Here is a 144,179-nt window from a genome sequence, read left to right on the forward strand (position 1 = left end):
AGGCTTTATGAAAATCTAATTTAAGAGAAAAATAGGGTTGGCCACTAAGATGTAAGGAGTGAATGACTTCAGAGGCCAAGATGAATGAATGGTGAATCCTCTTATTGTGGATAAAGGCGAACTGAGAGTTCAAAAAAATTTGGTGAGCCATGACCTTCAACCTATTAGCCAACACCTTAGCAATCATCCGATAAAGGGCACTCATAACAGAAATCGGGTAAAACCTAGAGATATCAGTTATAACATCATATTTCAGAATTAAAGAAATAATTGCCAAGTGGGTTTGAATAGGCAATGTGGAGTTGCGATAGAACTCATCAAACATGTTAATAACATCAGGCTTCACACAAGGCCAAAAAATTCTGAAGAAATCCACATGAAACCCATCAGAACCTAGAGCTTTCCACCCCGACAAACCTTTGATGTCCCTAAAAATCTCATCTTCAGAGAACTTCATTTGCATAATTCTGGCTTGATCTTGCCGAATCGAACCAACAGAAACAAGACCAATGACACCCTTCGCAGTAAGTTGAACAAAATATAAATATTTAAAATACTGAGTGACAAATGAAATAACGTGTTGATTAAGGTACGAAACACTCCCAATGGTGATTATTGGGACGACATTCCTCCTATGATGATGAAAAGCATATGAGTGAAAAAATTTAGTATTACCGTCTCCGGCCGCAAGCCATTTCACCCTTGCCCGTTGCTTCCATCTAATTTTCTCTTTGACCCTCCAGTTCTTCAAAAGCGTTGATAACTCAATAGATCTGGCCTGCAAACTCTGCAAGTGTGAATCAGATAGAGACTCCGAGGAAGATATAATTTGATACAATGCTGAAATCTCTTGCTCCCAATTAGCCATTTGCTAAAATTTAACCACATCTCGATTATGGAGCCAAGCTTTGATATCCTTAGTGAGACGAGACAACTTCTCATGACACCGGATAACTGTCTACTGCTTATTAGCGAGCTTGTTCCAAGAGTCTGAAATAATAGTGTGAAAGTCTGGCTCCTGGAGCCACCATTGTTCAAACACAAAACTCCTGGCGCATTTAAAATCATCCCCCAAATAGTGATTAACTGACCATGGTCCTAGATAGAAGGAGTCAAGAAGACACACTTGACATCGGGAATGAGATTCAGCAAATTTGGAGTGACAAAAACCCTGTCAAGAACTCTGTAGCATGGGCGAATCCGCCTATTCGACCAAGAGTAACACTTCCCAATAAAAAAAATTGGGTAAAGGTGATGCCGATGAACAAAATCTTAAAAACCTCGCATAGATGAATTGAGAAGAACGAGGTTATTAGAATCCCGAATAGACAAAAGACAATTAAAGTCCCCCATAAAAAAATGATACTCCCCGTTTAAGATGACAATCCTATTTAAGTCGTTCCAGAAAGCAGACCTCATGATAGCGTGATTAGGGCCATATACAACAGTGACCACAACCCTCTTGCCACTGTCTTGCAAAGTGAATGCAACAGATAAAGAAAACAGACCCATGTCCAGTTGAGAAATATTGAGAGAGAGAAAGACCAATTGATCATTATTGAGCTGAGGATAAACGAAGCAATCCAAATCCCCCGTATTTATTGGGTTGGATGATTCACTTCAAACAAAATGATGTTGATTTGTAAGGATATCTATGAGAGGTGAATTGGATCAGTAGGGATGGCAGTGGACTGGGGCAGGGGTGGGGGACAAGGTCTCCACTACCCTCCCATCCCCACCTTCATCTTCTCACGGGTTTTGATTTTAACCTTCATCCCCGTTCATTCTTCGTTTCATGTCCTACATCTTCGGTTTAAATGGAGCAAGGCAGGGCGGAGCCCTATTTTTCCGATCATTTTTCTGTTAGAAGGAGAGAAAGAAGATGAAAAAAATGAGAGTTCGACTCGTTAGAGAAAGAAGAAAATAGAGATTTGAGAAAGAGTTTTGCGTTAAGGTTATATATATATATAATAATAATAATAATTTTCTTAACGGGGATGAGGATGGGGGCGGGAGCAAGAGTAAGTTCATCCTCGTAATGGATTTGGTTTTAACCCCCCATCCCCGGTTTGTTCCCCATTCCAAACAAGGTGAGGCGTGGCAGAGCCCGTTCCCCTCCGGTCCACTGCCTCCCTAAGCTACAGTCCATGAGAAAGATTTTGCCTGTTTTCGTCAAGGTAGTTCTACTTTTTCTCTGACCTTTCTTCCAAAGTTGAATATATCTTTTGTTACGTTGCCCTTCTTTCCTTGGAGGTAAAAGTTGTTTTAATAATGTATATAGTTATGTAGGAAAAAAACGTGCAAGTTGCTCAACCAGATGCATTTGTCAACCATTAGATGGCCATACTTAACAACTCTCTTTTCACCGAACCTCCCACAACGTGAGTGATAAAGCCAAAGGTTTGTCCAATAAATCGTGGGAATCTTTTATAGTTCACACAGGGAATCTTTTAGGTTCCCACGGGGTCTGAAACGAACACCGACCTCGTGAGAAATATGCCACCTGTGGGAAAGCACTTTTCCACGGGAGGGTGCTGTGCTGGTGTGGTGGGCATGCCCGCAACAACGCCCCCTTAGGGGAGTATGGATGGTCATCAATGATGATGAACTGCAGCCATGGTCTTTGCTTTTGTCGCAGCCGTCCATTCTTTAGACGATAGATGCTGTTTATAGCAAGCATCAATGGCTCTGAACTTTTTTGTGGGAGAAGCTATACATCCAGCTGTGCTGCTTGATGCTGTTCATCATCATGGTTGATAGGCATCAAGAAAAGGACCCTTGATGGTTTATTGTTAAAAGAGTACCCTATGACTTTACTCGCACGAGGAAGGAGCAGGTGCAATGTGATTTCACACTTTTAGTGTGCTGCGGCACCAGCTGACCACCCATCATCTCTGAGAAATATCCTGTCTGTCTGGGGCACAACAGCAGATGCTGGGTAATCAGGTGCAGCATCACACTAAAACTGTGCAACCACATTGCACTTAGTCTGCCCTTAAGTTTCCTAAAAAAAAAACGCACAAAAAATAATGCATTTCCGTAAGCCCCACCATGGCAACACAAACGCGGCATTCTCTTTTCCCACGGCAAGGAAGGCTGCGATTCATCGGAGACCATCTCCTTTCCGCGCGTGTGGTCTGACTTTGATTCCAGGGCATGACTTGCCGCAAGAAAACATGCCCTTAGGGCCGTTTGTTTCGCTCAAAATGATGGGAAAAAGGGTCCATTTTAGTACGAATGCCTAAATGGTGGACCCCACTGCTGGCAGTGCAGTGCTTTCCGAGTTTCCCGTCGGAGCATTTCAAAAGGCCCATACAAGAAACGAACATTCCTGGACTTCAACAAATCCAAACGAGTCAAGTCGTTATAATGTTCCTAATATCAGTTGGTCAAAGATGAGATTTAAATTCCGAATGGTTAGATTGCCAACATTTTGAAAAAGAGTAGTTAAGTTCACGCAATATCAAGTCTTAAAATATTGGCTTTTTCTTCTCTATTAGATACCAAACTACGGAATTATAAATTAAACCAATCTTCGATCAACTAGGCAAAGAAGAGCCATTAAGCTGTTTATGAAGTCAGCGAATGCACAATTTAGATGCAATTAATTTTTGTTTTTTTGGGATTTGGACGTCCTGCTAGGAGACGAGAAATGTAATATCTACTGTGGCATTGTTTCGGTGTCCGCATTATAAAACTCCGTGAGTCCCTCCCAGACCACCGGAGATGGTTTCCCATCGAGTGAGAAACCTACTTATATTATATGGAAAACTCGTTTCCTAACTAGGGAAACATGTTTCCATATTTTTTGTACAAGTTTTTCTTAAATAAGAATTTTTTTTAATGAAAAGTTGAGATGTGTTATTCAAAATTTAATTTACTTATTTTAGTTGTGTGTAATCATATATTTTATAAAAAACTATTTATCATAATATTAATAAAAAAGTAAAATTTTATTATTGATAGTAAAAAAAGTAATGTTTATGTAAACTTATAATATTCTTCTTTCATATTGTTGACATTTGCACTTTTACTACAATATATATATATATATATATATATATATAAGAACGGAACATATTAGGTTTCATTTCTTGTTCTGCCTCATAGGTTTTAAGTGTTTTATAATAGATCTGAACTGTTAGATGTGTTCAGCATGCTCGATTTAGTGGGAATCGACTCTTGGATCATGTTTTTTCGACGAAAAACATGTTTTTATTAGCTGAAAAAACTGGTACCTTCATGGCCATTGGTTTTGGATCACCGAAAAAACCTGTATACAAGTCAAATTCCGGCGATCCCACTAAACAAAACCTATAGATCACATATAGGGTCACTACAAGAAACCTGTGGATTAGTGACGACCTAAATCCATCGCTAATCCGACGCTAAACAACTTAGCGACGGATTAGCGTCGGATTAGAGACAGATAGCTTCTATCATGATTTTTTTGATGCTAATTAGCGACGGAATATATCTGTCGCTAAGTAGCGACAAAATGTATTTGTCGCCAGTTCCGTCGCTAAGTTGCGATGGAATAACGAATGCCAACATCTGTCGCAAGGCCGTCGTTACTATACGATGATTTTGGTGTTGCGACGGATTTATAGTCGTCGATAATCCATCGCTACATTCAACGCTAATAGTAATTAGCGACGGATATATCCGTCACTAATCCATCGCAAACAAGGAAATTTTTTTTAAAAAATATTTAAAAATTAAATATCGAGAAAAAAATTTTCGTGATACAATTTATATTTCCTGTGAATAAAAAACAAAGTACACATCAAAATACATATAAAAAGAAACTAAAATAATTAATCGATCCACTGTAAAATTTGTAAGTTCTAATTATTTACAATTCAACATTTACATTTTTAAAACAAAAAGAAGGTAGAACAAATTCAACACATGAATCTAATCATCACCAAGATTTTGTGTGTTCACTTGTTCATTGTCTTGATCTGTCCCTTCAGCTCCACTGTGCTGATTATCGCCAGCAACCTACACGAGAAAAGAAATGTCAGTATTGATAAACAATATATACTGAAATAAATTAAACTCTATATGTGATTTTATCATGCTCATATGTGTTCTAAGGCAGTAAAAAAATTGTATATGTGATTCTATCATGCTCATATGTGTTCTTAAGTTTGCAAAAAAAACTTATATGTGATTCAATCATGCTTATATGTGCTCTAAGGCAGTCAAAAAAATGTATATGTGATTCTACCATGCTCATATGTGTTCTAAGACAGTAAAAAAACTTTATATGTGATTCAATCATGCTCATATGTGTTCTAAAGACAGTAAAAAAATTGTTTTTGTGATTCTATCATACTTGTGCTCTAAGGCAGTAAAAAAACTGTATATGTGATTCTATCATGCTCATATGTGTTCTAAGGCAGGCAAAAAACTGGATATGTGATTATATCATGCTCATATGTGTTCTAAGAGAGTCAAAAAAACTGTATATGTGATTCTATCATACTCATATGTGCTCTAAGGCAGTCAAAAAACTGTATATGTGATTCTATCATGCTCATATATGTTCTAAGGCAGGCAAAAAACTATATATGTGATTATATCATGCTTATATGTGCTCTAAGGCAGTCAAAAAAACTGTATATGTGATTCTATCATGCTCATATGTGCTCTAAGGCAGTCAAAAAACTGTATATGTAATTCTACCATGCTCATATGTGTTCTAAGGTAGTAAAAAAATTGTATATGTGATTCTATCGTGCTCATATGTGTTCAAAGGCAGTAAAAAAACTGTATATGTGATTCTATCATGCTGATATGTGTTCTAAGGCAGTAAAAATATTATTTAAAAGGTCAGTATTGATAAACAAAATATATTGAAATAAATTATATGCAATGCACCTAAGTTAAGGCAATCAAAGTTATATGAAATCTAACAACATGCAATACATCACATGAAACTTTCATACCTGAGAGGCACCTGTAAACGAAGCTCCCCTGTTCTGCAAAAAACTGTTGAACTCATCCAAGAGAACGTCAACAATTGTTTCATGGAAGTAGTCATGCACTGTATCCTTAACGATCTGGAGTACATCATCCCAAGAATCAGTCGGATGCTTGGAACTGATATTGACGGGAGAAGTCTCTGAGTCGTGACTGGAGGAAGCAACGACTGGTGAGGTGTTCATATTACTCCCAAACCCGAACACACGACCCTTTTTGGGTTCACCTGCTGCAGTCACCCATGCTGCAGGATCAAATGATGGATGCTGAGTAGAGTCATCGCCATATCGCTCTACCATTTGTTGCTCATATGACTCCTACAAAATAATGTTTACAGTATGAATTAATAATTAAGAATTACAATGTTTATGATAACTTGTACATTACAATGATTATTAATACAATAAATACATATTGTTGTCGTTCTTGCCTTCTCCAATACGAACTCTCTCGTGGTCTTATATTTATGTATTTGAACAAACACATCCTTGTATGGCACAATGCCTCCTTTTTCTGCTTCCTGCGAAGTGAAATGATAAAAGATTTAGTTAACAGGTTTGCAACAATACTTATAAAATTGATTTGTTTATATATTGATGAGTTATCATTTTCTTCAGGTGGCTCCCAAAAGTCCTAGATCCACCTGTGTGTAGATGGGCTTCGGACATTTTTGCTTGATTTTGTGTAGCCTTCGCTGAGCGATTTCGAAATGCATCCCCAACCTACTTGTCACACATTGCATCCCAAACATCTGACTTGATAGTAGGAGGTCCATGACCCTTCCACTGCAGTGAATCATCTATCCCACCAGATGCTTTTCTTGCTGCAATCTTCATATTATGCAGCATGTCTGCAAATCGATTGACAGCCACCTTCTGACACACCTTCATTGCATCATGTTCCTTCATTGTAGTTGCGAAGCAATTCGAAGTCTACAAATATTTTCAGAAAGTTAGTAGACATTACTATAACAAATAATTAAATATGAAACATATTAACTATGACAAACAATTGTATACCATGAATGAGGACCACAATCTGTCTATCACCTTTTTTGGATACTCTTTCCATTGAGCGATCGGTCCTGGTAGATGTTGAAGTAGTGAATTCCTAATATCACGTACTACTTTTTGTGGCTCGAACTTCGTGCTGCACATGAATTGGTACACAATAAATATCAATATACACTATTTATAAGATATGCAATAAGTGAAAACGAAATACTTACGATCGATTATCGATATACACTATTCGAATGAGTCTTCTTATGCTAGACTGAGAAGACCCTGCATCCTGTGTTGACTCCTGACTTGTATGATCAACTGGTATAGGTGAGTCATGTACATACGAAACATCATCTGTAAAAAAATATGTTAGAAATTCTCATAATGCATATTTCAACTAATCAAGCATCCAATTAGTTAAATGATATACCTATCAAAGAAGCCCATGAAGATGAAGGCTGAGACTAACTACTACTTGATGAACGACCACTGTAAGCTTCACGAACCATATTCTAACAAATAAAAATGTCATGCAATACATTCAAATTGTTTCAAATCATTCACATCAAGTATTTCAATACATTCAAATAATTCAAATCAAGTATTGCAATACATTCAAATCATTATAATACCTGCAAATTATTCAAATCATTGCAATACATTTCAATACATTCAAATAATTCAAATCAAGTATTGCAATATATTCAAATTATTCAAATCATTAGAATACCTGCAAATCATTCAAATCATTGCAATACATTCAAATCATTCATATCATTCACATCAAGTATGTCAATACATTCAAATCATTCACATGAAGTATTGCAATATATTCAAATAATTCAAATCATTTACATCAAGTATTGAACACATTCAAATCATTGTCACACATTTCTATATATTCAAATAATTCAAATCATTCACATCAAGTATTGCAATACATTTAAAACATTGGAATACATTCAAATAGAGGTTTGTATTACAAGATTTTGCTCACTAGCTCGAGAATTCTTCCTCATCACTTGTTTGACTTTCATATTCTTCTTCTTCATCTTTTTTTTCATTGTTTGCCCATCCACTTGGTATATCATTTGGATCACATTCTTCTATGAATGTTTCATCGACCAATGGAGATATGACATGCATATCATGCGCAACATCGTGACCATAAGAGAAGTCATAGATATCATCTGATTGATAGTAATCACTCTCTTCAGTTAACTTGTCTTTCTGTAACTGATCATACTAAGGGTATAGTTTGGACTTCACCTTACAAACTGCCCACCATTCACTTCTATCTAACTTTTTTGTACTCGGATATGAAGTATAATAAACTTGTTGAGCTTGCGAGGCTAATATGAATGATTCATATGTTCCAAACCTTGATTTATGATTCACCTCCACAATGCCTGAGACTTTGTCGACTCTTGTTGCAGTTGGATCAAACCAATGACACTTGAATAAAGTTACCCTATTATTTATTCCTAAGTAAGTCAACTTCATTATTTCCTCTATAACACCATAGTAATCATGTTCGTTTTCACCGTAGTTGCTACCCTTGACACACACACACCACTATTCATCGTTGATTTGTTTATACCATAGTCTGTTGTATGGAATCGATAACCATTTACAATATACCCGTTGTAACATTGCACAACTTTGGTCGGACCATTTTGTAAATCACATATTCTTTGATCTTTAACATCACCATGGCGGACCTACAAACATAAACAATGATTTGTGTATATTTACAAGTACACAATTTATGTGAGCGTCCTTACCAACTCTTTCAACCACTCCACAAACTTAGTTTCACGTTCTTTTTGTACTTCTGCATCAGTGAGATGCGAAACTTCTCTTTCAACTTCAGATCAAATCGTCTGCAAACCACAAATACTTATATTATCGAACCATGTATGCACGTATAGAACATAAAAGGATTTAGAATTGTGTTGCGTCTACATATACTTACTCAATGTATGGGCGACCCGCTGCCCGAATAAAAAAATGAGGCAGAGGGGGGTGACCCCCTGCCGAAAAAAAATAAGGCAGGGGGTCGCCCCCCTTATCGAAAAAAGAGAGGCAGAGGGGCGACCCCCTGCCGAAAATAAAAAACAAGGCAGGGGGTCTCCCCCCTGCCCGAAAAAAAGAGGTAGGGGGGCGACCCCTGCTCGAATAAAAAAATGAGGCAAGGGAGGCGACCCCCTGCCGAAAAAAAAGAGGCAGGGGGGCGACCCTCTACCCGAATAAAAAAATGAGGCAGGGGAAGCGACCCCATGCCGAAAAAAAAATGAGGCAAGGGGTCGCCTCCCCCCCCCCCCCCCCCGAGGCAGGGGGGCGACCCCCTGCCGGAAAAAAAATGAGGTAGGCGCCCCCCTGCCGAAAAAAAAAGAATGAGGCAGGGGGCGACCCCCTGCCGAAAAAAAATGACCAACTTACCTGGGAGACACAGGGCGACAGGCGGCGGAACGGGGGGCAATGGGCCGGGGGAACGGGGGGCGATGGGCCAGGGGAGGGACGAGCGACAGAACGGGGGGCGATGGGTCGGGGGAGGAACGAGCGGCGGATTGGGGAGCAACGGGTGGCGGGCGCCGAGCCGGGGAGTGCATCGGGCGGGAGAGGGTGGCGTCCGGAGGAGTGCGTCGGGCGGGAGAGACGAAACAAGAAAGAGAAAGAAGGGTTCTGATTAGGGATTTATGGGAAACTTAATGACAGATTTGGTGACGACCTACTTCCGTCGCAAATTCAGTTAGCGATGGAATATTTTCGTCGCTAACGTCGTTGCTACGTAGCGACGAAAAAAACTCCATCGCTAAATGTTGTGGGTATTGCGACAAAAACCTGACGTCGCTAAGCCATCGCTAATTAGCGATGGATTTGGCGATGGAAGTTTTTCCATCGCTATTTTCATAAATATTACATATTTTAGCGACAGATTTGTTTCTCTCGTTAATCCACCGCAAAGTTGCGACGGAAAAAATTCGTCGCAAACTTCCATCACTAATGGCCATTTTTCTTGTAGTGGGTGTTAGACATGAGAAAAAATACTTAAAACTATGATTTTTGAAGGGGGCTAACGTGTGACACTCCAAAATTTAAAACTCAAAATTTTACTTAAAATTTTGAAAAAAAAAATATTTTTAAATATTTATCATGGAAGACAATTTAATATTGAGACCGAATTTGAAAATTTTGAGCAAGCTACAGGGGTGAAATAAGACAAAGCTATTATCAAAGTGAAAATCAAAATATTATTTACATCATTTTTGAAAAAACATATAGATAGTTCAAAACTTGAGAAAACAAAATATTATTAACAAAAGTCCCAAGCTGATCCCTGGATCCTTTAGAGAGTACTAGTTCCTCGATGCTGCTCTTGTTCCGCCGCATTCACTAACCTATACCTAAACAAAACCCATTAAAGGGTTATACTTCTTACAGTCTGGTAAGTCTATACCAATTTCAGTAATTTAGAATATTAAACATATTCAGTCAATTCAGATAAGCAATTTTATTGAAAAGTAAGACATAATACATAACATAACTGTTTGCATAACTATGTTATATTTTCATTTCAAATTGTGATTAAAAAGAGTCTTTCTTTCGAAAATTAACCATCCACCTTAGTACATGGGGGTAGACCATCACAGACAGCCGAGGTGTTCCGGATGTGTATTATTCTCAGATGTTTTAATCTCAGGTACCTAACTGTAATGGACCCAAAGCGGGCAGTCCGTGACCGAAAGAATTACCGCTAAGGCAAAACATAAAGTAGGATGCATCCTGGACTACTGCAGTAGTTGAATATCTATCACCTAGGACACATGGATAACCCTGACGTCCATAGACCTACAAGTGAGTGGAGATCACTAGGACACCTCACTCCAAAAAAATAGAACAAAATCACTCGAGGTTGTATCATCTACCTTCTCTAAGGTAGAGATCAGAACAAAATGGGTCAAAAGGGTTATCTTTATTGTAGAGATTATTTTAAGTACCTTACATTATGTAGGCCAAAATGGGGGTTCAGTCATCCAAGTACCCATTTTTTGGGTAATAACTAAAGTTATGCATGTGTACCTTACCCAATCAGTACTTGCTATGTATATACAAGCATTTCAGTAATGTGGTGGATCAATATCTTGAGTTTTGTATGTAGGCATGTTTTATTTATCAGATAGTGATTTGTTTCACACTTTGAGAGTTAATTTATTTCAAGCTCATACACTAGCCAATTTCAGAATGGAAGTATGCCCTACACACTATTGTGCACCAGAAAGGTCTCTAGAACCTTGGCCTCTTTTGGGTTACAACCATTTTCTTTTTTATTGGGAGTAGATTATTCTATTGTGAGTATGGTTCTTTGAACCCAGAACTCTATTCTTGAGCTAAGAAGAGATGTACGTTGTTCTATGAATGCTTCCAATATTTTATCATCGCAAAGCAGAATATAAGCGGAAATGATTTTTTTATTTAAAATATATGCATGCATCTTTATAATATTTTATTTAGAGTATGATGCGTACCAAGAACTACTATTTTATTCAAAACACCATGCATAGACTTATATTATTTTAGTTGAGATATAATCATTTCCCTCAAAGTATGGCATGTATAAAAACTATTATTTTATTTAAAGTATGATTATTTTATTTTAAGTAGAGTACATACCAAAATGTATTATTTTATTTGAAATATATTTGTTTTATTCAAATTATGACCCATATCAAAACTAGTTTATTCGAAATCCAATGTATATATATATATATATATATATCATGAGACAAAACGAATACGTCATGTGTAACAATTTGAATATAAGCGAACATGTATGCTTTCAAAAAATATTTCAATATTCAGGATCCACGCTTTTGGATATAGCTTACCTTGTATAGTGTTTTGATAAGAGACAAAAAATTTCTCAAAAATCACAGGGAAAATTTTCCTTCAAGTTAAACTTCCGACGTGTGCGAAAGAGGTGAACCGTACTGGTGGGAATCGACAAAACCTAATTGAGTTGAGACAACGATGATAGCAACCAAATCGGGTTGATTTGCTCGAAGGGACCAGTTAGAGAGAACCATGTCAATGAGAGAGAGAGTCAGGTTAATGAGTGACTGAGAACCGACTCGAGTTTAGAGACAAAACCGGGTGGCTAGTCAAGAGAATAGAGTTGGGTCAAAACAAGATTAGGTTTGGTGAGCTTGGTTTGAATAGGGCAGACCGGGTGATAAAGATGGCAGTTGGATGGTGTAGCTAAAGTAAGGTGGATGGGTTAGGTGGTTGTAGGTGGTGGTGTTTCAACTACCACCAATGGTGGTGATAGAAGAAAGAAGAGAGTGGTTGGTGGCTGTGTTAGCCACTAGTAATGGTGGTTTAGGTGGTGAAAGGGAGGGAGTGAAGGAGATGGGCAACACACCACCACTCTTGGTGGTAGGAAAGGGGGTAGAAGTAGAGGAGGAAGAAGATGGAAGGGGAGAAGTGGAGGAAAGGAATAGAGGGAGATGATGAGAGAAATGGAAGGGGCTGAGCCCTTTAAATAGGGAAGAGAGGGGGCCTTGGTGTTGCCAAATGGCAACACCAAGGTGCTGCCTATTCATAAGTGTTGAACCTCTTTTTAATACTTGTGATTTTTTTTTTAAAATTATGGGAGAAAAACACTGTGCACTCTATACTCTAGTTTAAATGGGCCTTGAGTTGGATCAATTGTGATCCAACCTTGGTTCCAAGGCCCAGCCAGTCGAGTGGTTGCCTATTAGTTACATTAACTAAGTTTACTTAGTTAATGTAACTAGACCTAATTATAATATATATATATATATATTTATTTATTTATTTATTTTTTTTTTCTTGTATGCATATTAAATTAGGGTTGATTGGACTTAGTCAACAGGTGGGTGGATGGGTATGACCCTGTAGCGACATTTATAAAATGATTATTTTACCCTTGAAACTTACTGAGCATGTTCTGAATGTGTTTTAACTCTGATTTTGATAAAATCGAAATTGCTCTTCTTAGATTTTTTATACGAATGCAACCACAAGTTCAAAACTCATAAAATAGACTTTAAAATTTATGATTTTTCCCTTAAGGTTGTCAGGCATGTGTTGCGAGCGTACGAGCTTCGATTTTGACGAAATCACTTGCATTGTTTTCAGAATTTCAATGCGGTCACAACCATGTATTAAAAAATCATAAAATAGGTTGCCAAAAATATTCATTACCTTAGATATTTATATTCAAACAAAAAATCTTTGAAAAAATATTGGGTATTACATCCTTTCCCTATAAAGAAAAATTTTATCCTCGAAATTTGTTATACATTCAGGGTATTTTTTTCGTATATTGGATTTAGGGGCCCAAGTACATTCCTCTATTCTATGACGTTACCACTTTACTTTCACTAGTAGAATGGTTTTTATCCTCAAGACTTGATCCCTTCAATCGATGATTTCTACTGGTTTTTCTTCAACAGTCATATTCTCTCGGACTTCTATGTCTTCATGTTGACTGATGTGCGACAGATCATGCACATACTTTCTTAACATTGAAACATGAAAAATATTGTGAATTTGTGCATACTGAGAAGGTAGCGCCAACCGATAGACAGTTTTGCCAACTCGCTCAATAATTTCAAACGGGCCAACAAATCTGGGACTAAGCTTTCCTTTCTTTTCAAAATGAAACACACTTTTAATCGAAGATACTTTTACAAAAAACATATCTCTGACAGTGAACGTGAGTTCTCTATGCCTTTGATCCATATAACTCTTTTGTCAGCTTTGGGTAGTTTGCAGTCTTTCATGAATCATTTTTACTTTTTCAGTATAGTGTTGCAGAACCACAAGCGAATATGTAGTACGTTCTCCAACTTCGTCCCAGTGAACTGGCGATCGACATGGACTACCATATAATGCTTCGTAAGGAGCCATCCCAATACTAGCGTGAAAACTATTGTTGTAGGTGAACTCAACGATAACTATGTGTACATCTTAGTCTCCTTTCCATTCTAAAATACATGCTCTTAACATATCTTCAAGAGTCTGTATAGTGCGCTTAGATTGACCGTCGGTCTGGGGATGAAAGGTTGTACTAAACTTCAATTTTTTCCCTGAAACTCACTGAAGATAACCCTAAAACTGAGATATGAACCTTGGGTCACGATCAGAAATGATTGAGATTGGAACTCCATGGAGTCTGAGAATCTCATGGACATAAAGATCGACCAAACTTTCTAGTGATTACTTGATACGGATAGGAAGAAAACGAGTAGACTTGGTCAAATGAACGACGATCACCCACAATGCATCATGCTTTCTCCGAGTTCTGAGTAATCCTAGCACAAAATCCATAGTGATGTCTTCTCATTTCTACCGTGGTATTTCTATCTTCTGCATTATTCTTCCAGGTCGTTGATGCTCTATTTTTATTTGCTGGTAAGTCAAAAAATTTAAGACATGACTGGCTATGTCTCTCTTTATACCATTTTACCAATAATTATGTTGCAAATCTTTGAACATTTTAGTACCTCTTGGGTATATGGTATATCTACTTTTATGAGCTTCTTCCAAGATTTTTTTTTAATATAGAGTCAGATGGGACCCAAATTCTATTTTTTATCCAGATGCTACCATCTTCCTTGAGACAGAAAGAGGTATCATCCTCCGATAGAGCCCTTGCTTTCAACTTTTCATATTGAGGATCCTTGATTTGCTCAGCGACTATCCTGGTGAGGATCTCTGGTTGCACGATTAGATTGGACAAATGAATTCTTCCTTGATTTGTCATGAATGATTTTCATTCGATAAGATCTTCTATAAGTTTTTAGTTTTTTCCTACAAAGGCTTGCCAAGGAACCTCCAGCCTTACGACTGAGAGCATCTGCAATGATATTTGCCTTTTTTGGGTGGTAGGAAAGGGTAAACTCATAATCCTTGATATATTCCAACCAATGTCATTGCCTCATATTCAATTTCATCTGTGAAAATAGATATTTGAGACTCTTATGATCACTATAGACTTTAAATTTCTCTCCATATAAGTAATATCACCAGACTTTTAGGGCAAAAACTACCGCCGCAAGCTCTAGATCGCAGGTTGAATAACTTTTCTCATGAATCTTCAGTTGTCTTGATGCGTAATCAATAATTTTGTTGTGCTTCATTAGTATACAACCTAAACCTATTTTTGGTGCATCGATGTAGATAACAAATTCATCATGTCCTGAGGGTAAGGTTAATACTGAGACAGTGGTAAGTTTCATTTTCAAAGTTTGAAAACTTTTTCACATTTATTGTCCCATTCAAACTTGACCCCTTTTCTTAATAACTTGGTCATTGGTGATGCAATACAAGAGAAATCCTGAATAAACTTTCTATAATATCCAACAAGACCAAGAAAACTTCGAATGTTTGAAACATTCTTCGATTACTTCCATTATAGAACTGCTTCCATCTATTATGATATCAAAATTTACTTAAAGATCTAATCTTTAAAATTTTGCATCAAGAATATAAATTTACGATTTATAAATGATGTCATTACCTTAGCAGGATCCACAGACACTCCATCTTTTGAGATTACGTGTCCCAAAAACATGACTTCTTTAAGCTAAAATTTACACTTCGAGAATTTAGCATAAAGTCGTTCCTCTCTCAGAATTCCAAGAACAATCCTCAAGTGCTCGCGGTGTTGCTCCATACTTTTTTAATATATCAAAATATTATCTATAAAGATGATTACAAAAGAGTCTACAAAAGGTCTGAATATTCTATTCATCAGATCCATGAAAGTTGCTGGCACATTTGTGCGTCAAAAAGACATAACTATGAACTCATAATGCTCGTACCTTCTCCAAAAAAGTTGTTTTTGGAATATCGTCCTCCTTGATTCTCAATTGATGATATCCAGTTCTTAGATCAATCTTTGAGAATACTCTAGCTTTTTGCAGTTGATCAAATAAATCCTCAATATGTGGCAATGTATATTTGTTCTTAATTGTGGCCTAGTTGAGCAACCTATAATCAATGTATAATCGCAATGATCTATCTTTCTTCTTTACAAATAACACATGCGCTCCCTAGGGTGATACACTAGGCCTGATGAAACCCTATTCCATAAGTTTTTATAACTGCTTTTTCAATTCTTCCAGTTCTGCGAGTGTCATCCTATATGGTGCTTTAGATATTGGAGCAGTTCTAAGCAATAGCTCGATACTAAACTCAACCTCATAGTGTGGAGGAAGTCTAGACAACTTTTCTGGAAAGACATCTGGAAAATCTTGAACCACATCTAAACTTTCAAGTGAAACCATCATCGAGTCTGTCAGAGCAATGTTGACCAGAAATATTGTGCAACCTTTCTTCAAATATCTTTAGGCCTTTATCGATGATATTACACGCTTCTTTAAGGTAGGTCTAGATAATCAAAACTCTACCCTGAAAAGTCTATGTTAAGACAGTACTACCTCCCCTTTATGACATAATACCTTAGCGTGATACTTATAAAGCCAATCTATACCCAAGATGACGTGGTACTCGGTCATACCGAGTAGACTTATATCGGCAGGCAAACTCTGACCATCAAATAATATGTCAATGTTGGGTACATAATTCACGCATATTTTCCTATCTCCCAAGGGGGTGTATACTTCTAGATCATGACTTAGAAATTTAGTGGGTACACAATATTTTATAGAATTCTACAAAAATAAATGAATACGTGACACCATAATCAAATAAAACCAATGTTGATTGGTTAGCGACAATGATGGTACCTTGCACCAGGTCGCCCTTGGAGAGTTGTTCAGTTGTGGCAATATAAACGCAACCAGCTATTGCCTGCTTTTGTTGTTGTTGCTACAACTGGGGTTGCTGTTGCTAGGGCTTGAATCCACCAACACCCTTCCTCCGGACATCCACCATCTTTTTGCTGCAATCCTTGATATAGTGGTCCGTTTTGCCACATTATAAGCAATCGCTAGTCTCTCAGTAAGAAAGTCGACCAGGGCGATTGTGATTACAAGTACGACAAAACTCGATCGACTGTTGTTGTGGCCGAAGTCGATTTTGCTGCCTCTGCCTCTTGGCAGGAGGGGTGAACTTCTTATCCTCAAATCTCTTCTTGGGTCAGGTCTCTTGGCCTCCGTTTGATGGTTCAGATCGATGAGGTTGTTGTTTCTGTGACTCTTCCCAGTCATTTTGAAGTATTATAGCTACTTCAACGGCCTTGTCTAGCGTTTTTGGCCCATGGGTAAGCACTTTAGTTCGGAGGATCGGTTTTAGGCCTCAGGCAAACTTCATTATCCGGTCTTCCTCAGTAGTGAATACCTCGAGACAATACTTTTCCAGGTTTCGAAACTTCGTAATGTAATCTTTCATGCTCAGTCCCCCTTACTGTAGCTCGAGAAACTCCTGCATCTTGCGGCTCCTCTCATGCTTAGGAAAATAAGTGGCATAGAACACCACAATGAATTGATCCCACAATACTGGCTCGTTGTTGAACTTAATCTCTAAGGTGGTTGCCCACCAACGTTCAAATCATCTCATAACCGATAGGCCCAGAAATCCACCTTCCTATCTTTCGGGATGGCTAGTACTCGAAAAACCTTCTCAATTTCCTTGATCCATGCTTCGACGACCTCAGGATCTGTTTTTTCCAGAAAAGGTTGGGGGACCCAACTTCAATTTTTTTTCGTAATTAACTATTCCAAAGTTATGATACACTTTTGCAGCCTGTTTGGCCTGTGTCTGGTCTCTGATCACGATATCCAGATTATTGAGGGACTCCATGAAGAACCCTTCCAGATCATCCTGTTCGTTAGGTGGATCATAATTTCTTCTCGTATAGCAAATCATCCTTCACATTTGAATGACCTAAGGATAAACAATAGATCTTTATAAGGCAATAACAAAATAATATTCATAATATCGACAATAGTTACAAAATTACCAGCAGAACTGATTAATAGTACAAAAAAGGTCATCCAACTATTTGGAGTTCAACAGACTGACTCCAAAACAACCATTCATATTTCTTCCTAAGGTATCCCCCTAAATTGTGCCATACACTTCCTTGCATTTTTTCATGCATCTTAAGATTGGAGACAGAAGATATTTAGGAATTGTCGGTGTGTACTTCAGCGAATCTAGAGGAGAGTCAGATAAAGACAAAGCTAGATGATATTCAGGAGATGTCGGTAATGGCGATTATGGAGGGTAGTGAGAATTGTAAGTCGGTGGATCCAGAGTATAGACAAGTGATGGAGGTGTCATATCATCGAAGGAGTCTAAAATTTTTTCTATTAGCTCGAGGGGTGGTTGTTGGGTGTCTTTGTCAGGTAATGTCTCGCCCTGAAATGTAAAACCCAAAATTTTATCCAAAATTTTGATTTTTTTTCTTTTTAAATATTGATAGAGGAAGACGATTTAATATTGAGTCCAGATTTGATGAGAGCGTATTATTCTCAAATGTTTTAATCCTAGGTACCTGACTATACCAGACCCAAAGCGGATGATCCATAACCGAGAGAATCATCGCTAAGATAAAACAGAAAGTAGAATACACCCTGAACTACTGCAGTAGTTGAGGATCTATAAACTAGGACACATGAATAGCCTCGGCCTACGTAGACCTACGAATGAGTAGAGACCACTGGGATGCCTCGCTCTCAAAAATCAAAACAAAATCACTTGAGGTTGTACCATCTACCTTTTCCAAGGTAGAGATTAGAATGATCAGAAGGGCTATCTTTATTACAAGGATTATTTTAAGTGCCTTACAGTGTGTAGGCTAGAATGGGAGTTCGGTAATCTGAGTACTCATTTTTCGGGTAACAACCAGAGTCATGTATGTGTACCTGACCCAATCAGTACTGGATTTGTATATACGAGCATTTCGCTAATGTGGTGGATCAATATCTTGAGTTTTGTGCGTAGGCATATTTTATTTATCAGATAGTATTTTGTTTTGCACTTTGAGAGTTAATTTATTTCAAGCTCATACACGAGCCAATCTCAAAACGAAAGTATACCCTACACACAATTGTGTACTGAAAAGGTCTTTAGAACCTTGACTTCTTTTGGACTGCACTTATTTTTTTCTTTTTCTTTATTGGAAGTGGATTATTCTACTGTGAGTAGGGTTCTCTGAACCCAAAGCTCTATTCTTGAGCTAAGCAGAGATGCATGTTGTTCTATGCATGCTTACAATATTTTATCTTCGCAAAGTAGAATATAAGCAAAAAATATTTTTTTATTCAAAATATATGCATGCATCTTTATAATATTTTATTTAGAGTATGATGCATACCGAGACCTATTATTTTATTTGAAACACAATGCATATTATTATATTATTTTATTTTAGATATAATCCTTTTCCTCAAAGTATGGTATGTAAAAAAACTATTATTTTATTTAAAGTACGATTATTTTATTCCAAGTAGGATACATAACAAAAACTTATTATTTTATTTGAAATATATTTGTTTTATTTAAAGTATGACCCATAACAAAACTATTTTATTCAAAATTCAATGCATGTATATATATATATATATATATATATATATATATATATATATATATATGAGACAAAACAAATATGTCATGTGTAACAATTTGAATATAAGCGAATATGGATGCTTTCAAAATATATCTAAATATTTTAAATACATACGCATTTGGATAGAGCTTACATCGTAGTGTTTTGATAAGAGACAAAAATTCTCAGAAATCCCAAGGCAATTTTTTCTCCAAGTTAAACTTTTGATGTGTGCAAAAGAGGTGAACTGCGTTTGCGGGTTAAGTAGGGCAGACTGGGTGAGGGAGATGGCAGTTGGGTGGTGCAACTAAAGTAAGGTGGTGGTTCTGCTACCACCAATGGTGGTGATAGAAGAAATAAGAGGGTGGCTGGTAGCTGGGTGGTGGTTTAGGTGGTGAAAGGGAGGAAGTGAAGGAGATGGGCAGCATACCACCACCCTTGGTGGTAGGAAATGAGGGAGATGTAGAGGAAGAAGAAGATGAAAGGGAGAGAGGGAGCTGATAAGAGAAATGGAAAGAGCTCCACTGTTTAAATAGGGAAGAGAGGGGGCCTTGGTGTTGCCAAATGACAATAGATGAAAGGGAGAGAAGTCGAGGGGAGGAATAGAGGGAGAGAGGGAGCTGATAAGAGAAATGGAAAGAGCTCCGCCGTTTAAATAGGGAAGAGAGGGGGCCTTGGTGTTGCCAAATGACAATACCAAGGTGCTGCCTATTCACAAAGTGTTTTTTTTTTAACTATTGGAGAAAAACAATGGGCACCTCATGCTCTACCTTAAATGGGCTTTGGGTTAGATCAATTCTAATCCAACCCTAGTTCCAAGGCCCAGATAGTCGAGCCAATTGCACTAGACTAGTTGCTTATTAGTTACATTAACTTAATGTAACTAAGACTAGTTACATTAAGTTAATGTAACTAATAAGCAACTAGTCTAGTGCAATTGGCTCGACTATTTGGGCCTTGGAACTAGGGTTGGATTAGAATTGATCTAACCCAAAGCCCATTTAAGGTAGAGCATGAGGTGCCCATTGTTTTTCTCCAATAGTTAAAAAAAAAACACTTTGTGAATAGGCAGCACCTTGGTATTGTCATTTGGCAACACCAAGGCCCCCTCTCTTCCCTATTTAAACGGCGGAGCTCTTTCCATTTCTCTTATCAGCTCCCTCTCTCCCTCTATTCCTCCCCTCGACTTCTCTCCCTTTCATCTATTGTCATTTGGCAACACCAAGGCCCCCTCTCTTCCCTATTTAAACAGTCAGCCTTTAGGGAGTGCTGTTTGTGCATACTTATTTATATATATTAAATCAAGGGACTTAGTCAACGGGTGGATGGACGGGTATGATCCTATAGTGACATTTATAAAATAACTATTTTACCCTTGAAACTTGCCAAGCATGTTCCAAATGCATTTTAACTCTGATTTTTATTAAATTGAAACCATTCTTATTAGATTTTCAATACGAATGCAACCACGAGTTCAAAACTCATAAAATAGACTTTAAAAACTATAATTTTACCCTTAAAGTTGTCAGGCATGTGTTGCAAGCGTACGAGCTCGAATTTCAACGAAATCACTTAAGTTCTTTAGATGCGGTCGTAACCATGTATTCAAAAATCATAAAATAGGTTACAAAAAATATTCATTACCTTAGATATTTATATTCAAACAAAAAAGTTCTGAAAATTTGTTGGGTATTACATAACGAGACCTAACAAAAAAAGAATGCCTAAGGAATCTCTCTCTCTCTCTCTCTCTCTCTCTCTATATATATATATATATATATATATATATATATATATATATATATATATATATATATATATATCACGTTTCTCATTTTCTGTTTCCGTTCCCCCAACACGTTTCTCGTTTCCATTTTCCCTTCTGGCATCCTTGGACCTAGCAAGGCGTGCAAAGCCCTTGTGGTAAGATTTCATTGAAATTACTCTTAATGTTCTAAGAAACCTCTGATCATATAGCCGCAGGCAGCGTCCACACATCTTTCAATCAACTTGACCAATCTGATATTACAGTCAGTGCTCAAAGCGCCTCTGCTATCCTTGTGATTAACCGAGGGCCACTTGACCTTACACGTGGCAACAGTACATTGGTCCCTTTTTAGAATAAAGTTGGCATTCATCCTATCGTTAGTCTGATCATAACATTCATTCTATCAATTTTCGCTGCTACTGAGAGACCATAGGTTAATTCAAGCACCTCCCCAAGTGAAAGCTCTCAATTCCACGAAGGTGGTATATACCAACTCTGCCGTTTGGTGCAAATACAATAGGAGCAAATGCTTGAACCACCTCATCTTAAAATGCCCTTCTCCCAAACCATTGGGGAGTTTGTCCGAACTCCAACCCAATTACAGGTTCCCAACCAGATCCTTGATAACTAAAGAAATATAACCACCAAAAACAAAGAACATAAAGAACAAAAATGACCAAGACAGAATAATATTAAATAATTTCAACAGAGTCTACAAAAGGATGGCTTGTGTGTAGGGTTACGGTTTCAGTTGTATAAAAGAATTGAAATGGAAGAGTGCACTCAGTGAGATTATCCTGACCGATGTAGGTGGATTACAAAAGTACAATGAAGTCACTGCTCTACAAATAATTAAATATCATTTTGAGAGGACTCCTGCTGCAAACAAAAGATTTCTTCGAGAGAACTGTTCATAAAGAGATCCACAATCAATTGCAAAAGTGAAACAACATACCCCAATAAGCAGGAAAAGAAAAAAAAACAGAATTGAGCATTTACCCGCAAAGCATAAACTGGAGTTGCCTTGGTTGGAAGAGCTTTCAAAGACCGCAACCTGCTTGTACTGTTGCTTCTGCCAAAATCAGAAAAAGTTTGGCTGTTTAGCTCCTTCAAGAAGCCAAATCTATTTGTTTGGCAGCACTGTCGGCAAATAATATACTTACTTCTCTTCTACCCGAGGCATCTTTGTACTTGCCGTGACATCCCAAAGTTTCACTGTGCAATCGGCAGAACCAGAAGCAAGAAGAGAACCTTCACAGCTGACATGATTGGTAAACAATAAGATTCATCAAGAACCAAATATAATGTACACATCATTCACACCCTCTACACGGACAGTTTGGCTAAAGAGGAAGCAGGAAATGAAAACATTATAAAAACTGAAAGTAGCAGAATTAGGTGAAGACATAAGGCTGGGCATCTGATAGACCGTGGTTCACAGACTGTAAAGGGTTAGGCTTCTGGACCCGAGCCAGACTGGACCAGGAGTAGACTAAACATGACAAGAAGGCACCTGAGCTCAAAAGAAGAAGAAAAAACAAGTGGTGCACGGTGCCACACTGCACACTACTGACTATGTTTTGGGTACTGGCCTGACAAGAGCTTGACCTGGGCCTGTACCCAATAAGAACTAGGCCAGGATAATTCAGATCAGAGCTTTCCCGTAGCCAGAACCAGTCTTTAGGGGGTTTGTCTAGAGACCCAGACTGAGCCTGGCCTGTATACACCGACCATGATGGAAAAGTGTTGCCCATACAATGATGGATGCTGCATGACAATGCCATCAAAACACGTCTCGCCAAATAGCAAACTGATCAGCATGGAAAGCAAATGCCAAATGATACTTGTAACTAATTGCAATATATCACAAGGTACTGTTTAACAGAATATTATAGCAGAAGTTGGAGGAAAAATAACTTTCTTTTTCTCTTTGTCTAACTGAGGATGTTTAACAGAGAACTAGGGCTGTCGATCGATTGGGTTTGCTCAGGTACCTGACCCAACCTGAACCCAAATTCCCGGGTATGGGCATACAAATACTGGCTCGAATATTATTTATGTTGACCCGAACTGACCTGAGTAACATGCAAGTTCGGTTTGGGTTATGATTTTTTTGTCGGATATCTGACCCAACCAGGCTTGACTCAAGTGTTTTATATGTATTCTCATTGAAACGACGTTCCTTTAACAGTTCGAGCAACGCTTGGAGATGAAAGATTTCTTTTGTTTCTCAACAGTGAAGACAGACCAAGTTCATTATACAGATCTGGGTTGAAATCTCATTTCCATGGCCCGACAAAACCCGCTCCCAAACCCAAATCTGATAACCAGTTACTTGGACAGGTTGGGTTACACCATGAGGGGTCGGATACCTGATCTGTTGACAGCACTACTGAGAATTAGGTGGAAATTGAGAGCATAGCATCCAAAAAACTTTTAACAAATATTAAAGAAATAATGAAACAAGATTTGTGTTTAACACAGAATTTGAAGTACTGAAAATTGCATTCCCTTTCAAAGAAATCATCATCACCCTGACATGGTGCATACATATCATAAAACAATCATCAGATACTTCTTAAAATCATGCAAGTGTCTATAGTTTGACGCTTAATGAGATTATTACATGGATGTACTGAACTTTCTCCTTTTGGGCCAAGCAATGATAGTAGTATGAAGAATATAGAGAAGCTAAAGAAGATTGAGACGAAGCACCCACCCCCCAAAACCAGAAACAATTAAAACAATAATAGATATGATAAGTAAAACAATAATGGCAAGTTGCTTCCTGCGTAAAAAATGGTTCTCCAACTTAGGCCATTCACTTCCATGCACTCCCTTATTTTCCTCTTTCATCACCAGTAGGACTACACAAAGTCTTTCTTGGAAATACAAAATGTTTCTAACGATAGGGACACCATGTATACCCACCAACGCTGTCCCTTTAGCCATCTCTTCTACCTCTTTTTGATCCACTCACCTAAGACTACATTTTTTGGATGGAATGACTTGCATACTCCCCCCTCAAGTAGAAATATAAAGCCTACCTACGTCACATGCACACTTGGCATGCACGTCCAGTGTTGACACATCATGATACCAGACACGATACTGGATACTCTGCAATGCTACATGGACACGGTCAACCTTGTGTTGAACATGCCTAATTGTTCAAGGATTTGCACTTAAGACTATATTTGTGTTTATAGCTTTATATATATATATGTGGGTTTATAGTTGGTACTTGGTACAATCGATTGTACCTACAATCTAGTTTGAATTTCACGATGCCAATCTAACCTCATAGATGTTATCAGCATGCTCAATTTAATAGGAATCAACTCTTGGATCATGTTTTTTTGACGAAAAAACATGTTTTCATGAGTTGGGAAAAATTGATGCCTTCATAGCCATTGATTTTTGGATCGACAGAAAAAACTGTATACAGGTCGGATTCCGGTGATCCAAAAGTAGGTTCCCACTAAACAAAACCTGTAGATCATATTTATGGTGTTAGATGTGAAAAAACAAACAAACAAGGGAAATCTGCCCCATTTGCTAGGTCGTTTGCACATACAAACGACTGTAGCAAATCTTAACCCTATATATATATATATATATATATAGAGAGAGAGAGAGAGAGAGAGAGAGAGGTAGCTATGCAACCCTTAGGTGAGCAGCTACTGTGTGTGTGGCTGTCCATCACAGGGCATGATGGACGGCCATAGTCAAAAAATGCGAAAAGGGGCAAAAACGTGAATTTGTGCATTTTAGCTCCTTTAGCGGCAGTTTTTAACCGCCACTAAATACAATTTTAGTAATGATGCCCGCGTCCTTATGCGGGCGTTTAGCGGCAGTCAAAACTGTTGCTAAAGGGCAAAATGCGCATATTCGCGCTTTTGCCTTTTTTTTATGGACGGCCAGCGCCGTTCCACTGTAACTGTGCACCTAAGGGTTGAGCAGCTCTCTCTCTCTATGTACATATTTGAACAGGGTTCTGATCTAAACACATAGGGTAGGTGGATTTGGGTGGTGGGGTGGGGGGTGTTAAAATAGAGCATGCACATGGATCTGGATCTGGATCTGGATCCAGATCCATGCATCTGTCTATTCTTTTAATTATGCAGCTGACGTTTTTCTCATTAATGGCACTTATGTAATATAAGTGTTATGATGTAATATTTTAGTCTCTATCTTTGTAAAGGCTATTTAATGATAAGAGATTAGGGCTCGGTGGTGTGAAACACATAAGCCGCCCCAGCCATTGTGTATCTCCCTCTCTCTCCCTTTTCTGATTTCTGTTTCCTGTGTAGGCTGAACAAATCCCTCACAGAGTTTTACATGGTATCAGAGCCTGGTTGCAGAACTCTACCAGAAGCGTGTTCAGCGAGATCTGAAAAAGGAGTTTTGATTCCAGAGAGATCTGAAGAAAGAGGTTTTTACTCTTCCTCTTTCCAGTCGTTCTATCTCTTCCTCTTTCCTTCGAACTCTAGTGCTCGTTCACCCTTCTTCTTCATATCACTCCTCATCGTTAACGGCTGCAGCATTAACGTCTGCATCTCCTTCTTCTTCATAGTATTCTTCACCATCTGCATCTGTCCTTAACATCGACGACGGCAGCTTCCTCCTCTCTGATTCCTTTTCTTTCTGTGGTTGTGAAAAGTTTTTTTTTTTCATATTGCTGGACGTGCATATCAGTTTCTATTTTCATTCTTTCTTATTGCTGTCAGACTTGCATATCAGTTTTTCTTTATTTTCATTCTTTCTTATTGCTGTCAGACGTGCATATCAGTTTCTATTTTCATTCTTTCTTATTGCAGTCATACGTGCATATCAGTTTTTTTTTTCTTTCTTTACAATCTGCACGTCAATCTCTCTCGATTCTTTCAAATTAGTGCTTTCTGTGCAAGGTCTATAGGCAGATTATAACAGATTACAATCTGCACGTCAATTCAAAAAAAAATCCTTTTAAGGTGTTGACAGCACAGGTATCCTTTTAAGCTCTGTTGATTGATTAAGTGATCTCAAATCCGTTTGTTACTCTTCATTTGTCTTGTTTGCTTACTCGTTGTCCCATCGATATGGATTACTCCTTGTCATCCGGTCCCTCTGCAAGTTTCTTGAATCAGCTCGTTACGGAAAAACTTACTCATTCTAATTTCTTGACCTGGAAGAGACAAATACTTTCATTTATACGGAGTCAAGATCTCGATGAACATCTGGATGGTTTTGTTCCTGTACCACCACGTCTTATCTTACAGGAAACCAAGAATGAGCAGGGTGACACAATTACTAAATCTATTAAGAATCCAGAGTATACAATTTGGAGGAAACATGATCAGTCTTTGGTTGCTTATATTACGTCAACACTCTCCCAAGAAGTGTTGGCTACTCTTTCAGATGATTGCACTGCGGCAGATCTATGGAGTAAGTTGTCTCAGACATACTCTCAAATATCAGAAGCCCGAATTATGTAGTTAAAAAATGAGTTTCAAAGTTTGAAGAAAGGCTCCATGACAGTTATGGAATACATAGGCCACTTGAAGAGTATTACTGACCAATTGGCGGTTACTGGGAGTGTTATTTCAGATAAAGATAAAGTTCAACAACTTCTCAATGGATTGGGCCCTGATTTTGACATGTTTACCACAACTTTGTCCTGCCTTCCCCACTTGCCCACCTTTGACGACCTTCAAGCGAAACTTCTCCATCATGAGATGGTTATGAAACAAACGGCAGAAGGAAATGAATCAGCTCGTTCTCATTCAGTCTTGGCCATGGACACTTCTGTAAGTTTTGGACGAGGAAATGGAGGGCATCAAGGAGGCCGAGGCCGTGGACGTTTTGGGCAGGGAGGACGTGGTATCTTACCTACACCTATTTTTTCAGGTGTTTTTAATGCAGGGAATCAAAGGAGAGTGCCCACTTGCTTCTTGTGTAATAAAAGAGGACACGTGAAAGCTGATTGTTGGTTTAATCTGCAGAACAAGGGAAAAATAAACAAAATTGAGAATAAGTCAGCTACTACTGTGGACACGAAAGCGCCATCTACAGATGTGCAACAACTTCTGCTATCAGCATTATCACATATGACGATCAAGCAAAATGAAGGAGAATGGTATGTTGATTCTGGTGCTGCCACACATGTCACGGGTAATGCGGGTAAGTTATCTCACTTATTGCCTTATCTAGATAAAGGTAGTATAGTTATGGGAGATGGAACTTATCACTCCATTAGCCATACCGGCAGTGCACATATTCCTATGTCAAAATCCGCACTTCACTTGTCCAACGTTCTTCTTGCTCCTAATATTAAAAAGAACATTGTCTCTGTAGCTAAACTTGTTGACGATATGAATTCTTCAGTCGAATTTACTCCCTCTTATGTTTATGTTAAGGATCTACGAACGAAGGAGATGTTCGCTAAGAGGGAGCGACGAGGAAACATGCATGTCTTCAAGGAGATTCCCTCAGTTCCAGTTCTCCAGTTGAAGTCGTCCAAGCATTCTTCAGTGTCTTCGTCTTCAGAATCTTTGTCTTTTATTCCATTGAAAGTTTTTAATTCATCTCATTGTAATAGGCCAGATATCTGGCTCAGTCGCTTGGGACATTGTAGTCGGGGTTTCGTTGAAAGTCTTGTCTCTGATGGTCTTCTTCCAGAGTCTAGTTTATGTTCCTCTTTAGAGAATAAAAAATGTCCATCTTGTGAACTCTGCAAAAGTCATGTTCTTCCTTTTCATATTATTAATAAAAGAGCTTCAAAGCCATTTGAAATTGTTTGTGTTTGGGGACCCGCACCTATTCCTTCTCTCTCTGGCAGTCGTTATTATGTTATTTTTATTGATTCTTATTCCCACTATACTTGGATATATTTCTTGAAACACAAGCATGAAGTTTTCCAAATATTTCAGGAATTTCATTCGATGGTCAAAACAAAATTTTCTTGTGATATTGTGCACTTATAATGTGATGGTGGAGGTGAGTATTCATCGAACGAGTTTATTGCCTTTCTTCGGGATAAGGGAATAAGTCGACAGGTTTCTTGCCCCCACAACCCTCAACAAAATGGGGTTGCGAAAAGGAAACACAGGCATATTGTCGAGAGTGCGATGAGCATGTTACATGACAGTAATGTGCCCATTAGTCTTTGAACAGAAGTTTTTCACACATCTGTTCATGTCATCAATCGTCTTCCTATGGTTCTTCTAGATCAGAAATCTCCTTATTACGTTTTATTTGGGAAACATCCCTCTTATGATGAGCTGCGTGTTTTTGGTTGCACATGTTATGTGCATATTGATTCATCTCTGCGAAATAAGTTTCAGGACAAGGACGCTAAGTGCAGATTTGTTGGGTACGTGGATGAATACAAAGGCTATCGATGTTATGACCCTACTACAAAAACGTATTAGGACTTCCAGGAATGTTGTTTTCGATGAGCAACACTTTCAGATCAATGACTCTGAAGCGTTGACATCTCGAGAAGTAGAGGTATATGACCCATGGATGAGCACAAATCTTTTTGCCAATACAAAAGAGACATGTCAGGCAACTTGTCCTTCCTTCGACTTGAGAAGAGAGTCGGATGACGCACAGATGTATGTTGAGCCATCTTCAGTTGATCCACCACCGGTTGAACCACCTCCAATTGCATGCTTCTGTGGACAAATATACACTAGAAGGAACAGGAATATCGGACCAAAGGATGTGGAAATCATCCCTAATGCTCTGACTCAAAGGCCTTCACGCATCAGGCATCCTATTCAGCGATGGGTGAGTTATGAGACATTTTCTCTTGATTTTAAGCTATTTCTATCTCAGCTCACAAAGCAAAATGAACCCACTTGTCTTAGTCAAGCTCTTCAATCTCGTCATTGGATTGAGGCTATGAATGAAGAAATGGAAGCTCTTCATGAATGTCAAACTTGGGAAATAGCGCTTCGACCGGAAAGAAAGAATGTTGTTGGCTCAAAATGGGTTTATAAAACAAAATATAAGCCCGAAGGAAGTATTGACAGATATAAAGCGCGGCTTGTTGCTCGGGGATTTACGCAACAATATGGTGAAGATTATGATGAAACCTTTAGTCTTGTAGTCAAAATGGGCACAATTCGTGTCATCATATCCCTAGCAGTCGACCGAGGATGGAAGCTTAGTCAGATGGATGTTAAAAATGCATTCTTGCATGGAAATTTAAAGGAAGAAGTATATATGGAGCAACCTCCTGGGTATGCCGAGAAGGATCCTACTGCCTAGGTATGCAAGCTAAGGAAATCTCTGTATGGGTTGAAACAGGTGTCTCGTTCTTGGTTTGAAAGTTTTTCCATGCAAATTCAAGGATATGGTTTTAGAAGATGCTCTTTGGACCACTCACTCTTTATTTACCAGAAGACGGACATTGTTACACTTCTTATATATGTTGATGACATTGTAATCACTGGGAGTTCAGATAATCATGTACAAGATGTGAAACGTTTTCTGATGAAAACTTTCAAGATGAAAGATTTAGGGGAGTTGAGGTATTTTCTTGGTGTGGAGGTTGACAGACAAAAGGACACATTGACACTCATGCAACAGAAATACACTCTTGATCTCCTGGAAAAAGCCGGGATGACGAATTGCAAACCTGTCAATACTCCGAGTGTATTACATCAAAGGCTGAGTTCTGAAGATGGTCATCTTTGTGTCAACCCTACAACGTATAGAAGCCTTGTAGGGATGCTGCAGTATTTGACCTTTACCAGACCTGATATCGTTTATGCTATCAATCAGGTATCCCAATTTATGCACACTCCAACAAAAGGTCATATGGAAGCTGTGAAACACATTCTACGTTATTTAAAAGGAACTATAGGAGACAGACTTGTTTACCACAAGAACGATAACCTACATAAAGGACATGCACTCATCACTTGTACAGACGCAGATTAGGCAGGGGATCCAGATGAGAGACGATCTATCTCTGGATATTGTGTATATATTAGACACAATTTAGTGTCTTGGAGCAGTAGAAAACAAAAAGCAGTGACACGATCAAGTACAGAGGCTGAATACAGGTCGATGGTTGTAGGCACGATAAAAGTTACATGGATTAGACATTTATTGAGTGATCTTGGGGAGACAATTATTCGATCATCTCTTCTATGTGACAATCAAAGCGTAATAAACATTGTGTGTAATCCTATTCAACATAGCAGAACGAAGCACATTGAGATTGATCAACATTTTATACGGCAGAAAGTCGAGATAAAAGAGATAGAACTACATCATGTTCGAACAAAAGATCAAGTGGCAGACTTGTCTACCAAAGGGTTAACAACACGTCAATTTTGGCTATTGAAGAACAAGTTGTACATGCTCCAAAATCATGTACAACTTGAGGGAGGGTGTTAAAATAGAGCATGCACATGGATCTGGATCTGGATCCAGATCCTTACATCTGTCTATTCTTTTAATTATGCAGCTGACGTTTTTCTCATTAATGGCACTTATGTAATATAAGTGTTATGATGTAATATTTTAGTCTCTATCTTTGTAAAGGCTATTTAATGATAAGAGATTAGGGCTCGGTGGTGTGAAACACATAAGCCGCCCCAGCCATTGTGTATCTCCCTCTCTCTCCCTTTTCTGATTTCTGTTTCCTGTGCAAGCTTGAACATATCCCTCACAAAGTTTTACAGGGGGTTTACAAGAGTCCCCTTTCCCCTCTTATCTCTCTAAGGAGAAAAGCATCTCTTAGTTAAGACCGTAAAGCACAACTAAAACAAACCATGCCCTAAAGCTCCCAAAGATCTTGAATATAAGTAAGTCCATGGACTGGCCCAGTCCATACTTCACGGTTTCTGCTTTTCGATTGGCAAGTTAATGGGCAGTCCCTCGTGGTATTCAAACCTGAGAAACGCAGGTTAGCGTACTATGACCTCATGGATACAGCTATCAACCTAACCCCTCATACAGTGATTAAAAATTCTTATAACATCAACAAAGATAGAAAATGATAGAGATAAAATGGATAAGCAAATTAATAATGCAAGTTTGTGAACAGGCACTTCAACTGTTTTATGCGCTTTGATAGGCAGGTTAACCCTGGTTATTCAAACCTGAGAAACCTGCGATAGTATGATATGTATCCGTCGATCTAGCTATCAAATTTACCCTCCCTTTTAATCCATATAGTGATTAAAAATTCATATAACTTCAACAAAGGCAAAAAAAGGAGAGAGATATAATGAATAAACAATTAATAATGCTCAGTGAAATGCATTTCAAATTATCAAAGAAAAGGGAAATATTGAAGCTCTCTAAAAAATGCAACCATAACATAGAAAAGAAAAAGATCTAACCATAAAATCTTAAGACAAAAAATAGTTTCACAACTAATTTCACTACAATTTTTAATAAATAACTGAAAATTCTTGAGAATAAATGAAAGATATAAAATACACAAGTAGAACCATAAGCACTAAGATGTCTTACCTGAATGCAAGGGTCCATACACAAGAACTGTGCCCCAGTAAGGGAGTAACACAACGACCATTAGAAAGGTCCCACATCATTATCATTCCATCTTCATCCCCAGAAGCCATATATCGACCATCTGGAGACATTGCTATTGACAATATCATACTTCGATGACCAATAAACACGCGCACACATTCTCCACTCTGGACATCCCATAACCTAACAGTCTTGTCGCTGGATCCAGTTGCAATGTAGTTACAATTTGCATGCCACTGAACACACTGAACGATAAGAATTCACTTCAATTAGAATTGACTATAAAGACATGAGTGATGCAACTTTCCAAGTAATAGTTGTGAAACCAAGTGTAGCAGCAATAATGAGTAGGTAGCAGCACATGCAAAAGGAGAAAATGAAGAATAACATGCAGAAAATCACCCTTGAATCATTTGCCACAATCAAATGACTTACAAAAGATGGGTGTTCTTTCGATAACTTAAAAACAACTAATAATCAAGAATACTAGGTATTGAGTCTTTAAAAAGAAGAAAATTCTCTCAATATAATGTTGAGCTGAACGAAAGAATATTGCTTCTGAAATTAATGCTGATACAAACTACTACAATTTTAAGAGGTGTAATCTAAAATATTGCTTCTAAAATAACCGCCAATACAAACTACTTCAATTTTAAGAGGTGTAATCTGAGAATTATGCAAAGCAGCCAAATACAGACTTCATGGAGACCATAAACCAAAACATTTTCCTTTCTTTTCCTTTTCAATGGGAAGGGTTAGGCAAGTCAGACCTACACAGTTTTCTAAGCAATTAAAGTTCATTATATCACATTTGGTATGCATAATAAGACCAATTTAGAGATGTAGCTTTCTGAAATATGGTTGTACATTTTCTGCAATGAATCTGAGAAGACAGATCATGACATTCTGTGCATTTCAGCCAGTTAACAAAAGAAATCAATGACATTCAGATCAAATGGGAGGCAGTTCCAGTTTGTAAGCTACAGGTTCTTGAGAAACACAAAATAACAACTTACAAACTGGAAATGTTCCCGAGGAACATGGAAAAAAGCAACTTGCAAACTGGAATATAACAAGCCCAAAGTTAATTACCATTTGAACCCTGACCAACAAACATGCTACTATAACAATATAATTGCATGAACAAGTGTTAAGTTAAAGTTGTTTGATGAATGCTTGTGATTATAATGGCCATAAATGTAAAAGGGAAATATTGCCCATGAGAATTTTTTTCATTAAATAAGGGGTTTGTGATACAGCAAAAGTTTTAGGGAGTTGGTGGGTGCATATGGATCATGGATTTAATATATACTTTCCTTCTCACCCATGCATGCAATAATAAATAAAAGAAACCAGCAGAAACTGGAAATAGAATAAGAACTGACTTACATCAACATCAGATAAATGTCCTGCCATTATTCTTAATGGTTGGATTCTGTCCATGGACCAAATTCTAGCAGTTCGATCATGTGACGAGCTTGCAAAATAGTGTCCTACAGGACTGAACTGCAACAGGTACAATAAGGAAGAGATCATTCACAGAGAACTTGCTCTTCAGATATTAATTGTGCAATTGATTGAGCACATGCTTAATGTTCTAGACAACAATTCAAAAACTTTGTTGTGCTAGGGCTAGTGATCATTGAAAAATAGCCAGAATTCCTAGACAGCATTATACAATTGTAAAAAAACTATAGAACAAAGTCTTGGCATGGAAATGAGAAATACAAACTGCCCACACAGATAACATTGACTACAAATTCAGACAGGTAAAAAAAAAAGCAGGAGAACAAAAAATGACTACCAAGCATTGAGTAGCAAAAAACACCTGATCAAACACTTATTGACGCAGTAGATGCAACAATGCATAAGAAGCTTCTATTGTAGGTGTTTGAGTATTACATTTCATCTCCCAGGTTATCAAATATATCTATAGAGATCCACTTATAGGAATATTTAAGCATAAACCTATGTACTAACATTATTCAAACTGAAATATCTACCTGAACATCCCAAACGGGGTAATTATGACCCTTATAGCAAACAAGGTTTACTTTCAACTTTGTGCTCCATAATCTAACTGCAGCATTTACATAAGTTTGTCAGTCAATACTTGGTGGTACAATTCAGGCAGACTTAGAGACCAGCACCATTAATTTAGAAAAATTATAAGTACAGATACCCGTAGAATCTGCTGATGAAGTCAAAATGAAATCTCCCAAAGGACTGAATGCAGCAGAGTAGATAGGTCCAGCATGGCCCTGAAATAATGTGTAAGATCTTTTCCCATCTGACGTTGCTGAAATTTCATTATGGGCAGATTCCACATCTCCCTGCACATTGTCTGAAACCAACATATACCTTTATTCTTTCTAACGTGCCAGTTCAAATTTAAATGGTGCAAAAGAAACAAGTTCATCCATCAGGCAGAAGCCTAGATAAGGTATGAAGATTGCTATTCCCTGGGTCATCAACTATTACAGGAACATAGACTGAAAAAAGAAGGAAGAAAGAAAGAAGGACCAGAACACAAAGCATAACAGCCAATGTAATATTTGCTTAGGCATCTGTAGTTAATTACCATTTCCAGCCCAAAGTTTACAACAATTGACTAGTAAGAGTACAATTAGCTTTGTCAATAATGTAAAAACATCTCATGTATATTAGATCCGAGTGTACACATATGTATATATGTAGAGGGACATTTTTGCCCCTTTTAGAAGGGACACATTTGTCCCTGGTCAGTTTTTCTATCTTCAGTCATTTAAATTCTGAGTAAAGGCATTTTTGTCCATCATGAAATGTTATATTGCAACAAAAAGGGTTGATATCTACATTGTATGTATGCTTCTAACCCTAACGAACATAGATGAGTAACATTGAAATCTTCCATTTAAGAAGATTTTAAAAATAAATCCCATGATTTTTGGAGTAATATCAAGTCAGTTACGAATTTTCAATAATTTTTGGTTAATTTGGGATTTTCTAGCTATGTTCAACATCTAAAGATTTTTTATTCAATTTGTGAGATCAGTTGCTCGAGCTTGGTTCCTTTAATGTCATTTTTGCTAGAGAACCTAGTGGATTGGGTATTTAGTTACTTCAAAAGGATTGGAAATAATAAATAAACTGAAGGGCCAAAATTAAAGACTATCACAACAATTTGAAAGAACATTTAGTTACTTCAAAGAATTTGAAGCACCAATATCTAATATCAAATTCTACCTAATAAATTTTCCCTTCTTCAACATGTAACCCATTAGTACATTACACATTTTCTTGAGATGGGTGTCAGCATAGCCAAGGTACATCAACTTTCATTTGATTATTGTTTAAAAATAATATAAAAGACATAGCAAGAATACCTATGATGCAAAAATCATTGTCAGCATATAGCCCTATATAATTCACCTAACAAAAAGGACAAGGGAGAAGTAACCAGAAAATTTAAAATACGTGTAAAACATGCATCAACATTTAAGTACAAAAACAAAAGAAAATTGAGAAAATAGAATGTGTATCTGCATGCATGCATACAGTTTGTTGGTTAGACGAAATGGACCACTTACCTACCACGCTCAGCCTCAGGTCTGCAAAGCCTGTCCTAGATGTGGAACAAAAAGCCAGCACATCCTACTGACAGGTGCCCAGCCAAATGGGAACAGGTCAGGCCTTAAGCCAAACAACCTATTGCCAGGCAATCTCTCTTTGCTCAACAGGCACAGAGGGCGGCTCAGCCAATCGACAGCCCAGTCAATTTTCTATATGTGATACTTTATGTGGTCAAATTTGCACGGATGAGAAATTTCTATGGGTATTTTCTGTAAAGCCTTATTTGTTTCATTCCCATTCCCATGTAAAGGAAAGGCTTTACATGGGAATGGGCACTGATTTCTAAAAAGTATTGCCAGATCAGCCCATGTGAAAGTTTTCAATGTGAAAGCTTTCATAGAAGGCAGGTATGAATGGATTTACATATAAAAAGTGGTTGGTGGTGGGGAAAACTGAGGTCCACTTGTGCCAGCATGACACTTTCCCACCATGATGATTTGATGTTTGTTTCATTCATGGAGGGAAAGGATTACATCAGGTTGCCAACTCAGTATTCTCCCATGTAAGTTGCATGAAACAAACGAGGCCTAAATCAAACAAAAAAGCACATGGTATGGCATGAAGATAACTAGAAACCAGCTAAAAACAAATCCAATCCACAAAGCATGAATGAGCATAACTTCTATATTTTTTATCAACAATTGAAGAATGCAAAACACTTACTTGAGTTTACTTGCTGACCTAGTTTTGACATATCCCATACCTATAAAAAAATAATAATAAAGAAAACAAAAACATTAAGAAAAGAAAAAAGTAGAGTAATAAAGAAAACAAAAATACTAAGAAAAGAACAAGTGGAGATGTCATATATTATGTTAAGATACCTTCAAAGATGAATCAGAGAACCCGCCAGCTACTAGTGATCCGTCAGTGGAAATCGAAGAACAATTTAAGCTGCATAGAAATTATAAACAGCTACAGTTCAGCCATCAACAAATAAACATTTGAAACAAAAAAACTACTAGTTGACAAGAAAATACCTATTATGAGTGTTTAGAAATGTATAAAAACTGACTGATGGTAGTGCTGAGCTTCCTAACAGAGTACGGTTTCTTAGGTCCTCAAGGAATGTTTGTTCCACTTCTGTTGACCTACATGCATGATAATTTGTTAGGGTCATACCCTGATTGCTCAAATAACACCATAATGTTAAAAGCTAAGATGTTAGAAACAGATTTGCAAAAAACACAAACACAAAGTTGAATGAAGAAAATAATAATGTCAGAATAACTGCTTAAAACAGTTGGATTCTGCAAGTATCTTAGAGTACCCAAGTGATTGATGTCAAACTCTTGGTTAAGAATTCAATTCTTGAATCCCTTCTATATCATCTTCTGTGACAACAGTATCATCAATGTAGACAAATTAAAAAAGATAATATCATCAACATAGACAATTAAAATCACTATCCTGCAACTTTACAATATATCCTCAGTTGCACACCAAGCTTATAAGGGTGCTATTTGTCATTAAAAATATGTTCTTGGGGAATGTGGATCATTTCAATCAATTAATAAAAAGATACATATTTTGCCCTTTCATAACTTGAGTAAAAAACTTAGTGGTGGAGACAATATAGACCTCATCATATAGATCACTATGAAGAAAAAATTTGTTGGCATCTAATTGGTGAATACTCCAAGGGAAAAGATATAAACACAAGACCTGAGTTTAATTTTTGCTACAGGAGCAGAAGCGTCATTGACAATCGCATTCGCTTGACTATAACCTTTGGCCACATAGTAAAGTTATGTACTTGCCACAAATCCCTCTGGTTTATATTTCATAGTGTAAATCCATTTACTTCCAACTTTTTTCCCCTTAGGTAAAGTGGTTAATTCCCAAGCACAATGCTTCTCAAGAGCCATTGTTTTATTAATGATGGCTTCTTCTCACTTTGGAGTTGCTAATGCTTCAGTAATAGGCTTGGGAGTTTGAATCAAAGATGAGGTAGAAATGAAGGAATGACACAATTTAGAGAGAGAGTGCTAAGAAACAAAAATGAGAAAGAGGATAGCAAGTGCAAAGTCCCTTGCATTCATGAAGAGCTATACGCAAGGCCAAGTTACAAGATCAACTACCAGTCATGAAAGCTTCTTCCAAGATTTGAATAGCGGAAGAGGATGGTGGAGCATACTTAATGGAAGTGGAGGTAGGAGAAACAAGAGATGCAATTCCAAGTGCTCGCATTTCTCCTTGTCCTTACATCATACGAGTCATTTCTTCCCTCAACCTTGGACTCAAGAATGATAAAACACCATAAAAACTTAAATCACTGACACAACAAAAGGATCAGAATTCCGCCTTACTAAGATCATGCAATTGGTTAAGGTTAAATGGATGTGTTAAAATATGCACTTTATGGCTTTTGGTCCAATTTATCATCAATGATTCACACACCCAAACTATCTGACAGAGATATGATACTTCTAATAAAGTACCCATCTGAATGAATTTGATGCAACCAACTACGAGGGACAGTCCACAAGTGCGCTCCAAGTGTCTAATTTGAATGCGGAAGTGATTAGGCGCATAGATACGGGTTTAGGACACTAGGGAATTAAACCAACTAATTTAACTTGATGCGATTAGGGAATCTAACCTAGGCGCTTACTTGATTAGGATCATATATATATATATATATATATATATATATATATATATATATATATATATATATATATATATATATATATATATATATATATATATATATATATATATATATATTGGATACGATTTCAACCTACAGCATACACTCCAAATATATATTCTTCCAACTCCTACCAAACTTCTCAAATTTAAAATAAAAATTGTTTGCACTTCAAAATCAGTCACCAAATATTACAATTTCAACAAACAACAATTAGCGATGCTGCAACTGTAATGAAATGGTGGTCTTCCACAAATGCACGAATAACTCACAAACAAGTGTATTGGAGACACTACAAGCATGGCCCTTGAAAGGGTATAAAAGGAAGAACACTTGAAAAATAAATAATACTTTATTCATGCACAAAATGCTTAAGAAGCATTGTTACTTACATTGAAGGGGTTCACCCCTATATATACAAAAAAGTGGAAGAGAGAGGGAGCTCTCCAAAAGAGACGTTGGACTCTTAGACTAGAGTCCAACAACTATTGCACAGTCAAGTTCCAACAAGAACTTGTCTGGATCAAATATCTAGTTCCTATTGAACTAGATGCTAAAAAACAAATAAAAGAAAATAGAAAAAAATAATAAAAGGAAAAATATAATAATAATATTAAATAATATATATGTATTATATGTATAGTTTACATTTTAACACTCCCCTTCGAACTTATGGTACAATGAGCGAAGGTGTCTAAGAGGAAGTGAAATCTAGGAGCAGCGAGAGGCTCAGTGAAGAAGTCTGCTAATTGATATTCTGATGTAACATATGGCAGATCAATGGTTCCATGTAAGTATTCCTCTCTAACATAGTGACAATCCATCTCAATGTGTTTAGTGCGCTCATGGAATGTTTGGTTGCTTGCAATGTAGATCGCACTTTTGTTGCCACATCACATCTTTGAACCTTGAGTTGCTTCAGCTCCCATATCTACTAGCAATCGTCAGAGCCAAACAACCTCTATAGTGGTGGTCGTCATAACTCTGTATTCAGCTTCGTTGGAGGAAAGAGAGACCTTTTGTTGCTTCTTGCACCTCCAGGAAATTAAGGTTTCACCTAGGAACACACAAAAACCAGTAGTTGAGTGCATATTATTGGGATCACCTCCCCAGTCGGCGTCAGTATATGCAATTAAATTTAATGAAGATGAAGAAGACAAGAAGAGTCCTCGTAAAAGAGAAGATTTTAAGTATCTAATAATACGCAAAACTGCTCCCATATGCACAGAGATGGGAGCATGCTGAAACTGACTGGTTGTAAGAACCGCATAAGCTATATCTGACCTAGTAATGGAAAGATAAGAAAGAGCTTCAATAAGTTGTCTGTAAGGAGTAGGATCATAAAGAACTTCTCCATCATCAATTTTCATTTTAACATTGACAACTTCTAGAGTGTCCACTTTCTTATTATTTGTAATTCCAGACCTGAAAACAATATCAAGAGTAGATTTAGATTGAGATATCAAATACACCTGAGGAGAATAAGCGACTTCAATGCCTAAAAAATATCTTAATAAACCTAAGTCAGTCATTTCAAAGTGAATTTTAAGAAGAGAATTGATATTTGCAACTCCCTGTTTGTCGTCTCCGGTGATGATCATATCATTTATATAAAGAAGAAGAATAATGATGCATGCATCAGATTTCTTAACAAACAAAATAGTGTCAGTTAAACAAGATTGAAAACCAATATCAAGCATAACATGACTAAATCGGTCATACCAGGCTTTTGGAGTCTGTTTAAGACCATAAAGAGCTTTTTCTAGACGAAGAGTTTTACCCTTAGGGATACTAATACCAGGCGGGGCTTCCATGTATACTTCTTCAATGAGATTCTCATTCAAGAAAGCATTTTTGACATCCAATTGAAAGATAGGTCATTTTCTAATGGAAGCCATGGTTATTAAAGTTCTAACAGTGGTCATACGGTCCACAGGAGCAAATGTTTCTTCATAATCGATGTCATACTCTTCGGCATATCCTTTTGCCACTAAACGGGCCTTATACCTTTCCAGGGTCCCATCACTTTTGGTTTGAACTTTGTATACCCACCTACAACCTATAGGTTTCTTACCTGGAGGGACATCTTGGATCGTCTAGATGTTGGCCTTTTCTAATGCATTCAATTCTATTTTCATGGCTTCTATCAATTCTATATGATTTTTGGCTTGAGAATAAGATGAAGGTTCTGTTAAAATACATGTAATCAATATATATATATATATATATATATATCCATCATACCTGATAGGGCATGCATATGGAAAGATGGAACTTAAATGAAAGATAACAGAAGAAATCATGCATATGCATTTTTCTGTTATGCATTAGATCATGCATGTTTGAATCATTCTTGATATCATGACGCGATTTGGTGGTAGCATATGAATTACTTCTTGAAATCATGCTGCAAGGTTTGGCTATTTAGTTTCTGATATATGGTATTGTTTTACTGTTCTTGACTGGTGAGCATATGTAATTGTTGGTAGGTATGGATAATTGAATGCTGCAAAATTTTATATCTACACTCACTCAAATCATTGCATGAAATCGTATCCATGTTCTTTATCTCACCTGGTTTATTTAGAAGTAGTTGTGCTCAGAATTTCGGTTCTGACAGCCTACTTTGTTGGTTTTTCACAGAATATGGTGAACATTGAAGTTGGACATGCATCTGAGGATGGATGAGAGTCATACTTGAGCCTGACGGCTTCAGCAGGGGACAGAGTGGCTCTTTCTTTTGTCTTAATTCTTCTTGCTTCTTTCCAGTTGTCGCTTTATTTTCAGTTGAATAAAATCTTGTCTTTTAAATTTTCTCTTACTCATAAATAAATGAATTGGTTTGGTTCTTATGGATGATGGTTGCAACTTCGTTTGTGGTGGTTGAGCTATCCAATGTAAATTGGAACTGTGAGGACCCCAGATCTCTGGGAAGGTTTCCGCAACTCTTAGAAAAAAAAATATTCCGCATTTTTAAAGGATATGGATTGGGGTCGTTACATATTGAGAGAAATCGAGAGAGGAACAAAGATTTGCATATGGTTTTTATTAATTTGGAGAAGGCATACGATAGAGTACCTAGGAACGTTCTCTGGTGGACAATGATGAAGAAAGGTGTTTCTCTCAAGTACATTAGTATAATTAAAGATATGTATGAAGGAGTAATAACCAATGTCCGCACTTGTGGAGGGGTGACAACCAATTTTCCTATAACGGTTGGGTTACATTAAGGATCTGTTTTAAGCCCTTTCCTATTTGCTATAGTGATGGATGAACTTACGAGATCAATTCAAGAAAATGTGACGTGGTGTATGTTGTTTACTGATGATATTGTTTTGATTGATGAGTCTAGAGCTGAGGTTAATGCTAAGTTAGAATTATGGAGACAGACATTGGAAGCAAGAGGTTTTAAGTTGAGTAAGAGTAAGACATAATATATGGAATGTCGGTTTAGTAAGCAACGAAGTAGTGATGGGAGTGTAGTGAAGCTTGGTGAGCAAGAAATACCGGTAGATGACTGTTTCAAATATTTGGGATCTATCATTCAAAAGTATGGAGAAATTGATGGAGATGTAAATCATAGGATAAAGGTTGGGTGGATGAAATGGAAAAGTGCAACTGGAGTGTTGTGCGATCGTAGAATGCCATTGCGGTTGAAGGGAAAGTTTTATAGGACGACAATTAGGCCCGCTTTACTATATGGTACGGAATGTTGGGCTGCCAAGAGACATCGAATGTTGGGCTGCCAAGAGACATCATATTCAAAAAATGAGTGTAGCTGAGATGCGTATGCTTAGATGGATGTGTGGAAATACAATAAAAGATAAGATTCGAAACGAGGAGATACATAAGAAGTGATGCAGCCGCGTGGAGGAGGAGTAAAGACAATGGCCACCGTGAATCGGTGGCTGAACTCTTTATTGAACTCAACAAATGTTTCAATGAACAATGAGAAAATGCAATAAGCAATAAAGAATGTAAAGGAAAACAGTAGGCAGAAAGAAAACAGGAATAAACTGAAAGAAGGTAAAGACGGCTGGAGCTTCAATCTTCTCTGCCTTCATGCAACCCTAGGCAGGGCCTTTTAAAGGCTGATTACTGGACCGGGTCGTGGGTCCCGATCTGGATCCGACCCACGATCCGGGTCAGTCTCTCTTTGCAGCTGGTTCTGGGGCGTGCGAGCTCCACCACGCCTGACATAGGTGCGCAGGGGTACCTCCCTGCATCGTGGCTCCGTCCCTGCAAGTGAGTCATATGCGCGGAGTCCTTCATCTGCCCTTTGTGGCGGATCGGGTGGTACGATGGACCCAATCGGGTCCTGCCCTGCATCATTCTCCCCTGGTTGGGAAGAAGTCGGCTCTGTCGACTTGTTGTTGCCACAGTAAGCATATAGATCAGCCACGTTGAAAATAGGGGAAATATGCCAATCATCGGGCAGCTCAAGGAGGTAAGCATTCGAACCCAATCGCTGAAGGATCCTAAAAGGGTCATACTTCTTAGGACTTAATTTGCTATAGGTGCCTACAGGAAAACGCTCTGGACGCAGATACACTCAGACAAGTTGACCGACCTCGAAATGGACATCACGACGACCCTGATCTACGAAAGCTTTGTAGGTCTCATAGCTTTCAACAAGTTTGGCCCGGACTTGTCTGTGAACGTCACGCATATACTCAACGACATCAAAGGCATCCGGAGCTGGAGCTGAGATATCTGACACAGGGGCTAGGTCAACGACATGGGTGGGAGACCGACCATACACTACTTGGAACGAAGATTTACCAGTAGAACGGTTAATGGAGTTGTTATAGGCGAACTCGGCTTGGGGCAATACGAGATCCCAAGTTTTGACATTTTCGCCCACTAGGCTCCGTAACAAATTTCCTAAGGTGCGGTTCACAACTTCGGTTTGGCCATCAGTCTGGGGATGATACGCACTACTGAACTGAAGCTTAGTTTTCAACAGGGCCCATAACGATTTCCAAAAGTGGCTCATAAAACGCGTGTCGCGATCGAAAGTGATTGTGTGAGGTAGACCGTGGAAACGGGCAACATCCTTGAAATAATATGAGGCGACTAAGGAGGCATCGGTGGTGCGCTTGCACGGAACAAAGATAGCCATTTTGGAGAACCGGTCAACAACTACTAAAATTGAATCAAAACGACGTGGTGTGCGGGGAAGGCCCACGATAAAATCCATGGATACATGCTCCCACGGCCGTTCAGGAATGGGTAACGGGGTGTACAGACCACTATTCTGACGATGACCCTTGGACACTTGACACACATGACAGCCTTGGATAAACTTGACAACATCTTTGCGCATTTTGGGCCAAAAGTATCGTTCATCTAAGAGAGCGAACGTCTTATCATTCCCGAAATGCCCTGCTAATCCGCCTTCATGTAATTCAAAAATCAACTGAACTCTAAGGGAGAAATTGGGCACACATAATTGGTTACCACGGAAGAGGTAACCATTATGAATACAAAAACGGGGGTCGAGGTTGCGATCTGAAGAGGTGCACCCTTCCCAGACTTTGTGAAAATCAGGGTCCGTAGGGTATAACTCTTTGCATTGCTCAAAACCAATGACCTGCACCGACATAGTCATCAGAAGTCTGTTCTTCCTACTAAGAGCGTCAGCCACCTTGTTCAGGGTACCCGATTGATGCCGAAGCGAAAAGGTGTACTCTTGCAAGAAGCTGACCCACTTGGCATGACGAGCACTCAACTTCTTCTGACTGTTCAGATACTTCAATGCCTCATGGTCCGTGTACAAGACAAATTCCTTATAAATGAGATAATGTCTCCAATAACGAAGGGCTTGTACAACGGCATAAAACTCAACATCGTAAGTGGAGTATTGGCACCTGGCCTGAGTCAGCTTCTCGCTAAAGAAGGCAACGGGCCTACGATTCTGACTCAAGACGGCGCCAATCCCCACTTTAGAGGCATCACATTCAACCTTAAAGACTGCACTAAAATCTGGGAGGGCTAAAACAGGAGCACTGGTCATTTTGTCCTTGATGATCGTAAAGGCTTTGCTAGCCGCTGGTGTCCAATGAAAACTAGTACCTTTTAGGCACTCCGTGATGGGGGCCATAAGGGTACTAAAATTTCTCACGAAACGTCGGTAAAAAGTGGCTAACCCGTGGAAACTACTGATCTCTCCTATAGTCTTTGGGGTAGGCCAATCAACAATCGCGCGGACTTTTGCAGGGTCGGCCTTGACGCCATCAGATGACACAATAAACCCTAAGAACACGACACTGGACGTCATAAACTCACACTTCTTGGCATTGGCATACAATTTTTCCTTTCTCAAAATATCTAAGACTTGACGCAGGTGACAAAAACGCTCGGACAATGAGGAACTATAGATCAAAATGTCGTCAAAGTAGACAACAACAAACTTCCCAATACACGGATGCAAGACCTGGGTCATCATGTTCATAAAGGTACTTGGGGCATTAGATAACCCAAACGGCATGACTAACCATTCGTACAATCCATTACGCGTCTTGAATGTTGTTTTCCACTCGTCCCCTTCGCGTATACGAATCTGGTGATACCCACTTTTTAGGTCTATTTTAGAGAAAATGGAGGCACCAGATAACATATCAAACATATCGTCCAAACGAGGAATGGGAAAACGGTATTTGACTGTGATGCGATTGATCGCACGACTATCAACACACATGCGCATGGACCCATCTTTCTTAGGAGTAAGTAAGGCGGGAACGGCACAAGGACTAACACTCTCGCGGATGAAACCCTTTTGCAGCAATTGCTGAACCTGTCTTAATAACTCAGTATGCTCAGTGGGGTTCATGCGATATGCGGGAAGGTTGGGTAGACTCGACCCTGGCACAAAGTCAATGGCATGTTGAACTACCCTTGCCGAAGGTAATCCATCAGGTAGTTCATCTGGCATAATCTCGCGGAACTCCTCTAGAAGAGGGGCAACGTCCGCGGGAATGGACACGGACGAACTCATCACTGACTTTGCCACTAGGGCATAACAATAGCCATCTTCCTGACAGTGGTCTAGAAAGAGCTGGTACGAGAGTCCTGCGATTCGGGGAACTCACTCAGGTTTGTCTACAGTGGGGAAACCAGTCTCTTTGATAGGTAGAAGGACTATTCTATGGCCATTAAAGACAAAGGAGTAGGTGTTCTTGCGGCCATCGTGAGTTGTCTGACGATCGAACTGCCAGGGACGTCCCAAGAGAATGTGACACGCGTGCATAGGGGCTACATCACACCACACCTCATCGTGGTAGTGTTCCCCCATGGAAAACCGGACTAGACATCGCTGAGTGATGGGAACCTCATTTCCTTTCTTGAACCAGGCCATCTTGTAGGGTTGGGATAACTTTTCGGTGTTAAGTTTCAAGGTAGACACCACACTCTCAGACACCATGTTCTCACAAGCTCCGGTATCAATGATGACATCACATGCGTGCCCCTCACAGTTGCACCGGGTCCTAAAAATGTTATTCCTTAGCCATTTCGATGGGGCCGATTCTCGGGGTGTGGTCAACACATGACGGATGGACAACAAACTTTCGACGTTGCCGTCGAACTCTATAACTCCCCTCTCATCCTCGACCTCAACTAATGAATTGTCATCACTATCACTCTCACTTGCGGACTCGACAATTCCTTCAACCAGATGGGTGTTCTTGCTCACGGTCGGACACTTTGACGCGACATGTCCTAACTCTTGATACCTAAAACAACGAAGGGTCGACTCACTAGGTTTGGCTTTGGACCGGGTGTGGAAAGCTGGGCCTGACTGGTCAGGTTTGCTAAGGTCTGTTCTAGGTTTTGAATCACTAGGGGAGCTTGCTCCCCTGGTTGGGAAACTCGGCTTGGGTCGGCTGGTGGGCTCATTACGGGCCATCCGATATTCCTGCCTCCGCTTCAGCTTGTCCTCGATGTTCATGGCATAACTGCTGGCTTGATCTAATGTCTCCACTATGACACAACTAAAATCATCAGAGATAGCAGAGCGGAGACCCGAAATGTACCTCGTGACCTGCTGACGAGCTGTTTCCTCGATCTGCAAACGCAGGGAAAGACGATGGAACTCCGCGGTGTACTCTGCTATAGTTCGGGAACCTTGGCGCAGGGTCAGGTATTCCTTGTAGGCTCGCTCGGCGTGATCCAAAGGCACAAACTTTGACTGCATCAGTCTTTGCATTTCCTCCCATGAATGTACGCGCTCTAATCCCTGCCGCTCCCTTGATCGTTGTAGCTCCACCCACCATGTCTGTGCTAGGCCTCTCAATCGCGTAGAAGCTAACGAGACACGACGATGTTCAGCAACTGTGTGATAATCGAAGAAGAACTGCACTGCATAAGACCAGTCGAAAAACTGCTCCGCGTCGAATAGCCCCGCAAACTCTGGAAGATCCAGTTTCACGCCATAAGTGGAGGAGTGGTCTGGTGCTCTTTGTTGTCGCGGCTCCACCATTTCGGCAGGATGCTCGTTCCAGAAAAGGTCGTCGTCCCATGCTGCTTCATTGGCCGTAAGGCGGTGTTGCTCGCCTGGATGCTGGTGCTGTCGAACTCCCCCGACGGGGGGCCGGCGGTCAGGGCGCGCCGGTTCTTGCTGACATTGCCTCGGTCTGGGTTGCCCGTGGACGGGCACTATCTGCGGCCGGTATTGTGGTACTGGAATGACGGGAAGTCCAAGGGGGGGTTGAGGGTTCGGGTGAGGTTCAGGTTCCTGGCGGGTAGAGTTGGTGTAATATAGGTGTGGGTTAGGACTATGGTGTTGGATCGGATGTTGTGTTGGGTCCTGGGTCAGGGTTGGGTAAACAGGTGGATTTGGGTTTGGGTATGGGTATGGTGCCTGGTGGTTATAGGGATGGGTTGAATCGCCCGATGGGATATGGATCGGGCCCGCTCCTACACTACTCGTCGGACCCAGATATGAGTGGGTTGGATCGAGGTTCGAGTTGTGGGGATAAGAAGCTTGGTTTGAACTCGATCCCCGATCCATAGAATTATGGGTCTGGTTTTGACCCGGCTCAAATCCAAACTGGAGCTCCGTCCGGGTCCGATATGGGTTAGGGTCGGTCTGGGGTATGTGTTGAGGGTCGGAACTAATGGGTTGGTTCTGGCTCGGGGCTGCCCGCGAACCGGAACCAACTAGGTAGGCTGGGTAAGGGGTGTCTAGACCCAAACCCGTTCCCTGAGACCCAATGGTTGGTGCCAGCAAAACAGGCCTGGGTCCCGTTGCATTACAAACTGGATTGGGTCCTCTTGGATCTGGCCCAATCAACAAAGGTTCGCCAACTCCAGCTCGCAGGGATGCGGCTACGGAGCCTCCCCATGTGGGATCGGGGAAGAAATGCACGTCTCTCCCAAGCTGGGCTGATAGGACCGGGCCAGCAGCAGGGTCCAGCGTGACGTTGGGCCCCTGCCGACTCAGCTCACTCTGCGACACAGCCCGAGCGAGGCCCTGCCACGATCCCGGGCCCGCAGGTGGACCCAGCGCAACACTGGGGCCCTGCAGGCTCGGGCTGACCCTCAGCGCACTTGCTGTTGCGCCTGGCCACGCACCCTGGCCTGCAGGTGGACCCAGCATACCGCTGGGGCCCTGCAGGCTCGGGTCCACCTATGAAACAGGCGCAGTCACCCGTTGTCGGGAGTGGGGTGCTCTTACCAGGGCATCGTGGTTCGCCGGGATCCCCTGGTGCTGTCGAGAGATGCCGGACCATACATGGATGCTGGAACTGTTGGGTAGGCCGGACCGTTCATGGGTGCTGAAACAGGCGCAGTCACTCGTTGTAGGGGTATCGACTGGGATGATTCAGCCCCTTGGATGTTCAGATTTGCAGACACGCCATCAGCGAAGTCTGCGTCTGGTACTGCGCACGGCCCCTTGCGCGACTCGAGTGCTGTCAAACGATTATCCATCCCATCCAGCCTTTTCGATAGGCCTGCAACATCCCGGGTCACGCGCAACACATTCTCCTGTATTTTCGTCAACACCTCCATGACACGCAGCATGGGATCTTCGCTGCTCGCCTCCTCACGCACTTCGCCTTGTACCGGATCGGTTCCCTCCTCAAGAGCCATACCGCTGATAAAGGTGGAACGCCCGACGCTCTGATACCACTTTGATGCAGCCACGTGGAGGAGTAAAGACAATGGCCACCGTGAATCGGTGGCTGAACTCTTTATTAAACTCAACAAATGTTTCAATGAACAATGAGAAAATGCAATAAGCAATAAAGAATGTAAAGGAAAACAGTAGGCAGAAAGAAAACAGGAATAAACTGAAAGAAGGTAAAGACGGCTGGAGCTTCAATCTTCTCTGCCTTCACGCAACCCTAGGCAGGGCCTTTTAAAGGCTGATTACTGGACCGGGTCGTGGGTCCCGATCTGGATCCGACCCACGATCCGGGTCAGTCTCTCTTTGCAGCTGGTTCTGGGGCGTGCGAGCTCCACCACGCCTGACGTAGGTGCGCAGGGGTACCTCCCTGCGTCGTAGCTCCGTCCCTGCAAGTGAGTCATATGCGCGGAGTCCTTCATCTGCCCTTTGTGGCGGATCGGGTGGTACGATGGACCCAATCGGGTCCTGCCCTGCATCAAGAAGGTAGGCGTTGCATCCATTGAAAATAAGATGAGAGAGAGTCGTTTATAGTGGTTTGGACATATTCGGCGAAGGCCTAATGATGCTCTTGTTAGAAGGATGGAGAAATGGGAAAATATATTAGTTAAAAGAGGTCGAGGTAGGCCTAAGAAGACTTGGATGGAGATGATAGGAAAGGATATGAATGCTTTGAACCTCACCGAGGACATGGCATTGGATAAAAATAATTGGAGGAGAAGGATTCATGTGGAAGACCCAGAATGATTTTCTTTTTTGGTTTATATCGCCGACCCCAATTGTTTTGGGATGAAGGTGTAGTTGTTGTTGTTGTATATTCATTCAATTTTAGTCAGAAGATGGGATAAGAGCAACACTCATTTGCATTGCATGATACGTTCTCTCAATCCCAAATATTATGCAAAGAAGTAGCAGGAAGGTGGTGTTGGTCGTGTCCCTCCAAATTTAGACTTAGACCTATCAAGGTATAGAAATATGTGTATGGCAAGACTTTATCGAGAATCACATATTCTAAACCAAGTCACATAAGAGTTTAAAAAAAATTCATCTTCGAGATTATATGGACAGGCATTAATAGCGAGAGAGGAGAAGAATATAGATCCTATCACATGGTGGTCAACCTTTGGATCAGAAACACCTCTTCTCCAATGTTTTGCATTGAGATTGTTATCACAGTCTGCTAGTTCAGACTGTTGTCAAAGAAATTGGAGCACATATTCTCAAATCCACCAACAAGCATGCAGAGGATTTAGTATATGTTTATTCTAATCTTTGACTACTTTCGCGAACCAATGATGAATACAAGTATTAATTGCTCTCTTAGTTGTTTGACTATTTTTTAGTTTCTTCATTTAAATATACTTGTATTTAACATTTTTAAATTGGGTTTGTGATGAAGACAATGATCATCCAAATTTTGAGATGTAAACCCAGAAGAGTGTGACTTAGAGGAAGAGCATGATTTCAACATTACAAATATGGACTTATCTCCACCTAGTCTTCCTTGTTTGATTGATTTCTATAATATATTTAGGTTGATTTAATTGTGGTGTTAGTTTTTATGATAAAGAATAGAATTGTAGATTGTTAATTTGATTTATTAAATTGATTTGATGATATTATGATAATTTTTTTATTTCATTAATGTTACTATTAATTGTTAATATATATATATATATAACCCGCACCTATGTGACATAGGTAAATAACAAAAAAATTGAGATGTGTGTGATCAAAATTCTCAAAAAAATCTAAATATGAAATGACGGTTTTGCCCCTAAACCCCATTTGGACCCAAATTGGGTATTTTTTGGCTTGGGGTCGCGAGCATGGCAATCCGGATTGGGTCCCGCTCCTCGCGTACATCCGGATTGGTCCAGATGCCCTGCATCAGATTTTGTTCAGATGTTGGTGAAGGTGTGGATGGTGGAACATGGTCAGAATCATATCCAACATGATTTTGATTTTATACATTTATTTTGGCTCAACTGAAAGGAAAGAAAAAAGACCAAAGCTTCACTGGTCAAGAGATCTATGGAACTCACATATTTTAATGCTCAATTTTTAGGTCAAACATATGACAACCATGTTAAAAATAAAACAATTTGAACTGCAGGTCAAGCCCATATGGGCAGCATGATCTGTGAGTGATGCACCCATCACAAATCTTCCCTTTCATGGAGGAAGGGACCCCTCTTTCTGGTACAAACGATATGAGACTAATTAGTATCCAGAACAAAGGAAAGACAAAACATTATTTAATGTTTAAAATTTTAACATACAATATTATATCTGATAGGTTTACTAATTTACCATTACTATGAAATAGCTTATAACCATGATTAATTTTCAACCAGCAAACTCAATACCATCATAGTATCATACTAGGGGGGCATATGGGTCAGCTCATTCTTGACCTAATATGATCCTGGATCTAGATCTAATTCAAAATTTACAATGAGGTTCTACATCTGATTAAGATACGAGAGCCTGTGGTATTGAATTTGTTCAAAACAGGTAAAATCTATCGATTTCAACAGAAAAGGGGTCCATTTTTATAGAGAAATAGCACAGAGAAACATAATTTTGCATGAGATAGGTGGTATCTCCAAAGTCCAAACCATCTTAATGCATAAATATTCCAGTGCATGCCTGTGATTAATGGAATAAATTTGAAGCCACAGGGATCCAAAGCCCAACTCCACAGTCAAACATGAAATTTGAAGATTCATTGACCCTGTACAGATAAATGTCACAATGTCCAAATTATTACTTATAAAGAATTTCTTAGAAACAATCTAAGTTGTGATCAGGATACAGGAAATGAATAGTTCTCTGTTTTCATTTGTTAGAACTGCTTCAGTCCAGTGCAATCCTTAAGCTATTTCATTCTGCTTATCATGTCCATCAACTATGAAGATGAAAAAGCTTTTCAGATCTAATATTATGATGAAGAACCCACAAGCTATTCAAGAGTTCACCATACTAGGGTTTTCAATAAGAGAAACACAAAAGAGAGGAGAATGAAAAAACTCTTTATTCATCCTTGGAACTGAAAAGAATATAACAATAAAAGGGGTCATCGACCCTTTCAACCTAAAACAGCAGTTCCTAAATGTCCTTAAGCCTAAGATAATATTAAAAAAGAACAAAATATAATATTACCCCTATAACTAATAGCTATGTCACATTGACACGGCAACCAGGTAGCCGTGCCCATGTCAACACAGCCTGACACTGGTACTGGTACCGGACGCAGCATGGGTACGTGCTAGTCCGGATCGGGTTGGGTCCAACCTTGACCCAACCCAATTTTATTTTTTGTTTGACCTCAGTGAAAGGCAGGGGGTAAAAAGAAAGAGGAGGAAGAAGAAAAAGAAAGAGGAAGAAGAAAATGAAAAAGGAAGATAGGAAGAGATAAAAAAACAAGAGAAGGAAGAAGAGTACATAAGAGAAAGAGGAGAGGGAAGAAGAAGACGAAAGAGGAGAAGGAAGAAGAAGACGAGAGAAAGAGAGAGAGAGCATACCGGATTCTCCTCTTCTTTGAATATGCAAGAGAGAGAGAGAGAGAGAGATTTTGTGCCCTATGTTTTTATTAAAAAGAGAATTTCATTCCCCCTCCCCTTATTTTTAAAAATTACAGTTACTCCCTCCCTTACAAACTTTTTCTTTAATTTCTGATAATATTACCCTTATAACAAACAGCTACGTCACATAGACACGGCAACCAGGTAGCTGTGCCCGTGTCAACACGGCCTGACATGGGTACTGGTACAAGACCCAGCACGGGAAAGTGCTGGTCCAGATCGGGTCGGGTCCAACCTTGACCCAACACAATTTTATTTTTTGTTTGATCTCGGTGAAAGGCAGGGAGAGAAGAAGAAAAAAGAGGAAGAAGAAAAAGAAAATGGAGAAGGAAGAAGAAGTTGGAGAAGGAAGAAGAGGATGGAAGAGGAGGAGAAGGAATAAGAAGATGAAAGAGGAAGAGGAGAGGAGGAGAAGGAAGAAGAAGAGAGAAAGAGAGCATCCAAATTTTTTTCTCAATTGGATCATAACATTCAGAGCCCTTTTGACCATAGAAAAACTAAAAAGCAATATTTTACCCCTTGTGATGAGAGTTTATCTCTATGTCTACCAGGCAAAACACAAAACAGGTGCACCCAAAGACCATCATCTCATAATTTGGAACAATGTCATATAGTTTTTTGAAAGGAGATATACCTTTAAAAGTCTTTAATGGCATACGATCAATTTGATAGATTGCCACATTTGCCCAATATTCTCTAGGTAGACTTCTATCAAAGAGAAATGCTCTAATAGTCTCCAAGATATTCTTGTTCTTCCTCTCAACCACACCATTTTCTTCGGAAGTATAATGTCAAAGTTTTCTGGTACTCGATTCATTTTTCTTGCAAAAGACTCTCAAATATGCCACTAGTATATTCTCCTCCAGAGCCGGTACGAAAAATTTTAATTTTGACTGAAAACTGAGTTTCAATCATCACATATAATTTCTTGAAAATCTAAAAAAGTTTATTTTTATTTCTCATGAAATAAATTCATCTAAACCTTATACAATCATCTATAAAAGTGACAAAATATGACAAACCATCCTTAGACAAGACAGGTGATCAACCCCAAACATCTGAATGTACAAGTTCAAATGGACTCTTAGACTCTACATTACTAATCTCAAATGGCAAGGCATGTCCCTTTGCCAACCTACAACTCTTATACTCCTATATATGACTAGAAACTACTTACTTTGACTCTATCAAACTTCCCTAAGAGGCTATGAATTGCAACTTAGAGCTGGAGACCCAATCTCTGATGCCATAAAACAGACTCATCTAAACCAGCCGCTCTCAGACCACCTCCATATCTCTTTTGTTCGCCCATGTCCAACCAGTCCAAGTAATATAGATGCCTTTTCTCTAGCCAAATCAAATATTCCTCCTTGACAGTTGATCATGCACAACACAATCAACAAGAGAGAAGATAACATAGCAATTGAGTTTTGTTATTTGGCCCACAGAAATAAGATTCATAGCTAAAGAAGGAATATGATACATTTGTGAGATATTGAGTCAGGAAATGAATTAGATGAGATAATACCAACTTTTGAAATAGACCTAAAATTCTATTTGCAGTGCGAAAGACATCGTTGCAGGGATGACAATTGGTTAAGAACTTAAGATAGACTCATGAGTTATTATATGACAAGATGCTCCTAAGTCTAAAACCATCCATGAGGACCATCTGAGACAGTACCAGAGGAAAAGGTGAAATCAGAGGAAGAGGGGGCAGTGGGACTGCGTAAGGAGCTGTAGTTGATGAATTTTTTCAAATACCTGAAGCTGAGAATTACTCACATGCTCAGTTGGGCTTACCACATAAGACTAGGAACTAATGCTACTAACATTAGACTGAATGCTCCTGGATTTAGAGCTCTCTTCCTCAGCAGAGGTTGCAGCTACTTCACCTTTCTTCTTTCTCAACACTAGATATGAACTCTTCATGTGCCCAAGGGCCTTACAGTAATGGCACTGGATGAAACTCATGTACCCACAACCTCCACTAGGTCAAAATCCTCCTCTACCTCCCCCTCTGCCGCCAAGTTGGTGAGTTACTGCAAGCACATTCTCCCCAAAAGGCTGGCCACTAAGAGACTTTAGTTTAGCCTTTTTTTGCTAACAGTTCTCCCATTGTCTGTACTAGAGTAGGTAGAAAAGAACAATGAAGAATATAATTGAACACACTATCAAATTCAGGGTGGAGCGTCATGAGAAAATGCATCACTTGTTTCTGTTCTCTTGCTTCTACATCATGATCCTTGGATTCAACACACAGCACATTTGTTAATCTTGGTGATAACTGATAGAAATCATGGGTTCCTTTCTTCATCCACAAGCAACAGCACAGCAAGGGGAGAGAGAACATGGCTGCAGCAAAAATCCCTAATAAGAGTATTCAGTTTTTCTTCTCTGATTAAATATGTTAAAATATGTGTACTACACATATTTGTTGAAATATAATCCTTAATTGTACATATATATATTTATATATATATATAAAGATACGTATACATACATATATATATATATATATGTATACATATCTCTATTTATATATATATATAAATATATATATTTTATCTTCCTAAAATACCCTCAAGGGTATTCTTGTAATTTATCATTTTACGCACATTCCAATTGGAATATGCATTGTAATTTTTCCTTTAAATTTCTGTTTTTTATTTTTCGTATTCGTACCACATTGGGGGCCTCCCAATAGAGACGTTGGGAGCCCCCAACGGTCACAAACGTCTCCATTGGGGGCTCTCCAACGTCTCCATTGGAAGCCCCCAAGGTGGTCCCTTTTGTGCTTATAAATAGGGGCTTGCCCCCTTTGTATTACTCACTCCTTGTAGGAGCTTATGCTCCATTGTATAGGGTTTTTACCCTCTTCTTCCTTTTTCCTCAATAATATTCAACTTATGACTTTAAGTCATATTTACCCCTTTTATGGGTTTATGTACTAGCACATGATGTGCTTGTGTTGTTCCATTGAGTGGGTATATTCGCACTTCGTGTGCATGTGTATGGGTTCATTATTGAACTCAATGTATTCAAAGTCACTTTCTAACATGGTATCAGAGATCGGTTGAGATCGAGTTGCTCTTTGGTGCATCGGGAAGCGTGGTATTCAAGAAATTTTTAAAGAAAAATGGTGAAGTATTCATTTCTCTCTCTTTTCTTTCTTAAAGTTATTCGGTATGCATTCTATTTCTTTAAGTATTGTATGAAGAATTTAATATGTTCTTTTTTTATGTGTACTCTTTGTCATTATGTCTTTTTATAAAAATTTGAGTTACTTGATACTCTATTGAATCTTTTTCGTATACATACTTTTTCGTATGTTTTTCTTTGAAAAATTTTAAATGATAACTTGTTTGGCGAAAAATTAGATGTATGATTGCTCAAAACTTGCTTTAATGAGTCGGTAAAAATTTACGACCATTGGAGCTTTGAATTTATATTTTAAACCTAACTTTGTTTATAAGAATACCTTTTATATGAATGGTAAGTCTTTAAAGAAAGGTATGTTAAGATTAAAATGTTTGTGAGGTGTAGTTTTTTTGAAAAATGCTTGACATATATGAAAAAATCCTTAATAAGTTTTGATTCACTTTCCTAATGTATCCTTTTTATATGAGCAACATTTAATTAAGAAGGTTTTTTTCCGATTGAATTAAGTTTTAAAATGGTCTTATGGAATATGGTGATTTTCTTTGCATCTTTATACTCTTAAAAGATTTTTCAATTTGATTTAAAGAGCTTGTCTCATTATAAAATTTATGGTCTTCACAAATGTTTGTTGCGTACTTATTGCATTAGAAGTTGGTAATAATCTATTAAGTCATGTTTTTTTATAAAACTTAAGAGTTTTGAATTTTTCCTCGATAAATGTTTAATTTTATAGATTTATGCCATAGTACAATCTTACTTTATCATAAGGTTTTTTAATAAATCTATTATTCTTCTTTGTTGGGATTTCTCCCACTTCTGTGGAGTTTCCCCCTTCTTTGGGAATTTTGTGTGTTTTTTGAGCTCTCTTTAAGGAGCCTTTCGGTCCTTATAATCTTCTTGTGAGTATATACTCTTTTATGAAGATTTCATGGTTGTTGTGAGAAGATTGGTTGTGAGCATCATTTTTTAAGTTACAATAGTGGATTTCATAAGATTTTCAAACTTCACCATCTTTATGAATGCTTATATTGGCCTAAGTTTGTTATTTGCTCATTCAAGATTATTGTCATTTAAAAATCTTGCATTGCATAAAAGTGTATCTATTATCATTTGGTGTGCATTTAATTGCACTTTATATCTATCATAGTTGAGGCTTGTTTTTGACTTTTTGATTATTCCAAATCGGTTCTTACGCATGATGTTGCTTAATATTTCATAAATTGTGTTAGTTGCATAATAAGTCTTTTTTGTATAAATGATTTCTTTTGAAGATTAAGCATAATTCGAATTTATGCAAAATTGTTGTTATAAAGCATATTATTGTGATTGATTATATTGGACCTTTGATTCAATTTTTAATCGGTCCTCTTTTCTTTGAAAAATTATTCCTAAAGTGTTTATTGCCTTTTTGTGGCATTTATATGTGTCCATCACATGTTATTTAATGCATCATTTGTTTGGCCTTATTATTGTTTTATTAGAGATGTTTGTTGAGGTGAGTTATGGGCACCTCGTGTTATATCATTCTAGATTGTCCACTTGTCATATTGTAGATAGTTGTTTAGGTGAGTTATGGGCACCTTGGGACTCTAAAATGATTTGTTATATGATCTCTAATTATGAGTGTGTCACTCATTTTTTTCTCTTTTGGACATTGATCTAATGGATGCTCTCATTTATATGTAAATGTGATGGATATATGGTGTTTAAAACCTTAAATGTTTTAAGGTATATTAAAATCAAGGTTTTGGGGATTATTGCCCAACCTTTTATTGTTTATGAATCATATGAGTGCATTTGCACATTTATGTTTTGTGTTTTTGTGCACAAGTGTTCTTGGTGTGTGTATATTCACACATTTATTCTAAAATGATATTGTTATGGGTATTCTTTTTGAAGAATATTGTTTCAAGGTTTTATTTATATATTTGTCATTACAAGTTTTATTGCCTCAAAAGTCTTCTCCTTTTATGCCCCTTATCTAAGTGTCATCATATGTAGACAAGAATTTTATTACACTTTCGTGTGTTGGTAGCTCTTTGTTGGCTTTTGCTCTCTTGGTCTAGTAGCTGAACACATTTGTCTTGAGTGTTATTTTATGTAGACAAGGCACGTTGATTCACACCATGGTGTGTGATTTTAGTCCATGTTGGTGTTTGTGTCCTTGTTCTAGTCGCTGAGATGTATGCCCATGGTTGGCTTATTTCACTCATTTCAAGTGTCATCTTATGTAGACAAAAGATGTATTGTGTTTTAGCCCATGGTTGGTTTGTTACTCTTGTTCTACTAGCTGAACATACTTGGTTTTGAGTGTATTTTTACGTAGACAAGAGATGCTTTTGGTCCATGTTGGCGTGTATTCTCTTGTTCTTGTCGTAGATGCACTCATTTCAAGTATTATTATATGTAGACAAGAGATTCTTTTGCATACCTTTGTGTGTGTCTTTGGCATTATATTTATATTCTTGATCTAGTAGCTTATACACTTGATTTATGGGTTTTGGAGGACTAACGAGGTAGTTGTTTGTAATGGATGAACTATTGTTGAAATTTGCAAAATTTCATTCATGACTTGTGTTTTAAGATATTCAAGTGAATAATATTTTTGATATGCATATTTTAAAATCAAGTTGATTTTTTTGGCATTTAATCTATATATTAAGTGCTTATGGTTTTTTGGCCACTTTTGTATGCAAAATGTGTTTTTTGTCAATTGAGTGAGATTTTCCTAAATGGGTAAGATTCTCTACTCAAATATGCTTGGAGACTTCGTTTCTCTTGTTTGGCACTTCATTACATGTTCGAAGCATGTTCATTAATGATTCCTTTAAGTATTAATTCATTTCATGATAATATATGCATATGCTCTTTATGGCTTTTTAGGATCTCATTCAATAAAGCATATGTAACTTATGTCTCTTCGTAGGCTTACTGTGATGTCCCTTAGGGGACCATTGTGTTATTCCCCATTATGGGGTTGTGTTTGTCCAATGTTGGACCTTATGAATGCATTATGCATTCTTGCAATTCGTTTTCGGTCACTGTTTAACATGATATTTGATTTTTGAAACTTTGGTTTTCTAAATTTTCTTTTCATGCTAAAGTAATTATCCTATTATGCATACATTTTTGCACCTTGTTAGGAATGTTCCATTTGAGTAAAGTGCAAAGATATTTTTTACTTGTTCTTTGTTGTTATTCCACAGGATCTTGGAGATAGGACAAAGAGAAGTACCTGGATGGTTCGGGAAATGTGTTCACCATTTGAAGACTATTGGAGGAAGGCATTTTCAAGTTTCAATTGCATCCTTGCCGAAGCCTCTTGGAGTCTTGCCCTTTTTTCAATCTTTTCATTTCCCCGCAAAGATTGAGAGGGGGTGTTAAAATATGTGTACTCCTACACATATTTGTTGAAATATAATCCTTAATTGTACATATATATATTTATATATATATAAAGATACGTATACATATATATGTATATATATGTATACGTATCTCTATTTATATATATATATATAAATATATTTTATCTTCCTAAAATACCCTCAAGGGTATTCTTGTAATTTGTCATTTTACGCATATTCCAATTGGAATATGCATTGTAATTTTTCCTTTAAATTTCTGTTTTTTATTTTTCGTATTCGTACCACATTGGGGGCCTCCCAATAGAGATGTTGGGATGTGACCGTTGGGGGCTCTCCAACGTCTCCCTTCGGAGCCCCCAAGGTGGTCCCTTTTGTGCTTATAAATAGGGGCTTGCCCCCTTTGTATTACTCACTCCTTGTAGGAGCTTATGCTCCATTGTATAGGGTTTTTACCCTCTTCTTCCTTTTTCCTCAATAATATTCAACTTATGACTTTAAGTCATATTTACCCCTTTTATGGGTTTATGTATTAGCACATGATGTGCTTGTGTTGTTCCATTGAGTGGGTATATTCGCACTTCGTGTAAATGTGTATGGGTTCATTATTGAACTCAATGTATTCAAAGTCACTTTCTAACATAAATACACACAGATACAATAGCTAGGGTACGAAAATACCCATTATATGATATGATAAAATTACAACATGCCATTAATGAAACATTAATGAGCATGTGTTTAAATGAAAGGAATTGGGTCTAGATCCTGAGATCCAGACCCTATACTGAATGACATTATCTTTTCACCCTCCCTCAAGTTGTACATGGTTTTGGACCATGAACAACTTGCCTTTTAACATCCAAAATTTGTCCTTGATAAGTCCTTTTGTAAACAAGTCAGCAACTTGATCAACAGTCCGCACGTATTCTGGTTCAATTTCCTTCTCTTCGACCTTTTGTCTTACAAAATGTTGATCAATTTCAATATGTTTGGCACGACTATGGTAGATAGGATTGAATGACATGTTGATAGCACTTTGATTGTTACACAAGAGAATTCTTTTAGAAATCGATTCTCCTACTTTTGTCAACAGGTGTCTAATCCATGTTACTTCAGCTGTAGCAGCTGCCATTGATCTATATTCAGCTTCTGTGCTCGACCTGGCTATGACTTTTTGTTTTCTACTGCTCCAGGAGACAAGATTTAGCCCAATGAAAACACAGTATCCTGAGACAGACCTACGTTCATCTGGATCTTCTGCCCAATCTGCATCTGTGTAAGTAAAGAGTTCATGCATGTGATGACCAAGCATACTCTTTCTGTACAGAAGACCATCTCCAATAGTACCCTTCAAATATCGAAGAATGTGTTTAACGGCTTCCATATGCCCAATATGTGGTTCATGCATGAACTGAGATACCTGATTGACAGAATAGACAATGTCAGGCCGAGTGAAGGTAAGATATTGAAGCATTCCTACTATCCTGCGATATCGTGTAGGATCCTCATACAAATCTCCATCTTAGCAACTGAGTTTCTAATGAAGTACACTGGGTGTGCTTAGGGGATTGCAATCTGTCATACCTGCCTGGATAAGAACATCAATGGTATACTTATGCTGAGTAAGCATCATGCCTTCAGGAGTCATGTCAACTTCTACTCCAAGAAAGTATCGCAGTTTACCAAGATCCTTCATCTTGAATCTATGGTTCAAAAGTTCTTTAACCTGTTCAATATGTTCATTAGAGTTACCTGTAATGATAATTTCATCAACATATATCAATAACAGGGTAACTATATCTTTGCATTTGAATATGAAAAGAGAATGGTCAAGAAGAGACCGCCTAAACCCATATTTTTCTACTTTAAGAGAGAAACTGTCAAACCAAGATCGAGATGCCTGCTTCAGACCATATATAGCTCTCTTTAACAAGCACACGTATTCTTTAGAGTTCCCTTCTGCATACCCAGTGGGTTGCTCCATGTATACTTCTTCCTTCAGAGTTCCACGTAGAAACGCATTTTTCACATTCAGTTGGCTGAGAGTCCACTAGTGCTCAATAGCTAATGATAGTACGATGCGAATAGTTCCCATTTTCACAACTGGACTAAAGGTCTCATCATAGTCTTGTCCTTGCTCCTGTGTGAATCCTTTGGCAACCAGCCTTGCCTTGTATCGCTCGATAGTACCATCTGGCTTATACTTTATCTTATACACCCACTTTGACCCAACCACATTTCAATTGTATGGTCTAGGAACAATATCCCAAGTGCCACACTCATGAAGAGCCTTCATTTCGTCGTTCATAGCTTCAATCCATCTCTTAGAATTTATTGCTTGATAAAATGTTGTGGGTTGATCTTCCTTGCCCAAAAAGGTTAAGAAAAGTTGAAAATCCATCGTGAAGTTCTCATAACTAACCCACCTATCAATAGGATGTCGAGGTCGGGTAGACCTTCTGTGAGCAGTTGATTGAGTGGAAACAGAAGGAGAACTATGCTCCTGATTAAGGCTGAGAGGTATCTCCTTCTCACGTCGAGAGTAAACAATGCCTTTATACCTTTCGGGGGCCAATAGTGATTCAGACATTACACTTTCTTGAGTCCTTTGCGCAGAAGTAGATATGTTTCCCTCGTCTCTTTGATTACATTTAGAAGAACATACATTATCAATGCTAGAAAAGAGATCTGAGTTCAACCAAGGGTGATAAACTTCAATTTCAGGAGTGCTAGCATTATGACCAAAATTTGATTCGTCAAACACAACATTTCTGAATATTTTGATATGCTTGCTCACGGGATCATAGCATCTATAGCCTTTGTAATCATTAGCATACCCCACAAATCTGCACTTTAAGGCCTTATACTGCAACTTGTGCCGCATTGAACTGTCAACATGAACATAACATACACACCCGAATACACGCAAATCATGATAATTTGGATGCACACCATGCAAAGAGAAATTGGGTGATTTGTTTTCTAAGATGTTCATAGGCAATCGATTTATGACATAGATCGATGTGTGAAAAGCCTCCGCCCAGAAGGTAACTGGAAGGTTACTATCATGCATCATGTTCATTGCACTCTCAACAATATGGCGATGCTTCCGTTCAGCAATCTCATTCTGTTGAGGTGTATGAGGGCAAGACACCTGTCTACTTATTCCATTTGTTTGGAGGAAATTAATAAAGTCATTTGAAAAGAATTCACCCCTCCATCACATTGGAAACAAATAATATTCTTAGAGAATTGGTTTTGAACAAAAGAATGAAAATTCTGAAATAACTTGAAGGTTTCAGATTTACTTTTCATAAAGAAGATCCATATATATCGAGAATAGTTGTCAACAAATATGAGATAATATCTAGTGCTAGACATGGAAGGAACTGGAGCCGGACCCCAAACATCAGAACATATAATTTCAAATGGTCTTGAAGCTCTTTTATTAATGGAATGAAAAGGAAGAACATGACTCTTACACTGAAAACAACTAGAACATTTTTTATTATCGATACTTAAGTCTAGACTTGACTTGGGAATAAGACTACTTGAAACAAGCTTATCAATAAAGCGACTACTACAATGACCCAGACGACCATGCCAAAGATTTGACTCAATACATTCAGAAAGATTAAAGACACTCTCAGGAAAAACTGAAGATGATGATGTGAGCTTCAAGATGAAATCAACAGGTTGAACACGACAGGAAGGATTCTCCTGGAACACGTACATATTTCCTTGATGTTTTCCTTCAGCGAACGTTTCCCTCGTTTGAAGGTCCTTAACACAAACAGAAAAAAAGAGTAAACTGAACTGAAGCATTAATGTCATCTACAAGTTTAGAGACAGAGACAATATTTTTCTTGATATTAGTAGCATGAATGACATTTGAAAGAGCAAGAGAAGAGTTGGACATGAAAATTACAGAATTTCCAATGTGCGAAATATGGTGGTGAGACCCACCTCCAGTGACTATACTATTTCTACCAACATAAGGAACAAGATTTAGGAGCTTACCAGCATCATCAGTGACATGAGTGGCTGCACCCGAATCAACATACCAAGTACCTTGATTATTTTGTTTGATATTCAATTCAGCCAAGGCAGATAATAGCAACTCTTTGACTTCTCCACTATTCTCCAATGTATTTGTTCCCTTTCTTGTCTCCAATTGCTTTCCTTTATTTTGTGGGTTAAACCAGCAATTTGCTTTTATGTGCCCCTTTTTGTTGCAGAGAAAGCAGGTAGGTATTGTCTTTTGCCTTTGCCCATTGGGAGGAATATTGGGTGTAGGTAGTATTCCACGACTACCTTGTCCATTTCTTTCTTGACCCCCTTTGTCTCGAAAATCATACCTACCACGTCCTCGCCCATAGGCAACTCTTGTGGCAAGAACATTGTGTACTCCAATATGAGCATGAATATCTTCAGAAAATCCTTTCAACGTCATCTCATACTGTAAAAGCTTGGCACGAAGATCTTCAAATGTAGGTAAATCTGACAAACACAATAAGGAAGTAACCATCATATGATAGTCCGATCCCAGCCCACTCAAAGTTTGTGGGACCATATCTTTGTCACTAACAGGGCATCCCACAATGGCCAATTGATCTGTAATAGTCTTCATTTTGTTCAAATACTCCATAATAGTCATGGAGTCCTTCCTTACCATTTGAAACACTTTCTTTAAAAATAATACTCTGGCCTGAGAAACTTGAGAATATGTTTGAACCAGTCGATGTCATAATTGCATTGTTGAGCAGTCATCTGGAATTGTCACAAGCACTTCATGTGACAATGTAGAAGTGATATAGGCAACCAACGCCTGATCTCGCTTCATCCAGGATACATACTCAAGATTTCTAACATAGGTAATAGAAAGATCTCTCTCACCATTCTTTTCTTCTTGTGGTATCAATTCTAGAGGAACAGGAACAGAGCCATCTAGATGTCCAGAAAAGTTCTGACTTCTTATGAATGGTATGATTTGTCGCTTCCAAGTTAGAAAATTGGAATTGTTCAGTTTCTCAGACATGAGTTGGCTGAGAAAGTTTGAGGAATGACCAGACTGAGAATGAGGGAATGAGTCCATATTCTTTTGAAGCAAAAAACAAGAGAGAATAAGAAATAAGGAAATGGCCTTACGACAAAGACCCAACCACAATTGAATTTTAGTATAATTCAGAACAGAAATTTTAATATCAAAGAAGTCTAAAGTCTGCGGCCACCTTTTTTTTTAACTGATGAACCCGAGGCAGAAAAACGGAACTGCGCAGTAAAGGATCTGTTCTTAATAAAATTCAATCAGTAATAGGTACGTTATTTTGAAAATAACATGTTTTCCTTGTACAAAACAGAGATGAAAATGAGTTTGAAGATGAAATTATTTTAATCAAGACAGATCTGGGCGTGCAGATCACAATTTGATCTGACATCAATATGCGAATGAGTTTGGCGTGATCCTTTTCAACTCTTGTAATCACGCATAGATCAAAAATTGATCTTGCGTGATTATTTTAGTTATGGATGGGTAAAATCACGTGCAACAATGTGAAAAAAGTAGCAGGTATGACAGAAGAACAGCAGGCAATGAAAGGAGGAAATATGACAACGTGACCAAATTTAAGTTTTGGATTTTGGAAATAAGAGAAACTCGTTGGCTTAAATGATAAAGGGGGAAATCAAAAAGAGATACTTGAAGGAGATAAATAAGCAGATTAATGAGGTATTTCAAAAGAACAAAAAGAAAGGGGACAGTACGAAGAAGAGATTTCAGATGGACTGCAGATTTGAATGCAAAGAGAAATCGATAGAAGCAAGGAGGAAACAGGTACCTTAGAAGGAGACAAATCAATCATAGGAGGAACCGGTCTTCAATATTGAACCTGTCGCTTTGATACCATGATAGAAATCATGGGTTCCTTTTTTCATCCACAAGCAACAGCACAGCAAGGGGAGAGAGAACGTGGCCGCAGCAAAAATCCCTAATCAGAGTATTCAGTTTTTCTTCTCTGATTAAATACACACAGATACAATAGCTAGGGTACGAAAATACCCATTATATAATATGATAAAATTACAACATGCCATTAATGAAGCATTAATGAGCATGTGTTTAAATGAAAGGAATTGGGTCTGAATCCTGAGATCCAGACCCTATACCGAATGACATTAACTTTTCAATAACCATCATAGAAGCTAGAGCACCAGACATCTGCTGAAAGAGCACATAGAAGTCCTGAATTGACTCATTCCCTTATCTTAGAGCCTTCAACTCTTGCTCTAATTGATATCTTTTTGCCCAGTTATGCCACTGATAACCACAACCACATAAAATCAACCAAACTTCAACACACTTCAAGATTCCAATGAGTCTTCAAAGAGGACCATCATCTACATACTCTAACAGATGATAACCAGAAAATACGCAGGAACCATAAACCTGATAGCCAAATCAAGCTAAAATACGGATATCACCACTAGAATACCCTTCAAAAACATGTCAAAAGTCCTCAAAAACATCAAATCTGTTGTCCAACAGCCTTCTAAAACATTGCTTACTCAAAAATGACCCCAGACCATCAAACCCAAAGCATTTGTACCCACCAATTGAGTCGAAACAAGCCAAAGAGGCGAAACAGGTCACTATTCAAGCCATTTTCAGAAAATGAAAGAAAAATTCATATCAAATCAACCACAGCTTTGATGACCACGATTCTTGATTTGGAGGCTTTCTAAAATCAAGATAGACCAAAAGTTGCAATCACACAGTTCAAGCCTCTATGTCTGTACAGTCGATGATGATGCCAGCAAATTCCGGCGAGACTCCACCATACTAGGGTTTCAAGAAGAGAGAAACACAAAAGAGAGGAGAATGAAAAAACTCTTTATTCATCCTCAAAACTGAAAAGAATATAACAATAAAAGGGTTGACCCCTTCATCCTAAAACAACAGTTCCTAAAATGCCCTTAAGCCTAAGATAATATTACAAAAGAACAACAAAATACAATATTACCCCTATAACTAATAGTATTTACAAAAGGGGTAGAACACAAGATAGAGACACAATAATGTACATATGTCAACGGCCTCTAAAATTGATAGACCAGACATTCTAATGGGATCCCATATCTGCCTAAGATATGATGTATAAATGCTTACCCACTGACCATGTCAAAGAGATAAATCATGAACGACACAAACATAACACAGTGAAAGAAGAAGAAATTTTAGTGCCTAGGGTGTCCACTCCACATATTCACAGCCTTAGTAAATATGAATACTCTACATGTATTAAAGGACAATAACATCTGCACTTGTATTTCATAACACTTGTACATGTGAATGTTGCGCCAAATGATTCTTTCACATAAGCAATAATCAGTTTCTGGCATAAAAACATGTCATCTTTATATCAGGGCCATTCAGTATTTCAAAACCACAAACTTACAAAGATGCACTCACCACTCTAACAATAGAAGCATAGCTTATAGCATACAAAGCATGAATTCACAACCAATTGAATGCTTAAAAGATATCAGAAAAGCGTATAGTTAGCATGCCATAATCAACTAAAATTTTTCTTCATTTTCTTGCAACACTTCCACTCAAGATATGGTTATCATGTAAGCAGATAGCCCTTCAGATAATGCAAGACACATGCTTTAACTGCACATATTCTATCAATCAACAAATATGGCAGGACATCACATGCATACATCATGGGCAAGGCAAGCTCAGATTTCACCCGAGGAGCTACAGAGACAGTGCTTGTCTCAGAGCGAACACTTTTTCCTGTAGCACCAACCACCTTATCCTTCTTTAGTTTCTTGGTGGAAACTCCAGACTTCCCTCCATCTGCAGCCCTCTTCTGAGTATAGAAGATAAGCATATAATTCATTACTTCATCTTTATGGTTAATGAAAAGAAAAAAATTGTCTGAACTCTGAACCAAGATAACAATACAAGCTACGATCAGAACAAGATAGCACAGAAACACATTTTAAAACTTCCCGTTTAACAAAAATAATCTGTGTAGATCTTAATAATATATAGGGGTACACCTCTTAATGTGTGACAAGGTTTATGAACTATGTCACATGGGTGCGGGTGCGGGTGCGGGAATTCGGCACTTCCAAAAAACCCGGGTGCGAGGTGCGGCAGGGGCAAAAATGTAAAAAATAAAATAAAATATATATATAAGGGGGGTCCGGGTTATTTAAATCCCGCACCCCATTTCATAGGGCAAATTTTTTTTTTTAAAAAATCCAAAAAAATGGACCAAAATGACCCTGGGTGCGCACCCAGGGTCGGGTTGACCGCACCCGCGTCGAGTCGCGTCGGCGCGGGTGCGGCACCCTGCTAGCCGAATCCCTGTTACATAGTTTATGAATGTAGAAACAGAAAAATAAATCAGAATTAAGTGGATTATAAAATGATGCACACTCTCTAGCTTAGCTGGCACGCAAAAATGCATATTATGTACATAGTTTTATTATAGGACAAATTCCAAAAGATATGAATTAGCTTCCATGTCCACCTTGTTCTCTTCTAAGTCTCCTTCTTTGGATTCACCTTCAGATTTTTCTGCATCGGTTGTCAAACCAGCCTTTTCTAATCGTTCTTCTATAGAGTCTTCAAGCAGCTGAAGAATGGCATGTGATAAGTTAAAACATAACAGCAGAAACATCAAGATGTATTTAAAGTTTACAGTTAATGAGGAAAACCAAAGAACTTATCTCACATGAAAAGAAAAAGAGCAATCATGCGACATGTTCTTAAGTTTTACTTAAACAAAGTTAATAGTTAATTAGGAAAATCAAAGAACGTATCTCACATGAAAAGAAAAAGAGCATTCGTGCAACACAGTGTTCTCAAGTTTACATTTACATATAACATTATGTATAATTAGATATGTGCATTTGTGTCTTTGGCACACGAAGATTGCTATAGGAGTAATGCCCTTGAACAATGATCAATCTCTTCAAAAAATGGTACTAGAAAGCATATAGTTCAGATTATGATTCCCATAAGTGACTGTTGGTGAAAGATGCTTACATATTACTATTATTCAACCATTTCAATATTAGCTTGATAGTACCAATGTTTAAGACTTTAAGTAAACTAAATAAACATTTAAAAATATTTTGGGTTTTTTGTGTTATTCCAAACACGAGATCTAGAAAAAAAAATGGTGAACATGGTCCTGAAACATTAATTACTCAATTAGTGTTATATCTGCCATATGATTCACCACATAATAACAAAACCTTACAGTTTTTTTTTCTTAAAAAAAATTCTGCTTAAAATGTAACAATTAAAACCAAATACCAAACAGTTTTGGAGCTGGATAGAACTAAAAAAACATATAAGGAAAGCACCCCATAAGTAAGAAGCAATGTCACCGGGGTAGGGGTGCGGGTGCGGGTACGGGTACGACACGGCAATTCCAAAAAATGTGGGTACGAGGACATGGATATATATATATATATATATATATATATACACACGATTGCCAGTAACGACAAACGAGCATGCTCGATGTATCATCAAACACATGGGTCTCTCTCTCTCTCTCTCTCTCTCTCTCTATCTATATATATATATATATATATATATGTATATATATGTATATATATATATAGAGAGAGAGAGTGTTTGGATCTACATCCAGTGTAGATCTATATTTGGGTCCACACTTAATTCAGACCCACTTTTTTAATAAAAAGGTGGGTGGGTTTCGGCTGAGAGGGCACGAAAAGGCCCCCTTACCTCTCTCTCTCTCTCTCTCTCTCTCTCTCTCTCTCTCTCTCTCTCTCTCTCTCTCTCTCTCTGGTAGATTGGAAGAATGAAAAGAAGAACAAGAAGAGGAGAAGGTCACTGCCTCTCTCTCTCTCTCTCTGGCAAATTGGAAGAAGAAGAAGAGGATGAGGAGGAGAGGCCCAACCGTAACCAGTATGCCCTCTCTCTCTCTTTTTCTTCCTCTTTCTTTCTTCTTCTTCTTCTTCCCTGCCTTTCGCTGGAGGAAAAAAAAATGGGTTGGGTCAGGGTTGGACCCGACCCGACCCGATCTGGACCAGCACATACCCGTGCTGCATCCGGTACCTGCACCTGTGTCGATGTGTGTCACATGGGTGCACCGACTGGTTTGGCGTGTCCCGGTTACATAGGTAAGAAGTAAATGTGCTTTAGGCTAGTGCCACTTAGACATATATGGATGTTGGTGTCTCATGTCCACAGCTTGTCAGACACACCCCAGGATATGTATCACCAAGGATAATAAATGAATACAAATATGAATATAGATGTACACACATTGTGTATGTATGAATGTTAACATGCATATACGCTTACATGCCTATGTATATGTAAGCAATTCTGTGAGATATGTTTGAGCAAAAGAGCATAAAACTAGCAAACTAATACATAGGTTATTTTACAGAAGACACCTTATGGTCACTTACCTAACCTTAACTATAGTAGAATCATATGATATATCATAACAGTCACCACTCACCCAATTTGTAATATGGAAATGAACTTGGATCCTTAACTCACCCCCCAGTGTATTTCTTTCTGATTCATCTGCTTAGCTATATCGTTGCTGCTCCCAGTCAAAGTTACTACATCAGCATCCTCAGTAGAAGAACTTGGCTGTCCAGGAGAAACTGTCGATAGCAAATTTAGTACACTGCCCCACCTTGTAATTTGTAAAACATTAAAAATGCCAAAAACTAACCAAGTAGCGAGAGATGAACTTTCAGAGGTATATTGAGAACATCATAGTATGTAGGCAACATTCAAACATGATGAAGATTTTGAAAAAAAACATTACCTCGAAAATTAATATGCTCATTTATTATTCCAAGCATTACCATTGACTCTGTTTTCTGCAGATATTGCAGCAGAAGGTCATAGGAATACTGCATGTCAAAAATTAAAGGAGTGAGAAAACATACTTGAAGCTGAAAGTCTAAAGTTAGTTTCATCAATGATAAGATTTCCTTCATAAATAACACATACAAATTATGTGTGGTTCATGAAAACCACAAATACATAATGAAAATGACCTCAACATTCAATAACAAAACTCCTAAAAGGAAAATAGCTCAAGCTTATATAGTTTTATGGGATTGAAAAATTTTAACTGCATGAACACACAAATGCACAGAAACATACATATTCAGACTTACCCACTTTTGAGGGTACACACACACATATCTCAATATATATACATATGTGTATGTTTGTTGGATATATATACATATATACATATACATACACACATACTTATAGGTAAATATTTGGTACTAATGAAGGTACCAAATTATTGAGTAGAAATCACCTTTATTTCAGATTTTCAGATGTTTTAAACTTTTTTGTAGACTGAACCATATAGCCGTGATCTACAATGTTTGTTTAGTAGAAAATCAGTTTTGAATCATGTGATTGTGACATGTAAGCAAGTTTTTCAAGGGCTCTAAAAATCAATGGCTCATAGTGCACCAAAATTTCACAACTCAAAAAATCATATGTTTACATTGAAAAGACATGATCCAAGGTCCAATCCCCAGTAAACAAACCATGCTGAACATATCTATGTGGTCAGATTGAGCTGATACAGCTTGCATCTATGATTTCTAGCTCAATAGTTCCATACTTTCATTAGTACCAAATACAAACCCAATATATACAGATAGAGATAGTGGCGGAGCAACGTTGTGGCGTGCCCACCCTAACTCAAAATTTTCCAACAAAGGGGTTTGGATCAGGGTGGGCAGTGCCCACCCTAACCCATTTGGGTGGGTAGCTGGTGCACACCTTGACGTGGGTCAAGGTAGGCACTTGTGCCCGACCCAAAGGGGTAGATGGCCCCCAACAATTCCTCTCTCTCTCTCTCTCTCTCTCTCTCTCTCTCTCTCTCTCTCTCTCTCTCTCTCTCTCTCTCTGCAGCACAGGCCCTTGCCGCCACAACCTCTCGTGCCCTTCGGCCCTTCCCGTGAACCCAAAACCCACTCCTACACTCACAGGGGTCCCCTATCGGTTGTCCCGCTCCCTCCCTCTGGTTCTCCCCACGACCGCACAGCCACAGGGGCACCCCCTGGTTCCCCACACTCTCTCTCGTCCTCCTCCCTTGCCTGTGAGTCTACACAACCACAAGCCCACAGGGATCGTTGGGCCTCTCTCTCTCTCTCTCTCTCTCTCTCTCTCTCTCTCTCTCTCTCTCTCTCTCTTTTCGGTGTGGCCCCCTTCCCCCGACAACCCGACCCCACAACCACAGGCCCATACCGTCCTAAGGCACCAAGGCAGACTCTGTCCATCACACAATCCGCAACCACAATGCGCACACAAGGTTCTTTCTCTCTTTCTTGCTCACTTTAATTAATAATTTTTAATTAGTATTTAATTAGCATTTTTTATTATGGGTTTTTTCAATTAACATATGAAATTATGATTATCGTTTGTTAGGATTAGAATTTAGGTTTTTTATTTACATTTTTTTAAATAGTTGCATTTCAATAACTAAGGTTTAGGGCTTTTTGTGTTTTTTTCAATTGGCATTTACATTTTTAATGAGATGGATATTAATTAGTTATTTCTGTATTTTTTTAATCAACATTATACATGATTCGCATGGTTGATTTTAGTTAGAAATTTGGGGGTTTTGTTATTTTTTGTTTCAATTAGCTTATATGTGAAAATTATGAATGATGTTTGCTAGGATTGAGCTTTTTATTTAATATTTTTTAAATAGCATAAATATTTAATTAGGATTTAGAGTTTTTGTGTTTTTTCGAAATAGCATTTAGATTTTTATTTTGTTTTTAAATAAGATGAATATTTAATTTAGGTATTTTTGTGCTTTTTAATTAAGATTCTACATGCTTGATTAACATAAATGTATAGTTGATGATATAAGAATTAATGTTTTGATTTTGTATTTGTTTAAATGACAAGAATATTGGATTATGCTTTTAGGGTGTTATGTATTTTTTTTAATTAGCATTAAAATATGAATAATGAAAAATTGACTTTGGTTAGAACTTAAAATTTTTTTTTTTTGGGGGGGGGGGGGGTCAACTCGCATAGATGAGAATTTGAGTTTTTTTGTTTCAATTAGCATGCATTTGTTTTTTTTTATTCAATTAAATAGGTTAGTGATTTGATTAGAGAAATAATTAAATAGGTTGGTCAGTGATTTGATTAGAAAAATAATTAAATAAGTTTCATTTAACTATGTTAATATACAAATGCACATTAATGTTTTTTATTAGAAAGTGAGTGTATAATTAATGATAAAGATAAATTGGTGAAAGACATGTTCATCTTCGTTTTGAGTGGCTTGTACTTTTTCTGATTATTTATAAAGCATTTATGATATCTCTTATAGAATTTTTTTTAAAATAATTAATTAATTAGGTATTTATTTGTAAGATGTTTGTGTTCCTTTGTCACGTCTTGTTGAATGCATTTCAAGATCGAAACTTGAGCGTAGTCACACTGTATTATTCATAAAAGGTACTTTCTTAAGTCTTTATTATCAAACAAAGTTAAATTGTTGAAATGTTATTATGATACTTTGTGGTTCTTAAATAAATTTTTTTATTACTAAAAACATATTGTTGGTTTCAATCAAGGTTTCTAATTATGAATATGACACCGTAGCTCCTCAATTTTTTTTGCACTTGTTAGTATAGTTTATTATCATAGAAATTATTTTTTCTTTTTACTGTGCATTTGTGCCCACCCTAGCTTAAATTCCCGGATCCGCCAGTGGATAGAGAGAGTGAGTGTTTATTGTTCTTCTAAACCATGTCACTACATGGTGATACATACTCTTGTTTGCATGGATCAAGCCACCAAAATGTTAGATCTAACCTAACTGTAAGGATGTGTTTAGCACGAATTTATTTACTACATTAGTAGGTTTAACTAGAGTTACCGGAAGCGCCTAGGGTAATGGGGAAGTGCGCTTCCCCGATGCGCGCTTCGGATGCGCGAAACATCGCGCTTCCAAAACACGTGGGGAAGCGTCCCCCTTTTTTGGGAAGCGCATTTCCCTTTTATGGGAAGCTCGCTTCCCCATTTTTTCATTTTTTCGCTTCCCCCTCGCTTCCGGTTCGCTTCCGAGACGGTTCATAATTTTCTTCTAAGTGGTCCCACGCTTCCCCGCTTCCTACATTTTTTAAAGTGCCTCGCTTCCCGCTCCTGCTTCCTGTATCGCTTCCCGCTTCCTCAACTGGCAACTCTGGGTTTAACCATCACCAACATGTATAAGATTCAAATTTTGAGAAGGTGAAAAATCAACAGCTCACAATTGGTGAAGGTAATGATAGTTTAAAAATGGACCACAACATCATGCTGGAATCAATTTTAACACATAAATAAGTAAATAAATTATTCCAAACAAGATCAAAATGTTAATTTTTACTTTTGAAAATCATATGTATGCAAATTGAGAGTACTTGAAAAGAAGTGACTGAACCCGACCTTTGTACCGGATCGGATCCAGATCCAACCATAGTGTTGTAATTCTTTTTGTTATTAAAGGGTATTTTTGTACCCTAAAAGTATGTATTAGTTAAATACTCATACCCTAATACAATGAAAACACACTGAACACTTTAACGTGTTGTTTTTCTGCAGCCCCCTTCCCATTATCGTGTTTTCTCTTTTCTTGCACAGGTGAACCTGGAGATCATCGTATTTTAACATGGTATCAGAGCAGTGTTAAACTGGGCTTCGGATTGTTTTTCCAGAAGGAATGACCACAGAGAGAAGATGATCTGATTTTTTTCCTCAACCCCGATTTCTGCGTCTTCTCCCTCTTTTCTTCTCTGTTTTCAAATCTGGTAAGACCGTCAACATCTTCCTTCCCTTACCTCTTCTTCAAATTTATTTGTGCGTCTCCTTCCTCCTCCTCGGTTTCAGTTCTGAATCGATTTACTTTCTTCTTCAGATCTGAATATCTAGAGATTTAGAATTAGTTAATCTATTCGAAAACCAAAGGGTCCTCGTTTGGGTCTCTTGACGTCATTTTTGAATCTCTCGACGTGAAGAGACATCGATCAGTTTCTGGCAGTCGACCAGAATCCTATGCTTGCTGAAATTAATGTTTGTGAGTCTTCCATTTGCATAATCGCTATCTCGAAATACTCGTATTCCTGTCTTTCATGTTTTTGTTTTTTTGCCAAATCTGGAACCATTTTCTGTTGATAGTGAGTTTTCTTTACTGTCGATCTGAATATTATACTCTCTGAAATTCATATTTCTGCTATCTCAGTCTGCAATATTCTTTATCTTGAAGTATTCATATTCTCGTTTCGTCTTTCTACTTAATCTGGAACTGCATTAATGTTGATATTCAGTTAGTTGATAAGTTTTTTTTTCTGATTATACCCGAATACAATATATCTGTCATACTACCAAAAAAAGGGCGGGGGGGGGGGGGGACAGAATATTCGAGTAACTGAGTTTCTTGTGAGTTAAAATTTTGGTTCAGAAATTTTTCTTGAAATTTCTCTTTCTTCCCACAATATCTTCCAATGGACTCAACTTTCTTACAGTCAGGCCTTTCCTCTAACTTTCTTAGCCAATTAGTCTCTGAAAAGCTGAATAATTCAAATTTCTTGACCTAGAAAAGGCAGATTGTTCCTTTTATAAGGAGTCAGGATCTCTCTGGTCATCTGGATGGATCAGTCTCACCCCCTCCAGAGTTCACTTCACAGGAAAAGCAGAACGATAAAGGAGCGCAATCTATTGTTCTTCTCAAAAATCCAGATTATGTTGCTTGGGTGAAAAGAGATCAAGCATTGGTGGCATACATCACCTCAACACCCTCACAAAAAGTTCTTGTAGCCATTCCCGATGATTATTCAGCCAAAGAACTATGGGACAAGCTAGTTCAGACATATTCGCAGATCTCTGAAGCGAGAATCGTGTGTCTCAAGCGAGAATTTCAAATGTTGAAGAAAGATTCGATGTCTATTATGGAGTACTTGAATAAAATGAAAGGCATCACAGATCAACTGGCTATTGTAGGATGTCTCGCCAGTGATAAAGACAAGGTGCAACAGACCTTGAGTGGATTGAGGTCAGACTATCATGTTCTGGTGACGTCCTTGTGTCTCCCAGAGCTTCCAAAATTTGAAGATCTTCGTGCAAAGCTTCTGCAGTATGAAATGACCCTGAAAGGGTTTTCTGAGGACACCCATGCGCATTTAGGGACTCAGGATGTGCTGGCCACTGGACTGACTTATGGTAGAGGTAGAGGAGGAAATTATTTTCAAGGAAGGGGAGGACAAGGGAGAAATGCCTTTGGAGGTCATGGTTTGCTTCCAACGCCCAATATACAGGGACAAAGGCCCATTTCTACTTGCTTCCTATGCAATAAGAAAGGGCATATTAAAGCAAATTGTTGGTTCAACACTCAAAATAAGGGAAAACCCTACAAACAGAAACTAAGAGGGATGGAGAAGTAAAAGAGTTGCTATTAGCAGCCTTGGCAGGCTTGAACATGAAACAAAATGATAAAGGTATTTGGTACGTTGACTCTGAAGCCGCGACCCACGTTTCGGATGATGCGGGTAAGCTCTTGAATCTTACTCCTTATGTTAGAAAAAATAGCATAGTCACAGGAGATGGTTCTCATCACTCCATCTCACATATCGGAAATGCTATTATAACCATATCCAAATCTTTTCTTAATCTTTCAAATGTTATTCATGCTCCTAATATTCAAAAGAATATTGTTTCTGTCACAAAACTTGTTGATGATGTTAATGTCTCAGTTGAATTTACTCCCTCTTCTGTTTATGTCAAGGATATTCGCACGAGGGAGACATTCGCTGAGGGAAAGAGACGAGGCAGCATGTACAACTTCCAAGAAGATCCCTCATTCTCAGTTCATTTTACTTGTTCATCCTTGAAGCCTCATCAGCATCCATCTTTTGTTTCTTCTAATTATGTGTTTGCCATTTCTGAATGTAATAAGCCAACTCTTTGGCATAGTCGTTTGGGTCATTGTGGTCGTCATTTTATTGAAAAACTTGTCTTGAATAATTTCATTCTAAAGTCCAGTCTGAGTCCAAAAGCCAGTGATACAAAGTGTCCTAGTTGTCACTTATGTAAGAGTCGTGTTTTACCTTTCAATTCAATCAATAAGAGAGCTTCAATGCCCTTTGAGGTCATATGTTCTGATGTCTGGGGTCCTGCCCCAATTGCTTCTGTTTTTTTTAGTAAATATTACCTTATTTTCATTAATAGCTATTCACGCTATACTTGGATATTTTTTATGAAACACAAATCAGAAGTTTTTGGATTGTTCCAAAAATTTCACACCTTTGTTAGAAATCATTTCTCTACAAACATTCTGAATTTCCAATGTGATGGAGGAGGGGAATTCTCTTCTAATGATTTTGTTAGTTTCCTTCAGCATAATGGGATAAAGAGAAGAGTGTCTTGCCCACACCTCAACAAAATGAGATTGCTGAGAGGAAGAATCGACATATTGTTGAGAGTGCAATGAGCATGATGCATGGAAGTAATCTCCCTATCACCCTATGGACAAAAGCTTTTCACTCCACAGTCCATGTGATAAATCGGCAGCCCATGACCATTTTAGAAAATAGGTCACCATTTTTCTCCTTATTTGGCGTTCATCCCGACTATCATGAATTATGTGTGTTTGGATCGGTTTGCCATGTTTACATCGATGGTTCATTGAGACATAAGTTTCAGGACAAAGTCTTAAAGTACAGGATATTGGGATATGTTGAAGACTACAAGGGGTATAGGTGCTATGATCCATTAAGCAAACGTGTCAAAATATTAAGAAATGTCGTGTTTGACGAGATGAATTTTGACAATCAACCTGCTAATTCAAACCTTCATGTTGCTACTCCAAGTCCCAGTGTTGAGGTGTACTATCCATGGTTAAATTCAGAACCCTTGTCCAATACTAGGGATGATTGTCCTACAGATTGCAGTCAGGAAGAGGTATGTGGGGAATCAGCAGATGACTCTCAACCAGAAGAGGTTACTACACAAAACTTGGAGTCAGTAAGGTATAAGGGTATTGTCTACACCCGGCGTGAGAAAGGCCCCTCATCCATCCCTGGCACAGATATTGGTCCTTCTACTTCCGCTCCACAGATGTTGGATGTCAGGAGATCCACCTGGACCCGACATCCGCTTGACAGGTGGGTAAGCTATAAAAAAATTCTTTGGATTTTCAATTGTTCCTAACGTCCATAAATAAAGAAGATGAGCCTCTCACATTCTATCAAGCTGCGAGTTCCAGAAGATGGATCGAAGCGATGAATGAAGAAATGAAAGTCTTACATGAATGTGGTACATGGAAAGTTGTGCCTAGACCAGGGTTACCGGAAGCGCCTAGCTAAAAGGGGAAGCACGCTTCGGAAGCGCGAAACGTCGCGCTTCCGAAGCGTGGGGGGAAGTGTCCCCCTTTTTTGGGAAGCGCGCTTCCCTTTAATGGGGGACGCGCTTCCCTTTAATGGGAAGCGTGCTTCCCACCACGCTTCCCCTGTTTTTTCAATTTTTTTGTATTTTTTATTTTTTATTTTTTTCGCTTCTCCCTCGCTTCCTAGGTCGCTTCCGAGACGCTTCCTAGGTCGCTTCCGAGACACTTCCTGAATCGGTCCTAAGCGGTCCCACGCTTCCTAAAATTTTGAAAGTGCCTCGCTTCCCGCTCCCGCTTCCCGTATCGCTTCCCGCTCCCGCTTCCTCAACTGGCAACCATGGCCTAGACCACTAAATAGAAATGTGGTTGGGTCAAAGTGGGTGTACAAGATAAAATATAAACCAGATATGAGCATTGAAAGGTATAAAGCTAGACTTGTAGCTAAAGGGTTCATACAAGAACAAGGACATGACTTTAATGAAACTTTCAGTCCTGTTGTTAAGATGGAAACCATTCGTATTGTCTTGAGTCTAGCCATTGAACATGGATGGACATTGAGTCAACTAGATGTAAAAAATGCCTTTTTATATGGTGACCTAAAAGAAGAAGTTTATATGGAGCAACCCACTGAGTACGCAGAACAAGATGTCAATCAGTATGTATGCAAGTTGAAAAGAGCACTCTATGGATTGAAACAAGCTTCTCGGTCATGGTTCGAGAGTTTTTCACTGGAAATACAGAAGCACGGTTTCTCTTGGTCTCTTCTAGATCACTCATTATTCATTCACAATGAACAAGATGTTACCACTCTTCTATTGATATACGTAGATGATATTATTATCACAGGGAACTGCAGAGGTCATATTGAGGAAGTAAAGAAGTTATTAAATCAGAGATTCAAAATGAAGGATCTGGGAGATCTGCGGTATTTTCTTGGGGTGAAAGTTGATAAGACATGTGATACCCTTACTCTTACACAACACAAATACACAATGGATATTCTTAGTAGGGCAGGCATGAAAGATTGTAAACCATTAGCAACTCCCAGTATCATCCATCAGAAACTGAGTTCTAAAGGAGATTTATATGAGGATCCGACTAAGTATCACAGCATAGTTGGCATGCTGCAATACCTAACTTTTACTAGACCTGACATAGTGTATTCGGTTAATCAGGTATCTCAGTTTATTCATGAACCTCATACACTGCACATGGAGGCAGTTAAGTTAATACTACAGTATTTAAAAGGTATAGTTGGTGATGGCCTGGTGTACAGGAAAAGTGAATCAAATCAAGATGGCCATGAAATCATTATTTATGTTGATGCTGATTGGGCGGGTGACCCAGATGAACGACGGTCAATATCTGGTTATTGTAGTTTCATTGGGTCAAACATGGTGTCTTGGAGCAGTAGAAAGCAAAAGGTGGTTGCTAGGTCGAGTACAGAGGCTGAATATAGATCGATGGTTGCTGCTAGGGGTGGCAATCGGGTCGGGTTGGCGGGTTGGCGGGTCGGGTTGGCGGGTCGGGTTGGCGGGTCAGCATACCTCAACCCGAACCCGACCCGTTTATTAAACGGGTCAGCTGTGGCAAACACGAACCCGACCCGTTTAATAAACGGGTAACCCGACACGACCCGCCAACCCATTTAATAAATGGGTTGGGTCGGGTAAACGGGTTTTCAGGTTCGCGGGTCAGATTGGCGGGTCGGGTTGGCGGTTGACGGATCGGGTAGGCAGGTTGGCGGGTCGGGTTGACGGGTCGGGTTGGCGGGTTGACGGGTCGGGCAGACGGGTTGGTGGGTTGACCCACCCGCCTAACCCGTTTATTAAACGGGTCAGCCGGGTTGGCGGGTTGGCATACCCCCAACCCGAACCCAACCTGTTTAATAAACGGGTTACGCGGGTCGACCCGTTTATTAAACGGGTTGGCTTAAGCCCAACCCGAACCCGCCTAAGAGGCGGGTTGGCGGGTCGTGTCAGAAATTGCCACCCCTAGTTGCTGCCACTGCTGAGACTACATGGATAAGACATCTCCTAGCAGAGATGGGAGAACCGATTGCTCGATCACTTCTGATGTGTGATAATCAAAGTGCCATTAATATGTCTTTTAACCCCATCTATCACAGTCGAGCCAAGTGTAATGAAAAGAGGCGGAAGCACCAATAGAGCAAATGTCACTCTTAAAGAGTGACCACTAAAGCCAAGAATGCAAACACCAAATGTGCACACACAAAAACTCTCAAATATGGAAATGACTTAAAGTCATAAGTTGGATATTATTGAAGAAGAGAAGAGAGAGGGGTATAAACCCATACATTTAAGAGGGGAAGACCTCCTCTATTTATAGAGGAGGGAAGCACTAAAGGAACCACAAGGGGGGGGGGGGCTCCCTTGTAGTCGTTGGGAGCCCCAACGGTCAGAAATCTGACCGTTGGGGCCCCAACGACTACAAGTGTGGGGCCCCCTTGTGGTCATTTCAAAAAAGGAAAAATAAAGGAAAAAAGAAAAGGAAAAAGGGAAAAAGAGAAAAAAAATAAAAAAGAGAAAAATACATAAGTGGTTTTACAAGAATACCCCTATCGGGTATTTATCTAAATGAGAAATAATATATATATACATATATGTATATACATATACTTATATATATACGGATGTATATATATATAAGTATATATATATATATATATATATATATTTTAACACGCCCCCTCAAACTTTACGGGGAGAAGACCGAAAGTTTGCTAAGGAGGAACATAAATCGTAGAGTTGGAAGCGCTTTGGTGAAGAAGTCAGCCAGCTGATATTCTGAAGTAACATATGGTAACGAAATAGTCCATCTGAGATATTCGTCTCGAACATAATGGCAATCCATCTCGATATGCTTTGTCCGTTCATGAAAGGTGTGATTGCTGGCAATGTATATCGCACTTTTGTTGTCACAGCAGAGCTTGGTAGGAGTGGAAATGAGAACGCCCATGTCGGCAAGGAGACTTCTGAGCCATACGATTTCCATAGTTGTCATCGCCATAGCCCGATACTCAGCTTCAGTAGATGATAAGGAGACTTTCTGCTGCTTCTTACATCTCCACGAGATGAGAGATTCTCCTAAAAAAATACAAAGACCCGTAATTGATATACGATCATTGGGATTGCCTCTCCAGTCAGCATCAGTAAAAGCAGTCAATTCAAGAGATGAGGAAGAGGATAAAAAGAGTCCCTTTGAGATGGTATTTTTGATATATCGCACAATTCTCATTACGGCCGCCATATGAACTGTGGTAGGTGCGTGCTGAAACTGGCTTGCTGCATGAACCGCATGAGCTATGTCAGGACGGGTGATGGATAGATAAGTGAGGGATCCAATTAATTGACGGTAGGGAGTTGGATCTTCAAGAAGAACACCATCTTCAAGTCTAAGTTTTGCATTGATAACTTCTGGAGTCTCAACTTTCTTTTCGTCAGATATTCCTGATTTGGTACAAATTTCAGCAGCTAACTTCATCTGAGATAAGATGTATCCACGTTCGGAATAAGCCACTTCAATACCTAAGAAATATCGTAAATAACCAAGGTCAGACATATCAAAGGTATCTTTTAGCATAGACTTAACATCATTTACTCCCTTTTTGTCATTCCCAGTGATGATCATATCATCAACATACAACAGAAGCATAATAATGGAGTCACCTGTTCTCTTCACAAAAAGAGCAGTGTCAGTATAACAAGAAGAAAAGCCTAAATTTATTAATACGTTACTAAACCTATCATACCAAGCTTTAGGTGCTTGCTTAAGACCATATAAAGCCTTTTTTAATTTCAAAATTTTTCCATTTAAATTCATACCTGGAGGTGGTTCCATATACACTTCTTCATTTAAATTACCATTCAAAAAGGCATTTTTAACATCAAGTTGAAAAATTGGCCATTTTTTAACTGCGGCTATAGCAATAAGAGCTCGAACACTAGTCATTCGAGCAACGGGGGCAAAGGTTTCATCATAATCTACCCCATACTCTTGGGCATATCCTTTGGCTACCAACCTAGCCTTATATCTTTCCAATGAACCATCACTCTTAGTTTTCACTTTAAAAACCCATCTACATCCAATGGGTTTCTTGCCATTGGGAGGATCAATGATTTCCCAAGTTTGTGCCTTTTTGAGGGCATTAAGTTCAAGTTGCATAGCATCATTCCAATGAGCATATTGTTTAGCATCATTGTAATGAGATGGTTCATGAAAAGAGTGAAGAGCAAGAAGACATGCTCGAAAATTAGGCGAAAAAGAATCATAAGAAACAAACCTATTTGGTATTTTAGAAATTCGATTTGACCTTCTTTGAGAAGTCTCTTCGATGGACTCATTTTGGGAAAATCTTTCAAGGGCACAAGGAGGATTCCTTTCATTCCTTCTAGAGTAGACTTGTATTTGTCTTGAACCATTTTCTTCTAAGTTTTGATCATCGCTTGGATGTTCAACAAGATCTTCACCAAGGAATTCATTAGGATCAATATGATCATCTTTAGGCAATAAGTCAAATAAGAATGAATAATCGATATTTTCATTTGGTTGGGGCGAAAAACCACTTTCCTCTTCAAGGAATGTGACATCTTTAGAAATATAAAGTTTGTTTTTAAGTATGTCAAAACATCGATATCCTTTTTGTTTTTCGCCATATCCCAAAAAAATGCATTCAATAGCCCTAGGGGAGAGTTTATCATTCTTGTGGGTTAAAACAAAGCATTTGCATCCAAAAATTCTTAGTCTTTTATAATCGGGAGACATGTTGTAAAGTTTTTCAAAAGGAGAAAGATTTTTCAAGGAGGACGAAGGAGTTCTATTGATAAGATACGCAGAGGTTAGAACCGCCTCGGCCCAGAAAGATTTTGGAATGTCTCTTGAGATCAATAACGTTCTTGTAATCTCTATTATGTGTCTATGCTTTCTTTCCGCAAGGCCATTTTGTTGTAGAGTGTTGGGGCAAGAACGTTGGTGAAGAATTCCATTTTCTTTCAAATAGGTTTGAAAATCATTGGACATATATTCGCCTCCCGAATCGGATCTAAGAATAGATAGATTTCCCAAAAATTGGTTTTTGACCATTGCATGAAATTCTTTAAAGAAGGAAAAAACTTCGGATTTACGACTTAGGAAGTAAATCCATGTGAATCGAGTAAAATCATCAATAAATACCACGTAATACGAAAAACCACCTTTAGACAAAATAGGGGAAGGTCCCCACACATCGGAATGAATAAGTTCAAATGGCCGAGTGGTAAAGTAACTTCTTTGAGGAAATGGAATAGCTTTAGATTTCCCAAAAATGCAATCTTTACAAGTCATGTGATTGTCTTTACAAGTATTGTTCAAAAACGGAAAAAGAAACATTTTTACAAAATTTGGATGGCCAAGTCTCTCATGCCATATTCCAATACTTTTGTCATTTACAAGATTACATGATGGCTTAGATGGAAGAGTCAAAAAATCCATAAAATAGAGGTCACCCCTTCTATGGCCTTGCCCAATCAGCTTCCCTGACTGGAGATCCTGCACGGTGCAATCCTTGGGTGAGAAAGAGACTTGGCATCCATGATCGGTAATTTGAGATACGGAAAAAAGGTTTAAATTTATTTTAGGAACGATTTTTACTTTAGGAACAAAAAAGTTTTTAAAATTAAGAGATCCAATACTTTCAATTTTTAATGATGTACCATCGGCGGTTGAAACACAAGAAGATATAGGTTCGGAAAAAACGTTTGAAAGAGAATTTTTATGAGATGTCATATGAAAAGAAGCACCGGAATCTAGAATCCACATACCTGGAGGAGATGAAGAGTAGGCAATGGCGGCCCCGGATGTTGAAGGAGAAGCCTTAAGTAGATGTTGGAGAGCTTCGGAGATGTGATTTAGAGTTTCTTTGATATCTCCTTCTTTTGTGCAATCTTCCTTCTTTGGAGAATCTTCTCCAACGGCGGCAACTTTTCCTTTAAGCTTTGGGCAAACCGGTCTTATGTGCCCCGGTTCATTACAATAATGGCATATAATCCCCTTTCTAGGTCCATAGTTATTTTTGTTAAAGTGGGGAGGTCTATATGCTTTAACATTAGATCCGGGCCTAGTAACGGCCAAAACATCATCACTCTTAATGCTCAAACCAAGCCGAGTTTCTTCTTTACATATCTCGGCAAGGGCGTCTTCAATAGGTAGGGCTTTGCTTCTATGGAGAAGAGATGCCCTTACTTGTTCAAATTCTGGGCGAAGACCATGAAGGAATTGAAAAAAGTGCTCCTTTTCAATTTGTTCCCTTCTTAGCTCAATATCTTGAGGAGCAACCCACTTAGGCTCAAGAAGAGCAAGCTCATCCCAAAGGGGGGTTAGAGAGTTAAAATAGTCCCGGACACTCATGTCCATTTGTTTGGTAGAACGGATTTTCTCTTGACAAAAAAATTGCCGAGCAAGATCCTTTTGGGTATACATACCCTTAAGGAAAAACCAAGCCTCATTGGCCCTTCTAAATTTGGCAATATTAGCACAATTTTTAAGATCTACATTGTTCATGAACCATGCCAAAATTTTGGCATGGTTACTTTCCCAATCCTCAATTTTGGATTGATGTTCATTAATGGCTTTGATGCGCTCATCGCCATCTAAAGCCTTCTCAATCTCGTTTTCCATTTTGGTGAGAACAAGAGAGGGTTCGGGAGTAGTTCCCATAACAAAACCCCAAAGTTTCTTACCTCTTAGGTGATTTTCCATCGCGGAGGCCCACATGAGGTAGTTGGACCCATTTAGCTTAAAAGAAAGCTCCACTTTAGAGTCACGTTCCATCGGCACCAACTATTCTTCTCTTCTTCAAAAAACTTTGAGAGGCACGCATTCCAAGATGATAAAAGAGAAGCCCAATCACCAACCGAGCTCTGATACCATGTAATGAAAAGAGGCGGAAGCACCAATAGAGCAAATGTCACTCTTAAAGAGTGACCACTAAAGCCAAGAACACAAACACCAAATGTGCACACACAAAAACTCTCAAATATGGAAATGACTTAAAGTCATAAGTTGGATATTATTGAAGAAGAGAAGAGAGAGGGGTATAAACCCATACATTTAAGAGAGGAAGACCTCCTCTATTTATAGAGGAGGGAAGCACTAAAGGAACCACAAGGGGGGGGGCTCCCTTGAAGTCGTTGGGAGCCCCAACGACTACAAGTGTGGGGCCCCCTTGTGGTCATTTCAAAAAAGGAAAAATAAAGGAAAAAAGAAAAGGAAAAAGGGAAAAAGAGAAAAAAATAAAAAAGAGAAAAATACATAAGTGGTTTTACAAGAATACCCCTATCGGGTATTTATCTAAATGAGAAATAATATATATATACATATATGTATATACATATACTTATATATATACGGATGTATATATATAAGTATATATATATATATATTTTAACACCAAGTACATTGAGATAGATCAACATTTCGTCAGGAAAAAGGTTGAAGAAAAAGAGATTGAGCCTATGTTTGTGCGAACCGATGAGCAAGTTGCAGATATTTTCACCAAAGGGCTCACAAAGGACAAATTCTGGTTTCTGAAAAGCAAGTTGTTCATGGTTCAAGACAATGCACAACTTGAGGGAGGCTGAAAAGAAGTGACTGGACCCGACCTTTGTACTGGATCGAATCCAGATTCAAACATAGTGTTGTAATTCTTTTTGTTATTAAAGGGTATTTTTGTACCCTAAAAGTATGTATTAGTTAAATACTCATACCCTAATACAATGAAAACACGCTGAACACTTTAACGTGTTGTTTTTCTGCAGCCTCTTTCCCATTATCGTGTTTTCTCTTTTCTTGCACAGGTGAACCTGGAGATCATCGTATTTTAATAGTACTACCATAAGTTATTTCACACACACATATATCATATATCACCTAGGACCAACTTACGTTTAACTGCCTCAAGTATCAAACATTTAAGATAAATGCCCCAGATGATCACTTGAGTTACTATTGTGCACCTAACTCAAGTTAACTTTTGAAAATGACAGTTTTAACCAGGGTTACCGGAAGCGCCTAGCTAAAAGGGGAAGCACGCTTCCCCGAAGCGCGAAACGCTGCGCTTCCGAAGCGTGGGGGGAAGCGTCCCCCTTTTTTGGGAAGCGTGCTTTCCTTTAATGGGGGACGTGTTTCCCTTTAATGGAGGACGCACTTCCCTTTAATGGGAAGCACGCTTCCCATCACGCTTCCCCCTCGCTTCCCCCACGCTTCCCCTGTTTTTTCAATTTTTTGTATTTTTTATTTTTTATTTTTATTTTTTTCGCTTCCCCCTCGCTTCCGAGACGCTTCCTAGGTCGCTTCCAAGACGCTTCCTAGGTCGCTTCCGAGACACTTCCCGAATCGCTCCTAAGTGGTCCCACGCTTCCCCGCTTCCTAAAATTTTGAAAGTGCCTCGCTTCCCGCTCCCGCTTCCTGTATCGCTTCCCGCTCCCGCTTCCTCAACTGGCAACCATGGTTTTAACCTTTTTTCCCTTTAAATAAGTAAGAAGGTCAATTAAATAAAAGAAAGGGTTCAAACTGTCATGTTTAAGAGTTAACTTGAGTAAAGTGAATAAAAGGTAACTCAGGAAAGATGACACCCAGGTCATAAATCATTAATCAAACTCAAATTCCTAAGTGAAATTACTGACACCCACATTGAGGGGATACATGCTTTCAAACTCATTACTGGAAAAAAGAAACAAACATGAACAGACACATTTTTATTTGTTGAACCAAAACTACTCTCTCCCACCAAAAAAAAACTCAATGCAACAACAACAAAATTTTGATCCATGAATAATATGTAATACTACAATCTCCTCAAAGCAACTATGCCAAAGCTATGATAAAGTAATTAAGCAATGATGCCAAAGCCAATGCCCTAATCGCTCCCTTCCCGTTTTGAAAAGCATGCCTCAACCATTTATGATGCCCTAAGAGAGAACATCGTTTGGAGTCTTTTTACTATGATCCTCCGACTGAGAATAAGAAACCCTAGATGTGCTAGATATTGTCTATGGTCTTCATTTCCAATGTTGATCTAGTGGGAGGGAGTGAAATGTAGGGATATGAGAGAGAGAAGCCACACTAAGAGCAAATAATCAGTTCAAAAGGATAAAAAAGTAATTTTAAGTTTCAATCCAACTCTGCTATGGACAGGGAGTAACCCAGGCGGCTAACTGACCAATTTCTAAAAACATGAGGCAGTTAAACTTGAATTGGCTATATGTTAAATGCTCAGATGTAAATCATCCACACACACACAGATATGTATGTATGTATATCATTTCAAAGACGTGTAGAACATGCTCATACGCATCGGGTACAACCTATGTACCCGATGTGTATGAGCATGTTCTACTACACATGTTTTGAAAGTGATATACATACATACATGCATCCACAGACTAACAAACTACACTTAGGTCATTGCCAATCTAATGCATAGGACCAGGACAGTTGCAAGAATTGGTAGGAGCAAAGCCATCACTTATTAATATTCTAATATACCCATAGACGCCAATAACTTAACAACTGAATACGCATACCAATATATATTTACACACACACAAACAAACACACATGTGTGTGTGTGCATGCATCTAACACTCAAACACATAGAGATGTGCATACATATATACGTAATATATATCATGACAGTGATGATAGATATACAAGCAAAAGCAGAAGCACATGCATGCGTGTATACCGTTGTCACCAATATCGCCGATATATTGAAAATATCGCGATATGATAGGCTATTTCAAGGTAGCCGATAATATCAGGAATATATCGTGATAATTTCAAAATATCGCCAGAAGACAAACTATCATGATATTTTTGAGAATTTTTTTTATTTTAAGATTGCATTTCCTTTTTTTTTTCTTTTATATTTTAAAACCTTTCAAACATGTTTCTTTATATTTTTGGAAGAAAAATAATGCAAAACTTATTATTTTCTTAGGTTTTCTGTTGTTTTTTTTTCAAATTTTTAAACTCCCAAGATTTATCAACTTTTGAAAATCTATCCAAGAAATACCCTCGCCAAGAAATTACCTTTAACGATACAGGTGACTATGGTGTATACACACACATTATTGGCTATGCATCTTTTTCCACCTAGCATTCCTATGATCCCCCCCCCTACCTCCTCCTTCCCATTCGCATTCCCAATGCTTGCTGTTGATGCATGAAAAAATAACATTTGGAAGAGCAAAGCCTACTTGTAATGTACACCTTTTGGAACATTAAGAAGCTTTGATTCCACATACTGATATTTGACCTGCCCGTGATAAAAAATAAAGGGTACACCTTATTGATGGTCAGAATATGACCCAGTTGTTATGCATATTGCATACCACAGAAACTGCAAAATAACCTAGCTACACACCTGACAAATGTGTATATTGACTTTGCTGTGCCTCAAAGAACGAGCGAATTCATTTTCCTGAAAAAAAATTATCTCAAATAAAGTTATTTTCCCGTGTAATTGTTTAACATTGAATAATAAAGAATCATGCTGTAAAAATCATGTGTTTTATACCTCTAGATGTGATGGAGAGAGAATTCCTTCCAACTTTTTCAGATCCCGCAGGTGCATTATCTCATGGTCTTCACGAAAGCTATTGAAGAACTTTCGAGCTGTGAAAATGGATACCACATTATGAATAAATCCTCTCATTTTTTGAATAAACTTTATTCTCACATCTTTCCCTCTGTTTTGCTTGAAAGGAGAGGAGAGGGAAAAGGTAAACGGCATCTCAGTTGTAAAAAAATATACAATTTGGAATCAAAGAAATAACAGAATTTATTTTAGAATTTTACTTGTGCTATAGGATAAAACATGAAAAAACTGTTGCAAGCCACAGATAGACATATGCCTTTGTTTTCCTTTTCTGACAACCAACCAGGGGAGCAACAGGTAGCATCTTCCAAAGAGATTAAAAAAAATACCTTCCTGACTATGCCCTTTTGCAACAAGATCAATGTAACAATGGATGAAAACTGGATAGAGTACACGAAGCAGTTCATGCTGCACAATATAAATTAGAGTCATGCCTGATAAACCAGTCTGAGAACAGGCATCTAGAATATAAAGCAGAATACAATTGAACATGTTAACTAGCATTTGCTCATGCCAGACCACTATAACAGAGAGCAGGAGATGACTTCTCAATTTCAAACTTTGTGCTGGTGAGGCAAATAGCTAGAGAAGCTCATTTGCAAACCAAAAGGAAAAAAATGGTTTCAGTTGAAAAAAAAATAGTTTTTGTTGTTTTCCTGAGATTATAGAAAAATGAAACAATAAGAATGATAAAAGAGGAAACACCAGTAAACAGACATCAATGAGAAAATAATCAATTACTAATGCATTACAGAAATTGTAAATTCCATGCTCGAGCCTAGAATGTAGGATCCTATCCAGCCATCATCTTTGTCAGACTTTGCTATCGCCATGCATGTTCTGATGCCCTTACGATTATAAATAATTGTGGAATAGTGCAGGGTACTAGAAGAACCTATGTGAAAACCAGGTAGTGCCTTAGCTTAGATATCAAGACAAAAGTCTATGCTTGGTCACAACTTAAAACAAGGTAACAATAGTCGTTTCTAAGTCTAATCATCCAACTACATGTATGAAATATATCCATTGCCAAAATGGATATGAAACATATTCCTCCATGCTTGTGCCCAGTAAAAAACCTTATCGCAAGTAAAGAAGAGAATAAGGCTAAAGTAAAAATGACCTGACTAAGCAATATTGTGAACCAGCTAGGGAGAGATCGATGAAGTATCTTTTTGTAAAGTGATCAAGGAAAGCCACAGATGCCAACTTCAAATCAGAGAAAGTTCTCAAGTATATGAGAAAACAAAGGATAGGACTCAGAATAAAATGTTACAAAATTTACTTAGAAAGTAGTCCAGTATTAAGGTGTTTAGACTTTAGGGTTAGAGTTTATAAAATTAAAATATTAGAACATCAGATAATATGCTTTTAGATTGGCTTACGGTTATGTAATAGTTGTTCCATTTGTCTATCAACTGAATGTGTTTTATATATTGTAAACTACGACCCTTCAGGTCATGTTGAATGCCACAATTACGTTTTAGCTAATTATAATTGCATTATTTTACTCTATTGTATTACCCGCATTATTTAGCTTCATTCAACAGCAATGTTGTGTAATTTCTTTCAAAAAATTTAACTTGTTAAGTTCGTATTACAAGAATTTATGATTTTTACATTGCGTTATTATGACATAGTACCACTTTCTGGCAATTATGATATTACATTGCGTTATGATATTACGCTCTGTACACATTTCACTTGATCTTAGCCAAAAGGCTGAGAAAGGTATCTATTCAAATTTCACACACATAAGCAAGGAGAAATCCATACTTTGGGCACAATCACATAATCAAATGGCTAACAGTAGAATTTCGCCATACTGGCATTGCGGAGTAGGGATGGTATTCTTCTCTCACCAATGCAATCCGTTTATATAATCATTCAACTTGCTTCTCATACTACCTAGGGTGCCTCTCTGTCCTGTCAGTCCTTGATATCTTTCAAATAAAACACCCTCCTCTAGACTTTCAAAACAAAATAAAAAAGAAAGCAGCAGGAGATGAACAAGTCCATTTTTTCCGCAGGCAAAATGGGAAATGATCTCTTCGTTTGCACCATACAAAAACCAAAAAGTTCAACGGGATTGCGTTCACTTCGTAACAGAACACCAGGAAAGACATCCAACTATGATAACAAAGAATCTCTATGCGAAGCGTTAGAGTCCGAAAGACGAAACCTTGTACAAATCCAACGAGCTATACGTCCACGACCTCAGCCTGCTGTACCATTCCTGATATCGAGCTGGGATGCTCACTGTTCTGAAAGGAAGAGAAAAAAAACACAAACAAAGAAGAGCGTTTGGGAGCTGTACGGCTCAGTAGACCGAAAAGCAAGAATTGGTTCGCAAACGGGAAAGCAGAAGAACATCTGGCTAGATTGCTAAAAAACTAACGATGCGGATAATTAAACAGAAGGGAAATCCAGAGAGAAGACAGTCGTCAGTTTACTCGGAGAAAGAGAGGATCTGCTTGGCGATGTCAGGGTCGGTCTTGGAGGAGGAAAGGCTCTTGCTCTGCTCCTCCTGCAGCGCTAGCTCGGTTTGGCGGAAGCCCTTCTTCTTGAGGTACGCGATCACTGCCTTCTCGATCTCTTCCTCCTCCATCTGGAAAAAAGGATGAGAGGGATTTCCTGATCTCTCTCTCTCTCTCTCTCTCTCTCTCTCTCTCTGGCACCCTTTTCTTTTCTAGGGTTTCCCTTTCCTTCTTATTCTTCTTCTTCTTTCCTGGGGCTTTGGTGCTTCAGAGAGTGTCGGGGAGGGTGTGGTGATCGGAGCAGGAAAGAGCAACCATCGGATGGGATTGGGAAGCAGAGAACGGAAAGGGTGGTCGAGTCGTGTGGCTCCCGAGACACGACACAGGGTTTTGAAAGAGGAAAGCCAATTTATCCGAAGCGCACCCGCCTCATTTTCACGCTTCCCCTTCACGGGTCGGGTATGACCCGATACCGACTCGTAACGTATCTGGTAGGATCCGAGTATATCGTAATAAAGAAAGAGGTCCGGCTGACAACCCGGGTCAGACCCATAGGGTATTGGAGCTGGTTGTGGTGTACGAAATTTCATACCCGACCTCGGTCTGAGTAAAGTTTTAATTAAGGTGCAAATATTTATAACTTAAGAAAAAATTTTATTTTGTCAGGTACGGATCGGGCATGGCTTGTGTATAAGGACCCGGGTTTGGTTTTTTCTAGGATAGGTTCTGGCAAACCCAGATCTAGATTTGGTGCCATCACCTTAGAATCAAATCAGGATCTGAACCCACTCAAACTCAATGAAAGTCCAACCCATTGGCACCCTCAATGAGACTTGGCCTTTGACTCCACAATGCTTCTGTTGGCACCGATTTGCATTTTAAAAAGCTCAAAAGTCAACAAAACCACGTGGCATTCATCCAAAATGCAAACAGACGGCCACGATGTCCGCATGAGCAAAAATGCTCATTTTCAGAATGACCTGATCTGCTTCCCAATAGACGGACGAATAGTCGATTCCATTTCTTAGGCTGTGTTTGGGAGCTTTGCATTAACATGGACACATCATTTTCATGTGTTTGATGAAAATATGGTTTTGGCAAAAGATATGTCTTTTTTTTTATTTATAACCTGCAGAAACCACACTTGGCACGAATACCTGGTTGCGTTGAATCAACCTGCCATACTTATTGTCATCGTGCTGGCAGTGTAAAACTCCGAGGCTAGGACTCCTGCTCGAAGCCTATGTTACACGTTGGCTTATGCAGAGGAGTGATGTTCATAAAAATCGAACCTTCACTGTCCATCTAGCAACGAAGGCCCCAACCCACTATGCCAACTATAACACCCCAAAATTTTTAAAATCATGGATTTTTTTTTTCAAATGGTTTTAGAAATCGCAATGAAAATTCAAAACGGGATAAAAGCTTTGACGTATTAGAGATCCATCATATCATTTACAAATAAATTTAAAATTTTAACATTCATATTTAATAAATATCCATTACAAAATTTAAATTAATAATATCAAAATCCTTAAACAAATATAAATGTTCACAATCGAAAATACTAGCAAAAAGAAAAAATATTTGTCTCGGTTCCTGCTGTAACCTCCCGTCATCGCATGGTCCTCTATTCACTACCTGAAAATATTTTAATAATAGAGTCAAACTTAACAAGTCATCGATAGAAAAATGTTATTGAATACATACAAGAGCATATTTCAATACTCACACGTGCAAATATCAATTAATACATTAAGAATACATATAATGCAATGTTTTACAAGATTTTCAATCATTCACACTTGCATAACTCTTTCAATAAGAAGCAATCACATATTTATAAACATTTAAACATGCATGAGCAATTAACAATGCATGCACTTACCATTGTAGAATTCAAATTATATGCATGAGTGACTTTAACATTTTTAATTAGTTTTTTCTCTTTAAATGATGCATGTCATGCTTATCTGCAGTCAATTCAGATTTAAGTTATTAATCCTATGAGTACTAACATAGGCAGTAACCTGGATCAAGGTCATGGCACAGACAGTATTTTTATACAATTATGGCTTTAACATTTTTAACTTTAACACTTATTTATCAATATGCAATGATCATAAACAATTCAAGCATTCATATTCAATTATAATTTGTATTTATTTCGTTCAATTCAATAGCAAATGATGACAAAAGCCAAGTAATACATAGGCATTTTACTCAGTTTGTGCATCAAATTGGACACTCAATCCCTAAATAAATATTTCTTTAATAGTATATATGCAACATTATTTAATTCACATAAAAACATATTTGAATGCCTTACAAAATATCCCATATATTACTAACTGAGTCCTTAGACAGATTGGGATCCATCATACCCCTAATTTGTCTCACTATTATAGAGTTGTGTATAATCTGCAATTAAAGTTGAAATTTTTATAAATTATAGAAAATTACATCAGCATTTTGATGCTACAAATTGTTCATAAAAATTTCTCTGTATGAGGGAGATACGGCCAGTTTAGTGCATGCTTGTACTTTTCTGTTTCGAATACCACAATTCAATACTCAATCTGAGAACAAAACCCAAACTTTTACAGATTGTGTAAAATTTTGTTAGCTTTCCAATATAGCAAACCGTTCATAAAAACTTCTCTAAACGAGGAAGATACGCATGATTTGTCAGTCGGGTGTTAGGCAAAAAATATAAAATAGCGGAAAACATGCATTCGAGTAAGCATAAATAATTCACCTGAATTCATATTTTTGAATTTTTTTAACAATAGTGCATCAAAGATTATTTCAAAAATCTTAATTCATGATATTATATATTTCTTTATAGACAAATCCCATTTCCACAACCATTAGGCTAGGATATTGATCCATCCTCTCAAAAACTATTTCTTCAGAAAAGTTTTCAGTATTTTTCTCAGATTCATGTATAGATTTATATATCTTTTTAGCAACAATAGCAAAATTTCAATTAACAACATACAACATGAATAAGAATATTAAATCAAGCAATCTAATTTTTTCACAAAAAATCAATTATATGTTACCCTATTATATTTCGAAATTGATTTTTATTTTTAAAAAATCCATCACACGATTTGCATCAAAACTTATATTTTCAATACAAAAAAATTTTTTTGTAGGTATTGAACCGACTTCCCTCTAGAAAATTAGATCAATCCCTTCTTCATTAATATATTTTAAGGTTTATGAAGGGCTTTCATTTAAAACCCTCGATACTTCGAATTTGGGCTAATCAGCTATGCTTGATTTGCTCATATTCGAACACGATGCACACCCTATATTATTATTTTTTTTATTAAAACTTAAAACCAAATCCTTCCTCACACGTATATGCATGTGTACACCTCTAATTCTGAGTGTATACACACATATTAGTTTTATAACTCAATTTTAATTAAGATCCATAAAAAATTGATTAAGCAAAACTAATTTTTAAGAGAGTTTTTCTTCATAAAACCTTTTCTACTCTAGATTTGACAAATTCGATGTTGAATCCTCACATGAGAGGTTCGGTACAGGATACATCTAATTAGAATTTAGAATAAACTCATGCATACGAGTTTCGATCTATGTGTAGAGAATAAAAACCCCTATCTTTTTCAAAAAAAAATGCCTCTAGTCAAAAAACTGGATTTTTCTATCGAATTGGTTCCTCCGCTTCATGTGGTGGCTGCAGCTCGATGCTCAGTCCCCTCCAATGTGTGTGGGTACTCCTCTTAGTTGTGTGAAAGAGAAAAAACAAAAAAAAAAAGAAGAAGAAAGAGAATAGGGAGAGAGAACAAAAATCCAAAATGGACAGAATAGGCAGAAGCGTGAGCCCCTCCTCTCTTTTTATAATACATGGGGCTAGATCAAGAGGCTGGAGCAAATCCCAGCCCTTGATCTAGATCCACCTTTCTTTTATTTCTTTTATATAATTTTTCATAAATTTTCCTAATCAATTTTTATTTGCCATGTATTTTTTTTTACCTAGTTAGCTTAGGTTATTATTTCATATAATGTTCTAAGATGTACATTATATGAAGTATAGCCCTCGTAAGTTGGATGTCACCCACTTATGGTTTTTTTTTTCAATTTTCCAATTTTGTCAAACTTGCTAGCTTGTCGAGCGCAAGTTTGACTTGGTCTATTATTTACTTATTTTATTTTTCTTTCCTTCCTCTTTTCTTTCCTTATTTTTCTTTTTTTTTCTTAGCCAACCAGCCCATCCTAGAATCTTTTAGGATGGGATGGCTCTCCACTTGGGAGAGTCTCCCCTCTTGATTTCGCAAGTTTTGACTTTTTGTTCTTAAAAATGGGTTTTGGTAACTTTTAAAAAAATGTTTTCAATTTCAAATTTTAAATTGAATTTTCAATTAAATCTTGAGGTGCCATATAGGATGGGCTCCATTGGGGACAACCCACCTATGGACCTCTACTCTTTTATGGATTTTGGTTAAATCTAATTTTTCATTCCATTGTTTTTTTGCTTTATTAATTGATTTTATTTAATATTTTGGATTTCAGAATTTTTAAAGTTACATTTCAAATTTAAATAAAATGACTCTACATATAATCCAAATTATTTTAAATGCATATGAAATTCTTTTAAAGACTAATTTATCTCAATTATCTAAATTCTTTTTTAAAAATATCACTTTCACTAAAATGAATTTCAAAAGTGATTTTCACTAGGGTCGGTAGGATAGAGTCATTTTAAGAATTTTTTTTCTAAGATCTAATCTATTTATATTTTATAACACTTATTATCATCATCCAATTATCATTTATAGGAATACTCATGAAAATTTTACGATAATTTCATAAAAAATCACAGGCATTACATCCACCCCCCCTTAAAAAAAAATCATCTTCAAAATTTGGCTAAAGTTACATATTGAATAGGCTTGGATATTTTGCTCATTTACACTTTTGGCTCCCATGTACATTCTTTGAGTCCATCATGTTGCCATCATACATTCACTAAAGGAATCATCTTGTTTTACAATACTTGGTCTTGTCGGTCCAAAATCTCTATCGGACGCTCCTCGATCATGAGATCCTTTTGTACTTCTACCTTATCGTATTGGATAATATGTGTTGGGTCTGATACATATTTCCTCAACATCGATACATGAAATACATCATGGATGTTTGAGAATTCGAGCAGGAGTGCCCGTCTATAAGTTGTGCCTCCAATCTTCTCGAGGATGAGGAAATGTCCTATATACCTTGGACTTAGCTTACCCTTTTTGCCAAATTGAAACACACTCTTGGTTGGCGAAACTTTAACAAATACATGATCATTGACGTCAAATGTGACTTCATGATGCTTTTGATCTACAAAGCTTTTCTGACAGCTCTGAGCGGTCAGAAGTCTCTTTCGTATCAACTGCACTTGGTCGGTGTAGTGCTGCAGGACTATTGATGACTCGATAGCTCGATTACCAACCTCACTCCAACATATAGGAGACCTATAATGTCGCCCATATAAAGCCTTGTATGGAGCTATACTGATGCTCGAATGATAACTATTATTATAGGCAAACTCGACTAGCTTCAAATGTTTACTCCAATTGCCTTTACATTCCAATGCACAAGTACACAACATATCTTCTAGCATTTGTATCATCCTCTCTGACTTGTCTGAGGGTGAAAAGAGGTGATAAACTTAAGGTGTGTCCTCAAAGCTCTCTGAAGTTGTTTCCAAAACTTAGACGTAAATCTCGGATCCTTGTTCGAAATGATCAAAATAAGTACTCCATGCAACCTAACAATCTCATCCATATACAAGTTTGCTAGACTCTCTAGAGTCTGATTCACCCTGGTTAGTGAGAAGTGCACCAACTTCGTAAGGCAATCTACTATGACCCAAATAATGTTGTACTGTTGTCATGTCCTGGGCAGACCTACCGCAAAATCCATGGTAATGTCTTCTTACTTCTATTGAGGTATCTTGATCATCTGTAGTGTTTCACTAGGTCTCTAATGTTCTATCTTAATCTACTTGCGTACTAAGCATCTCAACACATACTCTACGACATCTCTTTTCACGTTATTTCACTAGTAGTTCTCTGCATATCCGTATACATCTTGGTGCAACCTGGACGTATAATATACTTAGATCTATGCACCTCGTCAAGTAATTCTCTATGTAGTTGTTGATCCTTTGGCACCCATAGTCTCTAATTGTACCAGATGCTACAAGCTTTCTCTAGATATAGAGTTGACTCATCTTGCTTGCATGCTACAACCATCTTTGCGAAGCTTGGGTCATCCTTCTGCTAAGCAATAATTCAATCTATGAGTTTGGTTCGTATAGCTAGGCTTGTGATTTGAATGTGACCTGAATCTGTGTCAAAAGGTCTCCAATCAATCAGGTCCTTGAGTAATCTCCACTCATTGTTGATCATGCTTGCAAGTTTTTTAGCTTTTCTACTCAATGCGTCGACCACTACATTGGCTTTCTCTAGGTGGTAGGATATGGAAAAGTTATAATACTTTAATAACTCTAACCATCACCTCTATCTCATATTTATATATTTTTTGTGAGAAAATATACTTGAGACTTTTATGATCAGAGAAAACCTTGAACTGCTTCCCGTACAAGTAGTGTCGCAGCACCTTAAGTGCAAAAACTACAACTGCTAGTTTCAAATCATGCATAGGATAATTTCGTTCATGCACTTTCAATTGGCGAGAAGCATATGCTATGACCTTGCTATGTTGCATTCATATGTAACCAAGTCCTTTACCTAATATATCACTATAGACCATAAATTCTCCATAGTTTGAAGGTAGGGTAAGCACTGAGGTGAAGTAAGCATCCTCTTTATCTCTCGAAAGCTTTCTTCGCACTGCTGAGTCCATACAAACTTTATCCTCTTGCGAAGTAGCTTGGTCATTGGTGTCACTATCTTAGAGAAGTCTTGAATAAATCTTCTATAATATCCCACAATACTAAGAAAACTGTGGATATCTGACATGCTCTTAGGTTGTTTCTAGTCTAAGACTGCTTTCACCTAATATAATTCCAAAAACATAAGATTTAAACAAGTTAGGCTAAAAATTCTAAAGAGGATTTTCCTCAAAGCATATTTATCGAGGTGAATTTACCATAACAGGGTCTACTGACACCCCATCTTTTGAGATCACATGTCCCAAAAACATCATCTGCTTCAACCAAAATTCACACTTAAAATTTTTTGCATACAATTGATGTTGTATAAGTATCTCAAGAATAATCCTTAGGTATTCTCTGTGATCTTCCTCACTTTCTAAATAAATCAAAATCTCGTCAATGAAGACTATCATGAACAAATCCAGATAAGGTTGAAAAATCTTGTTAATCAAGCCCATGAATGCCACCAGTGCATTGGTTAGCCCAAAAGGCATCACCAAAAACTCATAGTGACCATACCACATCTTGAATGGTGTTTTCTGTACATATGAATCCTTGATCCTCGATTGGTGATATCTAGATCAGAGATTTATCTTTGAGAAAAACTTGACATCCTAAAGTTGATCAAACAAATGATCGATTCTTGAAAGAAAATATTTATTATTGACCGTTACCTGGTTCAACATGCGATAATCAATGCACAAGCACATTGACTCATCCTTCTTCTTAACGAACAACACTGGAGCACCTAAGAGCATGCGATAAGGAACAAACACTTCATCAACTCTTGAAGTTGCTTCTTTAATTCTTCCAATGTTGTAGGAGTCATGCGATAAGGAGCTCTAGAGATTGGGGTTGTATCAGGCATCAACTCTATAGCAAAATCAATCTCCCTTGTAGGTGGCAGGCCTAACAAGTTTTCAGAAAACAAATTTGCTAATTCGCAAACCACTTTCAGGTCCTTCATCGAGGTCGTGTTTGGTTCTACCAATGAAACACTGGCTAAGAAGGCCTCACAACCTTTCTCCATACAACGTTGGGCCTTCAATGCTGAGACCATTCTCCTTTACTCTCTCTCTTGCTAGCCTTGCACTCAAGTACAGGCTGATCGGGACGATAAAAATGGATTCATCGTTCATGACACACCATATAAGCATAGTGTTCGTATATCCAATCCATACAAAAAATTACATCAAACACAATTATATCTAGTATGATTAGGTTGGCAGAGAGGTTCTGCCTTGAAATAATCACCTCCATGTCTGGTAAGTAAGTGCGAGTGATGGATATACTACTCAAGGGTGTGATAATTTCCAAAACATATCCCAAAGTAACAAGAGTCATATCAATCAGTTTTGCAAACTGTGTGGATACAAAAGAATGTGTAGCACCTGTATCAAACAATACTCTAGCATCAAATTTGGCAATGAAAATTATACCTTTGATGACATCAGCATCCTCTTGCAACTCCTCTACAAAAGTTGGGTAAACCCTACTACTATTACTGGGGCAGTTACAGTCACTGCAACTGCTACCCATGTGGTGCGATGTTTGATCCTTCCTCTACCAATCTTCTAGGGAATTTCTGATTGACATGTCCCATCTCCCCATAACGCAGACAAGCTCATATAAGACTATAGCAGACTCTCGTATGTGTCTTCTTGCAAACAGAACACACCATAATAGTCTGTTATGGGCAAGTAGTTCTACTCTGTTGCACCGTGCCCTAATTCGCAGACAGTTTTCTACTAGATTCGGCTGTGGGTCTCTGGGTCTTGTTTCCATTACCTTTTGACCTATCAAAATGCCTAGGTTGAGTCTTCTTGGAAGACTCCCAATCCTGTTGCGATGCATAAATAATCATTACTATTTGTTGGGGTTATCTTTGGGTTATAAAAAGAATTTAATTTGTTTTTTTTCACCCAAAGTACCGTAGCCATCTCAATGGCTCGGTGGAGGTTCTGGGGTCGACTCATCAGAACTCAAGTCCTCATCCCATCTCGCAGCCCGTGCACATATTTTTTTTGCATGAGCCTCATCAGCAATATAGGTGTTTGGGTAGTACTTTTCTAAATGTCGAAATTGAGTAGTGTACTTAGCTACCTTCATGCTGCCCTCATGGAGATCCAAGAACTTTTGCATCTTGTGATCTTTCGAGAACTAAGGGAAGTAGGTGTCTAAGAACACCTCAAAAAATTGCGCTCAAGTAAGCGCTTACCGCAACACTGGTGTATAGCGTACCTCTCACACCATCTTCTACCAACTCTTGGTGTCGCTTTGAAGTCGGTAGATAGCAAAGGAAACCTGCCTCTTTGCGGGAACCTCGAGGATGTCAAAGATCTCACCTATGGCACAGATCCACAACTCGACTGCATCACAGTTCTCCTTCCTAGTAAAGGTTGGGTGTAACACCGCTAAAATTTAAACCTTAATTATTATTCAAATATTAAAATTTTGCGACAAATATTTTTTTTTTATAAATATAAGTAAATAAGATCTTATAATGCGGAAATAATTTTAAAAAATGGTTAAGACTTTGGGTGGGGTTACACTAAAAATAACAATCAAATCAAAATGTACAGGATATACACATTTTAAACCACGTATAATATAAGACTAAAATATAAAGAGTTTTAATTTCATTTCAAATTAGAGTATAAAAAAAATAGTCCAGTCCCTATATGATCAAGTACTCAAAATGAAAAGATCATGTCTACCAAGATCGCAAGGTAAGAGTGGACCCTCAAGGATACAACTCGACTAGTCCTTCGCTCCAACTACTTATCATACTTTACCTGCATTACTTGTCCACTATAAAATGGGGTCAGACTCGCTAAAGTCTCGTAAAGCAAGCTAAATTCAAACTTAAAGAAAATATACCAAGCATTTAAAGGTAAAGACACGATATATTATTCATTAATCATCAAGTAATAGACAATGGAACAACATTCTATGAGTCATTCATATCAAGCATTCGAACATAAAACATTTAAAAATATTTTATCACTTAATATTCTATTCAACCTTAACTCACATAATAAAGCATAATCTATATGCCTTCAAGTCATACAAGTCATCATATACATATATATATATATATATATATCTAAGACATTCAGATCATTGCATCATTTTTATATGCATTCATAATTCTTATAAACAATAAGTCAAATCACATTTGACCATTTCAACGTGAAATACACGCATATACCTTCTAAGTAATTTAGTTAGATATTCACGATACATATCAATCATGATACATAGGTGTGATATATTCACTCAGATAATCATAATGCAATAATTTGCAATGAAACTATGTAGGCGAGATATATCATTCACCTAATAAGTCAAAACTAGTCATTTGTAAGTGTGATGTGTCATTCACCTATATACTAACATAAGCGTCACAATCATAATTGTTGTAAGTTTTATGAAATAAATTTTTAAAATAATATTTTCAATAAAAATAATGTGAAAGCCAGACACAAAATACTAAAAATTGGCTCGCATGAGTGGTGGAGTCTGAGTCGATCTTAGGAAATGGGAGAAACACTTTGCATTCTATAGAAAACTAATCTACTCTTAATTGCCTTGAAAAATAAAAGAATTAATTAACTAAGATTACGGCCCTCTGCGAAGGGCTTAAACAAATAAAAAATAATTAAGTAGCCTTATTACAAACCCAATGAATCAAATAAATAAATCCTAAGCTAAAAGAAAAGAAAAGGGTCTTCAATGCTTGAGCTTCTAGTCCTTTTCTTGAATTTGATTTATGTTCTTCTTTGCTTATTGAGGGCTTCCTGAGGGGCACTTTGAAGGTCTTGAAAGGTCTTTCGAAGAGACCTTTTGGAGATCTCAGAGGGTGCTTTGAGGATACTTTTGAGGGCTCATCGTACATCTAAATGCTTTCCTGCAAAACAAAAATATAAAACGCGAACAAAATATAGGAAAACTAAACAAAAATTCAATATCAGTTTTGTCAGAAATCATAAAAACAAGAATATAACTAACCTATAACTAAAAGACAAAATATCAAAACTAACTAACTAATTAACAAATAAAGATCTAACTGATGTAACAAACTAATTACTTGAACCAAACTACTTTAACTTGAAGCTACTAAAACAAAGTAACTAAATTAAAAACCAGAAAGAAACTATATATTCACTAAAAATGTGAATGTAAGCTGATAAAAAAATTTGACTTGACTCGTTAAAAGCATGAAACTTAGCCAAGCCTAAGTTAATTAATTAATTAAACTAATCATAACACACAACCTAATGTAAGAAAGAAACAATGACTAACAAAAAAATCATAGATGATGCTATACCCGAATCACTTGTAAAAAAAATCATTAAGACTAAAAGAAAATGTTAAATCTGAAAACAACCTATTGAATCCGTTTTGATAAAGAAATAAATTGTTTCTTGAACACACAATTGATTAGGGAGTCAGCTGATCTGATCACACCCAGATCGCAAGCTGCAAACTCGCTAACCGAACCTGACTAGCCAGAATCGGTTCACAGGTCTATGGACCAGATCTGTCCATCGGCCTTGGATTGGGACTGATTTGGTTCAGTCTACCAGGTCAATCAATCTGCCTATGTTTGAGCAAAATAAACCTTGTGATCCTAGGTGCTACGATTTGCACTAGGACTTACACACGCACACTGGGGAAATATAGTGATTCACGGTTCACACAGTGTAGATTGTGACTTAAAAAGAAGCTTTGATATGCAGGTTGTTTGTCAAACCTTGTCTTGGTGCAGATCACAAACAAAAATTTGATCATATAAAGAGCACAACTCCAATGCTTTGTGTGTTCTCAAAACCAAATATTTACTTATCGAACAAGAATAACAAAGAGAAAAATTATTTACTAAAGGGAATATGAAGCGAAATAACTAAATGATGCAATATGCCCAATGAAATATTATCTTAACTGCAGAATAAAAATTTAATGTCAAACTATTCTAGATGCAATGCCAATACAAGAAATCAAAGATGAGATATGTGAATGAAAACACTCTATATGCATGCCATGAAACAAACAGATCTAAATGCAAACAACCAATAAAGAGATAGGGGAGAAGAAACAAACCTTACGATCCACTTTCGATGGAGAAATTGTGATGAAGAACGACCTTTCCACTTATCACAAACACCTCCCCAACGAAAGGGAACATGGATATCGGCGAAGAAGGGGTAAGAAGAAGACGAAGAAGGTAGAGAGAAGAGAGAGATTGAGAAGAATCGGTAGAGAGAATTAGGGATAGAAGAAGAGAGAGATTGAGAAGGGGGGGGGGGTGAACTACAAGGTGAGAGACGCCCCCCTCTTTCCCTTAAACTAATATTTATAGTTAGTAATTAGGGTTAATTAGGTTTTGTTAGAAATTTTTTAGAAAGAGTCCATAAATTTTTTAACTATTTCAAAAGACTCCATTTTCTCAAAATATTTTCTAAAAACCTATTCAATTTAACAAAAAGGTTTAAAGGAGACTCAATTTAGTTAAATTACAATTTGATGAAAATCAATGAAACCACTAGCGAACAAGCAATTTTAATCATTTTTCACACGTAATCATGCATGTAAATATGTAAAAACTATGCATAAAATTATGTGTGATCAAATTCTCCCATGCTTATCGTTTGCTCATCCTTGAGCAAACAGGTCATAAAAAAACAAAGATAAACTAAAGAAAGCAAAAACCTAACTCACTTTCATAGGAATCATGGTTGCATTTAGCACATATAACAAGCCTTTTAAACCCCTGGGTTGCCCCAATAGACGAGTAAGGTCTCGTGAGAGTTTGCAGTGATGCTACACATAAACATCTCTGACATGTATGCATATAAAGATTTCAATTCAAGAATCATTAGGCAATTAAGGAGTTTGTTTTCACAAATATTTTAGACCATTACAATTTTAAAGCATAATTAGAGCCTTTTACATGCCACCACGGAGTAAAACTATTTTTTTTTTACTTTTATAAGAAAAACCATAATCATTCATGCTTTATTCTCAGAAAATCAACTATGCACATGTCATTGTTTATTTATCCTCACTTATATGTTTTCTACATAAGTTTCTAAAAAATTATTCTTAAGCAGTGAACTTTATCTTTATGTTCTTGATTTTCTTTTTTTTTCTTATTCCAAATTTTCAATTTTCCACACTTTTTCTTTCTTTTTATTAAGCACTATATCAAATTTCCAATTTTCGCGACCTATATAACGAACTTTAAGTGAGTAACTCCCAAGCCATACGACCTTAGGGTACCAGATACAAAGTATCCCTCAAACTTAATTACTCAAGTCACTAGACCTTCCATTTTTATAGTCTTACGTATAGCTTGCTTCTTGTTATGTGCAATGCCAACATCTATTAGGCTCTGTATAAAGTTCATGTAATGGGCTTTCGGGCCGATGACTCCCAAGCTAGATGACTTTAGGGCACCAAGTGTAAACACTCCTTAGGCTCTACTTGCTTGAACAAAATAGGCCACAAATATTAATTTAGATAAAAGAGTAACTTCCTTCGTTATCCTTTTCGACATAGGAATCAAACACTTCAACTTGTGTCTGAGCCCAACTACTAGAGAATATGAAGAGATCAAACAACTAAATATATGCTCTTTTTTACTTTTGAGCTCTTATTTTCAATGTTATTCATTTGCTTAGTTTTTAAAAATAAACCATGTATATTCATACTTGTGATTCAAAATAAAACTCTAACATGCATCTATCATGATTTCTTTGAAATCCACATAAATAGCCATAATTTTCTAGATTAGTGTCAGATTTTTTTTCGTGGGGCATAAAATTTTTCTAAAATGTTAGATTGTGTAAAGCATTCATATAGGTTAAAACTCATTTCTTAAAAACCTAATGGTTATGAGTTTTCATCAGTGAAAATACATGGACAGAAGGAAAAATATTTGGGTGTGCAAACTACACCCTCCCCCATGCTTGAATGACATTGTCCTCAGTGGCACTTCCTCATACTTAAATGAAACTTAAATGAATGCACACTATAAAACAAAAGACATGCAAGGGAAGGAGTATAAGTTACCTGATCCATGCTATGGAGTCTATCCTGTCACCTGTATCTCATAAACCATATCCAAACAAAATGAAATGTATACATGATCTATCATGCATGCTCAGAAATCAAGACAGAATAAAATAAGTAAAAGACTATGGAAAACTACAAACGAAATCAACCTAAAGACTCAAGGTACAACATACATACACTGTGCACTGCCTCACACATCAATGAGGTCAATGACCTCAATGTTCTGACTAGTAACAACCTTAGAAATGTAGGGCTTCAATTGTTGCCCATTGATCTTGAACATGTTGCCCGTTTGTGGGTCCAAAATATCAATAGCACCATGTGAAAAAACTGTTTGGACTATGAACGAGCCATCCCATTTAGACTTCAACTTCCCTGAAAATAGTTGGAGTCACGAATTAAATTGCCAAACCTTCTGACCAAGCTCAAATTGCTTTCTTAAAATATGTTGATCATGAAAATGCATAGTTTGAGCCTTGTAGATTTTGGCACTCTCGTATGCATCATTTCGCAACTTCTCAATCTCACTCAACTATAGCTTGCACGTCGTGCCAACTTGGGCTATATCAAAATTGAACTTCTTAATTGCCCAATATGCCCTATGCTCCAACTCAACAGGGAGATGCTATGGCTTTTCAAAAACCAATCGATAAGAGGACATGCCATTCTGAGTCTTGAAAGCAGTCCTGTATGCCCATAATGCATCGTTTAGGCATTGAGACCAGTCATTTCAGTCTAGTTGGACTGTCTTTTCAAGAATCTGTTTGATTTCTCTATTGGAAACCTCGACCTGGCCACTCGTCTATGGATGGTATAGCGTAGCAATCCGATGATGTACATAGTACTTTCTGAGTAAGGAAGCAACATGCACACTCTTGAAGTACTTACCTCCATCACTAATCATAGCTCTCGGGACATTGAACCTACTAAAGACGTTGTGCTTGATAAATCAAAGCAACTCTTGGTGATCATTGGTTCATGTGGCCACATTCTCGACCCATTTGAAAACATAGTCTACCACCACCAAAATATAAACATAACCAAAAGAAGGTGGAAAGGGACCCATAAAGTCGATGCCCCAAACATCAAAAATCTCTATGACAAGAATAGAAAGAAGGGGCATTATATCACGATGAGAAATACTCCTTGTCTGCTGACAACTTAAGCATCTCCTACAGAAATCATGAGCATCTCTATGCAGTGTCGGCCACCAAAATCTAGATTAGAGGACCTTCGTAACGGTCTTTTGACTAAAAAAGTGGTCTCCATAGGCCAAGGAATGACAAATCTCAAGAATGGATGCGAACTCCTCCTCGAGGATGCACCTTCAAATAAGCTAGTCGGGACATAATCAAAACAACTTTGGATCCTCACAGAAATAATGTTTCACCTATGACATGAAGCGAACTCTGTCGTTCCTGTTCCAATATGCAGGAAACTTTCACCAAATAGTTAATGATGTCCGCAAAGCAGAGCAGACACTTGACATGAAGAAGCTGCTCATCCGAGAAGGAATCATCAATATGTCCTTGATCAGTGGATGTCTCCATAGTCAGTTTAGACAAATGGTATGCTACAAGATTCTCACATCCACTCTTATCTAGAATTTCGAGATCAAATTTTTGTAGCAGAAGGATCCACCAAATGAGGTGTGGTTTGGTATCATTTTTACTCATTAAATACCACAAAGTGGCATGATCAAAGTAAATGATAACCTTGAAGCCCAATAAATATAAACAAAACTTCTCGAGGGCAAATACCATAGCTAGAAGTTCCTTCTCAGTGGTTGTATAATTCATCTGAGCATCAAAGAGGGTCCTGCTAGCGTAATAAATGACATGAGACCTCCATTCTATTTTCTGGCCTAAAATGACTCCTACCACATAATCTGAAGTATCTCACATGATTTTGAAAGGTACCACCAATAGGGAGCTCAAAGAATAGGTACAATGGTCAGGGCCTCCTTCAGAGATAAAAATGCCTTCAGACATGCATCATCAAAATGAAACGGTTGATCTTTCGACAACAGGTTGCATAACGATCTCAAAATCTTGCTAAAATCCTTGATGAACTGCCGATAGAAACCTGCATGTCCTAAGAATGAACGTATCTGCCACACAAAGGTCGGTGAAGATAATTTGACAATCGGCTCCACTTTGGCCTTATCAACCGCAATCCCTTTCTCGGATAAAATATGTCCAAGAACAATCCTCTGATGTACCATAAAATGGTTCTTCTCTCAGCTAAGCACAAGATTTGTCTCCATATGATGTTTAAGCATTCTCAATAATTTTTGAAAATAATCATCAAAGAAAGATCCATACACCAAAAAGTCTTTCATGAATATCTCAAGAACGTCATCAACCATGTGAAAAAAAATCGCCATCATACATCGTTAAAATGTTGTTGGGAAATTATAGAACCCAAACAACATTCCCTTAAATGCGAAGGTGCCATAGGGACAGGTAAAGGTAGTCTTCTTCTGGTCTCCAGGGTGAACGACCACCTGATTATATCCTGAATAACCATCCAAGAAACATAAATAATGCTGGCCTGCGAGTTTCTCTAAGATCTGGTCTATGAACGACAATGGGAAGTGATCATTCCATGTTGCATTGTTCAACTTCTGATAATCAATGCAAACTTGCCACCCCGTGGTAGTTCTCATAGGGATTCTCTCTCCTTTATCATTAATCGCGACGGTGAGTGTAAGACCATAAAATTTTGGAGAAAATTTAATATATGATAAAATTTTAGTATACATATATATATGTCTCTAAATTTTATTTAAAATGCATAAACCTACTATTTTAGAACTTCTCTTTTCTTCTATTTTCGAGAATCGAGGTTTTAAAAAATTTCTTGAAACTCTACATGAATTTAGAAAATTGCTTTAAAAAAGAAACAAGACCTATGTGTAATTTCAAAAAAATGTGTTTGTGAAATGATAGAACCCAGAAAAGGGCATGTTTTGGCAGTCAGAGAACAATGAAATGGAGTCCAACGTTTGGGCAAGGGTTCACTTTAGAGTGCAGCCCACACCACTTTGGTTGACAAGATTTTCAAAAAGAGAAAATCCCCTAGAAGGGCGTGTGGGGGCTATAGAGGGAATTTATAAGTTTGCCATCGATTAGAAGGGTGTGACAATTAAGTGGATGACTCCCAGCCATCCATTATAGTGATTAAGTCCCAGCCGTCCATCTCTAAACCTAGCATATTTAAGGTTTTGAAAAAGGAAAAGAGAGAGAAACCCTAGCCATTTTTCCTCTCTCTCTATCTCTCCCCTTCTCTTCCTTTCTCTCTCTCCCTCTCCCAACCACTCCATCTCACATTCTAGCTAGTGTGTAGGGTTGGGTACCACTTGGGACTCTCCTCTACATGCCTAAGCAAGAGGAGATTCAAGTTTGAAGAAGTGTTCTTGCTTCAGAAAAACCCACGGTTAAGGTGAGATTTCTTTTTCTCTAACTTCCATTTTTGCAAAAATGCAAGTTTCTAGCATGAAGCCATGCCTCCCATTGCATTTTATGCAAAGCATGGAAGCTGGGCGGATTAGCACCCCTAATAGATTTTGATTCTTTTCCAATTTTCTCTTTTGGTTTTCCCTTGGTTCATGTTGCATGCTCACACACACACACACCATTGGATACCAAATATTTCCCATGCATTTGCTTTCTTTTTCTTCATGTTTTGCACAACACGCATGAAGGTGCCAATGAACATGAGTAATGACTGGATGCCTCTGGCCAACTCCTTGTAGCGTTGAGCGCAAGGAGAGCCATTTCCAGCACCCATGGCTTGTGATAAGTTATTCTCTAACCTTACCTATGAATGAATATGATTAAGTAGATATATTTTGAATATTAAATGTTATGTTTTAACCTAATTTACGTGAGCTTATAGCCATCATTTTTACTTCATGTTTTGACTACCACAAATCCTCAGGAAACTCTATGAATCTTATAAATCGGTACTTCTTTGTATATGAAAACAAAAATCTGTTTGCAAAACATGAACCATAAAGAGATCATGTCTTTTTTTTTATCAGACCTTGGTGTCGGTCTGGGAGGCTTAGACCAGGGTCTGAACCATATGGTTTAGACCATGTCGGTCTGACCAGACTAATGTAACCCTAGTCTGACCTCATTTGGCTCAGACCCCAATACGTTCTAGTGACCGAGAGGCTACCAAATGGTGGATGCACCCACTCAACTGGGTCGAGTTGGGTGCAGTACACAGAAATGATCCATTAACAGGGGTATGCCCGAATATAAATATGTATGTATATATTACAACAAAAAAAATGTTGCTTTAGAAGGACGTCTACCTGTCGCCAACTGACCGTCCGCGTGGTACCGCCCCTAGCTGACCTGTGTTCGCTAAACCTGCAACCAGTTCTTTGTGCACAATATATCTCTGGCTGCAGCTCCTAGTGACGCAGTTTGGTACCCTATAGAAGTCATCTGTTAAGACCCCCTTTCAGCCCCTTTTCACCGTAAATGACACTTCTCGGCAACAACTTACTTGCTGCAATTTTCCTGCGAATACCTTGCTTTGCGACAACACCTTGTTGGCTGCATCCTCTGCAGAAAAGTAACTTATGGCAGCACCTTGTGCACTGCATTTTTCTGCAGAAAAATGCGCTTGCTGGAAGCACTCCGTTGCTGCAAATTTTTGCAGTGATGGCGTGGTATGGCAACGCCTTTTCTTGCTGCAAGTTTATGCTAATCGACGCTCTATGGGACAACGCTTTGCTACAACAAATTTGATGTAGTAAAGGTTTGCTGGCAGCATTTTTCTTGCTGCATTTTCTTGCATGATTGGCGCTTCATGGCATCACTGAACTAGCTGTGACTTTTTGTATGAATACACGTGTTGGCTGCTCCTCGCTTGCTGTCATTTTTCTGCAGAAACTACACTCTATGGCAACACATGGCTTGCTACACATTTCTGTAGAAAATGCGGTGGAGGGCAACAACCCTCTTGCAACAAATTTCTACAGAGATGGCATACCTTGGGCAACATCCGGCTGCTGTGTTTCATCTTCTTTTTTGTTGCCAGGGAATAAAACTTCTTGGTAGCACTTAGCATGCTGAGAATTACTGCATACTTGGCACGCACAGGGAAGCACTTCACGACTGAATGTTTGTGGCAGCACCCCGCTTGCTGCGAGGTCTTATTTATGGCTTGTTTAACACGGATGGCAGAAAGTGTGGAATAACTTATGTCTTGCTGAAATGACATAGTTTGAAATCTGGAATGGCTGGGATTATTGTAGCATGCTTGTTAAGTTCTGAAAATCTACATGCACTGTTGGCACATCATGTCACTGAATTAAAATATGAAGCATGTTTTGTTGTCAAGTATCTTAAACTTATGGTTGATTCATAACATGCATAGTATCCTCAAATAGAATCGTGTGCGTTTCATATAACTCATGATGCATGTTACACATTCAACACTTGATTTGTCCCAAAAGAAAAAAAGGGACCTGGAGCACCACAGTAGGGGTATGAATTATTGTATTTGATATCGTGTTACATGCTGAAACTCCATGGTGAGTTATGTGGGTGTTTGACCTATTTCGTGAGTTGAGCTCACTTGTTTATAAATGTCAAACACCACTAAAATAATGAATATTGATGTCGCCTTCATCAATGAAGTGCTCCGCTTAGCCTAGATATGCTAGAGCACGTCAATGAGTGGGCTGACCTCGTCGTGGGGTTTGTGTTGCTCTGCAGAGAACATAAGGTAAATGTGCCTAAGTACCTCAGAAGGAGGGAATGATTACTAACTAAGCCTAAAAAGATAAACCGTCCGGTAGCCCATTCACAAACTATTCACCTTGGAGAGGGTGGATGGTAGAACCCTCAGTGACCGATCGAGTTTATGACATGTTTTAAGAAGCAATGGCATCCTCTGGCCTCCAGTCACTCAGAGTTAGGGAAGTCGAGGTTACCAATAATGGTATTCCTCAGCTACTATAGTAGTGTGGATTGCAATCTGTTGCCTATGCGATATTTCTCTCGGCCACAGGTCGCTCATATGAGGTTGTTACTCCGTCTGTAGGTACCCTAGTTATCACACTCAATAGAATAACAAATATCTGCGATGTTTTTCACAGATATGATATTTTCCTTCGCGTACCCGAAGGAGTAATCAAGACAGAACAATTAAACTAACTGCTGACTCATTGGTTGGATATAGTTGCTTAATTACATTGCTTGTGATTCTTCAGTAACATGCTCGTTACTTGATGACTATATCCACTGTTTAGTTGCTTAGTTACATTGGGCTATGATTTCAGTTGCATGCTTGCTACATTGCTTAATGTTATCTTGTTTTCCCTACTTTCAGTTATATCTGCTTAAATGTAATTGCTGAAATGAGTAATGTTGCATGCTAGTTCTACTCGTGTTTTTCATTAATGGCAAGTTATGGTTTATCTCACCGACTTGCAAGAGTTTTGACCCCATTTTATGGGGTGTAGATGATGCTTGACAGGTGGTGCGATGGGAGCTAATGCATTTTGAGGAATGGACCCATACTTCTGAAAAGCTCTTCTGGTTCTGGATGGTCATTTCAGAGAAATGTCCCAAGATTGAGACACTTTTTGTAAAAGAATATAAATCAAACTTATATGTCTCATTTTGTAATTAGAAAGGTCATTTTGTAATTCTGCAAATGTCAAACTCTGCCTGTAACTAGCTCAAAGATTTTCAACTCGTTTCACCTTTTCAATTTTTTTGCTTTGTGCAATCTTAAAAAAAAAGTTTTATCTAAAAATCCATGCTTTTTAAGTTGGTATTTTTGGAGCGTTACAACTTTTGGTATCAAAGCATTGTTTAGAAGTATGGTCCGAGACTCAACAAACATCAACCATCACACTGTAAGTATACCTGACTCAGTATATTTTATTATTTGCTGTCTTAATTACTTCTTTCTACATAATTAGATAGATATGATTATCAGACATCGTCGGATGCGAGACACGATAAGTTGCTTGAAGCTTTACACGATTTGGCTCAAGGCATAGAGGGCCTGAACCAGGCAATTCAAACAATAACAAGAAGCATACGAGTATATGTGGGACAAATCTGTCCACGTGAATTAAGCGACTGCACCTATTGTGGCCTCAGAGGACACATCAAAGTCGAGTGTTAGTTGAAGCTTGGCGAGGAGATTTGGAAGGGAAATGTTGCTACACTAGAGGATACAGTTTCTCACGCCAGTCCCATACCAACTCCTGCGAGAGTTGAAGCTCCCGACCTAGACCCTGAGACAGTTTCGCGTACTTCACCGAATTTTCCTCAGTACACACCAGCATCTCCTCCTTGTTCCTCAGTACCTAAGCGGAGACGATTGATGAACAAGAACGACTATCACGACTACTACACCAGTCGTAACTAAAACTATATTGTTTTGTTAAAAGTCTTTTCATGAGGTCCTTAGATGATGCTTTATTTTTGTCTTCCAACTCAGTTGGATATATATTTTGTAACCCTATCACTGTTGAAGGGTATTTTGATATGACCTATTATAGAAGCACATGACTTATTTTCTTACGATAAGATTTTGTTGTTTCTTGAGTATGTACACTAGCTGATGTGAGCATTTTTTTTGTTCAAGATGGCTTGGCAAGGACGTGCTTATGCAACTACCATGGAGCAAGTAACCAAAGGTGAATTGGTTCAAGGTACCGTATTAATTGTTGGATAAGCAATTTTTACTTTGTTTGATTGTGGTGCTTCACATTATTTTATCTCAGATAGATTTGCTAGAACCTTGTCTGTTCCCGTTGAATCTTTGAATTAACCGTTGGAGGTTCATACTTCGACCAATGATCTTTCCTTGTGCACTGCCTATATCCCGAATATCGAAGTGTCAGTGGTAGGTTAGAACTTGCCAGTTGATGTAATTCTGCTAGATATGACTGGGTTTGATGTCATTCTAGGCATAGATTGGTTATTCGAGTATCACACTCAAGTTTTGTGTAGAGAAGGCAAAATTATTCTATCTCAACCCAATCGTCCGATCGTGGAGATCAGGCTTTCTCGACCATTGCGGAACAATCGTTTAATTTTTTCTTTCAAGGCTCAGAAATATTTGTGAAATGGGGGTACTGCGTTCTTAGTCAGTATTGCCCCAGTTGAACCAGAAATAGTTTCAATTGAAAACCTAGATGTGGTTTAAGAGTTTCCAGATGTGTTCCTTGAGAAACTGCCTAGACTACCTCCTCAGTGAGAGATCAAATTTTGTATCGAGCTGTTTCCTGGAACCACTTTGATTTTCAAGACACCGTATCATATGGCTCCAACAAAACTCAAGGAACTGAAGAAACAATTGCAAAAGTTGATGGAGCAAGGCTTCATCAAACCAAGTGCATCTCCATGGGGTGCACCAATATTGTTCGTAAAGAAGAAGGATGGATCCATAAGGTTGTGCATCGACTACAGGATGCTAAATCAAGCTACGATTAAGAACAAGTATCTGTTATCAAGAATTTGAACAATAATTATGGTTAAAATTTTGGGGGCGTTACAAATGGTATCAGAGCAGTTTGATAACAGTGACCACAGGATGCGAGTAAGATGACTGTCACAGGTAAGGTATTTGTTTCTAAATCTTGTTGATACATAAATATGAAATGTGTCAATATTAAATGTGAAAGACCTGTTTGATGTGATATTTGAAATATTGTTGATGTTAACTTAGAAATATGCCTAAGACTCATATTTATTGTGTGATCTTTTCTTCTCCAGATGGTTTGGATAAGAAAGGTCAATGGCCTGATGAATACTCCCGTCTGTTTGAATGATTGCATAAATTTTTTGAACAAAATTTCTTTTAAAAAGGGTAAGATATAAAACCCATAAATTTTAAGGATTATTAATAAATAAAGAATTTATTTTTTATCTTCAAATTAGAAATGTGTTTATAACTTTTGAATTTTAATTATTGATATATTACATGTTCATTTGTTCATGTCTGGCCAATTAGGGCATAATTTGCATTTATAGAACTATTTTGGGCTATAAATCACTATATATATTATATTTAAATATAGTTTTGATAGAGTTTATAAATTATTAGAGTGTATTTGTGTATTATGTGGCTCTTGGTAATGATTTATGAGGTAATTTGCCATTTTTGGCTATTCTTGATATAAATGATATTTTTTGAGTTTTTGGCATTTGTGATTGCACACGAAGGGTTCATTGTATTGCTTAAGCAGCGGTCTTTGCGGAGTTCGAAACCACTCAATCTTTTGGATTTCAATTCATTGTTCTTCATATTATTAAGGTAAAATACCTTAAGTGAACTTGTAGAGAGCATGTTTAGGTACTAATTATGTAAGCATGATGTTGTAGCACTAAATATTTAAATGAATTACAAATACAAGTTATGCACACATACTATACTTAATTGTGGATATCTAGGGTTGTTATGTATTCATAAGTTTCCCTATATGTTTAACTAATTTGAGTGTAGGATATACTAAAAATGTGATACTTATGCTAAGTATCAAAACAACTATAAGCCAATGTGCATTGAATGCAATACAATGCAAAATACAAATCGGGTAAATGCCCATGGTAAGTATGTGGTGCAAATGCATCACTCGATAAATTTATTTTATAGTATGCAATACCTTCATGCTCACACATTTCACTTAGTTGTGAATATCTAAGACTCTTATGATTGTAGTTCGAAGATCATGCTTGTCATGATTGTAGTTAGTGGAATATAGAGTGTGTTTGCTGCAGATACACCTGTCTGTGAGTTTGAATGCCTGTGCACTTATGAATATATAATATGTACACAATATGTGACATCATACCTTGGTTTACGCGTATTATATTGCTTTGTGTGTTTGTATGAATTTGATACATGGTTTACATATAACTACTATGAATATGTGTAAATCGTGTTCGATGCATACTGTGAATGTTATATATATTGTCTTGTCATATGATGGACTTATTTATTCTTGTATGAAATTAAGAATGCATGCGAATGTTATAAATTATTTTGAACTTATATATCTTGTTTGCTTGAGAAACATGTGTGTATGCTGTATGGTGAGATAGTCAATGAGATTTTGACCTACCTTTCTTACGCAATTATATCTAAGGTGATATATCGATTCATATGGTAAAAAATGTATATATGACTTGAATCCTGTGTGCATAACTTGAACTACGTTGAAGCTACGTATGTTGAAGTTTAGTTGCTTCATATTATAAAATGTGCATATTCATATATGCATGCATAGAATTCATGTTTGTTTACACATGCTTCGAGGTTCAATTTATGAAATACATGTGAAGATGATATTATGAGTAGGATAATATTCTTCTGTGTGATATGATTTAAATGCCACGTGATATGAAATTATGAATGTATATGATAAATGTTTAAGTTCAATAGTGAACTATGGTTCATGAAACCTTATTGATTAAATATCTAATTTTATAATTTAGATGCCATATGAAGTGATATGTGATGTGACGTATTTTGATTGTATACATGCTACATCAGAAAAGCCACATGAACATGCACATTTCATAATACGAAGCAACTAAACCTCAACATACGTAACTCCTATGTAGTTTAAGTTATACACACTTGATTCAAGTTATATATACAATTTTCACCACATGAATTGATATATTACCTTAGATATAATTGCGTAAGAAAGGTAGGTCAAAATCTCATTGACCATCCCACCTTATATCATATACACATGTTTCTCAAGCAAACAAGACATATAAGTTCAAAACAATTTATAACATTCACATGCATTCTTTCATACAAGAATAAATGAGTCTATCATATCACAAGACAATATATATAACATTCACATTATGCATCATATGGGCATCCTACAAGAAATTTTAGAGCAGTTATTGTAAATGAATTTATATTCCACCACTACAGCAGATCAGTCTCGGACTGAGATGTGTAGTCGGGATCGAATATAGCCAACGACTGGTTAAATACAATGACTATGATGGGTCTCATGAAAATTTTCTCAAGTCGTATAGAAAGCAAAAATGAGGAAACTAATGAAACTTTTGACTTGAAGATCAATCTTATCCTGGAAGAATGGAGACCATATGGCAGTCGCTACAGGCACATTTTCTTTTTGTCGATATTCAAATAGTCATGGCAAGTACTTCTCATTCAGAGTTGCCCACGCTTCCTGACCACCATGCATGTTTTTACCAGAGTTTGCCAGAAATTCTATGCCCGTGACAAGCACAGTACTGCAAAATAATAGACATAACATGGTCTTCAATTAATTTGGAGCACTGAGTATTTAATCAGTGCTCCAAAATAATAGAAACCTTGTTATGTCTGAAATCAAGACCTTTGAAAATCCCATGTTCAAACACTAGATCAATTACTCAGTGCTCCAAAATAATTGAAGACCTTGTTATGTCTGAAATCAAGAAGGGGACGTTTGAAAGCCCCATGTTCAAACACTGGATCTTATATCAGGGATTTGAAATCCCTGCTATAAAGGGAGGGAGGGAGAGAGAGAGAGGAAGCAATTTAATAAGGGGGAAAATGGTAAAATTTGAAATTTATTGATTTTTAATAATAGTTAAAAAAAGTTACCATATGTATTTGAATAACTGAAGACAAAAGCATGTATGCATTTGAATTATCAACTTTTCTGAGTACGAATCTGGAATATAAAAGTAAACTGGGTAGATTATCACTGCTCATAGCGGTAATAGTGGGACCCACTAACTTAGAATTTGATGCCAAATAATGACAGTGCCATTTTGTGTCATTGTTTTACATTAACTTTGCAAAAGTCCATCACTGCATCATATCATGGAGGCGTGTGCTTCACACTCACATATCTCACAGTTCCCGAGTGAGGTGTAGGGTTATATATACAATATGATTGTGATTGCTCTCAAGAAATTTTCTCAAGTCCTATGGAAAGCAAAAATAAGGAAACTGATCAACTTTTGACATATATATATATATATATATATATATATATATATATATATATATATATATATAGAGAGAGAGAGAGAGAGAGAGAGAGAGAGAGAGAGAGTCATGACAGGTACTTCTCAATCAAAGTTGGCCAATCAAATGACTGTGGAAATAGAGAGGGTGGTGTCTGTTCCCCCCGATGATTCACTGAATCCCATGTCTGTGTTCGGGGCTTTGAATGAGCACCACGTATACAAGCACATGGGGCTCGTATTCCTGTGTATGTTGACATAACTTTGCATCAGACTCTCGTGTTGTTGCAAAGACTTAAGTACTCTTTCTTGCTATTCTTCTCATAAAGTGATGGTTTGAGAAAATGACAAAAATGCCCTTCATTCAAAAAAGAAAAAACAAACAGTTCAAAAAAAGGACAAACATGTCCTCCATCCAAAAAGTCGAGGATGATGTTGACTCTTCAAAGTCTTCTTATTCTTTCTTCGTTAAAAAAAAGGACAAACATGTCCTCCATCCAGAAAGTCGAGGATGATGTTGACTCTTCAAAGTTTTCTTCTTCTTTCTCCGTCAAACACTATAAAACCCTCTCTCTCTCTCTAGAGAAGAAATCAAAGGAGACAAAGAGTTCTCCCTGGAGAAGGCCATGAACATCAACCCTCTCACTCTCTCTCCCTTCTCTCTCTACTTCTGTGCACATCCAACAGACGATCCTACATTGCTCCATCAAACACCGACTGACCTGCACACTGACTGTAGCATCGTTCAACTTGAAGAGTTATGGAGTTTGATTCAAAGTTTTTACCCTTACAGAAGGGGGGTCTGAGGGCTCCTCCCAGAATGGGTAGCATCATTCAACTTGATTCGTTGTGGAGCCTGATTTAGAGTTTTTGCCCTTACAAAAGGGGGGTCCGGGGGCTCCCCCCCGGCCCTTACAAAAGGGGCTCCCCCCCGGCAGCGCCCTCCAGACCAATTTTTTTGGGGCCTTCCAACAGCGATTTGTAGTGTTATCGGGCTTTCCTACAATGATTTGTAGTATTTTCGGGTCTCCAACGAGCCCCACAACGATTTATAGTGTTATCCGGCTTTTCAACAATGATTTATAATGTCTTCCGCAAATCGCTATAACGATTTATAGTATTTTTTGATCTCACTATAGCGATTTGTAGTGTCTTCCGCAAATCGCTATAGCAATTTATAGTGTTTTTGAATCTCACTATAGCGATTTGTAGTGTCTTCCGCAAATCGCTATAGCGATTTATAGTGTTATTCAGTAAGCAAATCACTGTAAATCGCTATCTGAATTAGGACCAACTTGTCAGGGCCATATCTCCCTAACCGGAGGTCATATTCCAAATCTGTAAAAAGTGGTGTCTTCGTTATTGAGTCTAGTTTATTCTTGTAAATTTTAAGCAATTTTTATTGTCATTTCATTCCCCATTTTAACTAAAAACCAGACCCTTATTATTTTGTGTAATTTGAGTTGCACAACACCATTCTCGCTTGACATCCACATCTTGATTCTGGCATGCTCCCTGTTGGATTTTCCATTGATTTCTTTCAACCTTGCTTGGAACAAACATATGTCTTTCTCACCACAACACCCTGTGCATTTTTTTACCACGACACCCGGGACCCGTGCCGGAGGGAGCCCCCGGACCCCCTCCTGTAAGGGCAAAAACTCTAAATCAGGCTCCACAACAAATCAAGTTGAACGATGCTACCCACGCTGGGAGGAGCCCCCAAACCCTTCTCCTGTAAGGGCAAAAACTCTGAATCAGGCTCCACAACGAATCAAGTTTAACGATGCGATCCACGTTGAGAGGAGCCCCCAAACCCTCCTCCTATAAGGGCAAAAACTCTAAATCAAGCTTCACAACTCATCAAGTTGAATGATGCTACCCACGCTGAGAGGAGCCCTCAGACCCCTCTTCTGTAAGGGTAAAAACTCTGAATCAGACTCCATAACTCTTCAAGTTGAATGATGCTACCCACGCTGGGAGGAGCCTTCAGACCTCCCTTTCTGTAAGGGTAAAAACTCTAAATCAGACTCCACAACTCTTCAAGTTGAATGATGCTATCCATGCTGAGAGGAGCCTCCAGACCCCTCTTTTGTAAGGGTAAAAACTCTGAATCAGGATCTACAACTCATTTAGTTGAATGATGCTACCCACGTTGGGATGAGCCCCCAAACCCTCCTCCTGTAAGGGTAAAAACTCTGAATCAGGCTCCACAATAGTCAATGTGCAGGTCAGTCGGTGCTTGATGGAGTAATGTAGGATCTTCTGCTGGATGTGCACAGAAGCAAAAATAGAAGGAAGAGAGAGAGTGAGAGGGTTGATGTTCATGGCCACCTCCAGGAGAGATTTCTTTCTCGGATAATCCTGCAGTGCAGAGACTGAGTCTTAAATAATCATCTTCGGGGCACTTAAGTCTTTACAAACCACTCCTTTTCAAGAATCGTCATTTTTTTTTTGCACCAATGGAGGAGAGGGTACTTAAGTCTTTGCAATCACATCAAACTCCAACGCTAATTAATGCTAACAAACATGGAGATACGAGACACACATGCTTACATACGTGGTGCTCTTTGGGACCCCCGAACATGAGATGTAGCTAACTGCCCTGTTCGGGGGGGGGGACATATAACCTGCTTCGGTGGAAATAGCACAATAATTACTCAGTTATCCAAAATAATAGACATAACAATGTCTTCTATTATTTTGGAGCATGGAGTAATTACTCAACACTCCAAAATTATAGAAGACCTTGTTATGTCTAAAATTAAGAAGGGGACGTTTGAAAGCCCCACATTCAAACATTGGATCTTATATCTCGGATTTGAAATCCCTGCTATAAAGGGGGGAGAGAGAGAGAGACTGTCAGAAATTGTGGAACTCATTACTGTATCATATCATGGAGGTGTGTATGCTTCACACTCACATATCTCACAGTTACCGAGTGAGATGTGTAGGGTTATATATACAATATGACTGTGATTGCTCTCAAGAAATTTTCTCAAGTCCTATGGAAAGCAAAACTAAGGAAACTGATAAACTTTTGACAGATATATATATAGAGAGTCGTGACAGGTATTTCTTAATCAAAGTTGCCCAATCAAATGATTGTGGAAATAGCACATTAATTACTCAGTTATCCAAAATAATAAGTCATAACAAGGTCGAAGACCTTGTTATGTCTAAAATCAAGAAGGGGACGTTTGAAAGCCCGCATTCAAACATTTGATTTGAAATCCCTGCTATAAAGGAGAGAGAGAGAGCCAGTCAGAAATTGTGGAACCCATTACTGTATCGGACACGTGTCATGCAATCAGGGAAGCGTCGCCTTTTCAGTGCAATGTCTTGAACTTCACCTAAACTTGCAGATGTATTTATAAATGCTTGTTTACCAAGAACCATTCTTTGGATTGGAATATTTCAATGAGAAAAGCTATTTTTTTTGTATTACAGATGAGTAATTGATGCATGAAACCCTTTAGGAATAGACCAGTTAGTTTTCAATATTGCAAGTTTGTGTTGATTATCTGAACCTGCGGATGTGTTTATTGATGCTTGTTTACAAGAAACATCCTTTGAATCGAATTATGCCATTGAAAAATGTTGTTCTTTTATAATGTTTTTTCTGCAATACGAGTCGATTTTCAAATGCTTTTTAAAAATCTACCCTATAATCATGTTTTCTACAAAATAAACTACAATGATTACACATGTTGGGTCTGATTTGCAAAACATGCTATGCAACATTGAATACTACTTTGTCCATTTGGTTGGCTCAATCCAACAGAGCAATTACTTTTCAATGTTGCAAGTCTTTTTCTTTTCCTTTGCCTGCAAGGGCTCTGCAAACCTGGCCAAGTGGGTCGATTTATGGTTTTCAAGTTGATCTTATACCGTCCTTCCCCTTGAGGCCCTTGCAGTGGTCATACAACACTGCCAATCTCTCCCAAGCCCCACCAATTGAACTGAGGCTTCCCCTCTTGACTGTCAAGTCCCAACTATCCCTAAGCAAATTACCGAGCACACATGCACACAAAACAAAATGTTTGTTCCTTGAACCGAGCCGAACTTGACCATTGTTCCAAAAAGAGTTTACCGGTAAAGGGTCCTGCAAAACTGAGATTCGATCCCCAATCTCTCCAGACAGTGTACAAATGCCCTCCCATTATGCCAAACTGTGTGTTGTGTTTATTATTTCTATAAACTAAAAACCTGCTAGAATTTTGTAAAGAGAAAAAAGTTATAGGTATGAAATTTGAACTCAGCACCTCTTGAGAAAGAGACTAACACCCTACTCATTAAAGAAATGACTTTCTGGTTTTATCTTGCAAACATATTATATATATAATTTTATGCTAGCCTTATCGAGCTCAACAACTTGATCAAGCTCAGCTTGTGTTCAAGGCTGACTCATCATTTGTTCTTTTGAAAGAGCTGGAGCCGAACTTAAACCGATCGAGCGAGCTGAACCCGAGCTAGCTCGGCTCATTGTGCATCCCTACACCTGGCTGAATGGGTTGACTTAAAGCGCTTGAAATTAAAAGACATTGTGAATTTGATACTCATGATGTGCTGATATCCATGATGTCATCTCTGTAAAGAAGGCCTTAAGAAGGACACGTTTCCAGTGGGCAGGAACATGCTAGCATTTGGAACTTTTGGATTGGCAAGAAGACGACTGAGGTCCCTAAGGGCATGCATTTAAATCCATTCTCAAACGCTCTCTGTTCTTCCTTAAAAAAATCTCCACCACACATTGAGAATAGATCCAAGTGTAGTGGGGATTGAATATACCCAATGAGTACAGTATGACATATGTCCTCGCCTACCAAATCTGTTCCATCATCCCCAAAGTCATCCCTATCTTTGTGCTCTTCATTGGGAATTCATCGATGCAAGTTGTTCTGATCAAATCAGACTCAATAAATGTGATTTCGACGTTTAAATGGCCGAAACCTGACTTGTCTGCAGGGGTTTTTGGTGATTCAAAAATCAAGTATTGAAAGAACACAATTTTTTGTGATTATCCTTTTTCATAAGAAAAATGACCCAAGGATCCATTATTAAATTTATCAGAACAACCTGCATCACAAAATTTAAGAGTATGAAGATGGAGGGTGACATGAGAGATGAGCGTGGAAGGGGACGAGCCAGAATCCGCTGCACCTGATGCTCTCAATCTTTAGCTGACAGTCAGTCAATTGTGGGGCCCAAAATCTTATAGAGGGCAGCCCGGTGCAGCATGTAGTGGCACGTGATCCTGGCTCAACCGAACTCCCGGCCTACACTCCAATAAAGCAAAGGCTTCACGTTATAAGCAGCTTTGCTGCACAGTAACCATTCGGCAACATGACTGGCAGCCATCCTTCTCCCGAAAAGATCAGGTGAAATATGATTGCACAAATATTTGTAAATTAAGTACTTCCGTCCATCTTGAGGACATGCCTGTCAGGTGTGGACCCCAAGACCTGATGGAGGGCGATCGAGTGCTTATTACAGATTTTTTGTGTGTCCAAGATGCCATCTTCAACCAAAACCAATTTGGTTCACCCACTGACGATAATTTTTGGAAAAAAATTAATTAGGGGTCAACCTTTTGCTCCTAATTCCAAACATGAGTCAACCTATTCTGATTTTTTCTACTATGGGCCAAACTTTCCCTGACAACTCTCAGATAATGGCCTCAAGTTAACGTCCATCATTTAAACGGATGAAAAAGTGACTTACAATTTTCAGTTTTCTATTTTTTTCTCTGTGAATTTGAAAGTATATATTTACCCTCATAAAAATGCATCCCATGTAATGTCCGGTAGGTTCTCTTGGACAGATTCCAATGGAGCCTCAAGATTGATCTGTAGTTCCTCTTAGTCACAAGAGATAAAACTTCAACAATTAGAAAAATGAGTTTGCAGGTTTTGAAGTGGGTGAGAATTTTGATGCAGTGGATAGAGTACTGGAATCATCTGCATTTGAAATCTGTTTTCGATCAAGATTGATGTTATTCTAAGCACAGACCAGCTGATGACAGTCTTAGCAGAGCAACAGGGAGAAGTCATAGTGGTCTCTGGGGTCTATGGGAGAAATGAGGCATCTAGAAGAAAGGAGCTCTGGGAACTATTAATCCAACACACGAGAGATACCCCATGGATTATCTCAAGTGATTGGAACATAAACAGAAACTCCATAGAGAGAATTGGATCAAAATGTAGGCATGTTGACAATGATGATTTTAATACTATGATACAGGCCTGTGAGTTGACTGAACTGAATGTGCCCAATTCCTTCCTTACCTGGCATGACAACCAGAAGGGTCACTGTTTCAGAGCAGGGAAGCTTGATAGAGCGAGCGTTGGTTAATGAGAATTGGATTTAGTGTTTTCCAAATACGTATAGAAAGTTTGTAGCGATTTATGCGTTGACCCATGTAGCGATTTACATGGTGTGGATGTTGATATTGTTGCGATTTACATACAGGTAGCGATTGGCAAGTATCATTGTGTAGCGATTTACACAGTGTGGCCGTGGATCACGATGACGATTTGTCACAACAAAGAATTGACGTGGTTCGGCTATACAACCTACATCCACGGTGGAAAGCAGCACAAAGGCTCTCTCTTTTCTATATCTCTTTCACTGTTTACATGAGATATTTATACAGAAGAAAATGATAAAAGATAAGAAAAGAAGGAGAAAAAATAGTAACTGCCTTAACAAGAAACGCTAAGGATCAATCACTAACAAATCTGCATGATTCTCTCCTAGTTTTCTGAAGACAAGATTATCGAGAAAACACTATCTGCCTTATAGGGATGTTTCCATCACTCCCCCTCAAGTGGGGCGTATATGTTAAAGCATCCCCACTTGCTTACAAGATCATGAAAAAGTTTCTGTGAGACTCCTTTTGTGAAGCCATCGGCCAATTGATCTATATTCTGAATGTATGGTGTACAAAATACCCCATTCTGAACCTTTTCTCTGACATAGTTGCAATCAATTTCGATATGCTTAGTTCTCTCATGAAAGACTGAGTTAGCTGCAATATGAATAACTACTTGATTGTCACAATACATTGGTATGAATTTCTCAACCTTGAGTCCAATGTCTTCTAGTAGAGATTTCACCCATGTTAATTCGCTAGCCGTTGTTGCCATAGCCCGATATTTTGCTTCTGCACTAGATTTAGCAACAAGGCTTTGCTTCTTACTTCTCCACAAAACCAGATTTCCTTCGACAAACACACAATATCCAGCAGTGGATTTTTGATCCAAACTTCCTGCCCAGTCTGCATCCGAGTAGCCTTTGATGTCAGTATTTCCATTCCGTTTATACCACATACCTTGTCCAGGAGATCCTTTCAGATATCTAAGGATCAAATCAACAACTCTCATCTGAACTGGTTTAGGAGCATGCATGTGTTGACTAACCAAACTTACAGCATAAGTGAGATCAGGTTGAGTAATAGTTAAATAAATAAGCTTTCCCACCAGTCTTTGATACCCTTCAACATCAGCAATAACTTCCTCTGTAGAACCATCAAGTTTTTCATGGAGTTCAATGGGAATAGCTGCAGGCTTGGATCCTATCTTCCCAGTTTTAGTAAGGAGATCAATGGCATATTTTCGTTGGCAAAGAAATAGGCCTTTGTTTGAATGAGCTATTTCTATGCCTAGGAAATATCGTAATTGCCCAAGATCTTTGACATCAAATGAATTTTGTAAGAACCTTTTTTGAGTGTCAATGCTTCTCTGATCATTTTCAGTGATAATTATGTCGTCGACATAGATGAGCATGATAACAATTTTTCAACCATCTGTTTTTATAAACAGAGAGCTATCAACATAGCTTCTAGCAAAACCTTCTTTCTCAAGTGCTTGACTGAGCTTGTAATGCCAAGCTCGAGGAGACTGTTTTAACCCATAAATCAATTTTTTAAGCTTGCAAATGAGATTTGAATCGCCTTCTTAAAGATGTCCAGGAGATAATTTCATATAGACTTCCTCATTAAGATCACCTTGCAGAAAAACATTTTTGACATCTAAATGAAATAGAGGTCATTCAAAATTGTAAGCAATACTTAAAAGAATCCTGACGGTATTCATCTTCGCCATAGGAGCAAAGGTTTCTTCGTAGCCAAGCCCTTGAGTTTGGGTATAACCCTTAGCCACTAATCGAGCCTTATGTCTCTCTATAGCTCTGTCACTTCTGTACTTGATTTTGTATAGCCATCGACATCCCACCATGCGCTTTTCCTTAGGGAGAGAGATGATTTCCCAGGTTCTGTTTTTATGTAATGCATCAAGTTCCTCTTGCATGACTAAAGTCCACTCTAGTTGAGTTTTAGCCTCTTGATATGAGGTAGGCTCTCTTTGGGCTTCAATGTGGCTAAGGCAACTAATTCTTTAGAAACATGACTATATGACAAACATTTTTCAATAGGGTGAGCAGTGACAACATATGTAACAAAATCGTTGAGCCGACTTGGAAGACAATGGTCCCTTTGAGATCTTCTCAATGTAGTAGGATTTTGTAAGTTCTCGCCAACATCACTAGCACCTTCGGTTTGGTTCAGGCTTTTAGAGGTATTTTCAACAATATGGGGTACGACAAGGTCATCATACCAAGATATGTTGGGAAGCACTATCTCCCCCTCACAAGTATTCTCTTTATATTGATCACCAAAGAAGGCTTTGCTTTCGTCAAATACTACATCCCGGGAGACATAAAGTTTATTATATTTCGGATCATAGCACCAATATCCTTTCTTGGATGATGAATATCCGAGGAAAGCACACTTGATAGCTTTGTGACTAAGTTTATCATTCCCTTTAATTCTGACATACACAGTACAACCAAACACCTTAAAATGCTCAATGCCGATTCTTTTTTCTCTAAGAATTTCAAGAGGAGATTTTCCTCCAAGTTGTTTACTGGGAATACGATTAATAATGTAACATGCAGTCATAATAGGATCACTCCAGAAAATTTTTTGAACTTTCATTTGGAAAAGAAGAGACCTTGTAACTTCAAGGAGGTGTCAGTTCTTGCGCTTAACAACTCCATTTTGCTAAGGAGTACCTACACAGATGAATTGGTGATCCATCCCTACTTCCTTTTCAAAGGTTTCAAATAAAAGATTCTTATATTTAGTCCCATTATCAGATCGAAGCACTTTGATTCTTTTATCGAACTGTGTTTCAATAAATTTGTAAAATTCATAAAACTTGGTAAACACCTCATCCTTTGATCTAAGCAAATAAATCCAGCAGGTTTTAGAAAAATCATCAATGAAAGATAAATAGTATTTAAATTTGCTATAGGAGTCCACTGGGGCTGGACCCCAAACGTCTGTGTGAACAAGATCAAATATGCTAGTAGCATGAGTCTCAGAGATAGGGAATGTTAGTCTAGTTAATTTAGCATATTGACAAATTTCATAATCATGTGAATCAAAATATAAACCAGGCATAAGAGTTCTTAATGTGAGACTGGAGGGATGACCAAGTCTCATATGCCAAAGCTGACTTTTATTTTTGTGTTGAGCTATCAATGTCGTCTCCTTCTTATCAAGGATGTATATCCCTTTAGACATCCTTCCTTCACCAATCATCTTCTGAGTCACCTGGTCTTGAAAAATTACATTAGTTGGAGTAAAGATGGCTCTACAATTTAGTTCTTGAGTAATTCTGGATATTGACAGAAGGTTAGTGGCAAGTTGCGACATATACAAAACGTTTGAATTTGTTGGACTTTCTAAGAATTGGGTTTCACCAATTCCATTTACCCTTATGGAAGACCCATTAGCGGTGGTGACTTCCTTTTTATAGTCCAAGTCTTTGTAATTAATCAAATCATCTCTGGTATTTGTCATATGCTCACCGGCCCCTGAATCGATAACCCAAAAATCGGATTTTGAGTAAGGCAGAGTCTTACCTAGAATACTTGAAGTGCTGGCTGATGCGGCAACTCCGGTACCCTTGCAATTGTAGTGTTGGATTAACTCAATAAGTTTGTCGATGAGAGTGTGTGTCTCAGATGAACTGGTCTGAGCGATTTTGGCAGAGACTTCTTCTGTTGATTTTTCATACTTTGGTGTGCTTGGTTTTCCGTGCAAAAACCAACATCGTTCCTTGGTGTGTCCCTCCTTTTTGCAGTGTGTGCAAAATCTTTTGATCCTGTTTTTCACAAGATTTTGCTCATTGCCTTTTGACATGAAGTTTGGCGCAACAGAAAAAGCAACTTTATCATTCTGTTCAGAGTCTTTTATAGGGTTCATCACCCTATTTCGAGTTTCTTATTTCATGATAATGGAGCAAATCTTATTAAGAGAAGGGAGTTTGGTAGTCATCAAAATTTGTCTACGCAAATTTTCATATTCAGAATCAAGACCAGCAAGGAGTTGGAAGATTTTCTCTTGCTCTTTTACCTTTTGAAAAGATATAGAGTCCATGACAATATGGGTGTAAGAGTCCAATTCATCCTACATCCCTCACATTTTACCAAGATACTCACAAAAGGGCTGATTCTTCATCTTTTTATTTTCTTGAATGCTTTGCGAGAGTTGATACATACAAACTATATCATAGTGCTCACTATATAACTCTCACACAATTTTCCACATTTGCTCAGCGGTTTCAAGGAAAAGAAATCCCTCAACAATTTTTGGCTCCATTGAATTGAGCAGCCAAGTCATTGTTAGACTTCCACTCTTTGTACTTAGGATCACCAGGATTTGGTTTAGATTGGTCACCTGTAACGTATTCGAGTTTTAATTTTCCGCTTAGATACAACATGGTTGCCTTTGACCATGAAGCATAATTTGTTTCATTCAGCAACAACGATGTTATCCTGTGTGAAGGACTTGTAGAGTCTTGAATGACAATGGAGGCATTGCCGCTGCCAATTGGTGTTGTCACAGTTTCACCATTGTTACCAGATCCATTGTCCATGATCGCAGAAAACAAAAAACAGAAGAACACCGTAAGATCAAATATTAAGAAATGCCTGCTTTGGTACCATGTAGCGATTTATGTGTTGACCCATGTAGCAATTTACATAGTGTGGATGTTGATATTGTTGCAATTTACAGACATGTAGCGATTTGCAAGTATCATTGTGTAGCGATTTACATATTGTGGCTGTTGATCACGATGACGATTTATCACAATAAAGAATTAATGTGGTTCGGCTATACAACCTACATCCACGGTGGAAGGCAACACATAGGCTCTCTCTTTTCTATATCTCTTTCACTGTTTACATGAGAAATTTATACAGAAAAAAGGATAAAAGATAAGGAAAGGAGGAGAAAAAAATAGTAACTACCTTAACAAGAAACGCTAAGGATCAATCACTAACAAATCTGCAGGATTCTCTCCTAATCTTCTGAAGACAAGCTTATCGAGAAAACACTGGCTGCCTTATAGGGATATTTCCATCAAAGTTGATCCCACGACTAATTTCAGATCATAATGTACATCCGTCCCGCATCTAAAACTAATTCCCTTGTTCAAATTCTTTAAAATTTGGTTGCTCAAGGAGTGAGAGTAGATTATTAAACAGAGCTCGGAGATTAGCATCAGGGGATGCCTTATGTTAATCCTTACAGAAAAGTAGGGGATTACGAAGATGAACTTAGTTAAATGGGCAAAATCTGTCATGGGAAGTATTGCATGCCGGATCAAGGAACTTCAATAAGAACTCGAGGCTAGCCATATACAGCTAGAGACAGGGAATAGAGAAAGCATGGTGACGGAGTTACAACTTAAAGATGAATTGCAGATGCTTCAAAAAATGGAAGAAGCCAATTGGAGACAAAAGTCACTGTCACTGGCTGGAGGAAGGAGATATATAGAGAAATACCTCCTCCTTCCATTCACTCTTTAACAAAAATATTAAGAGGAACTAGATCACTGGTTTTAAACTGGAGGATGGTTTGGTTATTCACTCTCAAACTGAACTTAAGGATGAAGCAGTCAGATCTTTCACACAGCTCTTTTAGAAAAATGGTGGGGCTATGCACCAGCTCCTAGGACAACAAGAGTAGAGAGTTAAGCCTGAAGAGAATGCATCTATGTCCAGAGAGGTCACCTATGAGTAGGGGTGTCAATAGGTAGGGTTTGGTTTGGACCCAGATGGAACCAGACCTTACCCCGATTTTTGGGTATAGTATTGGGTCCGGGACCAAGTCTAATGGGACCCATCATAAGAGAATCTATACCCGGTCCCAATAAGAACTAAACAATAATTTTTTATCATTTTACAATAAAAAATTGCAGCTCTTAATCAGAACTCGTGCCCGGGTCTGGCATAAAATTTCACAAACTATACTAGGGTCTATGTATTAATCAGACCTTCAGGTCTGGACTCAGGTCTTCTTATTTTTCCGGACCCTATAGGGTTTGGTTCAAGTTGGGTTTGGGTAAAACCCATCTGTTGACACCAACGCCCCTGGACCGGATGGGTTCTCGGGTTTCTTTTAACAAAAATACTGACATATAGTGGGACAAGATGTCAGTAAAGGGGTAAAAAACACATCCCACATAATCCTTTCAAGAATCAACTGCACTAACATAGCCCTCGTTCCAAAGATTGAGGGAGCTGACAAGCTACGTTTGTTCAGACCATAGTGACAAAAGTTTTTATTGGCAATTTCTCATTTTTCAAAAGCTCACGAGAAATTGAAAAATTTCCATAAATCTTGCATTTTTTTCGGCAAAATCTCGGCAATAAAAATTTAATTAAAAAATCTAAAAATTATTTTTATAAGAAAATATTAATAAAAATTATTTTAAAATAAAAATATAGGTTTTTTTCATGATAAATAGCCGTTTAAATCACAATATTTATGCTTTTTCATAAATCTCACAATATTTTGAAAATCTCGCAAGAAATTACCGTTTTAAACTTTCAGGCAATTTCTCGCGATATTATCGCAATATTTTCATAAATCTCGCGATATTTGTTGAGACAGATAGGGTTATGAAATTTTATCAAAAACGTACTTATATCCAAAATTATGGTGAATAGGATGAAAGGGACGTTGGACCGAATAATCATCTTGAATCAACAACCTTTTATGAAGGGGTGTAGCATCCATGAAAGGATACTGACGGCTCATGAAATGGTCAATACAATGGTGTCTAGCAAGACGAAGGGAGTTTTATTCAAAATGGAGTTAGCCAAAAGCGTACGACAAGGTAGTTTGAGATGTTTTGGAGGATACGCTTACCTTCTCTAGCTTTGAGAGATAATGGGTCAATTGGATCATGACATGTTATGACCCGTCATATGCAGTGGTGATCAATGGAGAAACAAGTCAACAATTCAAAGGAAGTAAGGGAATCCGACAAGGAGATCCAATCTCTCCTTACCTTTTTATCCCAGTTATTGAGAGACTAACAAGATTCATAAACCATGAAGTTGAACGGAACTCCATCAGACCGGCTTGAGTGAGATGATGCATGATTAGTATGTGAGTGTAAAGTCTATGCTTGAATGTCCTGTGCGTATAATAATATGCCAAATTTTAAGCATTTAGAATTAATTGTTAAATTTTATGTGCCCATAAAAAAAATATGCAGAAATTGTATGTTTAATTATGCGTAAAGGTATGCATAAGTTACATATTTGGTTTTGAAGGGGGGACTCCTCACTCAAGATCGGCACCATAAACTGGGTCATCAATTCTAAAGTCGATGTGAACTGTGTGAAGAAGCACCAGAAGATCACAATCACCTTGTACAGCAGTTTGGTTGTGGAGACAGACAACACAGTTATTTGGGATCAACTGGAAGCCTCCAGGCAATTTAGCGGAAGATGCCCACTCTTGGTTTGCTACCAAGTTTAAAGAGAAAATCGTCAGGTGGAGTTGGGAAAAAGCCTTCCAAATAATCATTTGGAGAATTTGGAAAATAATTGATCATATACAATGGGAAAATATCGTGGCTCTCAGAGAACAGATCCTCACAGTCCTACAAAATTCAGAAACAGAGAGAGGCCGTTAGCTGGAGATGGCTGCATCGCAGGCCGATGCCAGACCCAGATTGGAAGTTGATTCAAATTCATGGCATCTTCCTCAAAACATGACACCTTGGGTTTACCATCAGAGAACATTCTGGCTGAATCTTAGTGGCAGGATGCTATACAATTGAGGGTGATATGGGAGCAAAGGAGTGATCCGGTTATGATGAAATCCTAGGCCATATAGCAGATGGTTCAAAGGTGTTTTTGAATCTAGTAGAATGGATCTTACATCGAAACTTAAAAAAAAATTGAATGGGAAAAATCACGAGACTACCATTCCCCTATCAGTATTTTTTTTGTAGAGTTGTGATAGAGTTCATGTACATAAACCACAAAGCACAATTAATTAAATACCAAGATACCTGGCAAAGTTAGCCAAGGGGAGGATCCGGTAGTCATGGAAGGATCACCCCCAGATTGCTCCCCGGTTTTGGGTGATACATTATATACTGTAATTTCTTTTATAGTAATGGAAACTGGTAGGGTCGGACTAACCCCATCTTGCCTTCAAAAAAAAAAGGATGGTTGGGACAGTACAAACTGGATGGACAATCAAGAATGAGAAAGGAGCTTGAAGGAAAGGGGGGGGGGGGGGGGGGGGGCGCTGCCCGGGAAAAAGGGTGTCCGGATCAGGTCATTTGTCAAATGAGATCTACTCTCATCTGATAATCCTGACTATTAAAAAAGCTGTCAAGATCTTGAGACATGGTAGACTCTTTCGCACAAACCCTTAGGTTTTGAAATTCAGAACAGTACAAAAAAATTAATAGAAAAAGAGAAAGGAAAAAGTTGATCGACTTTCCTCTCTCCAGACCTTAAGCTCTGCAAGTGAAGAGAATAGCAAGTGCCTGAGAGGTTCCAGTGAGGTTGTGCATCTCAAGGGAGACAGTAAGATGGAGAAGAAGCCACCCTATCGTCTGACGTTCCATGGGGTTCAGCCCTCCATCGAATTCCCAATAACATCTTTCCAGAGGGAAATGGCATGGGGGAGGGCCGAAGGAGAAATAAGGAGAGAGGACCGCTTGGACCATGCTGCTTCTACCCATGCTGAAACTTTCGCCATATTGAGACCTTGAAATGGTTCTAGAGGAAAATAGCATTCTGGAGAGAGGAAAACTTTCGATCGACTTTTCCTTCTCTTTGATTTTTTTTTAATTTTTTTTTGTTTTGAATTTCAAAACTTAATAGAGTAACGCCGTCATCGTGTTCAAGATCATGACAACTTTTTAAATGGTCATGATTGTCGAATGAGAATAGATCTCATTTGAAAAATGTCGTAATCCGAACCCGAAAAAAGGAAGGTGAATAGTTTGGGAAAAAAAAGATTGCAGGGGTACTTTCAGTATTTTAAAACATTTAACACAGGTTAATTAAATGAGGTTAACAACATACTGTAATAACATGATAATTTGTAACAAATATGATAGTTTCTTATAATATATACTCGGGGAGGCGATTGTAATATATAATGATGTAGTTAAATTTATGTGTTGTGCATGTTAGCAATGACTAAAATTCGTAAAACAAGAAAGCCCTTGTCGTTCGATGGGATGACTATTGAAGAAATTATCCGCCAATCCTATATATATAATCGTTATGAAAGATACCGAAATATAATGAAGATTGAGAATGATAAAGATATGAACAAAGCGTTGGAATTGTATAATACAGAGCATTATCCATCAGATATTGAGGCTGAAAAGCAAAAGAAGAAGGACGAAGAAGAACTAAAGATGATGAAAAAGAAGGATGACGAAGAGAAGAAAAAAACAAAGGAACAAGGAGGAGGAGAATGAAAAGCAAAGGAAGAAAATGCAAATGAAGGAGGAGGAGGAGAGACAAAGGCAAAGAAAGAAGGAGGAGGAGAATGAAAAGCAAATCAAGAAGGGAGAGAGAGAAAGGCAAATGAAGAATAAAGAGGAGGAAGAGAAAAAAAGATAATTGAAGAAAAAGAGAGAGAAGAAAAGGCAAATAATGAAGATGAAAGAGAAAAGGTAAAGGAAAAAGCATCAAGATGAAAAAGAGAAGGAAAAACAAAGAAAAGAGAAAGTGAAAAAAAATGAGGAAGAGAAGAAAAGGCAAAGAAAGGCGAAAGAGGACAAGGAAGAGAATGAAAGGCAAAGGAAGAAAAAAATGACGAGGAAGAGAAGAAAAGGCAAATGAAGGAGAAGGACGACGAAAAAGATAAGCAAAGAGAAAGGAAGAAGCAAGAGGATGGAGAGAAAGAAAGGGAAAGAAAAAAGCAGGAGGAGGAAGAGAAGGAAATAAAAAGGAAGAAAGAAGTAGAAAAGCAAATGAGGGAAGCGAAGGAGCGAAGAAAGGAAGAAGTAGAAAAGCATAGGAGGGAGGCTGCGGAGCGAAGAAGCAACAAGAAAGGCAGAGAAAAAGAGAATGAATGGGGAACAAGAAAGACAAAGGAGGGAGGAGCAAATGATGAAGCAACAAGAAAGGCAGAGGATGGAAGGAGGGGATGAAGAGGAGAAAAGTGTGACCAAAGTACGTAAATCACTCATGTCTATCACGATTTACGGTGATAGGTATTATTATGCATAACGATTATTGTGATAGCGATTACTATGTATAACGATTAATGTGATATCGATTACTATGTATAGCGATTACTATGTATAGCGATTATTGTGAATGATTTACTATGATAGATATTATTATGTATAACGATTAATATGTATAGGGATTACTGTGATAACGATTACTATGTATAGCGATTACTGTGACCTATGTATAGCGATTAATACGTATAACAATTACTTAGATATCGATTATTGTGCACACGATTATAGTGATACCGAGTGTGCAACGATTATTATATATAGCGATTATTATATACAACGACGTGTAGAAGTACAAATGAGACTAATTTTGATTTGATACGAATAATATGCTATTTTGTGTTACAGGGAGGTCAGAAAAAAATAGAGCACCAGGTGAAAAGCTTAGAGGGTGGTGTCAGTGGCCTGTAGTTTTGTCGTGGTATGGACAACTAAGTGAATATCAGAAAGACCGATTACGAAATATGTACTTCGGCGACCTTCTGGACCAACAATATTTTGAAACGTGCTGGAACACCATGACCCACCTGGTAAATAAGTGAAATCATAATACGAACACATTTCAGTTTGATTATTTTAAGATCATTATGACCCTAGAAGATGTGGCATGAATTACGAGTTTTAAGTGCCATGAAAGTGCTGTCCTAGCACAAGATTCAAACTATAATGCAAGGGACAAGTGCACGACCTTTTTAGGAATGTCAATGGAGGACTGAGGTCAATGTATTTCTGGTGGAAGCAATTCCACATCGATGAAAGTTTTTTCTTTCCGTAATAAATGGGAAGGCCGGTCCGCTACATGTGCATCTGAAAGAGCTCACCAAGAGTTGCACGGCTTCCTTCTTTATTTTTTTGGACTTACTTTATTTTTGGATTTGTCTAGTTCGAGGTTAAGTTACTTGTGGCTCAGTTCTTGAAAGACTTAGATGAAGTCGACAAGTATGCATGGGGTGCTGTTATGCTCACATACTTGTACAATCAACTTTATCGTGCGAGTAAAGGTACAAAAATCATCAGAGAGTTTTGGCCATTTGTTTAGGTAATTGTTTATTACATATTTGATAGTTGTAGACTAAGATTGTTAAAGGTTATAATCTTACTAATATATTATTTTTGTAGGCCTGGGCGTGGGAGCATATTGTCGCCTTGCGTTCTCAGTGTATCCCTGTGATTTATGGTTTTCCTAAGATCGGCCGGTGGGCTACAATAAACGTCAAGTTAGATAATGCTAAGTTCATTTTAGATGGTCTACAATTAAATGAGGTAAATGATTTAAAATCGTTTGCAATCATTTCAACATTTATCATTCATTAGTATAAATCGTTGAAATGTTTAGCATTCTTAAGTAATCATCAGTGCAGAATTTTGTCTTTGTTAGTACAAATCATTATCGCATTAGTATTTAACATTCAGTAGTATAAATCATTCTAATGTTTAACATTCTAAAGTAATGATCATTGTAGGATTTTGTATTCCTTAGTACAAATCGTTATCGCTTTAGCATTTAACTTTCATTAGTGTAAAGCTTTGAAATGTTTAACATTCTTAAGTAATCATCAGTGCAGGATTTTGTCTTTGTTAGTACAAATTGTTATCATATTAGCATTTAACATTCATTAGTATAAATCATTTTAATGTTTAACATTTTTAAGTAATGATCATTGCAGGATTTTGTATTCCTTAGTACAAATCGTTATCGCTTTAGCATTTAACTTTCATTAATGTAAATTGTTATAATCTTTAGCATTCTTAAGTAATGATCAATGCAAGATTTTGTCTACGTTAGTACAAAGCGTTATTGTTTTAGCATTTAACATTCATTATTGTAAATCGTTGTAATATGTAGCATTTATTAGTGTAAATTATTTTAATACAAATCACTCATTAGTAACAATCGTTGTAATATATTTAACATTCGTTATTATAAATCATTTTAATATTTAGCATTCATTAACATGAATAATTATGTCTATACCTAAACCATAATATCTAATGTATAAGTTGTGTGAAGACCATATGGAGATGGGAAGGACGAGGACCAAGAGGTTATTGCTGAGGCTGCACGACTGTCTGACTGCGATATTTGGCTGTTTAGCAAATCTGAAGCCGAGTTGTAGCATGGTAGTCGAGTTCTCCTATATGCTGGCTTGGGATAGTCTACCCTAAAGCAACATGTGAAAGTGAAAAGGAAGATGAATAGTGGTGGTGTAACGCCCCGGATTTCCAAAACAAAGCTAAGTTAAAATTTTCATGAATTTCTTTTTTTTTTCTTTGCAGCGGAACTTAGAAAAACTTTTAGCAGCGGAATAAGACGATAATGAGTCGTCGGTTTTAGAAAACTCCGAGCACGTTGCAGGTATGTGGCCAAGCAACTCATTGACCACCAAAGTGTTCCATTTTATCGAAAACCACATGTTTATTACAACACTATTGCTTAGAAAAAACAGTGTAGGTTCAATAAAAGGAAGCAGTACAACTCTGTCTATAGAAACCCTGGAACTCGATGCCGCCTTGCTCCGCATATCGCCACGCGAGTTCAACACCTGAAATCCCCATTAAACGGGGTCAGAACCACTGATGGTCTGGTAAGCATGCAATCATGTAACCATTCAACTCAGGTACAATAATGACCACTTAGGGTCGCAATGCGCAATAACGACGCTCAAGCCTCCAAGACTTAGCGTAAATCGCAAGAGCCTCCTCAGGGCTATAAGTTGAACATCCGCTCGAGTCCTCGTGACTTAGAGCAAGCCTTTTCAGGGCTGTGATTTGAATAGCCGCCTAAGTCTCCACGAATTAGCCATGACCTCTTCTGGGTCTCAAAGTGATGTCTAGCTCAAGTCTTCATACTTGGCACATCCGTATCCCACGCATCTAAGGACAGCTCCTCGAGCTTCGCTTAGTCGTGCGGATACGACACGGGTCTTTGCCCAATCGGTCCAGTAGTATACCGAACATGACACCTTCACAAAGGTTATGCAGGACTGACTCAACACGTCATCCACTCATACATTCAAAGCATCGCTGTACCTAGAACTAATGCATTGTTTTGATAATTAACCGCTCCCGCCTTTGGTACGCAGGTAGAGCTATTGTCCGGGCATCAACGCGACGTTCTGGGGGTTGATTATTCTATGTATTTTAGATACCCCAGAGGCCTGTTGACCCTATCCATAGTAGGGCATTGTGTTTCAACTGGGAGAACCCTACTAGGCCCATATTCGGATGCATCCTCTACTTGCAGTAGTTGGGTTCAATCCTTAGATCTTAAGGATAACCACGACCCCAAAACCCATGAGTGACTGAGGCCATTGTGGACTCTATCAGGTCCAAAGTAAAATACATGTCACTCAAGGCTGTACCATCACTGTCATTCCACAGTGAGCATAATTCCTGAAGGGGTCTGCCAGTCTTACAATTACTTGGACAGAATCTGCATGCCATTTAGGCAGCCCGTGCTTTTAGCACTACGGGAGTATGTACCCGACCCCATTCAGTCTGCCCCAACACAGTCATTACTGAGGGGGTACCCCTAGCACGATTTTAAACCGCGGGGTATGTGCGACCTTAAGTCTTATTCATATGCATGCAGAACACCGCTCTTGGCACTTCGGCCACCACGAGCATCACACCTCTTTGGGTGGAAACAACACACTCTGGCTCTTCGGCCCTTACGAGTCTGGTTGTGTAACCGTTCTCAATGAGCATGCATATGACTCGATCTAAATAGATCGGCTACTCGGCGTATTTTTACGCGACGAGTACAAACCTAGCCAAGGCGCAACCTCTACTCCGGCTCAGCGGCCCTTACGAGCAAGGTGCCCTTGTAGGCACAAGGATACGAGCCGATCTGGCATCGTTCCATCAACGGACATCATTATGCCGTTTAACTGGTTCCGGCAGCTCTTCTGCCAACCATTTCGTCAGCACCTCCCCTGCTCTATCGGCAGCGGTGCGACGAACCCTTCTACGTTTGTAGAAGGTAATACATGAACCGGGTAGCACTCTGCTATATGTCAGAGTATCCTGCTACGTTCTTTCTGAGCTATTCTTAGCTTCTTCAGAAATTTCAGCAGCACTTCCTCTCTTTTACGGAGAAAGCGTGCGTTTCTTTTATCTATTTCAGCGGCATCTTTCCTCTTTGGTAGGAAATCGCCACGCTTAATTCGGGGAAATGGATGCGCACCGTTGTGCGTACTTTGCATCCATCAAGGTTGCAGGAACCCTGGGCCATAGCCAGGCTATACGTAATTGACTTAGTCTTTACGTAAAGAGCATTTTGCCAAAAAGTGAAGCCTTTCCAATAGGGGCTTCATTCGTCAAGCAGAATCTTGAACGAGGAGCGGTCAGGGAATCGCATTGGCGATTTGGAGTTTGGTCTCCATTTTGAACGCTCATTTATGCGCCATATATGTAATATAAGCAGAAGCCTGTGCTTTATACAACAGCGGCGTAAAGAAATGCATATACTATTGTTCAGGGTGTGTAACTGAACGAAATATTCTACATATATAACAAAACAGAAGCCTTGGCATCGTTCGACGCGACGGCGTAAGTAAATACATTGCAGAAAGCAGGAGCCTTGGCATCGTTCGACGCGACGGCGTAAGTAAATGCATAATCGGAAGTGCAAAAAACAGGGAGCCTTGGCATCATACGACGCGACGGCAAAGGTAAATTACATAGCCTGTGCGATATAGGACGCGTCGGCAGAATCAGCAGATATACACCTAGATCTGTATCCAACGATAGTTACGAGGCAAGCGGGTGAACACCGAAGTGTTCTGAAGGGATCAACCAAGAACTAGGGTGAGATACCATTTTAAAAACACATATACTGCGTGTTTGAACATAGATATATCTGACGATAGTTACGAGACGAGCGGGTGAACACCGAAGTGTCCAAAAAGGGCTCAATCAAGAACTAAAGCGAGATACTACTTCAGAAAGTATATGCTATATACAAATAATCAAATACTTGAGAGAGATGGATCAACGTAGCGAACTTACTTTAAATCGTGGAAGAAACAACTCCGGGTTGCTTATTTGGCTTCGAGCCTTCCTTCGAGAGGTCAGACTAAGTCAGATGAAGCTGACTTAGTTGAGAAAGAGGGAGAGTAGGTCAAGCTACTCAACCTAAGTGGTTTGAACCAAACAGGGTTCGGTCCAAGTCAACTGGGTTCAGCAGGTTCGAACTCAGCTCAAGTAGGCTAAGTTTGGGTTCAGAAATCCAAACTGGAATCTGGACCAAAAAGGACTTTGACTTTGATTTTAAACCCAACTAGGTTCAAGTCAAGTCAACTAGGTTTGGACTAGGTCAAGTGGGTTCAGACCCAGGTCAGGTGAGCTAGGACCAGGTCAGGCAGGCTCAGACCAGGTCAGGTGGGTTCAGGCCAGGTCAGGTGGGCTCAGACTCACTTGGGCTCACTAGGAGAGGTTTAGGAGAGAGAGAGGAGGCAAGAGAGAGAGGGGGGGTCGAAATTATGAGAAGAGAGAGAGTGGGGAGGGCTATTTATAGCCCAAGCCCACCTCCTCTTGGGAATTTTTATCCCCCTTTTGCCCCTGAGCTTTGTTTTAATTACAGGAGGTTCCTTTTGAGGTGGGGCCCACTAGATATTTCCATAGGATATTTTGTGGGTCCCACAAGATATTTTTTGAGGAATATTTCTGTGGGTCCCACCAACATTTTCGTGGGTCCCGCAAAAATTTCGGGTTTTCGGCGATTTTTTTCCAAAAAATTCTAAGTACGCCATTCTCTTCGTATTGACGTAACTAAGAAAGTTGGCTCGAGGAAATTCTTTGATTTTGTTTAGTTAGGAAGTTATGGCTTCCAGAGTGTTTGAGCATATATTCACAAAGCGACGAATATCTCAAGTATAATTGGTTCGTACAAATCGATCTGATTCGTATTTCGGGTTCAGATGCTATTTTTACTTGAAAATGCCTCGTGAATTTCTTCAGAAAGATACTGAAAAATTATGGGTCTTACAGGTGGGGTCAAAAACATGAATTGGCACGAACACTTCAGTAAACAATTGGATAGCTGGAACAAATGAGGTGTTCGTGCCATAACATATGATTATAAATAACGACAATATAACCCCAACTATTTTAAAAAATATTGGGAACCCATGCGTCAAAATCTGGAGATTGAGAAGAAGCAACGTGGAAATATTGGGAACCCATGCGTCCCTCCTGCCCCCCATCATGTCGTCTCTCAGCATCCATCGTGTCCCTCCAGCTACAACAACGGTTCTTTCAGTTGCAGTACATGAAGAGGAGCGAACATAACTCACAAAAAAGAAGGTTGTCTCCACCACAAGGTTAGAGATGTTGAAGATGGAGAATAAGGAGTTACGAAAGCAGGTGCAGAATTTGGGGAGACAAATACGGTTACAATATGGTACACTGGTAGAGATAATTACAAGTGGTTTTAATAAGATCAAGAGAACCAAGAGGCCACCGAGGAAAGAGAGTCTACCACGGAAAAGAAAGAGACGATTTGTATGTCATAGTCTATCTGAGTCATCAAGTGCCACTGAATAAATATTATGTAAATTTTTTATCCTGATAATTATTTATTATAATTCTATAATTCTTTATTGTAATTCTTTAATTCTTTTTTATAACATGACATTCTATAAATGTATAATTCTTTTCTTAATAAGTGTAACACACAAGTGGCACTAAACAAAAATCGTTATAATGTTCGACCTTCATAAAACAAAATCAAAGAAGTGTTTAGTGCTGTGTGCTGCAAAAATTATGATTTGCTTATACAAGCTGTCTTCTTATCGGGATTTACACAATGATTGATAAAAGGCTAAAACAATTTGTACATATGAAGGCTACGTGCTATCGCGATTTTCTTGTTGCCGATTGACTTGCAACCAGTTATAATTCTTTGTTGTAACGTAACATTCAATAATTATATAGTTCTTTCTATAAGAGATCACGATTTCTTTTTTATAGAAGAAGTGTTCTATCACGATCTATACAAACACAAATATAAAGCGAAAATAATTTATCCTATCACGATTTGCGTTTACAAGCTTTGTCTATGTGAACGATATATCCTATCGCGATTTACACAATGACTGATTCATAAATGGTGAAAAAAAATAATAAACAAATCTACACGATAATTAGACTTAGTAAATTATAAATCAAGGTAATTTCAACGATATATCATCACCAATGGTTTGACTTAGATATAATACATGACCATCATCATCAAAGAAAACAAGCATCATCATCAGCATCACCCCCACGTCCAAATAGTGATGTGTTTCAAATGCAATCCAGGTGCACATGAAATCCAGCTTGCTAGTGCAGAAAGCTTTGAGGCAGAGCTGACGAAGCTGCAGAAGTTATGGATCCCAACAGACAGAGAGGATGAAGCCCGCATGTCTGTAGCATATTTTTCATGAAGTATATCGAAGATTAGGTAGATATTTTTCTAACTGCAAATGATGGTTTGTGAATGATGGAGGGTTCGATAGTAGGAATAGGTCAAATAGATGGTCATCAGCATCATCCCCTGTCTATCATGTAGAATATCTATGCTTGCTCCGGTATGGCGACAATGATTGAGAATAATTATGATCGCTATATTATGTGTAAACTTGAATACACTTCACGATAAATACACCATAGTCGTATGTGTCATGAATATATCGATGTATACACAAAAGGAAGGAGAAAAAAGAAGGCAGAGGTGAAAGAAGAAGAAGTTGCACTGCCACATAAAAGAGAAAGATAGGTTAAATAGATTAGGGTTTTAGACCTGAACAATGGGTCGGGTCGGGTAGGGTTTTACATAGAATATGGTTTTACACATATCTATATTAGGGTTTTACATATATACTAGGGTTTTATGCACGTGTACACAAATCAACATGATGTTTAGACTTAGTAAAGTAAAAATCGAGGTAACTTCATAAATACAAATCGATTTACAACTTGATACCAACTTAAGTAACAATTGCAAATCAATTTCACTGTTTTGTTCATAATATTTTAGTAACATTTGCAAACCGATATGAGTAAATCATGATTTTACATATTGATATCGTTCACAAAGACAAACAAAGACAAACAAAGACAAACAAAGAATATCGTTGTCGCAATAACTTCATAATTAAAAATCGATGTCCCAATAATTATTTGTTGTAATTCTATAATTCTTTGTAATTCTATAATTCTATAAAAATCAAAAAAGCATTTAGTGTTGTGTACTATGGAAATTATGATTTGTTTTTATGAGCTATCTTCCTATCGCGATTTACACAATGATTGATAAAAGACCGAAATGAGTTGTATATATAAAGGCTACGTGCTATCACAATTTGCTTGATATTGATTGACTTGTATCCATTTATAATTCTTTATAAGCTTTTTTTCTGAAATTATAAATTGAGGTAACTTAAATGATACAAATCGAGGTAACTTCATAAATACAAATCGATTTCGTTTAGAAAGACAAACAAAGACATATCATTGCTTGATACCGATTGACTTGCAACCGGTTATAATTCTTTTTTTATAAAAGGCAAATAAAATCATGTTTTTTAATTAGTGTGCAATATAATTTATTTGCACGTAATTTTTGAAAATGAGCAATATGTGAAACGATGTTTCCTTTATAAATGAATAACACGTCGCACAAGTTCAGCAGGATATCACTTCGCTTTGCTTCATGAGTAAGGAACAGACAAACCACCATTTACTTTATAAATGACATATTCGTGGGTCGAACATATAACCTGCTTTGTCGCAAAGGGGGTATCAATGGCGAGGAAGAAAATGACGACAACTACACGGCCAACGATGGTGAATCATGCATATATTTTCTAAACCTAGTAACGAGTTTTTTCAAAATTTGTCTCTTTTATGTCGTATATTCAATTTATTTTGTGTACTATAGAAAGAAATTGCAATATAATGTGACAGATCATTTATTGAATAATATACTAATGTTAGTGAAACATCCACAAAAAAGGTATCCGAAAACTCAACGAAGAGCTCCAAGATAACATCAATAGGTTGCAAGATGAATTTGCAGAAGGAAACACTATTAGTAATTTTGTATGTATGAAACCACTATGAGTTATATATTTATGTATACCATGGGTATGTATGTTAACACATGCATATTTATTGCAAATAGACTATATACGATTTCGTCATATATATTCAAAGCAACGCAACAACCAATATTAGATGCGTCGTCACCCCTTATTTTATAGTATATCGATTCTCTTATATGTTTATTTTCTTTTTTGTTTCACTCTTATTGCTTCATGTTTTAACCTTACTATTATCATTGTTTCGTTCAACAGAGTTTTGTCTGCCGATTGTCATACGTCATTAGATTTCAAGATGGACTATAATGCTAGGGTAATGATGATCACTACAGAGACTTTTGGTCAAGTGAAAAGGTAAGTGAAGAAACCTGTTGTCCAAGGTTTATGAGGCATAACAGTCCTAACACAATTTGTACTATCGATTTGTAAGATATTATATCGATTTAAGACATTGTTTTGATTCTTAATATCGATTTTTATACTGATTCTAAGCTATTAATATGAATTTTCATATCGATTTATAAGATATTTTATTATCGATTTGCAGATATTGATTCTTACATTATGGCAATCTTCTGAGCATTGAGTCTTATACGTGATGGATTTACGAAAAAAAACAAATATGGTGCTACAACTTATTAGACTTTTACACTGGTATACAATGTGACATTATGCATTTGAGAAGTTTCTATCTATAAGTGTATCATATCTTGTATGGTGGCCCAAAATTTACTTGCTTTTACATTAATCACAGGAGAGATTCCTAATAGACGTTTTGGGTGTCGACATTGTCGAGTGGAGGTCTCACTGTGCACACGATGCTCCTTTACATGATAATGGCATCGATTGTGGTGTATTTATAATGAAGTATATTGAAGCAATATATAATGGATAAGAACCTGATTTCGATGATGTATGCTCTACACTTAAACATGTTTTATTATCCTATATTTTTGAGGAATTAATTTATATATTGATGTCACATTACCTTTTTATTATAGGATGATATACCTAGATTCTACAAAGAACTATGCAAAAAAATGATGGAGTTTCTAATTATAAAAGAGAAAAAAACTCAGCCGACAAGAATACCTAGAAGGCAACGAACGACGCGACCCCCCAGGAGTAATATGATGTACAAAGATTTCTAATAGATTTTGTAGACTGTGTATATAAATTTTGTATACAAATTTTGTATACAAATTTTGTATACAAATTTTGTATACAAATTTTGTAAGATTGTGTAGATAAATTATATAAATCTCTCTAGGTTGAAATAAAAATTCAATTTTACTAAACACGTCAATAAGTTGGACTATTATTTGTAGCAAAGGCAAATCGTTGTCTCCGACATAGACGTCATTGTGTAAATCGTTATAGAACACTATCTAGTATAACGATTCAAATATAGTATATGTACAACGATTTGTCTTATCACAATTTACACAATGATTGATAAAAGGTAAAAAAGAGAAAAAAATAAATCGACATGATGTTTATTGCTAAAATACAAATCTAGGTAACATGATAAATACAAATCGACTTACAACCACATCGATTTGAGTTTCATACTATAACAATATTTATCCTATTGCGATTTACTTTTACGAGCTTTGCCTATGTGAACGATATATCCTATCGCGATTTACACAATAACTAATTCACAAAAGCCGAAAAAGAAAAACAATAAACAAATCAACACGATGTTGAGACTTAGTAAACTACAAATCGAGGTAACTTCAACGATATAAATTGAAGTAACTTCATAAATTCAAATCGATTTCATTCACAAAGACATATCGTTGTCGCGATAACTTCATAACCACAAATCGACGTGATTTACAACCATATTTATTTATAAAAAATGAGTATTTAGTTACAGTACATTATGACCAATGGTTTGACTTAGATATAATACATGACCATCATCATCAAAGAAAACAAACATCATCATCAACATCACCCCTACGTCCAAATAATGATGTGCTTTGAATGCATTCCAAGTGCACATGAAATCCAGCTTGCTAGTGCAGAAAGTAGTAAGCTTGAAAACTCAATTAGATCCTTCTAAGAAAATAAGGCTCAATTAGATCCCAAATATACTTGAAGACTCAATTAGATCCCATTATGTAAATTAACATTGGAACCCATTTAGAGATCCAATTGGATTCAAATAAGTAAATAAGACTTTTGGATCTACTTGAGACTTAAATGAATCTCATAAAGGTAAAATGAATTTGTTTGGATCTAAATTCAATTCGAGACTCAAATAGATAATAATTAAGAAAACAAGATTTTGATTAACTTATGATCTAAATGAATCTTTTTAGTCTACGGTGAATTTCACTAGAATATAATAAGTTTTGGATCTATCTAAATTCCAAATGAATCCTACTTAAATAAATAGAATTTGGGTTCATTTGATATCCAAATAAATTTAATTAAAATATATATATGTAAATGTTTATCTCTATATATACATATAATAGTTTAGATTATGTTTGTATTTGCTGAGAGCTAAATGGGTCTCACAACCAACCTAATCCAATCACTCTCCCACCTAAATCCATCAATTCAATCGAATACATCCCATCCCACCAAATCTGTTTGAATATCCTATTGCGATTTGCCTTTACGAGCTTTG

At 37.9% G+C, this 144,179-nt stretch overlaps 1 protein-coding gene across 2 annotated transcripts; it reads right to left on the minus strand.

Moving 5' to 3' along the window:
- Positions 1-21,980: 21,980 nt before the first annotated feature.
- On the minus strand, positions 21,981-90,277 carry TAF5 (TBP-associated factor 5). 2 transcript variants are annotated; one of them, XM_090008528.1, is made up of 19 exons: positions 89,848-90,277; positions 89,577-89,658; positions 87,724-87,802; positions 87,314-87,411; positions 87,161-87,217; positions 69,151-69,238; positions 68,874-68,983; positions 66,856-66,960; positions 66,035-66,186; positions 36,397-36,507; positions 36,241-36,310; positions 36,080-36,119; positions 33,987-34,148; positions 33,808-33,884; positions 33,194-33,310; positions 31,784-32,049; positions 22,471-22,566; positions 22,307-22,379; positions 21,981-22,214 (listed from the first exon to the last, which is right to left on the minus strand). In XM_090008528.1, the coding sequence occupies exons 1-19, from the start codon at positions 90,000-90,002 to the stop codon at positions 22,167-22,169; spliced, it is 1,986 nt and encodes a 661-aa protein (XP_089864654.1). In that variant the 5' UTR covers positions 90,003-90,277; the 3' UTR covers positions 21,981-22,166. The 2 variants fall into 2 exon arrangements, with proteins under 2 accessions (XP_089864654.1, XP_089864655.1); XM_090008529.1 differs by having other exon boundaries at positions 66,035-66,183; positions 89,848-90,256.
- Between the last annotated feature and the right edge of the window lie 53,902 nt (positions 90,278-144,179).

The sequence above is a fragment of the Nuphar pumila genome, chromosome 6 (assembly GCF_984573655.1).
Source record: "Nuphar pumila chromosome 6, dmNupPumi1.hap1.1, whole genome shotgun sequence".
Classification (NCBI taxonomy): Eukaryota; Viridiplantae; Streptophyta; class Magnoliopsida; order Nymphaeales; family Nymphaeaceae; genus Nuphar; species Nuphar pumila.

Coding starts and splice junctions, on each gene's coding strand:
- TAF5 (XM_090008528.1), bottom strand. CDS start 90,002: ATGGAGGAGGAAGAGATCGAGAAGGCAGTGATCGCGTACCTCAAGAAG. Junction 36,120..36,240: donor TCTCTGATTCATCTTTGAAG/GTATCTTAACAT, acceptor ATTTTTTTATAG/GTATGGGATATGTCAAAACT. Junction 22,567..31,783: donor GTATGGACCCTTGCATTCAG/GTAAGACATCTT, acceptor CAATCATGTCAG/CTGTGAAGGTTCTCTTCTTG.